We start from the raw sequence: 144,179 nt of genomic DNA, 5'->3' as shown, positions 1-144,179 counted from the left end.
GCCATGATGAACAACCTTCAATTGCGAGAGAGAGAGAGAGAGAGAAAACTATACCAAAGTGAATAAGATTATGACAAACATAGCAGCTAAGGAAAAATTATATGTTCACCGTTAAAAAGTAAACAAAAACAATAGTACCTATCAATTTGTTTTCTTCTTAAAAAGTAACTAGCACAACAATGTATGTCTTTTTTTTCTCTAGAAAGATAGTTATTAAGTAACAAAATATATAAATAAAGTACGATTAGAATGTACCATACAACATTGATTGCTTGGAGATTTCGGGAAATCCAGAAGGCACATTTCAAAAAAAGGCCATATGCTTTCAACGTTCAATGCATACAAAATACTATTTTAAAATGGAATCCAAAAGGCTTTGACTAAAAATTAAAATAAAACATTTCTACAACTTACACTAGAATGTTGAATTGGAGCACAAATTCCCATTAGTCCACATCCAAGATGCTCTATACCATCTTCAAATAATTGGACTATGTTATAAGTCAATTTTTACCTTGTTCTTTCAATAATCAAACAATAGCAACATGTTTTCTGTAAGAAAAAAGTACAAAATCTGCAATAGCACAAATGAATAGAATATGCAAGTGATGCAGACATATTTTCCAAAACCATAATTAAATTTTTTTCTTCTTGCCATACCTATTGAAAGGTTTTAATTTGCAATTGCAATCACTGCCAAACTTCCAAAGCATGGGTAAGTTCTGTCAATGGCATAGTGGCATAATTGATGAGTCATAGGTACTAACATTTCAATAAGAATAGTTGAAAACAAAAGAAATAACAAATGGCATACTACCACAAAAGTTGCTATTTAAAAGCAACTTTAACTTAGAAGTCAAGAGAGAAGGTCAAATAATGTTTCCCTGAAGAGTAGGTAACACAAAACCATTTACTATGGGCTATTAGTCTTGGGTCCTCCAGGTACCACTCCTCATTTCCCCATTATGCTACCTAATTAGACACTGCAGATTCACTGTAAATCTAAAATTGGTAAAAAAAAAATTAATACAAGAGATATAATTACTAATTTATTAAATATATGATTTCAAGGTCTAAAGATTGATACAAAAAATCAAGAAAACTAATGGGTATAAGGGTAGATTATATGTATGCATATATACATACCTATATGCATATGATATGCTATCTCTATGTGTGTATATATATATAAACAATGCCCAAATAGTACACATTAACATGTGTTGGGGAAGGAAAAGATTGGATACACACCTAACCTTTGACATAGTACACAGAGTGGCTACCTCGAGACTTAAACTCACAACTTCAAAGTTATTAGGCTAAGATTTTTACCATTGAACCAATGGTCACCCCTGTGTGTGTGCGCGCGCATACATATATATATATATATATATATATATATGTATATCTTAAATATACAAATATGAGAAAGTAACATTTCTCATAGGAAAGTAAGTTTCCAGTAAACCAAAAAATGGGTAAACAAGAAGTATTATCATTGAATCTGTAAACAATGTTCAAGATTATCATTATCAAAGGGTTCAATAAAATCACAATACACATACACACAACGAAATGATTTGCTAGATAATAATTTTTGAAGAATTCATCAAGAAAATTGGTTGCACCTGTCTTCAACTAGCCTAAGTTGAAAGAAAAGAATTCATCAAAAAAAAATTATTCATATTTTTTGGAAAATTTTGATAAAACTCTAATTTGAACAAGAGTGTTAAGATGAGTTGGGTTTTCCCATATCACACTAATCTTGCACACAACTTTCAAATCCAAAATTTCATATCAGGAAGTACTAAACAATCCAAGAAGGCTCTTTTGATTCCAACATATTAATCAGAAACTCAAACAAGGTCTACAATTTCTTACATATCTATTGGTTTTCATAACAAAATCATATGATCAAAACAAGACCCAAATAAATTATTCTATCAAACAGCACCATTCAAGCTCGATCCACAGATCATTTTAAGATAAGTAAATACACCAATTAGATTATATTATTTTATTATAAATTTTCTTTTACACATTATTATGTTAAAATTAGTGTTTGTTTAATATGTCTAGATTTTTTATTTTACTTGTGTCTAATAAAAATTTGGATCTGCCAAACTTTAAAAAAAAAAAAAAAAAAAAAAAACTAAAACTTAAAAGTAATTTTGTAGCTTAAAAACAGAGAAAATTTATTTTATATAAAAATTTACATTGTAAAAAAACTCGTTTAGATTTTTCTCTTTAGGTGCACTTTTAGATTTTCTCAAAAAAGCTTGAGCTGGGTCGCCTGTGTGTTTAATCAGCTTGTAGACGTATAATGCTATAGCAAAAAGAAAGCAATTAAACAAATGCCAATATGATTGAGAACCGATGTTAATTTTGAATGTGAACAAAACTTAATATCATCAGCTATTCACTTTTTAGGGTTAGGGTTTTGAAATCAAAGCCCTATCTTGGGTGGTTACAGATGTTAATTTTGACTGAGAACAAACCTTAATATTAGATATTCAATAAGGGTTAGGGTTTTGAAATCAAAGCCCCAATGGCACAGCTATCTTAAGTGGCTGTAAATAGGAACATACCTGACCTACAGAAGAGAGCTCTTGTAAATTTTCAATTCGACTAGAAGGGAAAATATTTGCTGACAAACCCATGGTGGAGATGGGAACAGAGTGATGGCTTGTGAAGAAGATTTCAACAACGGTGGCGTGGATCACCGACGGGGCTGGTGGTCTTTGGCCATCACGGAAGCTCCGGCTATGGTGGAAGAGAAGAGAAAGGTGAAGAGCAAGAGAGAGAGGCCAATCGTTCTTCGCTCGCTATGGTGGAAGAGAAGAGAAAGTTGAAGAATGGTGGCCCCGACGCTTGACCGTTGGACTTCGACAATCGCTGCAGCTTCGGCTATGGTGGAAGAGAGGAGGGAGGAGAAGATGAGCAAGAGCACGAACCAGAGCAAGAAAGGGAGGCAAATGACTTGGGACTCTTGGAATTCTGATTACTTTGCTTGTTTGGCAACCGGTTACACCGGTTGTCAATTCAAAATTAAATTATTAAACTAATTTAGTTATATGGTAGTTATGAGATAATAGGGTATATATAAATAACTAAATATAACTAAGTTATGAGTTAATATGAGAATAGTTATGATTTATATGATGTTAGTTATGATATCAAATCACATAATCTCATAACTGATGTATAGTACATCCAAATGTACCATAGCATCACCCTAGAGTATAGATGTTTGCCAACATTTTCAATTTTTAATAGAACATTCTCTGACAATAAACCAACTTTCTCGAGAGAGATCTTAAAATAACTATTCTTAAAATAATAACATTTCATTGGCCATATCAGTTTTTTTTAATTTTTTTTTTAAATTCAGAGAAGCTGTCTAACCCACAACTAAAGAACAAAACACATCATTCTGCAAATGGTAGATCTAATTTAATGACGTCGACGATGTTTCAACCTCCCCAAAAAAAAACCCACTTTACATAGAAATAAAAATAAAAAGTGTAATTGTCACTTTCCATAAGCAATTTTACACCAATTTAATGAAATAAAAACTGGGGCATTACAAGACAAACCAATATGCATTTTCCTTATCACTAAACAACAAATCTTTATCCAAATAATGGAACTATGCATTTCCACCAAGGAAGAAAAAAAAAAAAAGCAGAATAAAATTGCATGATAAAATAGTAACGAGAACTCCAACTAAAATATATAAACATCACACCACTATGCACAATGGAGCACTCAACAACAGATTATCAGTACATGAACATATAACCAAAATCTATAACAAAAACGCATCTAAACTCTATAACAAAATAGTAAGAGAATTGTACACTAAAAATAACATCCTCAGCTCTACCTCGACCACTCTCATAAAAAACCTCCATAACCCACAATTACATCCATGTTCACCATCTCAACTCCTCTTCATCATCCTCATCAAATCTCTCACTACTACCAAACTCAACCTCACAGATTCACCAATGGTGAACAGAAATACCATTCCACTCACCAAACCTCCCTCAACCCACCAACCCAACCCAAAACCATTGGATACTGTCTCAACCAACTGTGCCAAAACCACCAACGTCCCTTCACCCACCAACGGTTCGACTCAATTCCTCACCCAAAAACCATTCTTTGGAACATTGTTATGACGAGAGAGAGTAATAGAATAAGAGAGACAGAGGTGTGGGAGATAACTTATTTCGTTTGTAAATCCTAATTTATTTCTTTCTTCCCGAAAAGCCACTATTTAGGCGCCAATAAGAAACAAAAGGCGTATTTCTTTGAGGGGTTGGTTTGGCATAAACTAATTAATATAAAAAGTCAAAAAGTCACTATTCTATTTAAGTCACATCATCTTATTTAAATTACATCACCTCTCTAGCACATCACATCAAACCCAACCCATATAAGTCAATAAGTCAAAAAGTGCACTTTTTTAGAATATCCCAAACCAAAATGTTTGTTGGTCGCCAATTAATTTATCAATCCCTCCAAAAATAATTTAGGAATTCTTTCAAAATTGGAAATTCTCCCTCCAAAACTTTTAATTACAATTACTAACTAAAACATTTTTTTAGTCGTTGAAAATAAATTTTTGGCAACTAAACTTTTGGTCGCCAAAGATAAAAAGTAAATTTTTGTTTTCCATTCGATGACCAAAAAATTTTGTAGCCAAAACTAGCTATAGAGCGACTAAAACATTTTTTTTAGTCGTTGAAAATAAATTTTTGGGAACTAAACTTTTGATCGCCAAAAATGAAAAGGTAAATTTTTATTTTCCATTCGGCAACTAAAAAATTTTAGTAGTCAAAACTAGCTATACAGTGACTAAAACATTTTTTAGTCGTTGAAAATAAATTTTTGGCAACTAAACTTTTGGTCGCCAAAGACAAAAAGTAAATTTTTATTTTTCATTTTGCGACTAAAAAATTTTAGTAGCCAACACTAGCTATACAGCGAGTAAAACATTTTTTAGGTGCCAATTATGGCATTTTTAGAGACTAAGGCCTTGTTTGGTTTGTATTTGATAAACATGTTTTGAGATAAAAAGTACGAAAATTTGTTTGGTTTGGTTTTTTTTTAAAAGATGTTTTGAAATATTATTTTGAGAGAGAGTTTTGGAAAAAGTGATTGATTTGATGTGTATGAGAGAGAGATTTGTTTGGAAAATTTGTAAACCAAACAAGTTTTGGAAAAAAAATTTGAAAAAATTTGTTTGGTTTGATTACTTTTGAAAACTTATTTATAGAGAATTTTTCCCAAAATTTTTCGAGAAACACAAACCAAATAAGGCCTAAATTTTTTTTTAGTCGCCAATAATCAATATATCCCGATGAAAAAAATTAATAGCTAAATATTGTACTTTTTCCGACTAATATAATTTTTTGTCGCAAATTCCACAACATTTGATTACTAAGTTTTTTTAGTTGTCAAATTTAGTAGCCAAAAGTGCAATTTGTTGTAGTGTTAATTCATATGGTTATAATATTGGTAATGAATTTTTCTCAAATTATAATTCATTTTGGCTGCAAATATAATATTTAGAATCCTCAAATAAAAAAATACAGTTATAAAATAAAAATAGTAATAATAATAAATAAATAAATAAATAACTAAATGGATGCGATATAATCTATAATTAAATATGACATATTCGGATCGAATTCAAGTTGTGAACCAATCCATTTATATAGTTTGTTTGAAGAAATAGGTTAAAAGTTAATTTTTTTAGTTTTTTTTTTATAAAAATATATACAAAAAATAGAGATTTAATTTGATAAAAAAAATTAAAAAGTTAAAAAATTGACTTTTAGTGGAGTTCCAAGATAGAAGTCTATGTGGTTAGAGCATCTCCAACGGTTCACCTAATTTTTCACCAAACCAATAAGTCACCAAACCAACGGTTCACCTAAGTCAATAAGTCAAAAAGTGCACTTTTTTAGAATATCCCAAACCAAAATGTTTGTTGGTCGCCAATTAATTAATCAATCCCTCCAAAAATAATTTAGGAATTCTTTCAAAATTGGAAATTCTCCCTCCAAAACTTTTAATTACAATTACTAACTAAAACATTTTTTTAGTCGTTGAAAATAAATTTTTGGCAACTAAGCTTTTGGTCGCCAAAGATAAAAAGTAAATTTTTGTTTTCCATTCGACGACCAAAAAATTTTGTAGCCAAAACTAGCTATAGAGCGACTAAAACATTTTTTTTAGTCGTTGAAAATAAATTTTTGGCAACTATAGCGACCCCGGTCTTTTCCCATTTGATTATTGTATCTGGACTTAGGTTCAGTAGACTCTGTCATTGTATAATTGTTGTTGTTGTCCTTTATTTTCTCTTTTGGAGTTATAGGATGTGTTGGGCAGGTTTGTTTCAGGTTGGTTGGGTTTAGAAATCCAGTGTTGCTGCCCAGAATTTGACTCTTCGCTCGAGCGAGAAGTTCTTCGCTCGAGCGATCTCTTTGTTTTGGTTCTTCGCTCGAGCCAGGGTAGCTTCGATCGAGCGAGGGTTGCGTTTTGAGTTAGACCTGAGAGCTGAGGTTTTTGGCTCGAGCGAGCTTTTCTTCGCTCGAGCGAGTTAGTTCGTTCTTCGCTCGAGCGATAGTTCCTTAGCTCGAGCGTGTGTCTGATTGCAGACCTGAGGGTTTGAGTTCTTCGCTCGATCGAGTTTTCTTTCGCTCGAGCGAGCTTTTGTGTTGTTGGCTCGAGCAAGGCTCCCTTGGCTCGAGCGTAGATTTTCTGTGTCTGGTCACTTGAGCGACCAAGTCTTCGCTCGAGCGAGCCTGTCCAGCTTATATACGCAGCAGCGGGTTTTGATCAGTCTTTTTCATCTTCTTTTTGATCCCAAACCCTAGGTCCGACTTCTCTCTCTCCATACTCACCTTCTCTCTTAGATTTGATCCACTTAGGGTGTGTTTCTACCATAGATCCTTCATTAAAAAGATAGAGTGAGTCGAGGGCTTCCATTTAATCTGAACATTTGGCGATTTGGAGCACTTTGGTTTTTGGGTATTCACCTCTGTCTTCTCCATTTGGGTTGTTCTCTCCGAGGTAGGGATTTCCTACTCCATTTTATAAGTTTTGATCTAAGTTTTGGTATTTTGATATGTTGGGGATACTTTGGTAATTTTGGGAAAAACCCTAGTTGTAATATTAAATTAATTTGTATAATTAATTCATGGAATTGGGAAAAGAAGGTTAAATTCATGGGATTGGGGAATTCATTGATTAAATAGCGTAATTGGTTAATTTGAATCATTTGTCTATTGAATTGTTGACATAGTTATTTTCGGTTTAGAAATAACTGTTTTGGGCTATCGGTGGAGGATAGTCGTGATTGTTGTAGACATTGCGTGTGGATTAGGAATAACTGAAACTAATCACATTGGTTAAGTCATTAATTTTGATTATTGCATTGATACAGAAAATACGTGTATTGATTGAGCATTGCATTTGCATATATTGTTTTGTGTGGGAGGAGATAGGGGATGTACTCCACGGTTTAGGGAAAGATAGGGGATGGACCTCTAAACCGGATTTTGTTTGGGAGGAGATAGGGGATGGACTCCATTAGCATCACTTTTAAGTGTGCATATTTATATAGAAGTGTTTTTATTGATACAGCACTAAAATGTGTATCAAACTGGAAGTATGAAGTGTTTTGATTTGAGCTTGAGTCTCATTTGTTTGTTGATATTGGAGGAATGTGAATCTGATATACATAATTCATTGTGGTAAGTTTGGCCAGGTTCTGAGCCATGTTGATAAAGTTGGAAAGTAAAACGTGTCTTAGACAATAGTGTCATGAGACTGTAAAACGGAGTAATTGATTATCTTGGTTAACCATCTGTTGAATGCTATTGCTTTATTCCTTGCTTATATGTGGTTTAGTATATTTCTACTGGGCTGTGGCTCACCCTAGATGGGAACATCATTTTCAGGTTCAGGTGATAAGCTACCTCCAAGGACTTAGCTTGGAAGGGACTTGGATTTTGAAGACTATCTTTAGTTAATTGTCTTTATTTATTAGTACATGTAAACATCCAAACCTAGGGCTTTTCTTGTACTGAGTTAGAACTCATCTTTTGTATCCAAGTGTTGGCTTGGAAAGATGTAAGCCTGTAGGGCATTTTATTCGATGTTACATGTAAAGCTTTTATTTAGTAATACTCTGATGAATGAATTAATAAATTGTTTTCTTTAAATAATGCATGTCAATGATATATATATATATATATATAATGGGTTGATTTTGAGGGCGTTACAACTTGGTATCAGAGCGTACCGGGTTTGAATACTTTGGGTACATGGGAAGTGATTAGTATCACATTGGGTTCGTCTCGTTTGATAGAGACTTAGTGTAATGTTATATGCTTATGTGATAACATGTTTATGTGATTATGTGGGTATGGAATGTAGTTTCTAGGATGTTGATTGGACCCTTGAGTTTCTAGTAGTCTTGTTGGAAAGGCACTTGATCACTGCTGCTTCCAACCGGAACTATAGTAACGCATTGGGACTATCATTATTCGGGAATGAAATTCGTAGGTGCTTATGTGATTATGTGCTTACGTGGAATGTATTATTGTTGTCCATTGCATTAGGACGCGAGTGTTTAGCTTCGGCACATTTATTAATGTGCTAATGTCTTTGTTTCCTTTATTAGGATGTCATGACGAGGACGAGGACGCGGTAGGCGTGGTAGGCCGGGTAGGCAGGAGGTGCCTGTGCCAGAGGAGATTCCGGCAGTTCAGGAGGGAATTGGCCAGGCTAATGTGGTCGAGCCAGTAGGCCAGCAGGCTATGGGCGCTTTAGCTCGAGAGATAGCAGGGGCATTCAGGGAGTCAGTAGGCATCCTCAGAGCTGAGAATCAAGCTCGGGATGTTGCTGCTGATGCAGGACCTTCCTTTCTGAAGAGGGAGTTCTTCCGGTCTAATCCGGATGAATTTGTGGGTGATCCTAAAGAGCCGCTTAAGGCAGATGAATGGCTCGAACAGACAACGAAGACGTTTGAGATGCTTGGCATCGAAGACGAGGGGTTGAAAGTGACCTTGGCATCTTTCCAGTTGAAGGGGGATGCAGGTCAGTGGTGGAAGTTTACTAAGGGGCGTATAGGAGGTACGTGGGAGGCTTTTGTGAATGCTTTCCAGGAGAAGTTCTTATCTCCAGCAGTCACGGAGAAGCTGCGAGACCAGTTTTGTCAGCTTAAGCAGGCGAGTTCTTCAGTGGCCGAATTTGAGGCTGCATTCACTAGTTTGTCCAGGTTTGCACCTGAGTTGGTGGCGTCTGAGGAACGCCGTTGTATTGAGTTTGAGAAGAAGTTGAGGCGTGGCCTCAAGCTGAGAGTTGGGGGAACTATGATTCGGGATTATGGGCGTATGGTTGATGGTGCAGCCCACATGGAAATCATGATGCAGGAGGAGGAGGAAGGACAGAAGGGCTCCAAGAGGAGTCAGGATGGTCAGAATGATGGTAGGAGACAGAAGGGTTTTAATCCCCAGCAGTCTCAGGGTAGCTTTTCTAGATCGACTTTTCCTGTACCGAGTGCTAGTTCGGGGAAAGGCAGTCAGGGAGACATTACCTGTTTCAAGTGTGGCCAGCTGGGCCACAAGTCTCCAGTTTGTCCTCAGAGGGGAGGAGTTCAGAGAGCAGCATCTTCTTCGGCTCGATCTCAGAGCCAGAGTCAGGGTAGAGGTCAGCCACTCTCGTGTTATCAGTGTGGTCAGCCAGGGCATATGAAGAGGTATTGCCCGCAGTTGGGTGGCACATCTGGTGCATCTGGTTTGAGGTCGATTCAGGGTCAGCAGCCAGCTCAGTCGGGTCAGGCCTCGAGGGCCAATCAGGGGGCTTCATCGTCTTAGTCGGTGCAGCAATCTTATGCTCCTAGGGTTGAGCAAGTTGATTAGAGGTCGTTTGGGCGCGTGTATGCTGTTATCGCGCAGGATCTTGTGCCAGCACCATCAGTTGTGAGAGGTACCTTCTTGTTTTGCAACTCGGTTGCTAATGTTTTGATTGATACGGGTGCATCTCATTCCTTTGTGTCTGCTGCATTTGCATCTGTTTTGGAGTTGGAGTTAGCACAGCTAGCATCTCCTATTTGTGTAGTGTCACCTCTTGGGGGTGAATTGATTTTGAAACAAGGCGTTAGGGGTTGTGATATAGAGGTTGATTATCATAGAATCCCATTTTCCTTTGTAGTTATGCCTATGAGGGGTTTCGATGTTATTTTGGGTATGGACTGGTTATCGTCATACCGGGCAGTTATTGATTGCTACCGCCAGAGGGTCACTTGTTGTACCGTGAGCGAAGAGTATTTTCATTTTCTGGGGGACCGGGTTGGTGATCTGTTGCCACCGGGGTATGTTCCGCGAGGACGGAGTGAGCTTAGTGGGCTACTTGCTAACCTTTCGATTAGTGAGGATAATGAGACTCAGATTGTGTTGCCAAGGGTGGTTTGTGAGTACTCGGATGTCTTTCCCGAGGATCTTGTTGGTTTGCCACCGCATCGGGAGATTGAGTTCTCTATTGACCTAGTGCCCGGCACGGCGCCGATTTCCATGGCACCTTATCGTTTTGCCCCAGCCGAGTTAGTTGAGTTGAAGATCCAACTCCAGGAGTTGCTAGATAAGGGCTTTATTCGTCCTAGTGTTTCGCCGTGGGGAGCACCGGCCCTCTTTGTTAAAAAGAAAGGTGGTGCTTTGAGACTTTGTATAGATTACCGGAAGTTGAATCGGGCTACGGTCAAGAATAAGTACCCTATGCCCCGTATAGATGACCTGTCTGACCAGTTGAAGGGTTCCCGTTGTTTCTCTAAGATAGACTTGAGATCGGGTTACCACCAGTTGAGGGTCAGGGAAGAGGATATTTCGAAGACGGCATTCCGTACGCGGTATGGCCATTATGAGTTTCTGGTGATGCCATTCAGACTCACCAATGCACCGGCAGTCTTTATGGACTTGATGAACCGGATCTTCCGGGAATTCTTGGATCGGTTTGTAGTCGTTTTTGTGGACGACATCCTTATCTATTCGCCTTCTGAGGAGGAGCACGAGGCACACTTGAGGGTGGTGCTTGAGTTACTTAGAACCCATAGGCTGTATGCCAAGTTTGGGAAGTGTGAGTTCTGGCTGAGAGAAGTCAAATTCTTAGGCCATGTGGTATCTGGTGAAGGAGTGTCTGTTGATACATCCAAGGTAGAGGCAGTGCAGGATTGGGCACAGCCTAAGAGTGTATTTGAGATCCGCAGTTTTCTGGGATTAGCTGGGTATTATCGTCGGTTTGTGAAAGATTTCTCCAGGTTAGCATCACCGTTGACTAGACTGACTCGGAAGGGAGTCAAATTTGTATGGAGTGAGACTTGTGAAAAGTCATTTCAGGAGTTGAAAGTTAGACTGACTACCGCTCCAGTATTGATTATTCCAGAGAGAGGGTTGGGTTATACAATCGATTGTGACGCCTCACGAGAGGGTCTGGGTTGTGTGTTAATGCAAGAGGGGAAAGTAGTTGCCTATGGTTCACGTCAGTTGAAAATTCACGAGCAGAATTACCATACGCATGATCTAGAGTTAGCAGCTGTGATATTTGCCTTGAAGATTTGGAGGCATTATCTTTATGGTGAGAGGTTCGAGGTGTTCTCGGATCATAAGAGTCTGAAGTATTTGTTTACACAGAAAGACTTGAATTTGAGGCAGAGGAGGTGGATGGAATTTATAGAGGATTATGACTTTGAGTTGCATTATCATCTGGGAAAGGCCAATGTGGTGGCCGATGCCCTTAGCAGGAAACCTGTTGGTGACATAACTAGTATAGCCATCCGAGAATGGGAGATGTTGGTTGCACTTGGGGAGTTTGATTTACTTCTGGGCGAATTCGTTGAGGCTGCGGCCTTGTTTTCTGTTATTGCACAGCCTTCACTTGTGACTCGAGTGTTAAAGGCTCAGAGAGGTGACTTTGAGGTAGAATCTCTCCGTGAGAAGATTTCCGGTGGGAAGGTTGAGAAGGGTTTGACGGTGTATTCCGACCTGAGTGTGAGATACCGAGACCGTCTGTTTGTGCCGGAGTCTTGCCGAGAGGAGGTACTCCGAGAGTTTCATCATTCACGCCTTGCGGTGCATCCGGGAGGCACTAAGATGTATCGGGATTTGGGTCGCCAGTTTTGGTGGCGGGGTATGAAGAGAGATGTGGCAGCTTTCGTATCTAAGTGCCTTACTTGCCAGCAAGTGAAGGCCGAGCATCAGAGGCCAGCGGGTTTGTTGCAACCCTTGCCTATTGCCGAGTGGAAGTGGCAGCATGTCACTATGGACTTCGTTGTAGGTCTTCCGAGGACTCAGCGGGGTAGTAATGCTATTTGGATGGTTGTAGACCGGTTGACTAAGTCGGCGCACTTTATTCCTATGCGCGTGAGAGATTCGGTAGATCATCTTGCCGACTTGTATATTCGGGACATAGTGAGATTGCACGGGGTCCCAGTGACGATCGTCTCAGATAGAGATCCTCGTTTTACTGCCAAGTTGTGGCAGAGTTTGCAGAGTGCCTTAGGCACTAAGTTGACCTTTAGCACGGCTTATCATCCTCAGACTGACGGACAGTCCGAGCGTACTATTCAGATACTTGAGGATATGCTTCGGGGTTGTGTTCTAGACTTTAGTGGGTCGTGGGAGAGGCACTTGCCGTTGGTGGAGTTTGCCTACAACAACAGTTTCCAGTCTAGTATCGGTATGGCACCATTTGAGGCCTTGTATGGCCGACCGTGTAGATCTCCTGTGTGTTAGGCCGAGGTGGGTGATGCACCTCTGTTGGGTCCAGGGTTGGTGAGGGAAACGACGGAGAAAGTTGAGCTTATCCGTAAGAGGCTTGTTACAGCACAGAGTCGTCAGAAATCGTATGCCGACCGTAGGAGGAGACCTTTGGTGTTTGAGGTGGGTGATCATGTCTTTCTGAAGATATCACCTAGACGGGGTTTGATGAGGTTTGGGAAGAGTGGGAAGTTGTCCCCTCGGTTCATTGGTCCGTTTGAGATCCTTGAGAGGATTGGCGAGGCTGCTTATCGTTTAGCTTTGCCGCCGCAGTTGTCCGGAGTACATGACGTGTTTCATGTGAGTATGCTTCGGAAGTATGAGCCGGATCCATCACATGTGTTGGATTGGACCGATTTAGTGGTTGATGAGGATGTCTCGTATGAGGAGAGACCGGTTCGGGTATTGGATAGGCGGGATCAAGTTTTGCGAGGCAAGACCATCCCTTTGGTAAAAGTTTTGTGGAAACACCATGGAGTGGAGGAAGCCACTTGGGAGCGTGAATTAAAAGTCCGCGAAAAATACCCGGACATGTTTATTAATTTGTAATCTTGTATTTAGATTTTGTAATATTGTTAAACTTAAGAGCTTTACATATGTCTTAAGTTGTAAAACGTTGAGTATGTTTTGGTAAATGGGTGTATCTTGAAACTTGCTTCATTATAGAAGTTTAGTATAGCATTGCATATGTTGATTACATTGCTGAGTGTGTTATATATATCATGCAATTGAATATGATATGGGGATTGCTAACATTGGAAGGAATAATGCATAATATTGATACAGGTTGAAATATATGTTGTTTTATATATATGTTGTGAGATGCCTCTTGATAAAGAGATGAAGTGACCAGTATTGGGTCAAGCTGTTTATTATTGTTATATAATATCTTTGGGAATTGAGAAAAACTTGTTTTTTATAAACTTATGCTTAATTTCGGGGATGAAATTCTTTTAAGGGGGGGAGGTTATAGCGACCCCGGTCTTTTCCCATTTGATTATTGTATCTGGATTTAGGTTCCGTAGACTCTGTCATTGTATAATTGTTGTTGTTGTCCTTTATTTTCTCTTTTGGAGTTATAGGATGTGTTGGGCAGGTTTGTTTCAGGTTGGTTGGGTTTAGAAATCCAGTGTTGCTGCCCAGAATTTTGACTCTTCGCTCGAGCGAGAAGTTCTTCGCTCGAGCGATCTCTTTGTTTTGGTTCTTCGCTCGAGCCAGGGTAGCTTCGATCGAGCGAGGGTTGCGTTTTGAGTTAGACCTGAGAGCTGAGGTTTTTGGCTCGAGCGAGCTTTTCTTCGCTCGAGCGAGTTAGTTCGTTCTTTGCTCGAGCGATAGTTCCTTAGCTCGAGCGTGTGTCTGATTGCAGACCTGAGGGTTTGAGTTCTTCGCTCGATCGAGTTTTCTTTCGCTCGAGCGAGCTTTTGTGTTGTTGGCTCGAGCAAGGCTCCCTTGGCTCGAGCGTAGATTTTCTGTGTCTGGTCGCTTGAGCGACCAAGTCTTCGCTCGAGCGAGCTTGTCCAGCTTATATACGCAGCAGCGGGTTTTGATCAGTCTTTTTCATCTTCTTTTTTATCCCAAACCCTAGGTCCGACTTCTCTCTCTCCATACTCACCTTCTCTCTTAGATTTGATCCACTTAGGGTGTGTTTCTACCATAGATCCTTCATTAAAAAGATATAGTGAGTCGAGGGCTTCCATTTAATCTGAACATTTGGCGATTTGGAGCACTTTGGTTTTCGGGTATTCATCTCTGTCTTCTCCATTTGGATTGTTCTCTTCGAGGTAGGGATTTCCTACTCCATTTCATAAGTTTTGATCTAAGTTTTGGTATTTTGATATGTTGGGGATACTTTGGTAATTTTGGGAAAAACCCTAGTTGTAATATTAAATTAATTTGTATAATTAATTCATGGAATTGGGAAAAGAAGGTTAAATTCATGGGATTGGGGAATTCATTGATTAAATAGCGTAATTGGTTAATTTGAATCATTTGTCTATTGAATTGTTGACATAGTTATTTTCGGTTTAGAAATAACTGTTTTGGGCTATCGGTGGAGGATAGTCGTGATTGTTGTAGACATTGCGTGTGGATTAGGAATAACTGAAACTAATCACATTGGTTAAGTCATTAATTTTGATTATTGCATTGATACAGAAAATACGTGTATTGATTGAGCATTGCATTTGCATATATTGTTTTGTGTGGGAGGAGATAGGGGATGTACTCCACGGTTTAGGGAAAGATAGGGGATGGACCTCTAAACCGGATTTTGTTTGGGAGGAGATAGGGGATGGACTCCATTAGCATCACTTTTAAGTGTGCATATTTATATAGAAGTGTTTTTATTGATACAGCACTAAAATGTGTATCAAACTGGAAGTATGAAGTGTTTTGATTTGAGCTTGAGTCTCATTTGTTTGTTGATATTGGAGGAATGTGAATCTGATATACATAATTCATTGTGGTAAGTTTGGCCAGGTTCTGAGCCATGTTGATAAAGTTGGAAAGTAAAACGTGTCTTAGACAATAGTGTCATGAGACTGTAAAACGGAGTAATTGATTATCTTGGTTAACCATCTGTTGAATGCTATTGCTTTATTCCTTGCTTATATGTGGTTTAGTATATTTCTACTGGGCTGTGGCTCACCCTAGATGGGAACATCATTTTCAGGTTCAGGTGATAAGCTACCTCCAAGGACTTAGCTTGGAAGGGACTTGGATTTTGAAGACTATCTTTAGTTAATTGTCTTTATTTATTAGTACATGTAAACATCCAAACCTAGGGCTTTTCTTGTACTGAGTTAGAACTCATCTTTTGTATCCAAGTGTTGGCTTGGAAAGATGTAAGCCTGTAGGGCATTTTATTCGACGTTACATGTAAAGCTTTTATTTAGTAATACTCTGATGAATGAATTAATAAATTATTTTCTTTAAATAATGAATGTCAATGATATATATATATATATATATATAATGGGTTGATTTTGAGGGCGTTACAGCAACTAAACTTTTGGTCGCCAAAAATAAAAAGGTAAATTTTTATTTTCCATTCGGCAACTAAAAAATTTTAGTAGTCAAAACTAGTTATACAGTGACTAAAACATTTTTTAGCCGTTGAAAATAAATTTTTGGCAACTAAACTTTTGGTCACCAAAGAGAAAAAGTAAATTTTTATTTTTCATTTTGCGACTAAAAAATTTTAGTAGCCAACACTAGCTATACAGCGAGTAAAACATTTTTTAGTTGCCAATTATGGCATTTTTAGAGACTAAGGCCTTGTTTGGTTTGTATTTGATAAATATGTTTTGAGATAAAAAGTACGAAAATTTGTTTGGTTTGGTTTTTTTTCAAAAGATGTTTTGAAATATTATTTTGAGAGAGAGTTTTGGAAAAAGTGATTGATTTGATGTGTATGAGAGAGAGATTTGTTTGGAAAATTTGTAAACCAAACAAGTTTTGGAAAAAAAATTTGAAAAAATTTGTTTGGTTTGATTACTTTTGAAAACTTATTTATAGAGAATTTTTCCCAAAATTTTTCGAGAAACACAAACCAAATAAGGCCTAAATTTTTTTTAGTCACCAATAATCAATATACCCCGATGAAAAAAATTAGTAGCTAAATATTGTACTTTTTCCGACTAATATAATTTTTTGTCGCAAATTCCACAACATTTGATTACTAATTTTTTTTAGTTCTCAAATTTAGTAGCCAAAAGTGCAATTTATTGTAGTGTTAATTCATATGGTTATAATATTGGTAATGAATTTTTCTCAAATTATAATTCATTTTGGTTGCAAATATAATATTTAGAATCCTCAAATAAAAAAATACAGTTATAAAATAAAAATAGTAATAATAATAAATAAATAAATAAATAACTAAATGGATGCGATATAATCTATAATTAAATATGACATATTCGGATCGAATTCAAGTTGTGAACCAATCCATTTATATAGTTTGTTTGAAGAAATAGATTAAAAGTTAATTTTTTTAGTTTTTTTTTTATAAAAATATATACAAAAAATAGAGATTTAATTTGATAAAAAAAATTAAAAAGTTAAAAAATTGACTTTTAGTGGAGTTCCAAGATAGAAGTCTATGTGGTTAGAGCATCTCCAACGGTTCACCTAATTTTTCACCAAATCTGAGTAAAAAAATGACTATTTTCTCAATCTGAAACAGAATGCTCCAATGGTTGATTTTCATCAAATCTGCTCCAGGGACAACCGGCCGGTCGACCGGTAAGGCAAAATTTTTTTATTTTTTTTTGAATTGTTTGAACCTACATATTTGAACTGTTTGAACCTTTTAGTGGTCGACCGGTTGGTCGACCGGTAAGACAAAAATATATATATATATATATATATATATTGAATTGTTTGAACCAACCCATTTAAACTGTTTGAACATTTTAGTAGTCGACCGGTTGGTCAACCGGCCGAACAACCGGCTGGTTGACCGATTCAGCTCTTTCAACGGTCAGGAACAGTAATTTGGTAAAATCAGTACCTTGTTCTCAGTTTAATGATTTTATTGTTGAATTCTCATTTTGATATCAATTTGGTGAAACGGTTGGAGCACCAAAAAGTGTTTTTTCACAAAAAATTGAATCTGATGCCAAGTTTGGTTCACCGTTGGAGATGGTCTTAGATGACCCCACCTCTTCACTTCATCTAATATGTGGATCAGATTGAGCCACATGTTTACCACCCGAAACATTGTCGTTTTGTGTCAATAAAAGAAGAGTTATGCTAGGGACTCCAAATGAATTATCAAATTTTCTATTAAATTTTTCACATGAGTGTGAAATCCACACAAATCACATGTGTATGAGTTCCACAACTATGTGAGAAGCTTAGTAAAAAATTTGATAATTCATTTAGGGTCATCACATTTTCCATAAAGCAAAACCAATGGTGGCCATGCTCTTCAAGCTTCCTCTGAAGGCAAGTTTCCAGATTGCCATAGCAATATGTAGAACACACGCGGTTTGAACAAAAAAATTCATATATAATTTTCATAAATAATAATATAGTTTTTTTATTTTAAAATAAACATCATACAAAATAAATTTATTCACATTATTATTGTTAATTTTTTTTTATGAATTTTATGTAAAAATAAAATTTTCCGTTTAGTAAAGAAGCCCTTAAGTTTTCCATCCTTGACCAACCTTTTTTTAAAAAAAAAATAAATAAATAAATAAATAAAAACAAAGACAACATACCAGAGCTAGCTACAAAGCAAAATACAAAAACTACCATGAATGGAAACAAGAGAAATTGGAGGTTACGCAACCCATCAGGTGGAATTTCGGAATGGATTTGAAAGTGAAGACCCAATTATGAGAGAAATAAGCCCAGTTGAGAGAGACAGAGAGAGCAATGAGAAGAAACCCAATTGAAACAGGAGAAAGTGATTGACCAGATCTTGCTTTCAATAATATTAGGGATCATTAAAAAAAAATATATAATGAAATGTATCATAAAGATTTTTCATCATTTGATTAGAGTGTGGTATTTTATTGTATGTGTAATTTAAAGGTGGAGAATCTTTCATGATCATCTTCATGATATTTTTTTTATGATCTCTAGTGTTACTCTCTTGCTTTTTAGTGAGAGAAATGAAGGGTCACCTGATTCTTCCTCTACAGTATTCCTAGATTTTACTCAAAACGACGCTGTTTTGATTATTAGAAAAACAAAGGATAAATTACAATCACATCCCCTGAAGTTTGTTTAAAGTACAGATTACTCTTGTAGTTTGAAAAATTACAAATACCCCTCTTGTTAGAAGTTTTTATTTAACAGAATTAACTAAAACAATAAAATTCATAATTGATCTATTATACAATAATAAAATTACCTAAATTATTAATTGAAACATATTTCTAACCTGATTAAAAACTGTTAATTGACTTAATGATTTATTAATAAAAGAGTGATTTGTTATGAAATTAGAAACTTCATGAGTGAAATGTAATTTCTAGAACAACATGGGCGATTCATTTTTTAATTAAATCTCAAAGGGTGTATTTGTAATTTATCCAAAAACAAAACATCAAAGAGGAAAAAATCTTTGGAGAAGAACATCGGTCCTCAGCCATTATCGTCTGCGTGATCTCTCACGCCATAGATTGAATTAAATTCGTCCTCCAAACTCTGAATCTAATAAGGCTCATCTTCCAAACTCTGAAATATAATTTTAAATCTAGGTTAAAAAGTTAAAGTTTTGAATGGGAAACTAGATTTGAAATTAATAAATATTAGGATTTTGATTTGGGACTTTAATAAATTAAGATTTTATTGTGCATGATAGTGGTTCTCACCTTCTCGTTGTTCTGCTACGTCACCCTTTCTCCCTCCTTCGTTCGTTTCGCTTCATTAACTTTTTTTTTTTTTTTTTTTTTAAATTTATTTATCAAAACCGCGTCTAGGAAGACTGTAGACAGCAAAGAGGATCCGAACCGTAGGGAGAGAAATTGATTGGTGATGATGGAAATGAAACCCAGAGGGTGGGAAATGATTGTTGGTTAGTACAGTCACATGATATTTCGTATTATTAATATGATTATGATTTATAAATAATAAAAAAGTGTGATATTATGTTTTTATATTTGATGATTGAGAAAGATAAGAACACATAATGAAGGAGTATGAGCACGTAAAAGTACTCAATAATTTTCCGAGGAGTCAGAGAGACCAAGTCAATATGTTGTTCGTCTTAAGATAAAACGACATAGTTTAGGCCTTACATAATTTGAGCCATTATTGAACAAAATGTTTGTGGCCAATTTTTTTTTTGATAATGGGGTGTATGGTTAGTTTGTGCGGCTCTTGACTAAATTCTGGAACCCTAGAAGTAATGATCACGCAAATCTTTAGTGATCCCGAATGTTTAGAATATTTGACCTTCGTGAAATTTAATCCTATAATTGCATGGGTGGTAAACTTAGTAGAATTCGCTTTTATGAGCTATTGAGTAGTAATTCCTTTAGTTGTCTCTCCTCCTATTAAACTAAATCCGTTTGAATTATGATGTGGCGCAATCCTACTTCATGGACAGGACTGTCCGGTTTGCTGGAGAGCAGTAACATATGAATATAAGACCAATTATTTTGGACTAATCATTATTTAATTTTATTTTCAATTCAGTGAGTAACGTTACGTATTTTTTGATTAATTTCTTTTCTAGTCCAGCTAAAAATAAGCTATCCACGTCATAATTAAAAATTTTATAAAAAAATTATTTTATTGTGAAAGTCCAGCCACCAATCACGGCAACCGTCATGGTTACTCATTAAAATTTCCTGTAGTGACTTAAGGAAAAATGGAAATAGGATCACCCCAAACGGCCCCACCTGAAGCTCACGAGCTCCATTATAGAGATTGAAAAGTATATCACCGTAACGCCAAGTCATAGGTCAATTTGTATTTTGTTGACACTTCGGAAATATTGTGTGAAGTTCTTGTCAAATTGTGGTTGGGTTCAAAAGAACTTTAAGTAAATAATGTCAGAAAGTCTTTTGGGGAGTGGTTACTAGAGGTGTGTGAAGTAGGGTCATCTGATATTTTATGTGTTGTGATTGTGGAGAAGTAATTTAGAAATATTTTTTTGATTTTGGAGAACGCTCGTGATTCTTTTTTGGTCACTTGAGAAGGAATAAACATTCCCGTTGGGATGCCGAAATTAGCACTCCGACGGACAAATCAGTACTTTCACTCAAAGTTACTTGTATTTTAATTTGAGCACAACAATTCTCACATACCTCTTTTAGTCTGTTGTTTCTTTATTTATACTCGTTTCCTGGGCCTCGTGGCCAGGCCCACTTGTCACTTATTATCCTCTTATTTACTCGGCTCCATAGTTCGATATCTATTCGGCCTATCTATTTTATTCGGCATCATTATTGTGCAGGATAAAGCCGTGTAATATCTGTCTTCTAGAGTACGCTTCTGATTATTCCAATTATCCAGCTCCCACAATTGCCCCCCAAACACCCCGCTAGCATCAGTTGATCGGCGTGTTTGGTTAGAAGTCAAAAATTCGGCGGTTAATCATCTTCCCGATGCATGTCAGAATGCGTACGTGCTTTTTGGTCATTGTAACGCTTTCCCGCCCCATTTGTGCTTCTCTCTCATTTATTATGATTTGAAACTTAAGTCCCTTCCAAAACATGTTTTTTCGAATATTTGAACCTCCTGAACTGCCAGTCGGTATCTCTTCTTCGACGCGTTTTCTGCAACTCATATCCGTTCTCTCCTTGTCTCCTTTGCCTTTTATAAGTTTTATTCTCTTCTCCTTGCAATCCTACTTTCCGTATTTATTTTTGATTTAGAATATCCTTGAGTTCTCACTAGAATGGCTAAGCATTTGAAAGACCTCCTTTCCGAGGGTCGAATTTCTGGGTTTCGAAGACATTTTCCTATCCCTGATGATGTCCATCTTTCTCTAGTAACGGACAATACCCTTGATATGGAGAGGGACGACCAAAATGCAATCGTCTTCCCTCTCCTATCTATTGCGGAGGGCGGAGTTCGCTTTCCCCTACACCCATTTCTCAGGGCCGTCCTTCGCCATTGGAGTCTGATTCCTTCACAACCCAATGTGAATTTTTTTCGAATCGTAATGGGAATCGTAGAGTTGAACCGGCGTCTCAGGATCAACCTTGGCATTCCGGCGATTCGGCACTGCTATGCTTTAGCCAAATCCTCTGGTCGGCTCGGGCGCTACTTTCTCAGGGCCAAAGACACCGACCATCACTTGGTAACGATGCTTGCCAGCTCTAGCAAACGAGTTGATGATATAATGGTCAATGTCCGAGGCAACTGTGAATTCGGTGAAGGCGAAGATCGTCTAGACCCTATTCCCAGATGGAGGGGTGAACCAGGTTGCTGTGTAACTCCTTGTTTGTTGATCTTTCTTTTATGCGGCTTTTTCTCCAAGCCTTACCCTTTGTTTTTGCAGGCAATAAGTTGAAGAGGATTTTGACCTCGGCTGACGACGCAATCCTTGCAGAAATTAAGATTGCACTAAAGTACTTTGGCCGTCCAAACCTACAGAAGCAAGGGAGAGCTGCCCGTATTCTCCTGCGGTACGAGCCTACCTATACTACGTTCTCGGCCGCGGACGACATCCCGATCCCAATCGAGGAACAACAGCTTACGGCTCTTGTCTTCCCCAGTTTCAAGATCCTTTGGCAAATTGGTCTCGAAGCTTCTGATTCGGAGCAAGGCTTAGAGTCGGTTGTCAAGGTAGATGCCGAATCAACAAAGGAGTTCGCTGCTGAGGCCGAAGGGGTCGACGAAGCTCTGAAATCAGCGTTTGAGGCAGCCGGTCTTAACCAGCCTAACTCACCGTCCACTTCGGGTAGGGCAGAGTTTTCCTTCGGAGATATTTTTACAAACTTGGGAGACCTTCCCAGCACTTTTTCAGAAGGCATGGCTGGGGAGAATCTCACGCAGATGGTGAGAAAGAGAAATGCCGAGCGAATGGCCGCTCGAAAGAAAGCCGAGGCCGCTTGTTCTGAGCCTGCCTCGGTTGAATCTTTACAACCCGTTACTGGAGAAGAAACGGCTCAAGTTTTTGTGGCCGAGACGGAGAAGGAGGCTGAATAGCAGATTACGAAAGAACAACTGTTTCCAAAAGAGCGGGGCGAAAAACATACTGCCGAGGGAGAGATCGGCTTAGAGGGTAGTCCTGCTGACAAACGGCCTCACTTAGGAGAGTCCGACGTGGTTGTTCCTTTCGTTGTTCAACCAAAGATAAAAAATATGCCACTCTCCTCTGACGCATCCGCCATGAAGGATCCAGCCGTAGCATTAAGATTGGTCGCCTCAGTTTCGCTATCGGCTGACAAGGTCACCTTTCGAGAAGAGCCGGATTTGGTAGCTATAGCGTTTGCTGCCCAGTCGACCCTTCTGGTGTGTAGGATATTTTCTTTTTCACTCGTTTGGTTTGGTTTGGTTTGCATATGATATTGCTCGGTGTGATGATCCTAACTTGTTTTGCAAACGGTTGGAAGGATAGCTGAACTAGGTCACCGGCAGCGTGATGCCATTAAAAGAATTGGCCGCTTAAAGTCTGAAGCTGAAGGTGAAAGGAACAGGGCCGAGTTCGAGGCGATGAGAGCCGCAATGGAAAGTGCCCGAGCCGAAGCTGAAAAGGAAAGGGCTCGAACTGCTGACCGACTCAGGTCCGAAGCCGAGGATAGGGCGAACGCAAGCGAGGAATCGCTCAAATTAGCCCAGGAGGCGCTTGCCAAGGCAGAGGCCAAGTTAGAAGAATTGAAGGCAGTAAATGAAAAGGCCGAATTTGAAGCTTCTACAACGCTAGAGGTTGGAAAGAGCGCCGCCTTGGAGGAATACGTAGATGAGGTCCCCAAGTTCGAGAATCGAGGATTCAAACATGGGTGGTTCAAAGTCCTTGCTGCCGCTGGAGTTACATTGGCCTTGTCAATTCCATACGAGCAAGTAGACGTTGAGCACTTAAGTCTGATCCCGAGGACTGATCTGGGAGACATTCTAGTTTTATTAAGTATCTTCAATTTCAATGTACGTTTTTGTTTAGTGGATTCAAGGTAATTTTCATGTATAAATTAGTTACTATCTGCGCTCAATTTATTAATGAAAATTTCCTTCCTGTTTCACTATTACTTGCACGCAGTTTTTGAATTTCATGAAGGGTTTTGCCTTCCACTACTTTGGATAAAATAATTACTGTCTGTTGTGCCTTCTAACTATCGATTGGATAACAGTGTAATCTTGGCCATTATATTAGTTTAACTTCAATTTATCCGAACAACTAAATCGACTCTTTGTGCCGAATAGGACTAGTAAATCAATTCATGAAGTGGCTGCGGCACTCAAGCTGAATAGATTGATGAATCTGCCTTTGCCCCAGCTGGTTCATGAATTTAAAACACCGAATAAGACAATATTGATGAGTCTATTCGTGAAGCGGCTGCGGCACTCAAGCCGAATAGATTGATGAATCTGCCCTTGTCCCAGCTGGTTCATGAATTTACCCTTGCGGGCGTTAAGACTGCCGAATAATAGTGTTTGATGGGGGCACGACTCGGTCGGCGCCGGGCTGTTGAGGTTTTGATATTAATGAGATTGCCTCGGAGGGGCTGCCCTCGTAAGGAATAAATGAATAAAGGTCCTATTTATGTGCTCAGTGAGCAACTCAGTCCAGGTCTTTGATGAAGAATAAACAAGCGCAAATGTCGAATAGACTCTTTTTTAACAGCAAAGGGGAAGCGAGGACGCTAGCTGAGCTAAGAGGAGACATGAATCGAAGTGGCGAACCTTCGCGCGCAGGAGGTAGGATTTCAAGGGATCGGGAGAGACGTCAATCTCCTCGTCGTCGAAGTAGGTCGCCGAGGAGGGACAAGGAGCCATAGGGAAAATTCCCGCAACCTCGTTCTGGAAGGGAGCCCGGTGCGAACCCACGCCCATTGAGTTTTGCAGTCTTCGTAGGGAATAGACCCATGACAGATGCGGACTCGATCGTTCGAGATTCAAGTGTGGCAGTCAAATTTGCTCGACAGATTTTTCCTCCCGAGGTCTAGCAGTCGATGGTAGGTCAGCAGGACTTCGAAGTGTTTCGTGAAGGCATTCACGGTACAATGAAGGGGCTCTACACCGCCTATGAAATCGGCATGCATCTTCGTGCTTCCCGCCGAGAAATAGAGAAGAGGGATGAATGCATCCAAAGCTTGGAGGCTCATGCAGAAGCAGCTGAGCGTGAGCTAAGGAAGGTCAAGGCCGTTCAGGCACAACCTGTCGGATAGGCTAACCCAATCGTGGAAGAAAGGGTCACCTAGTGGCTTATCAGTACCGTGCTTGCCGATCGCGATACGGCGAGCATGTTCGTAATGGAATCCGCGAAGGGGAGGGCCTATGAAAAAGGCTTCCACAAAGGCCGGAAAGTAGGGATACAGAAGACCAAGGAAAAGCTCGCCAAGGAAGTTTGCCGATGTGAAAATCGTGGATTTAAGCATGGTTGGATCAAGGCGCTTTAGGCTGAGGAAGCTCTCCAAGCAGCAGGCGTCGATTCGGCATTGCCACTGTACCAATGTAACCATTTTCCGTTTTTCGCCTTTGAAGTCGAGCAGAGTGAGGATGAAGGCGACGCCGTATAAAAACACTCAATGTAACGTTCGAACGCAGATCGCGTTCATAACTATGTAATTATTGCCTGATTGAATAAAACGTTCTATTTTAGATGTTTCATTGTAATTTTCATTCGGCACACACGTGTTTCATGTGTTAAACAATGACCGGCTCGAGTCAACTAGGCATTTTAATTTCGAACGGTTATATGCCGGCTTGTCATGAGCATTCTTCATTAAATATATATTTGGCATGTGTCACGCACGGTCAATTGTGCCGATGAGTTTTCGAATTCAGAGGCTTTACCGGCCCAAAGGTGTCATGCACCAAGGGCTCCGAATCCGAAGAGAGTCAGCCCATCTATAATTGTTGTTTATATAATTAGGCCATTTTAACTCCAAAAAAGCCAAAAATTAACACATGGAGTGGCTGTGGCCAATATCGCTCTGCGTCCGTCTTTCGGAGTTCAGTGTTAATGAAATCGCCTCAGGGCCACTACATGGATTTTAGAAATAAATCACCTCGGACTTTTCGCTCCAGTGACTTTGCTTACTGTGTTCAGACTCGATTTAAAACGATTTTGTTACGTGGGGTTAGATAAGTGTGAATGTCGAATGGAGTTTTCTTCAGCAACAGAGGAGAAGCTCAGACTTTGGCTGAGCTTGACATTGTAATGAATCGCAGCAGAGAACCCACTCGTGCAGGAGGTAGGGCGTTCAAAAAATGGGAAAAACATCAGCATCTAAGTCGTCGAAGCAGATCACCCCGAAGGGAGAAACAGCAATGGGGAAGTTCTCCGCAACCACGACCGAGAAATGAGGCCAACGTAGCGCCGCGACCGTTGAGTATTCCTATTTTCGTGGAGAATTCCTTTCTTGTCCTGGATCTTGGCCTTGACGTTGTCTATGGTGTCAAAGTTCCCCGCCTCGAGGGTCATTATCTCGTCGATGTGAACGTGGATTCAAGCGCGGTCAGATCAAGCATTTCAAGTTGCGGGTGCTCTCTGATCAGCGGGCGTTGATTCGACGCTGCCGCTATACCAATGCGATGACGTATGAGAATAGATATTGTAATGCTACGAACGCGAATTGCGTTTTTTGTAATTACTGTTTAATCGAATAAAATGTTTTATTTTAAAAGTTTATCTCATTCTGAATTTCTGTATGCTTAATTAAGCATCTTATTTTGAATGCTGGAACATTTTGTCTTGTTCATGTGGTTGTACTGGCTCAACCTACATATCCCTGCCTCGACGTGTAAATGTTTTCATTCTGAAGGGCGCTTCGAATTCGGAATATTACTCGGTCCTTGAGTGACGCTCGGTGGCACTATTTGGTCAGCCGAATTTGGAGGCTTTATCGGCCTGAAGACGTTGTGTGTCGATGGGGCCCCGAATCCGGAGGTTTTTTTGGCCCAAAGACGTCATGCGCTGATAGGGCTCCAAATCCGGAGTTTTTGGGCCCAAAGGCGTCATGCGCCGATGGTGCTCCAAATCCGGAGGCTTTTTTAGCCCAAAGGCGTCATGCGCCGATGGGGCTCCGAATCCCAAGTCATTGGGCCCAAAGGCGTCATGCGCCGATGAGGCTCCGAATCCAGAGTCTTTGGGCCCAAAGGCGTCATGCGCCGATGAGGCTCCGAATCCGGAGGCTTTTTCGACCCAAAGGCGTCATGCGCCGATGGGGCTCCGAATCCAGAGTCTTTTTGGGCCCAAAGGTATCATGCACCGATGGGGCTCCAAATCTGGAGTCTTTTTCGCCAATCGTGATATCCACGAAGGGCGCTCCGAATTCGAAGGCTTTTTTGGCCCAAAGGCGTCATGCACCGATGGGGCTCCAAATCCGGATTCTTTGGGCCCAAAGGCGTCATGCGCCAATGGGGCTCCGAATCCGAAGGCTTTTTCAGCTCAAAAGCATCATGCGCCGATGGGGCTCCGAATCCGGAGTCTTTTTGGGCCCAAAGGCGTCATGCGCCGATGGGGCTCCGAATCTGGAGTTTTTTTCGCCAATCATGATATCCACGAAAGGTGTTTCGAATCCGGAGGCTTTTTCGGCCCAAAGGCGTCATGCGCCGATGGGGCTCCGAATTTGGAGTCTTTTTGGGCCTAAAGGCGTCATGCGCCGATGGGGCTCCGAATCCGGAGTCTTTTTGGCCAATTGTGATATCCACGAAGGGCACTCCGAATCCGGAGGCTTTTTCGTCGGAACGCTATTTTAAATAAGAATCCAACTTCTCAACAAGAATCCTTCCATTACAAAGGTGGAATGTGTACATGGCGAATCATTTAGAACTAGGATCATTCCCCACAAGTCGGGTTTGATGACAGAATTTTTGTCAGTGCTTCAGGAGCAATGCCACGTACCTAATTTTCCATCAACCGGTCTCCTATCATCCGGAAATACCTTCCGGAGCAACTTTCCTGGCGTGTAGCGACGCGGCTGAACGTGTTGAGCATACGTCTTGGGAAGCTGCTGCTGGTATCACCCAAAGCTTCCGTGGCTTTTCGCTAGGGAGCCATCCGACATTGTCGAGAATGTTTCGATTCGGCACTTTAGTGGAGTTGACCTGTGACTCCGTTGGTGTCTTTCCAAAAGGAGATAACATGCTTGTGCGGATTGCCGGGAACCACGAATTTGCTCAATGCCGTGTTCGGTCGGGAAGCGTAGCTGCTGATAATAGGTGCTTCGCATAGCCTGAATAGTATGCAACCAAGTTCTCCCTATGATGAGGTTCTACGGCGAATGGAGCTTGACGACCAAGAATTCCACATCCATTGTTTGGGAGCCCGCCCGAACGGGTAACATGATTTTTCCCAACGGGTACTCTGGATTTGCGTTGAAGCCGAATAATGGATGAGGAGCCGGAGACAGGTCTGATTCGTTGAAGCCGAGTTTGATGAAGGTCTCGTAATACATAACCTCCGAAGTGCTCCCCTGGTCTATGAGGACGCGTTCAACGGTAAATCGGTTCACGTGTAGTTCAATGACCAATGGATCAATATGGGGGAGTGTTATGCCGATAAGATCGGAATTGTCGAAGATAATACTTGGAGCTTTGTGGGGCTGTTTTGTTTGCGTGCATTGCTTCTGCGGGGCTGAATGAATTGCGTGTATGGTACATGATGTTGGAAGGCTGCAGATCATATGAATAACGTCGAGGGGAGGTGACTCCTGCCGAAGGGCAACAGTTTTGATTGTGCTCTTTCGGACATGTTGTTGGAGCCAACCATCTTGCACCAATTCCTCAAGGTGGTCTTTCAAGGCATAGCAACTGTCCGTATCATGACCGTGATGTTTGTGATATTCACAACACCTGTCCCGCCTTCTCGTGTCAGGAGGTCCCACCATCCTAGGCGGCTATTTGAAGAACGGAAGATGTTGGATTTTGGACATAATCGAGCTGATTGGCTCTGACAGCTCCGTATATTTCTTGTCGGTGCGCTTTGTGCGCCTGCTATCGACCTGCAGTTACTCATTTGCTCGGTGTGAGCATTGATCACTGGATCGGCGAGAATCCCGTCTCTTGTCTCGTTTAGCCTGCTGTCGTGGTTCAGGGCTCTGAGGTGGTACGAAACTTATTGGCTAAGAGATTTCGGGAGGGCCATTTTGTTGGCCGTGTGTCCGGCTTTAACCCGCAATGCGTCATCTTCCATTTTGCAGTATTCATCTTCTTTCTTCATCAACCCCCAGACTGTTTTGAGGGGTCTTCTAGTCAAGGAACTGCGGAGGGCACTGTCTGGATGTAATCCCATTTTGAAGGCGGTGATGGCCATGGAGTCGTTGCAAGCGTCGTCAACAAGATTAAAGCATTCCCAATATCGCGTCGAATATGCTCTTAATGTTTCTCCTGACAGGATTTGTATTGCCCAGAGAGAGTCAGCTTGCTTCAGCTGGACCTCGTTGGTGATGAATCTGGCCCTGAAGGATTTCTGTAGTTGGTGGAAGGTTTTGATCGAAGCCTGCTCCAGTTTATAATACCACCTGACTGCCAATGGTCCCAAACTACTGGGAAATATTCAGCACATGAGGGCCTCGTCGTCTGCATGCAATGTCATGGCTAGCTTGTAGTGGTGGATGTGGTCGGTGGGGTCTGATTTGCCGTCGTACAAGGTAAACGACGGTGCTTTGAATTTCTTGGGTAACGCAGCCTTTGCAATCCGTCGTACGAAGGGATCGTATTGATCTTTGTCCGAACTGTTCCTTCTTTGCTTGTGCCTTGTACGAAGACTTTTTTTCGGGAGAACTGGTGGTTTCATGTTGTCCCTTCTTCCTGGGCTCCGGGGATAACGAGTTGGAGTCGCTATCAGTGTCATGTCGTGCTCGAGGTTGTCGACCACCTGCCTTCGGAGATCGTTCCAGATTTAGGCATGCAGCTTGCTTGGACTTCGCCATTTCCAAGGCCAAATCTTCACGAAGACGTTTGTTCTCAGCGACCATGTTCTTCAACCTCTATTCATTTTTCTTTGCTTGTTCCATGATCACCTGCATTGTCTTGTGCTCCGAAGTCGAGGGTGAGGCGAAATTCAAGGCACGTCTTGCGGCGATAGTTTCTGTTCCAAGCATGTTTGTTGGAGTGGTTTCATCTTACGGTATAGGGTCGACAGTAACTGTCGGAGGATCTTCCGTCACGCTCGCCATGGATATGCTTGAGTATTCCCACAGACGGCACCAATTGTGGAGAAGTGGTTTGGAAATACTCTTCTGATCCTGGGGAATGCTCGTGATCCTCTTCTGGTCACCTGAAAATGAATAAACACTCCGGAATTAGCACTCTGACTGGCAAGTCAGTACTTTCACTCAAAATTATTTGTATTTTAATTTGAGCACAACAATTCTCACATACCTTTTTTAGTCTGTTATTCCTTTATTTATACTCGTTTCCTGGGCCTCGTGGCCAGGCCCACTTGTCACTCATTATCCTCTTATTTACTCGGCTCCATAGTTCGATATCTATTTGGCCTATCTATTTTATTCAGCATCCTTATCGTGCAGGATAGAGCCGTGTAATATCTGTCTTCTAGAGTACGCTTCTAATTATTCCAATTATCCAGCTCCCACAGTGATTGATTAAAAAAAATATATGATTTATAATTTTATGTCGAGTGATCGAAGAATGTGAGGAAGTATGATATATGATGATTAGAGAAGTATGAATACATGAAGTTTCAAGAATATTGAATAGTTTTTCTTTTGTGAGTCAAGCTGGTAAGTTTGTTTTAGCCAAAAATTATTTGTGCTATATGAGCAATTAAGATGGTGTTTTAACTCGACTTTTATTAGTTAAAATAGTAAAATTTATTTATTTATTTATTTTCTTATTTTAGGAGACAATTGAACAAATATTTTTCTTATGAATATTAATTTCTCTGTTTTGGCTACTTCTAATTGTCTTCCAATACCAGCTTCTAAGGAAAATTTCCACTTCAGAAACGCGTCAAAAGAACCAAATTCCTGCAATATACTTTTATGACTCCATGAGCATCTTCTCCATAACCATTAAGATTTCAATTTGTGAGTCCCTTGAAGCTGTAATCTAAACCACTTATCTCGTGGGTCTTTAAGAGATAAACATACATGAAAAAATAAACTTCATCAAAAATGGGTAAAGATACGGTTGGCTTTTTGAAGGTTATTTTTATAATTGTGAGCGTGCCAACAAGGATCAATCAGTTGCCACCCAATTATCAGATGATTTTGTTTTAGTTCTTTCAGCCTCAATGAAGAGGACTTTTACTGGTGGCTTTGTTTAGGAGCATTAAGCAAACAATGATTAAATGAAGAACAGTTGTAGTATTTCATTAAGCAAATGAAAGACTTACAAAGACCCGAATCAGTCTCGTAGAGGTTTACAGCAACAAGCTACTTGAAAACTACTCCTATGAACGAAATGCAGTGCAGGAATTTGAAGTACGGAAATGTAAAGAACAAAAATGTAAAAACTGGAAAAGAAATAAAGTAGAATAAAACTGGTTTTATGGATCTGAATCTGGGGCTTTTTCTGGGGCCTTCTCTGCTATTTATACTTCTCAAGGATAACCATCGAACTGCACTTTTAACCGTCGAATCGCTCCTCCATGATCGCTGATCATGTTGCCTTATAGTTAGCACCACTATGTCAATACCTGCAGTTAGGCTTCCCTCTTGATTTTGAATTTAAATGTGAGTAACCGTTGAAGCCACATCACTTTGCATCTCTTTGTTGATCCAGTACTACGCAGATCTTATGAAAACCAATACTAATTGCCACGTGTACGATCACGATCGAAGGTTTGAATTGTCTTCCCGTATTATCCTCAACCTGCCATGTTGAACTGTGATTGGCTTTATACAAAATATGTTGCCAACGTTACCCCCCGCACTAATATAACCAATACTTGGTGATATTAGTGGATCAAAGTATTTTCCTACATCTTAGAACGTGCATGGGCTTTGCACTTTTAGAAACACAACCGTCATTCATTGATGAACATTTGCATTAACTCCTCTTCGATCCCTTAAACAAGCTCGCTATCTCAGTATTCGAAAAGTCCAATTCAGTTCTCATGGATAAACAGACCTTTTCTTATCTCGTTCAACCATATGAAGAGTTGTTTGATAATACCGTTCGTCCTCGAAAGAATCTTCATGCATTGATTAGCCACCTTTACCCACATTCCTATATTCAAGTCATGGAAGCTTTTGCAAGTTATCAACCTTTGGATTACGAACACACTGTCCACAATCCTTTGATTCATAAATTTGCGAATATGGACATGAGAAGTTCTTCCTCTGACCCAAAGCCTTTTAGGTGGGATAAAGCTGCAACTTCTTTCTCTTCTGGGGCTTCTGGTTGGGGAAGCTGGTTGGAATTAAGAGAGCGAGTCAACCATCATTTTGTCGAGTTTATTGATTCTCTAGAATTCCCTTCCGATGCTCGAAGTTTGGTGGTTTATCCCTACGTGCCCATCGACCGCCGACGTTGTTTGGAAGACAACCTACTCGTAGTGTGGTACACATCTTCCACGCCTATGAAAATAGTACATGCCACTCCTCACCCGGAAGAGGCACAAGGGTATAACCCTTCATTCTTGGCTCAGAAGGGTAAACTTTGCTCTTCTGACTAGCTTGACACCGTCAATAGCCCCAGATATCCTCCTACTTTCGAGATGGAAACTCCTACACCTCCTCTTCCACAAGACCCTCACTGGATGGAGGAATTGAGGCATACTCTCTCTGAGGACCAGTTTTTCCCTTCCTATCACCCTCTATCTCCTCCTACTAAAGATCAGCGAAAGCAAGCCCAACTTCTGCTTGCGGCTGTAGACCGCTCGAACTCCGCTCTGCGTGCGAGGGCGCGAATTGTAGTTCTAGCTACTACAGTTCGGACTCCTGTCATGATTCTGAATCTAATCTCACAAAGTGTAATGTAAGACTGATAAATCACCAAAGAGTCCAAATCCAGCAAATCGTTTTGGAAAATCGATTTTAATAAAAAAGCGCCAAACATGGACTGCTTTGCCAGATTTCAGAGTCGCCACCTAAATATTTTGTTTTTGGGAAATTTAGGAAACCTTGACTCGTGCCAAAGGCCACATGTCTGTCATCACCGAAGTTGCCTCGGCTCGGGAACTTGGGTACGAGAGGGGAAGGTCCTGGAATGAGCAACCCCCGCTCGCTCGATCAAAGATCGGCCTCTACTAACATGATATGTTGTTTTTGAAAACACATGCGTTTTTATTCCGGTTTATTAGCTAACTTTACTATGTGATACGCACAACACACAAGTACAGACTCAATCACTCAAGTTGGAACAAAACATCTCATGTTTGTTTTTCGAAAATGGTTTGAAAGTGCTACTCGCAAGTAGGCTAAGACACGGATTTGCCACCCTCAAGTGGACTTAGAAAAACATGATTTTGCCACTCCGCAAAGTGGGCTTAAAACGCACATTTTGATGAATTATTCCAATTCAAGCAATGGAGCCTTCATCCACAGGCATTCATATAGTCAAACACATAAGCACATAGCTTCATGGTAAGCATGCTATCATGGCAGTCACTCACACGCATGTAAGATGCTAAAGCATAAAGACTCACCGAGTACTCCGAGCCAAAACAGAAGCTAGTTAGAAATCATGCATGATCCTAGCTATGTTGAGATGCCTAATGCAACACATGCAAAAATGCAACTACAATAAGCTCGGCTATCTAAAATGGCATATGAATGCAACACTTGATAACATGCTCTGAAACACGTATTCAAGTAGGTATTGAAATACAATGCAGTTTGAATGATGCGCCGAGCCCGGTGCATGCAAGACAGATGAATGATGCACGCATGCAAACATAAGGATGCTAATTGAAATACGTCCTAAAACTAACCATCAAAAGCTGATATGTAAAAGGGAGAAAGAAATGGGGGTTGGAAGACATACATCACACACACGCACACTTATTACAAAATTGCCCTCTCGACGGAGGGTCCGAATGAAATGAAAGCTAACTAGCTACGTTAATTAAGCTAACTATTACAAATTAACTAATTAACTTAATTATTACAACACAAATGAATTTGAACAACTAGCTAATCTAAACTAATTAAATACAAACCAAATTAATTAATTAAACACTTAACTAATTACTTACAAAAGAACTAAGCTAACGAACTAGTTTAACTAAGCAATTTAAACAAATGGCCTCGGGAAGCGAGGGGGATATGCATGCTCGGTCGGCTTCGCTCGGAAATCCACTATCGTGCCTCATGATGCCTCTGTTTGCACTCTTTCGGACTTCTAAACATTATGCCAACTTCTAAAATTCTTCGGACCCACCTTAGGAACATGCTGAGGGATGGTCGACCAAGAGGGATGGCCATTGGCCGAAGTTGATGACCATCGGCCACTTCTGATAGCCGATCGGCATACTTGGTGGTCGGTCGGCAGCTTTGATGGCCGGTCGACCACTGCTTCCTGCAATTTCTCTTTTTGCTGCAGCAGAGCACAAACAGAGGCATGGCGGTGTATTTGCAAGGAAATGTGTGTGCAACTACACTCCTTATCATGTCTCAAGCTTAAAGGAGTGTAGTGCTTGGCTCTCGAGCCACTAATCACACATCTCGATGTATGATGGCCAAAGAGTCAAGCTTGCACAATGTTGATGAACGCACAAACAACATATAAGGGCCTTAACCTCTATCATGATCGATCAAGAGGGTTGGCGACCAAGAAACACAACACGTTTCATCACTTCAAGTACGAAACGTGCCACATTCCTTGTGTTTGGATCAACGCTCGATCCAAATACAATGCAAGACATACAACATGATCATCCTATCAATGCTAATGGCATGCACAAGATTCTGTCATGTGAACAATGCATGCATGGCATGTTTGAAGGCTGAAGCATCAAAGCAAGTAAAAAGCATCATATAAGAGGCATGCAATACAATGCTCAATGGACAAAACCACCCCTAAACAGTACTCATGCATGCCAAAATAATGGCCAAAATGCTTTGAAATGCTAGCATTGAAAGCTATAAAATGCATGCTCATGCATTGGCCCATGAATAGGGCATAAAGGTGCAACTCTTAAGAGCACTTAAAGAGTGAAAAACGTGGAAGTGTGACAACACTATATGCTTTGAAATATCATTCCAAATGATGCCAAAACATGCACATATGACAAATGAGGCATGCTAGGAGGCTCAAAGCTTAAGGCTAACAAAGGTACTTGCACCATAGCCATACTAAGCAAGCCCCAAAGGGCCAAGGTGACTCAAAACAGTCTCAAGGCAGGTCAAAACAAGGCCAAAAACATGCTTGAACATAGCCAACACATGCTAGAATTAGAGGCGTAAAGCATGCAGTATGCAAGGCTAATGAGAAGGATTACACTACACATGTAAGAAGCAAATGAGGGATGCTATAACCAACCAAAAACAGAGTCGTATCATGGCAAAATAAGACCCAAAACATGCTGAGATGGTAGCTCAAAAGCTTAGGCAATATGGCATACATATTGGCTCATGTTTAAGGCATAAATCGTAACTCTCCAAAAGCAATGGAATAGTGAAACATGAGAGAGTATGACCACACTTCATACACTAAAATCATGGTAAAAAAGAGACCAAAGCATGCAAACAGCTCAAGTAAGCCATGCTAAAGACTATGAAACTCAAAGCTAGTAAGCAAGATTGCACTATGGCTATACAAAACAAGGCATGCAAGACCAAAACAAATTAAAACAGAGCTTAAGCATGGCAAAACATGAGTAAAAGCTTCCTGGAGTGGAGCCAAAAGCATGCTAAAATGATGGTCCAAAGCATGATGCATGTTAAGGCTATATGGTGGATTGCACTACAAGTACATGAAGCATGCAATAAGTGATTAAACCAACCCAAAACAGAGTTATAACATGTTAGAAAAGTCACAAAAACATGCTAAGATAGAGCCAAAACATGCTAGAAAGACATGCTACTTTGCAAAGCTACAAGTAGGATTATACTACAAGTACAAGAAGCATGCAAGAAGTGGCCAAGACAGCCAAAATAGAGTCATGGAAGGTCTAGAAAATCACAAAAAAGTGCTCAAATAAAGCCTCAAGAAGATAGAAATACATGCTCTTTTGGTGAGCCACCAACACAAACAAACAAGAGAAGAGGATAGGGGACAACCCCTTCCTGTTTGAGGCCTCAATACACACTTTTTACCACTAAAATTCCTTTGGAATTCAGTGGTTAAAAGGCCAAGAGAAGGTGATCTCAAAACCCAAAGAGGTGGCATAAAACAAAGCATAACAAGCCACCAAAGGGGGTAGACCACCCCTAACTCAAACCAAGCCTCAAACAACCATTTTTAATGCTTAAAAATGAAGCTTTTTGTAGTTGAAAGTTAAGCCAAAAGCATCATGCAAATAGGGCCAAATAAGCAATATAAACAAAGCTTTAAAGAAGGTGAAGACTCACCCTTGAAGAACCACTTCAAAGCAGCAACTTCAGAGGCAAAAACCCAGCTAAAACCACTCAAATGCAACCTCCAAGAACCTCAACTCAATAGTGAAGGTGTTTCACAAGGTGTTTGTGTGCAAAAGTGTGAAGAAATGGCACTTTTGAGTACAAACAAGTGAAAATATAGAGAGAGAGGGAGCCATATAGAGAGAGAGATATATGTATAGCTCTATGCAAATTTTTTTGAACCACTAAAAGGGGAGAGGAGCCTCCCCTTATATAGAATCACAAGCTTCAAGCTTGTTTGACAAGCTAAGAGCTTGTTACAATCCCTCTATACACGTGTATGGAGGATGCTTTTTGTGCTCACCAGCTGGCACAGCTGGCAACAAAATATCTGCAAAAGCAAAGAAAAGGGCCTCGGCCAAAAGATATGGCCGACCGGCCATTAAAGGGGCAGACCGGCCATCAGTGATACCGACCGGCCAACACTGATGGCCGATGTAAGGAGGGCATGGCCGATGGGTGCAGGGCCTGGCCAATGGGTTGTAGGGCTGGCCAACAGGCCACTCCCTTCCCTTAGAAGCAAAGCCACAAGCTCTTGGTCCACAACCAAGAATAAAACAGACAAATTGAGAGACTCCAAGGCAAGACGCACATCCGAGACCTTCAGGAACTCAAAACGAACACGAGCATGGGTGATCATCGAGTGTTCAAATGATGACGTCCAAGTCTTGAGGATGGTCAAAAATGAGGTGTCTACAGCAGCCTTTTCCCATTTGCCCTTCAATGTTCTTGAGGACAATGTTCCTCTCAAGAACTTTTGATGGGCTTGTGACATTATGACCCGGGGTCATATTCTCAACCTCATCGCCCAAGTAGAACTTCAAAGGTTTTTGGACCAACTCTCCCTACTCCTTCATTGGTATCACAATTCTGTCGCCACTACTCAGTCCTTGGACCAAATCTCAACCAATCGAGTTCATACCCGGTATGAAGCGGAGAACCTCATTGATAAATACGATGATTTTAAGAATAAAAATTCTGTATACTGGGATAACCTGGATATGGACGAGACAAAACAAGGACTAAAAGAGACAGAGTATGAAATAAAAGCTGAAAAACTTTTTTACCAAGTAAGAGCATATCAGCTTCAGCATTCTAGCCTGGAGAAGATAGAAGATAGAATAAAGAAAGAACAGAAGCTAATTGACCATAGCTGGAACAACTTCCATGATCTTGTTATTTATTCTATTCTTTACTTTTATGAACTTGAATATGTGCCTAAGCAAGGCCTCTGATGTAATCATACTTATCTTAATAAAGCGGAGAGACCTTGTTTTGTTATTTGGTATGGTCTAATTTTACCTAGAACCAACAAGATTGTAGCTTCTTGATCATCAATTTTTCTCTTCGAAACTTGACTCTCAATGAAATATTTGAAAATCAATTTGACTTCTCTCACCATATAGAAGTCTCCTTTCAGAATCAGAGCCTCAAATTCGACAATCTTGCCCCTTAAAGCTTGCTTTAATCATATCCAACATATGGTTTTAAATTGACCAATTTTGCTTCGAACAACAGTCCATACTTTCAGAAATATGGAAGCCTCCTTTCAGGACTGCATTGTTTTATTCTAAAAGAGCAATCTCTTCTGTATATTATCAAACCAACTATTGGTTTGGACCTTAGAACAAACCATTCGTAACTTTGAGGGATTTCAAGTTTTGCTTCGAATGATTTACTCTCACTAAGAAACCATAAACAGGTTTTCAATCCTTTTGAAGTAAGCAAATACTTGAGCATTCTTCCATCCTTAGGTGTGGAATGTGCTTCGAAGCCGGCTTCCCAGTTTCGAAGTTGTTTATTTGACTTTAGCGCCAAAATCTGGTTTCGAAGCCAAATATTTTATTTCGAAGCTGACATCAGCATTTTCAGATCTGTTTCCCTCCAAAAGTATCAATATTGAAGGAAACTCTTCGAATTTGTACTTTTAGTACTTCTTTATGAATTACACGATATATTTTCCAGATACCAAGGTTTTTAAAACCCTTTTTACTTCGTGCTCTGAACTCACTCGTTTGTTCAATACACAAACCCTTCCCTTCTACTAAACCTCTCTTCCTTGCTACTCGTCACCAATGGATTCTTCTTCACTGAAAGTACCAACTGGCGAACGTATAAGTCCAACCATGGCTTTGAAAAGATGTATTGATGAAGAGATCACCAAATTTACAGTTGATGAGTCAAGTGCCATAGACGGACGCCTCTTTGTTCCTCGCCATAGCAACAAACAAGAATATGTCCTAGGTCCCATCTTTCGAGAACCTCCCGCTCAACTTCCAGCTTTATACCCTCGTTTGGAGGACCACTTTCTTCTCTATGAAAGGGGGCTCGACTAGGGAAATTGGAGAATGAATCGACCTCATCGTTGCTGGCCGACATTGAGGCCTGAATGGGAGGATTGGTACGACAGGGTTGTGCCTGCAAGAGAATGGGACTTACAAGAACTCTGCATCCTCGATGCCCTTCGTCTTTCCAGGTTTATTATCCCTGAAGACCCTTTTTTAATTCCTGCTGCTCTTTGTTTCTGGAACATGGCTTTTAACTTTTTCTAGTTTCGTTGTGGTATTATGGCTCCCACCGTTCTTAATATCTGCCATCTCTTAGGGCTTTCACCCCTTGGAACCTCTTTCACACTCAGTTACCCAGACCTTTTGGTTAAATTTTCTTTTCCGCATTTGAATTCTTCTTTTAGTGATTTTGTAAAGGCTGAAAACAAGAAGGTGGGTCTTGTGGGCGATCGAGAACTCTTCTCCTTTATTTTATATTGGTTGTGTAAATTTCTTTTTTGTACATCATCCCAACGAATTATGCTTGAATTTGCTCCACTTGCAAAGGCCCTTGTTTTGAAGAAACGCATAGTCTTGGTCCCTTATCTCTTAGGCCATGTTTATAGAGCATGCTCCCAATTCTGTGAGAAACCTCTTGATATCAACCAAGGAGGTCCCTTTTGGATGCTCCAACTCTGGCTTTTCGCTTACTTTACTGACTTGCATCCCAAATGCTTAAAATTCCTAGTTCAGGATCCTAACACCTATGGGGAAAAATATGCTAGAATTGTTCTTTATCTGACTTCCTTTGCCTATTACGTCACCTTTTTTCATCAACTTCCTATTTCTCCAGCTGCCACCTTCTTTTGCGCCTTTAATGCCAACAAAGGACCAGCTTGGCTGCAAACATTCTTGGCTGATAAAGAGTGTTCCATCCCATCACACAAAGATATGTGGGCTTCCATTTTGTTACCGAGGGAACTGTTCATTGGTACTTTAAACCCTCGAGCTTATAAGTGTATATCTGAGGTATACTGCCCTTCTCAGTTTGCCAGGCAATTTGGGTTTACTCAAGGGATTCCCATTCCACTTTGCAGCCTCTCGAATGTTCATTTTACAACTAGAGACCTGAGAGTACCCAAATCAAAACTAGAAGAGGCAACATTTAAACTGTTGAAAGATCTGAGTGAGTTAAAATTTGTCCCCTTCCTTCCCTCTGGCTTGGCTTTGAAAAGATTTCAAAACTGGTGGACAGCCAATATGGAAGTGCGTCTAGCAATACACCCTCATGATTTACTGATAGGGCTAGGAGTGCCTTCTAAGGCTAAACCAAAAGAGGCCGGGAACATCCTCTCTCTTTCCACAGCTGCCAAGACTGTTCCTGCAGCCTCACCCCCTCCTGCTAGAGTTACCAGAGCTGCTTTGAAAAAAAGGTATATATTTTCAGGTTTCTTTTCTTTTAGACTCTTCTATCTGTTTCCTTTACATTCATACCTCTTGTAGGGTCTCCACAAGAAGAATCTCCTAAGAGAGCTGAAGTTCTAGCTATTCTCAAAGACAAACATCAGCAGAAAAATAAAAGGAAGCTAATACTAACTATTGAAGAGTCTGAGTCTCAGATTGAAGAGAGAGAGAGAGAGAGAGAGAGAGAGAGAGATTGAGAAAGAGCAGGAAATACCACTACAGAGAAAAAAGAGAAGAAGATGACTATTTCTCCTTCTGATTTGGTCGAAGACCCTGTTCATGAGGCAGCTAATTTGGTCGAAGACCCTGTTCATGAGGCAGCTGCCAGAACAGTGAAGCAGGAACATTCTAAGCCAATAATTGTTTTCCAGAGAGCAAAAAAAAGGCGGCAGCAGCAACTATTAAGAGATAAAGCTGATGCTACTGATGCAATCCAAAGGAAAACTGCGAGAAGGCAGCACATTGCTGAGCATTATTCCCTTCGTAGCTCTCCCATCATTGCTACCACTTCTGAAACAAGTAACTTTTTTCATGCCTCTATTGTTTTATTCTCTTGTCAAATTCTTGGTATTGAGACTTGACATTACTTTGTATTTCTCTTTTTGTAGGAACGACTACTCTGCCTCCTTCCTCTACAAGGACTCCCTCAATCTCTCTTGAAGTTGAAAGTCCTCAAATTACAAAGCCAATTCAAGCAATCCTTCCACCTCTTGGTCCCATGTTCTTCATACCTTTCTTGAGGTCAAGTATTCCTACATCTCTTTCATTTGGCTTAACTCCATACCTCCCTCATTTGTCTTTCGATTTTACTCATTTGATTCTCTCTCGAGCCCTGCTTCTCCTCCTCCTCCTAAGGAAATTCCAACTGTTACTTCATCTTTGATGGTAGCTTATTCCTATATAGAGGGTACTAGTAGCTCTCCAATCCATCATCCATTATCTTTGCCTAGCTCCAGTCATTCTTCTCTTGACCAATTGGTAGCAAAAATTATAGAGACTGCTAAGGATACTCCACATTCTTCTCCGATTCCTATGCAGTCATTTCTTCCTTTTACTAGAGCTTTTTCTGCACCTTCCATGTCAATGGATGAGGTGGATATTTTTTAGGCTAGACTAGCCAGTCTTTTTGGCATACCTTCCACCTCTCCAATAACTAGCAATGAGACTGAGCCATTAGTTCTAGCTGATTCTCTGCTAGAAATTTTTGAGAGCTCTTCCTCCAGTGGTAAGACTTTCTTGCCTTCGATAGACTTGGACAGCTGTCTGGAGCTATTGGCATCTTTTTCGAGGATTCCTTTCGAAGCCTTACAAAGGCCAATAATCAAAGATGGCTTCCCCCAGTGTTGCAAGGTTGTTGAGCAATCTGGCATGGCTGTCTCAAGTTATTTATCTCAGGCAGCAGCCACTATTGATTTTTACATCAACATTTGCCATGTTGCCAAGGTTGAGGAGGAGAAATTGGTGAGAGATCAGAGCTTCGTTTCCAAGGTACATACTGAACTGTCATAATCGAAGGAACAACATTCCTCCGTCTCCCAATTTCGAGCTCAACTATTGGAGAAGAAAACTCAACTTGAAGAGGAGCTATCAGCAGTCAACCAAGCATTAGATCGAACTGCCACTAAATTGCAGATTACCAATCAAGGACTGGCTGATCGAAAGCAGGAGATGGCTTCAGCCATCCAGTTGTTCCCATCATTTCAGAATAGAGCATCTATTGTAAAAGAACAACTGAGGCATTGTACTGACTTCTAGGCCAATCTATGGCTAAATGTACTCAACTCTTTATGAAATAAAAATTTTTATTTATCATTTCAGTGTTCTCATGTTCTTTTATTTAGCACTTATTTTATTCCTTGTGTTTCCCAGACAATTGGATAATAAGGCTTCAAATATCAGCCATTAATTTTCTTGGGATATATATATCCATTCAAAATTTTCAAATGATATGCTCCCATAGGCAAGACTCTATGAACCTGATACGGTCCTTCACAGTTAGGTGACTATTTTCCAAACTTGTGGCTTTTAATCCCTATTGGGAGTATTGTCTTCCATACCAAATCACCTTCATCAAAACTAATGTGCTTGATTTTCTTATTATAGTTTTTGGCTGCTTTCTTCTTTTGGAAAAAGAATGCTATTTAATGCCAGAATCCTAGCTTCATCTATACTTTCTAATTCCAACCACATACTCTGATGGTATTGCTCAAGGACTTAACATTAATCTCCACTGGTAGCACTGCATCATGCCCATATACTAAGGCATATGGAGTGATTCTTGTGCTTGACCTTGGAGAAGTCCTATAAGCTCACAATACATCCGACAATAAGTTATGCCAATCCCTAGGATTGTCTTCCATAACTTTTTGTATTCCTTTTTTTAAAGACTTATTGGATGATTCAGCTTGACCATTGGCTTGGAATTAACAAGGCTAATTCCAAACTTTGCCACAAAAGACTTTACCATTTTTCCATCAAATACAGTCCTATTATCAACAGTTATAGTCAGTGGGATACCAAATCTATGGATTAATTCCTTAATGAATCCAATGACTTCAATCTGGTCTACAGCCTTGTATGGCTTAGCTTCAACCCACTTAGTGAAGTAATCAGTGGCCACTAAGACGAAACAATGATGCTTCGAAAAGGGTGGGTGTATTTTCCCCATCATATCCATGTCCCATCCGCTAAATGGCCAAGGCTTCACAACTGCATGCAGGTCAATTATGGGCACGTGCCTTATTGTGCCATGCTTTTGGCATGCCTGGAAACCTCTTGCATATTCTATGCAATCTTTAAGGATAGTAGGAATGCCTTCGAAGCAGCCAACTCATCTTCACACCAGGCTGATGAGCACCACAGATGCCTTTATGAATCTCGACCATAGCTGTCAATGCTTCCTTTGGGCCTAAACATTCCAACAATAATCCATCTCCCCCTCTTTTGTAGAGAGCATTACCATACATTATGTATTGCATAGACTGCAATCTAATTTTTCTGCTGGCTTTCGAAGATGGGTCAGCCAGATACTGCATTATTGGATGCCTCCAATCTTGTTCTTGTAAGTCATTACAATTGACTTCCAGGACCACATTCCTTTTATTTAAGGGTGGTATTACTTTCTGATATGTTGTTTGGCTTATGTCCCTTTTAGTATTATCTCTTCTCTTAAAATTCAAAGCTTTCTGAGCCACATCATTAGCTTTATTATTCAAGAATCTTGGGACATGAGTTACATTTGCTATATGAAATTGAGAAAGCAGATGTAATGCAACAACATAGTATGGCAACATGCTTATACTTTGACATTTAAAAATCCCTTTCACTTGGTTAACTACCAATTGAGAATCTCCAAATACGTCAACTGCATGAGCTTGTAATCCAATAAGTATTTTCAGTCCCATTATTAAGGCTTCATATTCAGCTTGATTATTGGAACAAGTAATTTCATCCACTCTGAAACCATGCGTGGTTTCTACTCCTTGTGGTGACTTAATTACTACACCAATCCCAGTTAAACCATTGGCTTTTGATCCATCAAACCACATTTGCCATGGTTTAACACTAGCCATACCAAGTTCCATTATCTCTTGGCTTTCTGTTTGACATGGATGGTCTGCCAAAAAATTAGCTAAAACTTGTCATTTTACTGCCTTTTGGGGAACATATTCTAGATGAAATTCTGATAAAGCTAGTATCCATTTACCAATTCTTCCCCTCAACATGGGTCTAGATAACACATATTTAACCAAATCTGTGGTTGCAATTACCAAGACAATTGTAGGCAAAAGATAGTATCTTAATTTCATTGCAGTAAAATACAATGCAAGGCACAGCTTTTCTACAACTAAATATTTACATTCACAAGAATTTAGAAACCTACTAAGGTAATAAACAGCTTGCTCCATGCCTTTTTAATTGTCGTGGGCTAAGAAAACTCCCAATGAATCCTCTGCTGCAGCTATGAACAACTTCAAGGGCTTATCACCCTTTGGTGGCATCAGCACTGGATGGTTGGCCAAGTAGGTTTTGATTCCTTCAAAAGCAGTTTGATGCTCTGCTGGCCACACAAACTCCTCTTCATCTTTTAGCCTTAACAAGGAAGAAAATACTTTAGTTTTCCCTGCAGTATTAGAAATGAATCTTCGAAGAAAATTAACATGTCCAAGGAACCACTACAGGAAAAATGGTGTATAGCAACGTTTTTTTTGTGGCGTTTAGGAAAACGCCACTATAAATTCACGAAACACAACGTTTTCAAAAAACGTTGTGTCTGACCTCAGTGAAACGGTGCCGTATTGGGTCAATGTATTCACCGTCAAAACTCCGTCTCTTTGAATTCAATCTCTCTTTCTCAGTCTACCACAACTCAGTTTCCCTCTCTTCCAAAACCCTCGATTTGAAGCTCTCACTCTCTCTCGCTTGAATTCAGTCTCCGTCTCTTTGAATTCAGTCTCTCTTTCCGTCTCTTACTTTCCATCTCTCACTTTCTCTCTATATGTTCCATAGCTCGGTCTCTCTCCCTCTCTTTCTCTCTCTTCCAAAGCCCTCGACTGATATTCATCGAACCAGATCAAAGACACACACACTCTCTCTCTCTCTCTCGCTCGCTCGATTGCAGGTGTTGCTCTTCATTGATTTGTCGCTGGAGAGCTTTGATCAGTCTCTTCATCGAACTTGAACTCAAACTCGATCTGTTCTTCATCAAATCGCAGATCCAAAATCGATATCATTCTCGAACCAGATCGATCTTTGTTGCTCTTATCTCAGGTACAATTTTCATTCTCTTGAAGGATGTCTGGAGGTTTCTCTGTCTTCTAATTCTATTTGGTCATTTTCCTTATTTTTGTCTGCTCTAATAATGGGTTACATATCTATAGAGGCTTATAGGGTGTTAAATCTTTGCTTATAGCACTGTAATCACCCCGGTAAGTTTGATGATTGACAAAGTACTCCAGTTTTGGAGTTAAGAAATTTTTTGATCTAATGCCTTTGTCATATGGCTAGTAGGCCTTTTGATTTGTTTTTGTTTCCTTCGGTGAGTGTTTATCCACATTTTATTAGTTGACAGTCAGAACAATGCCATTTTAGCTCTGTGCTGTTTTGTTTGGACGGCTGAACTATCCTGGAGATGTAATGAACTGCAGAACTACTGAGAAATAAATGTCCCTGTATGAGAATGTGATAATCTTTGAGTTTCATCGACACATATATAAATATATTGAATGTATTCTAAATCTTAATGGTATTCACGTTTAGGTAAATGGAAATATGGAGTTTTCTTTAATTGTAGTCGAGTGTTGCTACAATTCTTTTTTTGTTTTGCAAATTTAGATGTATGTTTTTAGTAATTCCCAAGCTTAGAATTAATTATTGATGATTATCAGTCTGAAATTGAGTATGTAGGGTTGCCTCCACTTGTTCTGAAGGAAGGCGCTAACCACAGTCTTTCTTCCTCTTTTAACTGTGTTGGTGGAGATCATAGAATGCTGAGAAACCCTCTGGCTTTCTTAGCTAATAAATTATTGATAGTTGCAAGACTAATTTCTGTACTGATGCTTTTGATCAGATGGGCTTCAGGTTATTTTGCAGTTTGTCTAAGCATATTTGGCTAAGTTGGTATGGGTGTCCTTCAATTATAGGGAATCCTGTTTGGTTGACTTTGGTGTAGTGGAAAACTTAGTGTAAACATATTTCTTTTATTGCCTACGAGCAAGATAATTTTATTATATATTGGAACTAGCTATGTGAACTTAAAAGACTCGAAAAAATTCCATGACATGAGATTTAATAGAGGATATTGGAAGTTGAATGATGGTCTCTACTCCTAAGGTGAGATGGACAAATCAGGGCACCAATTTTATCCACAAACTTGGCAAGTAAAAACTGCATTTTCTGTCTAAAGTTGGATTGAATCAAGATACCTTTAGTTATCAACCCATATTGAGGCTGGAATGAAAATTATATGTATGTGGGTCTTAGACTTGGGGATTCAGCAAATGGAAAATGGACCTTGATGATATACCAGTGAGATATCCGGGGCGCAATAAGATATAGACTTAATTGCGTGATACATAAGGTTTAAAAAGTTCTTTTGGGGGTTGAGATTGTTGTTATTGTTGTCCACTGTCTTTTGATCTGCTGATATTAAATTTTATTTTCTATTTGGCTAACATGTTTCCCTGCAAAACTTGCTAACATGTAATTAGTATTTCATAATTCAAGTGGATTCAATCTTCTTTTGATGCATGTCTTACATATGAATGGCAATTTACATCAATTTCACATTGCTGTAGGCAAGCAACAGTGTTTCTATTGAAGTTTTCTTTCTTGCTTATGAGACTTAGAAGTTTGAACAACAGTTCTAACATAGATTGTCCAGTTATATAACTACAATTTTGAAAAGCAATAACCTTTATATATTGAATGGACCAAGTAGAAAATAATTTTATTGTATCTAAACCAAAGAAATTCGAAAGCTACGTGGTTGGAATTCTAAAAACTCTAATTTGATGTTTGAAACATGCTACAGTTGAATATACTTAAAAATACTATTACTACATCATTTTAGCTTATTACTTAAAAATACTATTACTACATCAGTTTAGCTTTTTTGTTTTTTGCAATATGGCAATTTGCAAGAATATACTTTTTTTGACAAAAAAGATCCGCAACATTATAGTTGCATAAATACATTATTCAAGTGGAGCCAATTCAATATTGATGGCAGAAACTGAACTTAAGAGAGTGGCAAGAATAGACTTGTGTGCAATAATAGAGACTCATGCTTCTTCATCACTTAGACAAGACTCTTTTTTTTTGTTTTTGTCCAGTCATGATTTAGTTTTGTGGACAAATCAGCTGACCTTTATAAGCATGGTAAGATGTTACACACACATATGTAGATGGTCTCATGATCTCAAAGTGACAATGTATGAGATTAGTTGGATGTTTGCAATTAATTATCTATTTGGCAAGTGTGCTTGGTCTATATTTTTTGTGCTTATATTTTTTGTGCAACATTATGATTTTGAATTTCTAATGTTTATCATAATTTTTTGTTAAGTAATTTGAAATCTACCCTCGTCTGCACAGTTTTCTTTTTGGGCTTTGATAGGGACACAAAAATGGTGCTATACAAATGAAATAGAAAACTACTAAGATATATTGGTATGTGTGGGTGTTCATGTAGTAGTGAGAACTTGTTGCTTACTTGTGAGTACAAGAACAAACTAAATGAAGCATACCTAATATCTAGTACTTGCCATTGTAATGTGCTATCAACTACAATCATGGAATTTTTTACTTTGTGATCAATCAAGATAATCTGGTTGTTCTTGTAGAATCTTCATTAGAGATACTCAGTCATCTTGATGAAGTTCTATATCATAATCTATCAAGAGCATTGTAGAAACTTTTAGTTTCTTCATTAGTATGCTTCATGCTAGAAATGCTTCTAGTATGCTTGATAGTGTTGATTCAAGTTGCACCACCGGGATGCAAAAATCATGACAGTTGTTAATTTAGCAAGTAATTATCCATGCATGCATGAATAGCCGTAGACCCGTCCAAGAATCTTCATCAGAGATACCTAGTCATCTTTGATGAGGCTCTTCTTGGATTGTCCAGTTCGGACAGTTCAGGAACACAAGTCTATGTTGTAATTAGTAGTTCTACTGCTTAAATATAGTCCATCTCGTAGAGATTTCGTGTAGTAACTCCTCATGTTCTCCGGGTGCATACTAGACAAGGTGTAGCAATACACCCAGTCTGTGTAGTGTACTTGGAGAACCATGGGGAGATGCTGCCGAAATTTCGTTAGAGATGGATAGAGCGGTATGAGCTACTTTTTACAATATAGACTGTGTATTCCTGAATGGGAAAGTAGGATGAACCAACCTATTAGAGAAGAGTTAGAGGTAAATGGTGTCATGTCGCATGCATTATAAGGTACTTAATTGAGGTTAAGAATAATTAAAATGAAATGATAATTTTGAACTTTGTTGATTTGACAGTGACAGTTGTAGTGTAAGACGAAGTCAGATGGATAAAAGTTGGATAAATCAGCATAGGTTGCATCCAGAATATATAGAAGGGGTTAAGGAATTTGTTAAACTTGCATGCCAAAATAATCTTCTATCCAATGAAGTCACATGTCCATGTAAACGGTGTCGGAATGTCAAACTAGTAAAGAAAGACCTTTTGGGGGAACATTTAATGGTCAATGGGTTTCTTCCAAGCTACACCAGATGGATTTTTCACGGGGAAGATTTACCGGCGTCTGTGCCATTGAATGAGAATGTCAGTGATTCGAATGATGGCGATGAAGTCAATGAAATGATATATGAGGGGTTCGGACTTCCTCCACCAAGCTTGGTTCATCGTGCTAGTAATGAGACAGGAAGTTCTAATATCGAACTAGGCCCGGATAAGAAAACTGAAAGATTTTTCAGTTTATTGAAGGAGGCCGAAAGAGAGTTGTATCCAGAGTGTCACAAGTTTTCAACGCTGTCATTTGTCGTTCGATTATTGCATATCAAGTGCCTTAGTGGATGGAGCGACAAGTCTTTCACGATGTTGCTTAAACTTTTGAAGGATGCATTCCCAAAAGGTGAAACTTTGCCAAAGTCGTTCTATGCAACGAGGGCACTCCTTAGGGAATTGGGCCTTGATTATCACAAGGTACATGCATGCCCAAGAGACTGCTCACTATATTGGAAGGAGACAGCTAGTAGGGATGATTGCATAGTGTGTCAGACGCCTAGATACAAACAGTTTGAGGGTGAGAAGAATGATTATAAAAAGAAGCAACAAAGAATTCCCCAGAAGATTGTGAGATACTTTCCTTTGATTCCAAGGCTTCAAAGATTGTTCATGTCATCCAAAACTGCTTCATTAATGAGATGGCATGTAGAGGGCCGAATTGATGATGGCAAAATGAGACATCCTGCTGACTCTCTTGTCTGGAAAAAATTTGATACTTTGTATCCCAAGTTTGCGAGTGAGCCTCGCAATGTCAGACTAGGTTTAGCAGCGGATGGATTTAATCCATTCAAGGCAATGAATGTTGCTCACAGCAGTTGGCCAGTTATTGTAATGCCTTATAATTTGCCACCGTGGTTGTGCATGAAACAACCTCATATGATGATGATATTGCTCATTGATGGTCCTTCTTCACCTGGCAATAACATTGATGTCTACTTGCGCTTGTTAGTGGATGAACTGATTGAATTGTGGGAAAATGGTGTTCAGACGTACGATGCAGAAACTAATCAAATGTTTCAATTGCACGCGGTCTTACTGTGGACAATATATGATTTTCCTGCATATGCAAATTTGTCTGGATGGAGCACGAAAGGTGCTTTAGCTTGTCCTTGTTGTAACATACGTACTCGACATCGGTATTTGAAGAATGGAAGGAAAATTTGTTACATGGGGCATCGCCGCTGGTTGAATGCGAGTCACAAATTTCGAAAAGATGCTGCGTCTTTTGATGGAACTTCTGAATTTGAACCATGTCCAACTCGGTTATCGGGGGCTAATGTGTTACGACAGCTAGGGCCTAAGCATCAACCAACTAACAGACAAAAAAGAACTAGGAAAGGAAAGGAAAAAGAGGACAACGAGGAGGATCATAATTGGAGGAAGAGGAGTATTTTCTTTGAGCTTCCATATTGGGAGCATAATTTGATTCGCCACAATCTTGATGTAATGCACATTGAGAAGAACGTGTGTGATAATGTATTGTGGACGATATTAAATGTTGATGGGAAAGGAAAGGATAATTTAAATGCTCGTCGAGACTTGCAAGATATGGGAATTCGAAAGGCATTACATCCTAAAAAAGGGGTTGGGAACAGGTATTATTTGCCGCCTGCATGTTTTGCTATGAACAATAAAGAGAGAGGTTTGTTTTGTACACTCCTGAAGAATATCAAAGTTCCAGATGGGTATGCATCCAATATTTCTCGTCGTGTTAACCTCAAACAACATAGCATATCTGGACTGAAAAGTCATGACAACCATATATTGATGCAACAAATACTTCCAATAGCAGTGAGAAATTTGTTACCGAAAAAAGTTGTTGAACCATTGATTGAGTTAAGCAATTTCTTCAGGCAGCTGTGCTCCAAAACTTTAGAGCCAGATGGGTTAGATCGTCTTCAATCCCAAATTGCTCTTACACTTTGTCATCTTGAGAGAATTTTTCCTCCATCCTTTTTCGATATAATGGAGCACTTGCCTATTCACCTAGCAGAGGAGGCCAAGATTGCTGGTCCAGTGCAATATCGCTGGATGTACTTCATAGAAAGGTGTGCAATTCTACTCCAATTTAAGGTTGTAGTCATTTGTTTGTTTATAATTGAAAGTCATGTGTGCATTTGTTTGTTTATAGGTATCTTATGACACTTAAGTCATATATGCGTAATCGAAGTCATCCAAAAGGTTCAATTGCAGAGGGATACTTAGTTGAAGAGTGTATGACCTTTTGCTCAAGGTACTTGGATGATGTCGAGTCAAAATTGAATCGACCAATAAGGAATTACGATGTTAGCGACAATCCTGGGATATTACTGGGTCATGCTTTAGGAAAAGGAAAAGGGTTTGCGCTTGATAACACATCATGGGTACAAGCTCATCGGTATGTGTTATTTAACACTGCTGCGGTTGTCCCATATCGAGAGTAAGATACAATCTTTGTTCCAAAATTTTATTGATACCATTAATAAGTATCTTGCATTTTATAAGTACTTTAAATGTATAGGGAGCATCGTGATGTTATTAAGCGGTCACATCGTCGTCTTAAAGATTTTGATGTGGATCGCCGTCACAATGATGAGTTTCCCATATGGTTTAATTCTCATGTAAGTACTAATAACTTACATGTTTTTAATTTTCAATTCTCATGTTTTCAAATTCTTTGTTAGTTGATGTTTAATTTTGTTGACTTTGTAAAAATAGGTTGAAGAGCTTCTAGCTATTGAAAATGCTGTGTTGTCAGATGAGATTAAAACTTTGGCATTGGGACCTAGTAAAAAGGCCACGAGATTCAATGGGTATATAATTAATGGTACTAGGTATCATACGAGGAGTCGTGAGTGGAGAAGAAAAACTCAAAATAGTGGGGTTATGGTGAAAGCAAAGACTTGTAGCTATGCAAGTACCAGAGACATGAATCCTGTGAAAGGTGAAGTAGCATACTATGGATATGTGACAGATATTATTGAATTGTATTACTCATACGACCGTAGATATGTGCTATTCATGTGCGACTGGATTGACAACAACAAAGGATTGAAGCAGGATGGGTTTGGTTTCACACTTGTTAATTTCAATCATTTGTTATATACAAAGAAACAAAATAGTGATGAGCCATTCATCCTAGCATCTTAGGCACAACAAGTTTTCTATGTTAATGATCCCGTTGAAGCTGATTGGGATGTTGTAGTCAAGATGAAACCTAGAGACTTGTATGAGGTGTGTGGAGAACAACCAATTAATGATGGAGAACATCACAATGAAGTGGAAGGATTTGGCGACCAAGAATTAGATGCAACTTCGTTTGCTTGTGAAGAGGACATAAATTGGGTTAGGCAAGGTGAAGTTGGAACAACTATTGATGAAACTATTGGACCTCTTGGGATATCGACACAGACACAATCTGAAGATGATGAAGAAATGATATGATATTGTAATTTTGTTTCATATTCATTGTTACATTTGTGCTTTTAGCATGGATATTCATGGTAATGAAACCTTTGCTTTTAAAATGCGTCATTTGTTTGCTTTTCAACGTGATTGTCCTTGAGACAACCTTTTATGTCCTTGAGAAAGATCATATCTGTTATATTAAGATTGTGTTTAAAATTTAAATTTGTAGAGAATTTTTTTAATATTTTGGACTTTATATTCATTGTTAACCCATAAAATTCTACACGTATGCTTGTGGTCTTCTGTAAACTAGCATGACAGATCGACGATGCTCTAGGCAGAGGCAACATTCAGCCTCTGCAAATTCTGAGAGTTCTTACAGTGGGAGTGCAGATGAGAGTTCTTATAGTGGAAGTTCAGATAAGAGTTCAGAGGAGAGTACACGCATCATACCTGATCCACCCATGTCATGGTATCCTCCAGGTAGCTTGCCTAGTACATCATCGAGTACTGGTTCGACACATGACACTACTGCTGGTATGAATTATTTTATTCAATTGAATTACTCCATTAGATTTCTCTGTTGATGTGCTTTTTTCTTTTGATGTTTATATTTCTTTTTTTTTAAACTAAGTGACACTACTCCATTTGCTCCATTGTCTGCTCAATTCTTGTATTATCATTCTTTCTAGTATCTTCTAACTTGATATTGATATTTGGATGAGTAGGTCATAGTTCGAGAGGCCCAACACTCATGCATGGTAGTGATTGGAATCCAAGTGGTGGCATTTTACATATTGTGCCTAATGAGTTGAACCAAGTGGTTGACGGGTATACACCCTTGGCTTCTCGTTTGGGTGTTTTAGCTCGAGATGGGAACCTTATGCCCCTCACTTATAGAACTTGGAGCCATGTACCGAAGGAAAACAAAGAGAGAATTTGGAGAGAAGTAAAGGTAAAAGAATTATTTCATTTTACATATCAATTTTAATCTTAATTTGTTATTATTTATTTTATTTGTTTCATATTTTATAGTTTTATTTTTCTTATTTTGTATTTTTTTTTCTTTCTTCTGCATTGCTGTCTAACTTCCTGGCTTTTGACCTTTCTACCTTCCAGGAAAATGATTAAAAATAAAAAATAAAAATTATTATATTCAATTACCCAAAATAGTGCTTGTTTGTAAGACAAATACCAGCATTGCCATTGCACACTTGGAATTTTTCAATCATCATCGTTGGGTCATAGGAATGGCTAATATTATCTTGATTTGTGAAATTAGCTACTGCTGTGGGCTTGCTGCTGTGTGTATGCTGCTGCGTATATGTTGTTGCTGCTGTGTGTATGCAATAGTCACAACGTTGCCAATTATTTGCAGATCAATACAGATGCCGACGAGTCAATGAAGAAATTTGTTTTGGCATCTGTTGGAAAAAAATGGAGAGAGTGGAAGGCTAGAGTTAAACAATTGGGGTATACGCCATTCGACAACGATGCTGATAGGTTAACTCATCGGCCCGAAAGAGTACATGAACATCAATGGCGAAGCTTAGTCTATTATTGGGGCACTCGGAAGGCACAGGTATCATTTAAATTGTTTATATAACTCTATCGTAATCTCATAAGATGAGTTTGTTAATTAATAAATTATCTTGTGTTTGTGTTCATATGTAACAGAAAAAAAGTATAAAAAACAAAGAAATTCGGAAGAAGAAGACATTAAATCACATAACTGGAAGAAAACCATTCTCAGTTGTTCGAGTAGAGGTATATAGTTTCTTTATATTTCAAATTGAAATTGTATATTTTGATTTTGTTACTTAATTTTAAGTGTAATTATAGGAAACTAATAAGAAGAATGGAGTTCCTGCAACTCGCTTAGAGGTGTGGATGGCTGGGTACACGAAGGATAACAAACCAAGTAATGATAAAGTTGTTGCGGTCATGGTATGTAGCACCATAATTATATACTTTGCATGTATGGAATGTATTAGATACTTGTCTCATATTTGTTTCTTTATTTATTTTTTAAAGAAATGTTATGAAATTACTAGGGAAAAAGGAGAAACGAACCCGCATACATAATTTGTTAGGTCAGGCATAAACTTACATCACATGAGCACTTAACGTGCTAGGTAATAATACCCTCGATTTATACAGGAAATTAAAGACTCTCGAGTGATTACTTTGTTGTCGAAAAGTAGCTAACCATGGCCTCTTCCCCTTCGCTATCAAGTGTCAAGTTAAGCCCCTCCGGAGGTAAGTCATCTTCAGCAGAGTCAAAATGCTGTACAGAGGTTGTTAACCTTTATGTTAGAGGGGCACTCCTGTTGGATTGGGCTGGCAGGGACACATAACCTGCTTCTATTTAATGAAGATTAATTTTTTGTATAAACTTTGGAGTGGAATAATGCAAAATGATACGCATGTCTGTAGGTGTCAACCCAATTAGATTGTTCTTGATTTGTAGTGATTCAATTTCTCCATCACTTAATTTTACTCTTGAAAATTTTCATTTAATTAAGAAAACTTCATCATTTTGTTTCTATCATTTCTGTCTCTACCTGTCAATTTTAACTTCATCCTTATAAACAAATAATTTGGTGTTTGGGAGTGTTTCGTAAGTTGGCTGGATGTGCTTTAGTTTTGGGGTCTTTTTGTATAAAAGTCTTGTGGGGTTAAGAGAACTAGTTTAAATGAGGATTAATCTGCAAAGAGGTGACACTTTTTGTGAAGAAAATCCAAATTTGAGCCGATTGCTCCTCACCAGCTAAGGTCTGAAGAATTAGTCGCTTAGGTTTTGACGAGCTGACCCTGCAGCGCCATCTGATCCCTTTATCACAGTGTATCATGCAAGAGGCTAGCTCTAAGCCGCTGTTTAACTTTCTTTCCAAATCTGAAAAGCTACCAAATTAAAGCATTTTCTTTGAGTTTGGGAAAGAATCAGAGATTAGTGTTTTAATCTTGGTTCAAAACTACTACTATTCTATGTGGGAAAATTATATTTCTATGTTGTTTGGCAGTTTATAGCCCTACATCATCACTAAAACTTCTTGTACTTGTTAAAATATTTGCTCCTACAGCTGCTCGTAGTGACATTATCATATTCTTTTGTTGTATAGACTTTATTACCATCATATTCCAATAAAACCAATACTTCAATTTGCTTCTCTTTTCTCAAAAAAATTGACTCTTTTTCTTTTCTTTTAATTCGCAATCCTGATCTTTTGTAAACAGTAACAAAATTTTATAAACAAAACGAAGAGAAGAACACCAAAATTATTTGCTACAGGCCATGCATAATTCCACGACACACGAAAGCCCAAGGGCTACATCTCTTTCATTCATTTTCTCCACTTGTTTCAGAGCAATGAATCATCCATATATACGTATAAACATGTATACACATCTGTTTTAAAATGTACAATATAAATCTTTAATAACTAAACATCAAATCACGGATTGTTTTTTGACGTGTTTATTAAAGTTGATTTTGGCTCACCATTAAGATTACTAACTGAATATACTATGTTTTGATAAATCATATTGCAAGAAATTGAGTTGTTGTGTGAACAAGTAAATCTTTAATAACTAAACATCAAATCAATGTTGATAGATGTTGTATTTCCTTCTGAAGCACTGTATTCATGCGCTGATTGGTGGTCATTGAACTTGAGATCACAAAAGAATCGGCAATATTGTTAGATTGATCCCCAAAATAGGAAGACAAATTCATTTTTTGCAGCCAACCCAGGTTTACTGAAGACAAATGTGCAAGGATTCTGATCTGATTTCCATTCAATCAATAATGCCCAGAACTACTACTGTAAAAGTTGGTCATGGAATTGAAGAACAAAATCTGAGTCGATGGAGAAGTTATTGGTGTTTGATGGAGGAAAATTGAAGCCCAGTTAACAAGGCAGCCATAGATTCCTCATGGAATCATAATGGAATATAATTTGATGCAAGAAATACAATTCACAACATAAATTACATTATTCTCTACTTTCTATTGATATTGATTAGACGTGATTGTGAGCGAGCATGAAGCATATGTGAAGCATTGGGAAGAAATATGAAAATGACTACGTTAACCATTCTATTCTACCTGTGTATGGATATAGAGTATCCTTTCGTGTTTACAATGCACAATGTCACGGTAGTTACATCAGGGAACTTGAAAGTGTTTTTTTTTTCCCTGTTAATTCATTACTTTTTTTAGGGTTTTTATTGTTTTGTGTGTTGTGCGTGTGTCACCTCTGCATTATGTTATTGCTGGGAACTAAGACAAATTTTCTTGTTGCCTTTTCCTCCTCCCTCATCATAGTAGATTTTTGTAGATGAAGATGATTATGTGTCATTACACCTATGCATTATTGTTGTTATTGCTGGGAACTTTGACAATTTTTTTTGTTGCCTTTTCTGTGTCTCATCATAGTAGATTTTTGTAGACAAAGATGATTATTGTAAAATTTCCAGGAAGTAATATGTTTAGTATGACTTCAGTTTGAATTATGATGGTTTTGCTAAAGTGTGTTGTTCGCGAGGTTTGGCCAGTCAGCAATACAGATAGATTGCAATGACGATAGAGAAAAACATGAACAAGAGTTCCTTGGACAACTCTGACTTATTTAATGGCTTTTTTAGGTATGGAATTTAAAGAATTGAAGCTGTCCTAAGAGATGAGCACTGAGGTGGTCACTTGACTCTTTTTTGTGCTTGCCTTGTGGAATATGGCTGTGGTTGGTCTCTATTTGGGATGGCTATTATACTAGGATGCTTCTTGTGCTGATTCGTGGGATGCTCATGTGTAGCTTATTAGGGTGCTAGCTTCCCTACTAGTTAAAAATAAATAAAAAGAAGAAGCTTCCCTTCCTGCTTAATAGTGCTTTTAATTTATGTTATCTAATTATCAACTTTCAGCTTGAGAGAAGTTGTGCCGAACAGAATCAAAAACACGTGGGTCTTGTTTGGTAGTTTATGGGAGTTGTTTATAAGTTTATGTGGAGAGTTTGTGTCAAAATGCTTTGTGCAAATTCTATATAATTGCTTATGAACCCAGGGATGTTTTTAGCCTTTGATAATCAAGGATATGGATAAATAGATGTTATTAATGGAACAAAAATAATAAAGAACAAACAACATTTTATTGACACTGTGAAGGCACCTTGACAGGGCATGCATCAACATGGCAGGATGCAACTTGACACTGCAAATGTGTGCCAGTTTGAAATATTATTATGAACTTGTTTGGTGAATTATTTTTAAATTTGAATTTTTTTTTGGTGGGAGTATAATCTGTTCTTACTTGTAAGTAAATTGACTTCTTGGAAGGTATGATTTTCTTAAACAAAGAGGTTTTCATGAATGGTGTGAACAGTGACATCCCATTACTCTGTCTAGCCTGTTAGAAATAGATGTGCAAAAGTATCTGCAAAAATGTCTTCTCAACTCACAAGTCTACAAGTTTTTTGATCAGTTAATACCCATTTATACACATATATATCTGCATAATACATATCTATTTTACTAGATAGCACAAAACAGGGTAGGGAACAGGTGGAAGGGAAGAATCCAACTTTGTCCCATTCTCATGAAAATATAATCACAGTGGGTCCAATCCAAGTGGAAGTGGTCCTATTTTTTTCCTTTTTGGATCACTGGCAGCTGACTTGTGCAGTACAGTGAGTGGTCCTATGTCCTAACTCCAAAGGTTAGGTTAGGTTTGGTTGTATGTATATGTATATATTAGTAGGAAGCCCCATCTACCTGTACTACTACCATTCCATATTTGAAGAAAAGAACAAAGTGCTTTTCCAAAGTGAGTGATTACGAAAAGCTATTACCCCTCAATCTGATGGTCTAGTATTTTTTTTTTTTTTTTGGGCTCCAATGAGTTTGTGAAATAGTTCTCTACATGTTTAGCTAATTAACTAGTTTGTTGAGTATGGCTAATGTCTTAACAACCGAGGAGAGAGAGAAGGGGAAAGGGGGTTATAGCTGCATCAGGGGTACAAATGCATACTCTTGTCTTCTTTAAAACAAATTATTTTATGCTTTACATTTAATACATTAAAGTAGATCTCAAATTTATGAACAATTTTATTGGTGGCTAATTACTAATTAACAATTGTAGACACAAATGAAGGACCTTGGGGCGCAATCCAATGCTACAGATGAAGAAATTATCACACAGGTTCTAGGGCCTGAGCGACCTGGTCGTGTTCGAACATATGGATTGGGTCCTTCCCCGACAGATGTCTTTGGAGGCGGATATAGGCAATCGCAAGAACAAACTCGTATCATCCAAACGCAAGTCCAAGAGCAACTTAACCAATATAAAGCACAAATGGAGATGCAAATGAAGGAGATGATGGATGCTATGCTTAATCAACAGAAAGTACAAATGGAGATGCAAAGCACAATCCAAGCTCAACAAGCCCGAATAGAGCAATTGGAGTCTCAACAAGCCATGGGTGGGCCTGTTGCACCAGCTGCTACACATGTGCATTCACAACAACAATCCCATGCATACACCTCATCATTTAATTGTCATCATTCGTCCGAGGAAGTGAGTAAAAGTTAATTATGAAATTTTCATATGACATTTTATTCATGTTATTTGTTCTTATCAAATGCAGGTTCACATATCAAAGAAAGAAAAGAAGAAGAAGAAGAAGTAGATATGACAAACTCAGGTTCATTCTAAACCATTATAGTTGGATTTGCTTCCTCAAAAAGGAGTTTAACTATATTTCATCAAAAAGGATTGCCTTATTTCTATGCATCCAAACATCAGCCACATCAATGGTAGGCAAACTAACTTATTTTATAGAATGTCTGTATGGGTTTTGTGGTTCCTCGCTTTAGTCCTTTGCATAAGAAGTAGATGTTTAGTTAACATCTAAAAGTGTCATTATCACACTCCCTCCATTTGGGGGTTTTGTCTAAAATTAGTTGATAATCCTTTTCTTCAATTTGGTTCATGAATGGAAAGAGATACTAAACAGAAATATATGGAATGAGGAAGTCTCAAGACATAGCAGCCTTTTAGTAGAAATACGGAAGCTAGTGGTTCAGTTAAAGGGACAGCCAGACCTGTAGGTTGGCACCGGACCTTTTAGTACAAATTTTTGATACGGAGAATGGCTTCGTTTACTTGTATACCTAAAGGATGCTGAATGAATAACCCTTTAACAAGAAAAGTCCATCAAACTAAATGCTCTAAGGTTGCAATAGGATAGGATTCATTAACATCTTTAATGATTTACATACCGAGAAAATGAGGACATGCGCAACCTGTATAAGATGATTCAGATTGGTATCTTTCATATTTGGATAAGCTTTTTAGCTGTTTTTTTTATCGCCTTTTAGCTTTTTAACGAGCTCTTGTTTCAATAAGTAATCAATTTTTAAACTTTTTATAGGCTTTGTGTTTTTATTTATTTGTTCATAGCAGCCTTTTAGTAGAAATACGGAAGCTAGTGGTTCAAGACATCGGATAATTATTTTCTTCAATTAAGTGTCTCAAGACATACTTAAAAGCTTAGAATAGTTTATTATGCTCTTATTATTATCATCGTCATTTTTTTGTGTGTACTTGGTTCAGGTGAATGAAATTTTGAGCCTTTTGGAAGATTAAATTAGTTGCAGTCTGCACTCCTTTTCATACATTGTTCAATTGGAGCATTAGAACAAAATTATTTTAGATATAAAACTTCAGATGTGGTTTAGTGCACATCTTAAAACTATATCAACTTGCTTTCTTTTTCCTTTGTGACTTCTAATTATTTGATTTTTTTCTTCTTCTAGAGTGATGCAGATAAATTGAATAGGAGGCTTGTTCGCTTGAAGTCAACAAACCGTACTCGAGAAAGGTTGAGGCGTGATGGCTTTTTGGGATTGTTTGGACACAAGGTTGATCTTTTAGATTACCATGAAAAGAAGCTACAAGACTTGGAAGTCAACAAACCGTACTAAAATTTTTTTTGGTTGTCTTGAGTTTCTAAAACTTAATGTGGGCATGGAATCATTTGTTTGAATTGCGTGAAACAATGTGTTACTGACTCATGGTTGTTTAGATGTCTTAGTTGACAATATGCATGTATATGACACTAGATGTGAAATTTTTACTTGAAATGATGATTCTGGTGAGATTATATTATGCATGTATATGGCATGTATTGAGGATTGATTTTAAATTTAGTAGTTTGGTTGCCTAGAGCAAACATAAAACATGAGATTCCCAAATTGTGAATTCAGTTTCCACCAGCAGCAGCAGGGAACCCACCAACCCCCCCCCCCAAAAAAAAAAAGAAAAGAAAAGAAGTGGCGTTTTCTGAAAAACGCCACAAAATGACGTCACATATTTTATTATAAAAAGAAAAACAGTGGCGTTTTTCGAAAAACGCCACTAAATGACGTCATTCTCACGTCACACGTTAGTGGGGATGGACGGTCGTCAAATATTTTGCGGCGTTTTAAGAAACGCCGTATAATGTTTTTAGCGACGTTTTTCAAACGTTGTGTAGCTATTGCGGCGGCCCTATCAGCGGCGAAAATTTTACACGTCACTATAAGATATTACGGCGTTTTTCAGGATTTTCGCGGCGTTTTTTAAACGCCGCTAAAAAACGAATTTCCTGTAGTGAACTTTTGTAATTCTTTCTTACTTGATGAAGGTCTAGCTTCAATAATGGCTTTGGCTTTATTCTGGTCAATCTGTATTCCTTTCTTGTGTACGACATAGCCCAAGAAGTTTCCAGATGATACGCCAAAAGCACATTTAAGAGGATTGAGTTTCAACTTAAACTTTCTCATTCTTTCAAAAGTTGCTTCTAAGTGAAACAAATGTTCCTCCATGGATTGGGATTTCACTACAATGTCATCAATATAATATTCTAAATACCCTCCAATGAGGTCATGAAAGATAGTATTCATAGCCCTTTGATATGTAGCCCTAGCATTCTTCATGCCAAATGGCATTTTAACCCATTCGAAGGTGCCAATATTCCCAGGACATTTGAATGCTGTCTTGTGGACATCCTTCTCTGCAATGCAGATTTGGTTATAATCAGAGTGCCCATCCATCATTGACAAAATTTGATGCCCTGCTGAACTGTCTACCAACAAATCTACTATAGGCATAGGATACTCATCTTTTGGAGTTGCTAGATTCAAGTTTCTGAAATCGATGCATACCCTCATTTTACCATTCTTCTTAACTACAGGCACAATATTGGATAGCCATTCAACGTACCTGGCTGTCCTAATAAAGCCTACCTTGAGGAGTTTAAGAATTTCCTCCTTAACTTTCTGAATTACTTCTGGACTCATTCTTCTTGGTTTTTGCTTGTATGGCTTGAAATTAGGCCTCATAGGGAGCCTATGTTCTACTAATGACCTATCCAATCCTAGTAGTTTTTTATAAGACCATGCAAAACAATCTTTATATTTCTTCAAAACAACCAACAACTGGTCCCTGTCAAGAGCATTCAACCAAGGACTTATATAGGTGGGCTGTTGTATAGAACCTTCCCCTAAGTTTACTTCTTCCAAGGGGTCTTGTATCTGAGAACTTACTGATGCTCCTTCTTTGATTCCTTCTGACCTCGAAACAATTTCTTTGCTTTATTCTGCTACCAGTTTCTTTAATTCAACATCCTTACCCTCCTCCTCATAGACAAAGTCTGTCCACAAGGCATCTCCCTCCTGTATCTCTTGGACTTTTGTTTCAATATCCAAAACACAGTATTTATCCAAGGCCAAACATCTAACCTGTTGCTGTTCCTACTTCCAACCAATTATCATGGCTTCTTTCTCTTGTTCTTGCACTTTCTGAACTATTGATTGTATGTCCAATGCTGAAAACTTAATTAAAGCCAAAGATTTGGCTTCCTGGGTTCCATCTCTTCGCCTACAACCAAGCATCATTGTCATCTTTAACGACAAACTCTTCAACAGCACTTTCCTGGACTGAGTGCTTCAGGTGTGCTAATTCCTCATCAGACGTCACATCGGCTGATCCATCAGGTTTTCTCAGTATACTGAGTGGTGCCACTCCTTCAGTATATAATTTGGCCTCTGGGAAATTTGCACAAGCTATGAAGGGTTGAGGATCTGCATTGATCTCCCCCGTCTCTCCATTGAACAAGGCCATCATGATTTTCTGATGTAAAGAGGAAGGCACACATTTGTTGGTGTGAATCCAATCTCTTCCAAGTAAAACATTATACTTAGCATTGCTGTCGATAACGAAGAATACTGTCATGCAGTCCCTGGTTCCCACACTCAGGTTGATGGGCAAAATACCTTGGGCAATCTATTTGTCTCTAGCAAAACCAGCAATGGCTGTACTGGTTGGGATTAGTCTGGGGGTTTTCTTTCCTAGTTTCTTCAACGAAGATTTTGGAAGCAGGCTTACTGCTGCCCCGTTATCCACCAGCACCCGATTCATTTGTATTCCATCGAAGAAGGCCTTGATATACAAGAGTTTGACATGCTGTGTTATGGACGTCGTGGGATACTCAAAGGGTATGAGAGGTTAATGCTTACCTCTTCCTCACTCTCGTCTTCAGTTTCCATTGGTGTGGCTACTTCAGATTCGTCTTGCACCATACTTACTTGTGAGTCTTCACTAGAGACTAGAATTGGGTTAATCTCCTGACCTTGGTTTTCATCTTCAGCTTGAAACTCTTGTGGTAATATAAGCACCATATTCACTAACACCGGAAGAAACGAGCCAAATTGGATGACTGACTGTACCTGCTTTCCCTCGTGGTCAACTTGTTCAATTACTTCAAAAGCGTCCTCCATGCTGCATTCTGGCACTTCTGTATTAGTAACTTCCTTCGAATGGTCTGTTTCTGTTAGTTTTTTGACTAAAAATGTCTGTTCAGCCATGAAGGCTTCAAACATTCCTTCCTCAACCATCCCCTTTCATTGGCCTGGGACGACTTCCTCTTCTATCTCACTATCACTTTCCATCAAAACTTTTTCCAATCCTACCAAGCTGGATCTTTCCTTGGCCTTTGGTTCGAAATGAACTTTGGCCAACCGCTCCCTGCTACAACTCTTTTTGTCTGGAAAGGTCGATTTTAGATTATGGTCTAACTTTGAATCTTCTTCTCCTTCTGCTTGGCTCTTTAGCTGAACCAATGAAGAACTTTCTCCACCTTCTTTTCAGATCCTTTTGGTACTGAGTGTACCTTCGTTGGATCTTCCTTCTTTAGGACCTAGAAATCACTGGGACCATATTTGGTTCTTTTGTTTTCGAGTGCTTAAGCAATACCCAATTGTCCACCAAAGGAGGTTTGACCATCCTACCCTGGTTTCCAACAACATTTCTTTGGGTAGACATCTCCCTAGGTTTGTTGTGCATGACAAACCAATCTGGAACTCCAGGTACCCACGAACCTACTAACCCAGCTGTTGAACTGTTTCTTTCTTCCTTCGAAGCTGGCTGTGAAGGCCACTGCTTAACCCTGACCCCCTGTTTCGGGCCTAACTCAGGCCTTTGGTGAAGGTGGCCACTTTCCGTCCTACATGAGGTTGGTCTAGGAGGCCAATCTCTGGCTTTGATCCCATAAACTGAACCCTTCTTCGGTCTCCTTTCAGGATGACCGCTCTCCATTCTGTAATAATTAGGTAGTCTGGACTCATATAATGGCCTCTTTCCTTTAGAACGCATTCTAGCGGCTGTTGGCTCAACCATTAATGGCTGCTACCTAATACTAGTTGGATATGGCCTTTTGTTATAAGCACTGGTTGGTTTAGGACGCCTCTGCACATCATTGTAATATTGCTTCCCATCAATTAGAAGCGCTTTCAACCACTTATAGCTCAGCATGCATCTGCGACACATTCTTTGCATGACAGTTGCTTCTAAAGAATCGTCATCCAATGCTTCTTCATCAGAGTCTTCCCTCTGGTCTAAGAAACCTTGTCCAATAGTTGGTAGATTTCTAGTGTGTTTCTTGACAGTTGTCTGGCTGGCAACATGTATCTGCACATTGACTTCTTCTAATTCTTTTAAGGACAAGTTCTGGAAGTCTAGCATAATAACATTGGTTGCCAATTTCTGGGAATGGATTAGTATCAATCCCCATGGCCTTTTCTGCTTTAGCTGGGAATTTTAAACTCCCTATTCAAATCTGCTTTTGGATCCTGTCTAAAAAAACAATGCAGTGTTTAGTTGAGTGAGACCAAGAATTATGCCATTTACAATACACTTTTCCTTTAAGTTCTTTTGGAGACAGAATTTTGACTCCTTTGGTAACTTCAAGAAATTTACAGCAAGCAAACGATCAAAAATGTCATCTACCTTTGTTAAGTCAAAAGAGTATTTCCTATGAAGGTCTTTCTTTTTAAACTGCTGATCAATTGTTATATCTTTATGAATTAATGTCTCACAGATCACAGGTTCTTTCCCTACAATCTCTGCTGTATCAATCTCATAATTAGGATCTCTATAATACATCTTGTACGATGCATTACTTCGATCTTGTTCTTCTTCTAGTAATACTTCATACCTAGACACCTCATAGGTTAATTCCACTAAGTCTCTAAACTTAGTTGAGTCAAACTTCTTTCGAAGCCTAAACTCTAAACCATTTTGAGCCAATCTCACAAATTCAGGCTCTGGTAAGATGATCCTACATTTATTTCGTGCTCTTTTAAATCTGGTAATAAACTGAGTAGCCTTCTCATCAGGTCTTTGACTCAATCTTGCCAAGTCTGCCATGGAAACCTCTGGCTCTGTTTAGAAGAATTGGGCATGAAATGTCTCTTCCATTTGTTGCCAAGTTTAGATAAAGCCAGGTGTAAGGTTAATATATCATACAAATGCTCCCCCAGTTAGAGAATTTGGGAAAATATCTTAACTCCATATAGTCATTATTGGTAAATTCACCGCATTGAGCCGCGAACCTAGCAATATGCTCAACCGTTGACTGGTTTCCATTCCCATAAAAAGGACAAAATCTAGTATCTTGAAACCTTTTGGGTATTCATGTACCCTATCTACCCATTCTAGGTACGGTTTCCTATACATAGGAGTCTAAATCCCCTGAGCCATTGGTCCACACATCTCTCTGACAATGTCAGCAATTTGGTCCCTAGGGACCATATTTTGTGTCTGTTGAACCACTATTGGAGGAACAAACACAGGATTTGGTGGACAACCTTGTGCCTGGGGTCCTCTTAGTCCATAGGGTGGTATATTTGGGACTGGTTGTCCTTGTAGTGCTGGCTGCTGTTGGGGGTATGGGTGACCCCTTTGATCCTGTCCTGTGAAAGGACCTGCGAAAGGTGCTAAAACATGTGTTGTGTCTCTTCCAGTTGTAGGAAAACCTTCTAACCCCCCGGGTATAAATTCGAACAAAGGATTAGTGAACCCCCTCGTGCCAGGTATGGCTTCAAACATGGGATTTGAAACCATCCTTACACCATTATCTTTTGTTGGGTCAGATCCACCTATTTGCATGGCTTCACTGTTAAGTAATAAGGCATTTTGATTTGCCATAGGTCTCGAAAGAGGTTCATACCAAGACTGAGGTTCTGGTCTTTTATGATTTTGGTTACTAGTTTGACCATTAGTATGCCCATTACTCTGCATAGGCTATTTGTCTCTAGCCAATCTTTGCTGAGGGACATTTGAATTTTCCTCTATATGCCTTGCATTAGTTGGTTGATGAGCATTCATTCAATCCAAAAAGGATGTTACCCATTTTTCCATTGTCTCATTAACTGTTGTCCCATGGCATCTACTAGACCACCCCATGGATTCATTGGCTGAGTAGATGGAACAGTGGATGGTCCAATTCCTTGGCCTCGTCCAATATTATGAACATGTGGTACTTGTTCCGAAGTGTTGGTCTGTTCGACCATAGGTTCTGATAAAATGGGTGTTTCCACAGTATGTATTATCACATTATCCTCTACATTAGGCATTTCTACCTCTCCTTCCACGCCTTGTTCCAAGCGTTCATTTTCTCCTTGTCTCCTACGTCTAGCCATTTCAACTAGTCCCACAGGGCGTGCCAAAAATATATGTTGGCTTTTTTGGCTTTCGAAGGTTATTTTTGTAATTATGAGTGTGCCAGCAAGGATCAATCAGTCCTTACAGAATGTTAATTGCCAACCAATTATCAGACGATTGTGTTTTAGTTCTTTCAGCCTCAATGAAGAGGACTTTTACTGGTGGCTTTGTTTAGGAGAATTAAGCAAACAATGATTAAATGAAGAACAGTTATAGTATTTTATTAAGCAAATAAAAAACTTACAAATATCTGAATCAGTCTCGTAGAGGTTTACAGCAACGACCTATTTGAAAACTACTCCTATGAACAAAATGCAGTGCTGGAATTTGAAGTATGAAAATGTAAAGAACAAGAAATGTAAAAACTGGAAAAGAAATAAAGTAGAATAAAACTGGTTTTATAGATCTGAGTCTGGGGCTTTTTCTGAGTCCTTCTCTGCTATTTATACTTCTCAAGGATAACCATCGAACTTCATTTCTAACTGTCGAACCGCTCCTCTATGATCGCTGATCATGTTGGCTTATAGTTAGCTCCACTATGCCAACACCTGCAATTAGGCTTCCCTCCTGATTTTGAATTTAAATGTGAGTAACCGTTGAAGCCACATCACTTTGCATCTCTTTGCTGATCCAATACTACGCAGATCTTATGAAAACCGTTACTAACTGCCACGTGTACGATCACGATCGAAGGTTTGAATTGTCTTCCCGTATTACCCTCAACCTACCACGTGTTGAACTGTGATTGACTTTATACAAAATATGTAGCCAACAGGTACTAACTAATCGTTATATATGGAGAAGATAGTGCGAGGGGAGCTGATCCCAATATTATGACCCTGTCAAAACCATATTTGGCCACTCTTTTCTTCCTATATAAAAACTAAATTCTTGTCCCAAAGACTCAAGAAATGGGTACTTCAACTTTTGTTTTCTTTCTTTCTCTATACTCAAAACCCTTCTTCCCCAAATCACTGCTCAGGACGGTTATAACACAGGCAATTTCACAACAAATAGCACGTATGGCAAAAACCGTGACATCGCTCTCTCTTCCATTGCCTCAAATGTCACGGCCAATGGTGGCTTTTACACTGCCACCATCGGCCATGGCTCTGACACTGTTTATGCTCTCGGACTTTGCAGACCTAACTTGCTTCGACTGTATCGATTCCCCTAGTCAGTCCATCATCAAGAACTGTCCCAACCAAAAAGAAGCCATTGAATGGGGACCCACTCGGTGCATTGTACGGTGCTCAAACAAGTCCTTTTTCGGGGTTATGAATACGCATCCAGCTGGGTTCGTGTGGAATGTAAATAATGTTAGCAACAACTGTTGGACAATCTTCACTGTATTTAAATAGATTAAATTCTGTTGTATACAAAACAACAACAAGAATAAAAGAAATAGATAAAAGGAGAGAATTTGTTTGATTACAAAAATCAAACTCGAAATAATAATAAATAAATAAAACCACAGATTTTATTTTGTTACAAAAACAAAAATAAAATCTGATTAAATAAACAAATAAAAAACAAAATAAAATTAAACAACTTACTTGGTTAATTTATTTGAATAACTTTTCTGATCAAGTCCAGTGTTTAACACTGTGTCCTTAAGACAGATTCGTCCTCTCCACGGTGCTTTCAGAATTTGGACGTCTATCTCCCAGGATGAAATGATCTTACCACAAACAATAGCATCACTACAAATTGTTTGCCTTACGAACACACTAAGTGTTTACACTCTTTCTTTCGGAAATAAAATGCAGCAAGATGAAGAATATAATTAGCAGAAGTGAAATACGAAATTTCTGAATGGAAAACATCAAATGAGGGTGGTCCTATTTATAGATGTGAAGGTGGCTCTTGGTTTTGAATTGAACAGGTATGTGGCTTTTGGTTTTGAATTGAACAGGTATGATACCTGTTGGTTTTGAATTCAAACAGATAGCAAAACGGGAAGGGCTCTGTTTGGATGAGCAATAAATCCAAATCCGTTTAATTCTGTTTGAAAATGGGAAGGGCTCTGTTTGGATGAGCAATAAATCCAAATCCGTTTAATTCTGTTTGAAAACGGGAAGGGTCCTGTTTGGATGAACAAAAAATCCAAACCAATTTAATTTGAATTCTGGATTTTATTTTAATAAAAAATAAAATTAAATTCAAATGTTTTTGGCCCAACCCCAGCCCGCCCGACCGGCGGTGCGCGTGTGGTGATTTTTGGGTCCAATGGGTCTAGCCCATAACCTCTCCCTCTAAAACACTTGGGTACCCCTTGAGGCACACCCCAAGTATCTCACCCTAAGCCTTATAAACCCTTTCAAAACTTCCCACCAAATCAATGTGGGACAAGCCAATTTACAACCTTAAGGAATTTCCACCAAAACTCCATTTCCATGGAGCACACTTTGGCTTCAATTTCCCATTCACTCGGTAATGGTTTTGAGCAACCAAATATACCACGTGAATCACAACGCGGCATAAAACGCGTTACCACTTTGATCCGAGTAAATCGACACTCAGAGCCCACCTAAAAAATAGACCGAACTTAAGAAAAAATTATGGTTTTATTCAGAATTTTATAACCATTTCCAACAACAACATGGATGAGTTTGATTGGGCCTTAAATAGTTTGGTTGATAGCCTTGTTTCCAAAGCTTCCATAGGTTCTTCTAGACTCAAGTTTGCAAGTGGTAAAAAAAACTTTACAGAATATGAGAATATATATGCTCTCATGATGTGTACTCCAGACCTATCATCAGGTGATTGTAGAGATTGTCTAAGAGGAGCAGTGGGTGATTATCAAAGTTGTTGTAATAGGAAGCTAACAATAGATATTCTGAAACCAAGCTGTGTTTTTCAGTATAAGCTGTATCACTTCCTTGAATCTACAGCTGATGCTTCACCGCCACCGCCACCACTTGCAGTTATTTTTGCTCCTCCCCTTTTAACACCATCAACGAACACAACAACAAAAGAAGGTAGTTCAAGTCCTATAATTTCAATTGGTTCAATTTTAAATTTTGTGTCAATTTGATTCAATTGATAATGTCATTATTATTTTTGACGAAAATTAATCACTGAATTAGTTGAAATTAACCTACTAAATTGAATAAATTTATAATTTTACTCTTAAAAATATGACACATTATATACGTCTTTTTCATAAATAAATTGCTAATTGTAATAAATTGAAACAAATTTATAAATTCATGATTAAAATCGAGCCAATTGATATTACAGGGACCAAAACGATAGAAACACCAGAGTATAGAAACTATTGTCTTAATTTGCCCTAGATTTAATTTTTGTTAGGGCTTTTTATGAAGGGCACGGGGTGGAAAGCCTATGCCCTAACATTCTAAAAGTATTTAGGGGTAGTTTGGGATGATCTAAATAAGTATACTTTTTGACTTTTTATGAAATATGGGTTAGATATGGGTTGGGTTTGAAGTGATGTAGTAGAAAGGTAATGTGACTTAAATAAGATGATGTGACTTAAATATGATAGTGACTTTTTGACTTTCTAACTTTTTTTTGAAGATGCCAAACCAAGCCTTATTGTACTTCTTGAAAGGATTTAAGTGAAATGTGACAATAGTATTCTTTGGTAGCTGAGTTATAAAGTGAGCTTTGGGATTTTCATTGCATATGGTGAATTTGCTTTTCATTTCCCAAGACACATCATTGAACCGCATATTATCCTTTCTTACGCCTTAATGTGTTTGATTTATTTTCTTTAGTATTTTTTGGATTGGAACCATTTGATCCTCCTTTCAATTGTTGAAGTTGCACTTGAAAAATATAATCTTAACATTTTATGTCTAGTGCAGACAACAGGAGTGCCACATTTCAGATCGTTATTATCGTTGTCGTTCCAATCAGTTTCTTATTAGTGGTTATTACCCTTGACTGTGCCTTTTTCCAATTAACGAAGAGCGAGAATTTCCAAAGTAAGCTATTATTTAGGCTTATTCATTTTGCATGGCTTATGCTTAAATTTAACAATGGTTATTACAGGAAAAGATTAACGTACTGGGTTTCTGATATTGTAGAAAGGTTGGATTCTGGTCATCCCTCCAAAATGGCTTGGATAAGAACTGCATCAAAATTGTTTATGATTTTTAGACGAGGTGGCGTGCATCATGCTGGTAAATATTCAAAAATGGAAGAGTAGAAAGGTTTTTGCTTTTGGTTACATTAGAGAATGATACTGTACAATTTGTTTCAAATTTAATATGCAAATTCTTGGCATGGTAATAATAATAAATAAATAAATAAAATATGGGTATATGGATCACTAAAACTTGTGGTTGATTGTCAAAACTAAAGTTAGGCACACAGCGGAAGTTCTTGATGCTAACACGTCTATCCTGGCCTCAATTGTACAATATTGTCTATGTGCTAGGCTTGGACTTCTAAATCACATTGTACAATGAATGCCTACAATTCACATTTATACGAGACTTGACACTTGTTTTGTGAGACTTTGTACTCTAGTCCACATAGGCAGACCATCTGAACAATCACCCTATTTCGCACCTACGGGGTGAACTATTGAGTCTGTTACTCAGTCTTCTGTAAATTCTTCACCAATGAGCAATGTTGATCTTCACTTCTCAGGAATCCACTCTTTCATTGAGGTGCCTGCACCTCCAAGCACGAAATACCTTGCAAATTAGCTCACTGTACTGAAACCCAATATGTCCCGCATTTGCACGTAATCATATAGATCACCTTCACAGGCAACTTTTGTCCACATGGGTGAACGATCCCAACAAAAGCAAACGATTCAGATGTGCAACTCTAGAAGTAGGATTAAACACTTATAAAATGCAAAAATCTTTAGCCTAAATATATTTTCTCATTTAAAGTCTCTGTGTAACTTGTTTACTTATGTCAAGATGAGGATGCATCTCAAAGTGTGGATTCTTTCCAACTTGATTTTGCCACAATAAGAGCAGCAACAAATAACTTTTCAAGTGCTAATAAGCTTGGAGAAGGTGGATTTGGTTTTGTGTACAAGGTAACGAAACATTATTGGCAACTTGTGTTAGTTACACACACACACACACACACACACAAAAAAAAAAAAATTTACACACAAAAAAGAAAAAAGAAAAAATGGGTGAACCATTCTATATGCTACATATAGCAATATATTTTAGCACAACTTTGCTAACATGGAGTGCATAAAACCTCATGGATTCACATTCAATAGGGTAAGCTCTCGATTGGGCAAGAAATTGCTGTTTAACAACTTAGAGGTGGTTCTCAACAAGGTGAAGTTGAATTCAAGAATGAAATTGTGTCAATGGCCAAACTCCAACACAAAAATCTTGTTAGGCTCCTCGGTTTTTGCTTCGAAGGAAAAGAAAGGCTTCTTATCTACGAGTTTGTTCCCAATGCAAGCCTTGATCGTTTCATTTTTGGTATGGCTATATCTCCACCAAATGTATCTATGACTTTAAGATAATCCTACTATTTTATCTCATGAGAAGTCCATAATGAATCTCAATTACTATGATTGTTTCGACTTTTTTTACCTTCTTGCTACTTGTGCATTAGCTTCATATCTGTCTTAGTAATACTTATGCATAGTGATTACTTATTATTTGGATGACTATGTAGATCCAACAAAGCAGATGCTATTAAATTGGGAAACACGTTACAAAATCATAGTAGGCATTGCACGCGGATTTCTGTATCTTCATGAAGATTCTCAACTTAAGATAATTCACCGTGATCTCAAAGCTAGTAATGTTTTGTTAGATGGTGCGATGAACCCAAAATTGCAGATTTTGGCATGGCAAGGTTGTTTGTTAATGATCAAAGTCGAGGCAAAACAAAAAGAATTGTAGGAACCTAGTAAGTAAAAATTTCATTTTTCTGCTTATTCACAAATTATATGTTTTCTTACACGTTTCATGAGATTGATTGGTATCTTGTAAGTCAATCTATTAATGAATTAGGAAAGCAAACCAGAACAAGAAAAAAATACCAAATTTTAAATTGGTATTGAAAAATAATTTTAGCATCAAAATCTTAATCAATTCAGCTGGTCATGTCATGTAGTGGGTATATGCTTCCTGAGTATGCAAATTACGGACAATTCTCAGTTAAAACTGATGTCTTCAATTTTGGTGTTTTAATCATTGAGATTGTGAGTGGTAAAAAGAATGGTCATTCTAGCCACAGAGAGCATATAGATCATCTTCCAAGCTATGCGAGTGCAAAACTTTTGAATGCATTCTTTATAATTTCACATTTACAGGATGTTATGTGATCCAAACATGGCAAAACATGTATTTGGGTACACTATCAGGCCTCGTTTGGGAAGGCTCTGTTTTAGCCAAAAAGTCAAAAAGTTACTAAATTAGCCAAAAAGCCAATAACCCATACCAAAAAGTCAAAGATTCTCTTTTCTCTCTACTTTTTGCACATCTTTTCGTAATTAGCCAAAAAGTCATCCCAAACATACTAATTTTTTTTAGCTCATATTTTAGCCAAATAGCCAAAAAGTTACTAAATTAGCCTATTCCCAAACGAGGCCTGAATTAATTGTTAGTTTATTTAATCTCATCTACTTCGTATAGGCATGGAAAAAATGGAGGGAAGGCAAACCATTGAGTTTGATCGACCAAACACTTTAGGGCAATTCAAAGAGTAAAATGATGAGGTGCATTCACATTGGCTTGTTATGTGTACAAAACAAAGTCGCTAAGAGACCAACAATGGCTTCAATTGTTTTAATGCTAACTAGCTTGAGTATCAGTCTCCCACTACCCTCAAAACCTGGATTCTTTATCCAAAGTAGCATACAGCCACACATGTCCTTATCGAACCAATTTCCTTCTAGTGCAAATCTATCCCTAGAGCATCCTGTGAACTTGTCAATTAATGAGGCTTCAATTACAGTGCCACGGCCTCGTTGATATTAGTTGTTGTTGTGTGTGTGTGTGTGTTTTTTTTTTTAATTTTTGGTATAGATGGAAATTTTAAAATTACAAGGTTAATTTTGGCTTTTGTAATGTACAGGTTTGATTTTACGAATGCAAAACATTCTTTCATTTACAAATCCAATTCATCTTGTTCCTGATTTAGCAAATTGAATTTGGGGCATCATTCAGTTCATGATTTAGCAAAATATTCCGAAGTTGGAAAAAGCACCAACTCATGAACCGGAGTACAAATATAAATATAGATCGACTAATCAAATATTCCCACAGACGGCGCCGATTGTACGGGGAGCAAACATTCCGGCAAGCCCGTACTCCTTTCTTCCGAGCTCCGTCGATATCCGATCACCTGCGAGCAAATAACGGTGAGCTACCCGGCGGTGTGTGGCCGGAAACACCCTCCGACGGTCAAATTAGCACACACCTTAGGATGGATAGAGAGAAGGGAGAGAGTGTTTGAGTGTAAGAATTTCTTACAGAGATGTTCGTCCTGCGTATTGGGGGCGCAGTCATGCTTTTATACCTTCTGAGCCCCATATCCACTCCCAGTCCTCTCCTGACACATGGCTCTGCTATCCCATCTGTCAGCATAAACCATGCCATTCACCACCTAACCTCAACTGCCTGACTTCACAGCTGGAGCTCGGCAGCCGAGCTGCTCTACCTCGGCCATGTCATGCTTCAAACCCATGCGCCTAGCCGGACAAACACATGAAGGACCGGGCTAGGCGGCATCTCGGCAAAGCCTAGCCCGGGCACCTCCTTTGGTTGGCCTTCTTGCCGGTCAATCAACTACCTCGGCTGACCGCGCCTTTCCGGGCGCCGGTCTCTCGATCTGTCCGGTTTCGACCATCCTCGGACCGAGCATCCTGGTCTGACCGGTCACTTCCTGGCCGAGCGGTTTCTGTACGGTCCGGGGTGGCACACACACTCAGTCCAACTCTGCCCGGCCCAAGTTCTCTCAGCCCATTTCTGGGCGGATAGTTGATCAGCTCGGCCCCATACACCGTTGGGCCCTCAACCTGCTCGACCGTCACCTCGGCCCAACTCCAGATCATAAATTACCCTCTCAATTGCCCCTTAATTCCGTCCGCGGAAGCGTGACTGGGATTACTCACTTCAACCGAGATGACGTTTCCCCGGTTTCCAAGATGCCGAAGCTTCACCGAGCTAATTTGCAATCCTTCCCCGGTCATGTTCCTCGGCTTTCAGCCTTTTCGTCGAAAGTAGCTCGGCTGGCTCTTCGTCTCTTCAACCCGTTGCATCAATCCTGACGTAGCCATAAATGGGGACACGTGGCGAGCTCCCATTGGTCATCGAGAAGCCAACCCGCCGTTCTTGTCAGATTTTGAATTTGGGCGGTCTCTTTCGCCTATGTATACTCGCCCCCCACCATTCCATTTCTTCCTACTGCTGCCTCCATTTGTGACGATTCTGAAGCTCAAGCTCGACTGCCATTCTTCGTGATTGTGGGATTAGGCCCTGCCCTTTTCTGGTAAGTCATCTCACCCTTATTCTGTTGCCATTTTCTTTTATTTTACACACATTAGGGTACAAAAACGTAGCATTTAGGGCAAAGGCCATAGAATCTGTCCCAAACCCCCCATTGTTCTTGGTGTTCTTCGTCTTCCTGAAGAACGCTGAAGAACTGGGGTGAACCGGGCTCTGGGCCTTCTTTTGATCCAAAAAACCAACCAAACCGGGCAAACAACATGTTTGTTTCAACCCCAGCGAAAACCGAGATAACAAAAGGACTTGGCCGTTCAACCGGGCTAACATCTGGTCCGCTTGGGCGACCGGGCTCCTTAGATAGAATGGACAACCGAGGTGGTTTGGCACCCTTAATGACCGAGCTAAAATCCAGCACCTTTCGCGCGACCGCGCTAACACTTAACACTTGCCATCCTTTTCCCGCAGAGTCCAAGGGGACCACTGTCATTCCTGAGGCTCTCAGGACCGGGCAACATCCAATACCCAGAGCCAAACCCCTCAGCCGGGATACACTAAGCCGGCCAAAAATGGGGAAATTCCGCTTCCTAGTGGATACTCCGGCTGCGCTGGCTACGTTCAGGGAGGAGTACGGCGTCCAGGCCGATGTCCACCTGCAGCTCGCAGAAGATGAGACCACACCTTGGGGTAGGGAGGAGTGCCCCTTCACCGTGCTATCCATCGTTGAAGGGGGTCTTCGTTTCCCGCTCAACCCTCTCATAACCGAGTTCCTCCGCCGCACCGGGCTGGCACCCACACAGGTGTCCACCAACACTTATAGAATAATCAACGGCATTGACGAATTGAACCAACGGCTAGGCACCAACTTAGGCCTAGCCGAGATATTGAGGCAATACACAATGGGCCACACCGGTGACGGCCTAGCTTACTACTTGAAAATAAGACCGGGCAAGGAAAAAATCGTAACCGGCACCCCGGATAAAGATATGCACGACGATGATTTTTTCTGGGTGTCCGGCAATTACGAAACAGCCGAGGTGCCGGGCTGGTTCATAAGCAAGGACTTCGGTTCTTCATGTAAGCCACTCAAACTTGCTCGGTGAACTTAATTCTTTAGTTTAACTAACCGGTTTCCCTGTTTCTTTTGCAGCTATCCAAGCCTTGCAAGCCAACTACCAATTCCCCAACGTCGAAGCAATTCGGGCCGTGCTTAGGTACCGTCACCGGGATTGCAACGATTTACTCGGCTATACCCCGACGTATAGGTATTCTGCCCCGCGCCGGAGTAGAGTAACTGACTTCCTCAGAGCTCCTTCTCCACCTCCAGATCCAACCTTACCCGACGTCCCGCTAATCCGACTGACAGACGAGCAAGAGATGGCCAAAAGAAGTCGAATCAAAAACCTGCTCACCGCCACATCCGCCGAGGTGCCGAGCGTGGTAACTCGGTCGCCTGCCGCCGGTCAATCCAGTTGCGCCGTGGTCGCCCTTGCCACTCAATCCGCCGGGCAATCCAGCCGAGAAGCCCCTGCATGTCGGGCCGGAAAAAGAGCTCGGGCAGACCCGTCCGCCGAGCTAGTCACCGAGCTTACCACCGAGCACCCAACTGACGCCCCCGCCCCAGTGCCGGCCTGGCGCCCACATTTGAAGCACCGGGGTCAGGACATCCCGGCAACGGCTTCTATCAAAGCTGACAAAGAGCATTTGCTCGCCTTTGATCTGACCAAGGCCCTGCTGCTACCGAGCAACGTGGTCGGCAGCGACCACGTCCCAGACACCCGGTTGGTCAAATCGTCGGTGAAGTCCATGGCCAGGGTAAGTGGATGTTGCTTTGAAAAATTTCATAAGTGTTTGTTCGGTTTCCTTTCTGCTCGGTCTCCTTTCTGATCAACTTTGCTTCTTTGTGCAGGCCATTCAAAAACAACACTTGGTTTTGGAGCGCATCCACCGGCTTAGGCAGAAAGCCAACGACACTGCCAGCCAGGTTGAAAGCCTTCAAGCCGAGCTCGGCCGGGCTAAAGCTTCTCTCGAGATGGCCAACACTGATAATAACAAGCTGCTCGGTCAACTGAATGCAGCTGAGAAAAAACAAAGCGAGCTCCAGACCGAGGTGGATACCTTGAAGAAGTCGGAGAAGAAAGCTTGCCGGGCTGCCAACAACGCGGGTTTCAACGAGGCCGAGAAGAATTACAAGAAGCAAGTCTTTGCAACACAAGACATATACTTCAAGGCTGGCTGGAAATCCGCTTGCGAACAGCTCGGCCAGGGCTCTGACACCGACGTTTTTGCCAATCCTCCCAAAGCTTCACTACCGGTCTACCTCGTGCCATATGCCAACGATGTTTTCAGCGCTTTACAGGCTGAGGCCGAGGAGGGACTTGAAGATGGGGACGGGCAGACAGATTCTGAGGAAGAAGAGGCCGAGGTGCAAGAGCAGCCCGGCAATGAGGAGCCCGGTGCCCAAGATACCGGTCCAACCGTTGACCTTGAGGCCGGCGAGGACGAATTCACACATCTATCCCCTCTAGTTTAATTTTCTTCTCTTTTGTATTTTTGCTTTCAACACTGCTGATGTAACCAGGCTTGGTCCCCACCTTTTGTAATGAATTTCTTATCAATGAAAATTTCAAATTTTTGCCAAGTGTTTGCACGGTGTGCCCTTTTCAGCAAAATATCTCGGTAAAAATCAACCGGAATCCATAAGTACTTAAGCAGAACGAAACAACGAACTCATGAACCGGAATAATCATCTCGGTTGGAAATAATCAGTGAGCAAATCTTCAACAATGCCAACCGGATTAGATCATCTCGGTTGGGAATCCGAAGTTGGAAAAAGCACCAACTCTGCCAACCGGAGTACATCATCTCGGTTGGGAATCCTAAGTTGGACAAAGCACCAACTCTTCCAACCGGAGTACATCATCTCGGTTGGGAATCCTAAGTTGGACAAAGCACCAACTCTTCCAACCGGAGTACATCATCTCGGTTGGGAATCCGAAGTCGGACAAAGCACCAACTCTTCCAACCGGAGTACATCATCTCGGTTGGGAATCCTAAGTTGGACAAGACACCAATTCTTCCAACCGGAGTACATCATCTCGGTTGGGAATCCTAAGTTGGGCAAGACACCAACTCTTCCAACCGGAGTACATCATCTCGGTTGGGAATCCTAAGTTGGGCAAGACACCAACTCTTCCAACCGGAGTACATCATCTCGGTCCGTAACATTAAAACAATAATACAAGTGCTAAAGCAAAATTACTTCTATAATTTGACAAAAAGAATTACATTCTGCTTTGCAAGCCAAAAAATTTCTTTACAAAAAGAGGAAAGTAAAAGCTTAAAAATAATACAATTTCAAGTTGGCCGCATTCCATGGCCGGGGTATGGCTCTTCCCTCTAGATCCTCCAAGTGGTAAGCCCCCTTGCCAGCCAGACCAGTGATCTTGTAGGGTCCTTCCCAATTTGCCCCTAGTTTGCCTTCTCCTGGCACCAGGGTGTTGCCCATAATCTTCCTCAAAACCCAATCTCCAACTTTGAACGGTCTGGGGTGCACTGTCTTGTTATACTTCTTGGAGAGCTCTTGTTGGTAGGCTGCCACATGGATGAGGGCTTTCTCCCGGCGCTCTTCCGCTAGGTCGAGCTCCAAGGCAATAGCCTCGGTATTTATCTCGGGCTCGAAACTTTTGCTTCTAAGGGTGGGCATTCCAACTTCCAAAGGTATGACCGCCTCCATGCCATAAGCCAAAGCAAATGGAGTTTCCCCGGTCGAACGTCGCGGGGTTGTTCGGTATGCCCAAAGGACGCTAGGTAATTCTTCAGCCCATTTGCCCTTAGCCTTTTCCAGCCGTTTCTTCAACCCATCTAGTATAGTCTTGTTTGATGCTTCGGCTTGACCATTGGACTGCGGGTAGGCCGGGGTGGAGTTGTAGAATTCTATCTTCAAATCTTCACAAAATCCTCTGAATAGGCGACCGTCAAACTGGGTGCCGTTGTCAGAGATCAAAATCTTGGGGACGCCAAACCGCGTGACCACGTTCTGCCAGACAAATCGCTTCACGTCTTTCTCTTTGATGGTTGCCAAGGGCTCAGCTTCAACCCACTTTGTGAAGTAATCTGTGGCCGCGATGAAGAATTTCCGGTTGCCCGGTGCTGTTGGCAGTGGTCCCACTATATCTAGCCCCCACATGGCGAAAGGCCAAGGACTGGTGAGGGGAAGAAGTTCCCTGGCATGCTGGTGGATCTGATGGGCGAATTTCTGGCATTTTTCGCACTTGCGGACATATTTTTGCGCGTCGGCCTGCATGCACGGCCACCAGTATCCCTGCGAAATAGCTCGGTAGGCCAAGGACCTGCCCCCTATGTGGCTGCCACAAATGCCTTCATGAATTTCAAACAAGAAAGCCTCCACACTATTCGGGTGCACGCACTTGAGGTAAGGACCGGTGAAGGACTTCTTATACAACGCGCCAGATGGAGAGAGCCAAAACCGCTCTGACTTCACCCGGATTTTGTGTGTTTCTTTCTTGTCTGTTGGAAGAGTCCGGTCTCTGAGGAACAAGATCAAGGGGTCCATCCAGGAAGGACCTAACTCGGCGCAGAGTACATCCGTCTGCCCGGCGTTTTCAATGCTCGGCCACGGAAGAAAGTCAATTAACAGGGGGTTTGGAGACGTACTATCTACCATGGAAGCGAGGCCGACGAGTTCATCAGCTCTGCTGTTTTCTTCCCGGCCAATCCGTTGGACTCTGATTGCCTCAAACTGCTTGATATGGTCCCTGACCAGAGCTTGGTACTTCGCCATCCTATCGTCCTTCGCTTCATAAATCCCCGAAACTTGGTTAACCACAAGCTGGGAATCACTGTATACCAGGAGCTCGGCAGCCTTCATTTGAATTACGCTCTTGAGCCCGGCGAGAAGCGCCTCGTACTCAGCCTCGTTGTTAGACGCCGGGAAGCCAAGTGTGATAGAATGCTCAATGGTTAGGCCGTCCGGGGATATAAGAACAATACCTAGGCCGGCATCATGGCGGTTGGACGCTCCATCAACAAAAAGCTTCCACATGTCGCCCACAAAAAGCTTCCAGCAGTCAGATGGGTCCTGAGAGTTGCGAAGGGCAATGGGATCACAACTGCTCGGCTGTGCGGTGTCAAGTTTGGTGTTGACCGGTTCAAATTCAGTGCTCCTTGGTGATTCGACACCGGACTCAGCAAGTTGGTCTGTAATGCTCAAGTCCGTAGGCGAATCATCAGGTTGCGGTGTGAAGCTGGCCGCAGGTTCTGAGCTGTCTGGAACCATTCCTTCCCTCCTTGATGATTCGGCACCGGACTCAGCAAGTTGGTTCAGAATGCCCAAGTCCGTAGGCGAATCATCAAGTTCTGAGCTGTGTGGAACCATTCCTTCTCCCCTTGGTGATGCGGTACAGGACAGAGTGGATGGGTTGGTGATAGACAACTCCGTCATCGCATCGCCGAGTGGTATGACCGTGCAAACTGAGGGAACTGCGATGGTGCGCACTAACTCCACGACGCTTTCTTCTTCAACTGGTTGTTCCTCGGTTGGCATTGCGTGCGTCTCATCATCTGCCTCGGCAATGTCGACCGGGCATACCGGATGAGTGCCAGGTGAGAACTCGGCAACAAAATCGGCCAAGGTTTGGGCTTTGATTGCGGTGCGCGGCTGGAACTTCACATCGAACTGTCCTAACTCGACCGCCTATTTTAAAATTCGGCCTGAAAAGTCTGCGCGTTCAAACAAGGCCTTGAGGGGAAACTCGGTTAGTACGACGATGGTATGGGCGCGAAAATAATGTGCCAATTTCCTTGAAGCCATCATCAGTGCCAACGCAAGCTTTTCCAGCGGCAAGTACCTCGTCTCAGCCGGCAGCAAGGTCTTACTTACATAAAAAATTGGGAGGTGCTTGATTCCTTCAGCCCGAACTAACACCGCACTTACTGCGTGCTGGGAGACGGCAAGGTAAAGGTAGAGTTCCTCACCTGGCTCTGGTGTAACCAACAGCGGCGGAGAAGACAAATAATCCTTGAGTTCGGCCAAAGCTCGGTCACACTCGTCATCCCATGAGAACTTTGACTTCAATGCTTGAAAGAAAGGGCGGCAGCGATCTGATGACCGGCTTATAAATCGATTAAGCGCGGCGGCCATCCCGGCCAGATGCTGCACGTCCTTAGCCGAGCTGGGCTGCTTCAACTCTTGCACGGCTCTGATCTGAGTAGGGTCTGCTTCGATGCCTCGGTTCGTGACTAAGAATCCCAAAAATTTCCCGGATCCCACGCCGAAGGCACACTTCGAGGCGTTCAAGCGCAGCTTGTGCTTCTTCAGAATGGCAAACATCTCGGCTACGTCGGACAAATGGTTTGCCTCATGTCGGCTCTTTACCACCATATCATCGATATAAGCCTCCATTGTCCGGCCGAGCAAAGGAGCAAACATTTTGGTCACCATCCTCTGAAAGGTTGCTCCGGCGTTTTTCAAACCAAAGGGCATAACTCGATAGCAGAAGAGTCCCCTTGGAGTCGTGAATGAGGTGATCTCTTGGTCAGGCCCATGCATGGCAATCTGGTGATAGCCGCGGTACGTATCCAAGAAATTGAGCCGATTGTGTCCAGCCGTCAAATCCACTAGCTGGTCAATGCGCGGCAAAGGGAAGCTGTCTTTTGGACAAGCTCGGTTGACTGTCTTGTAGTCGACACAGACTCGCCACTTTCCATTCTTCTTAGGCACCACTACCGTGTTGGAAATCCACCGAGGGTAGTGCACTTCCTGTATTGCTCGTGCCTCAAGCAAGTTTTTTACCTCATCTGCTACTACCTCAGCGTGATGCAGCGCCGATCTCCTTGTTCGCTGGATGACTGGCTTTGATCCAGGGAAGACATTGAGGTGATGGCAGATAAAGCTTGGGTCAAGGCCAGGCATGTCGTAGGGCGACCATGCAAAGACTTCGATATTCGCCATCAAAAACTCAATCATCTCGGTTCTCTCCATGGCCGAGAGACTTGAACCGAGCAAGAAGAATCTGTCCGGCTGCTCGGCATCAATCCGCACCTCAACCAATTCTTCAACAGCCTTGTCTTCGGCTTTGGTGCCAACTTCGTCCAAGACACTCCGGTCCTCCGGTCCCTCGATCATTTGAACGAATCCTTTGGCAGCCCGGCTCCCGTTGACCGCCACGAAGCATTGCTTGGACATGACCTGATCACCCCAAATCTCCTCGATTGCCCCCATAGCCGAGGGGAATCTCATCACCTGGTGGTAGGTCGATGCTACGGCTTGCATGGCGTGAAGCCATCCTCTTCCAAGGATAAGGTTGTACGTTGAAGGCACTTACAGCACCCAAAACTCCACTTGCTTGACCACGGATCCCGCTTTGATCGGCAGGATAATCTTTCCCAATGGCCACTCCGGCTGCCAGTTAAATCCAACCAGTGGCGAAGTGGCCGGAGCCAAGTTTGTCTCACGGAGTTTGAGCTGTTTGAACGCATCATAATACATGATCTCGACCGAGCTTCCCTGATCGATCAAGATCCGTCTAACATCAAACTCTTTGACGCGTAGTGTTACTACAAGAGCATCGTTGTGCGGCGTCTGGATACGCTCTAAATCCCTTGAGGTGAAACTAATCACATCTTTCTCTTCTGTCTTCCCCCTTTTGATGGCAGGCTGCACTGACAAAACTTCTCTCATATGCTCTGCCTTCTTGATCATGCCCCGGAGTTCGCAAACACGCTCCGGTTCCACGATGCCGTGGATGACATTAATAACTCCTTGTGGTGGTGCATCTCGGTCATCCTGTCCCCTGGGATCGACCGGAGCCTGATTCGGTTTCACGCCGCCATCAATGTAAAGGTCCAGATGCCCTGCCGCAACCAATTCTTCCAAATGTTGTCGCAAAGGCAAACAATCCTCAGTCCGGTGGCCCCTCTCCCGGTGAAACGTACAACGATACCGCGGATTGTAGCCCCTTTGTCCATCGCCCAACTTAGCAGGAAACCGGACATACTCCTTGTCTCGGATTTCACTAAGTATGCGATAGATTAGAATCTTGAAGACCGTGGTTATGCCAGTCCTCGCCTTCATTCTTCTGTTTGCGTCCTCAACGTCATCCCGGGGGTAATCATCCCGGTCATTCCGACGTCCTCTACCCTGGTTTTTACGATTTGAACCTCGGTCTGATTCCTCTGCTCGGTCATTTGAGCGGCTGGACTCTTGCCCAACTGCGTGCACTTTGCCTGCTGTCTTCTTGTCTGTACCGACCGGAGTAACCTTCACGGTGGAAGCTGACGCATCATCCTCTACTCGGATGTGCTCATTGATGCGCTGCATGAGCTGGCCCATGGAGGTCGGCTGGTGCATGGTAAGCGAGTCCCGCAGTCTATGTCCGACCGGGAGACCACGCTTATATTGCGTGATTGCAAGGTTGACCGGGCAATCCAGGATCTCGTTGAAGGTCTCCCAATACCTTGAATTGTATGCCTTCAGTGTGTCGCACGGTTCCATCTTGACACTCAGCAAGTGATCAACTTCCTTTGGTGTTTTTGTGTTGGTTTTGAAGCGCGTAACAAACGCTTCGGCCAACTGATGCCACCGTTGTATGCTCCCTTCCGGCAACCTCTCAAACCACTTTAAGCCCAGCTCACCTAAACTAGACGGGAAGATTAGGCACATAAGTCCGTCATTTCGCCTATGTCCGGCCATGACCTGTCGGAAGTGGCTCACATGCATATAAGGATCGGTTTTGCCGTCGTAGAGCGTGAACTTAGGCTGGTGGAAGCCTGCCGGAAGCGGTGTTGTTTCTATTTCTAGGGAAAAAGGGGTGGCACTCAGCCTGGCCAGGTCTGTATCCTCAAATATTGGCACTGCTTGGCGGGGTGGAGGCATTCCGACCTCCTCGCTGGCGTGAACCCCGTAGGAGAGCCGTTGGAAAGCTGGTATTCTCTGGGCTTCGCGCCGGCGAGCCCGCTCCCTTAACACTGCCCGTAGGTCCTCTGACTGAGCAGAATAAGAGTACCTCGACGTCGTCGCCGGACGTGAGGGTTTGTAGGTGCTGTCTTGCGCGCTAGACTTTTCTGCATGCACGTCGGAATCACCAACCTGGTAACTCCTAGTGATGGAAATGGACTGAGTACGTCGCTGACTCTGATCGCCTGACCGGCGGGATGGGGTGCGCTCACTATGGTCTCCCACTCCAGCTACACATTTCCCTTTGACATGCCGCTTGAGATCCTCCATCTCCGCCGCCATCCGCCTGATGACAGCGTCTTGGTCCCTTAACTTGTTTTCCAGTCGCCTGGCGTGCGAGTCTCTCCGCCGGTGACCGTCTGGACTCTGTGAACGCCCATGACTCCTTCCGCGCTTATCCCGCGCGTCTCCTGACTGTCCTCCAGTGGGCGTCCCCAAGTCAGCCATTGGATGGACGGCAGGTGGTCCCTCTCTCCTTCGGGTATACTCCGGGGTGGCTCCGTCGATGGCGGACAACGGAAACTCGTCGTTGTTCGCCATGGACGGCGATCAGACGAGCCTGGAAGACAATGTTTTGTCTGAAAACTTCCCACAGACGGCGCCAATTGTACGGGGAGCAAATATTCCGGCAAGCCCGTACTCCTTTCTTCCGAGCTCCGTCGATATCCGATCACCTGCGAGCAAATAACGGTGAGCTACCCGGCGGTGTGTGGCCGGAAACACCCTCCGACGGTCAAATTAGCACACACCTTAGGATGGATAGAGAGAAGGGAGAGAGTGTTTGAGTGTAAGAATTTCTTACAGAGATGTTCGTCCTGCGTATGGGGGGCGCAGTCATGCTTTTATACCTTCTGAGCCCCATATCCACTCCCAGTCCTCTCCTGACACGTGGCTCTGCTATCCCATCTGTCAGCATAAACCATGCCATTCACCACCTAACCTCAACTGCCTGACTTCACAACTGGAGCTCGGCAGCCGAGCTGCTCTACCTCGGCCATGTCATGCTTCAAACCCATGCGCCTAGCCGGACAAACACATGAAGGACCGGGCTAGGCGGCATCTCGGCAAAGCCTAGCCCGGGCACCTCCTTTGGTTGGCCTTCTTGCCGGTCAATCAACTACCTCGGCTGACTGCGCCTTTCCGGGCGCCGGTCTCTCGATCTGTCCGGTTTCGACCATCCTCGGACCGAGCATCCTGGTCTGACCGGTCACTTCCTGGCCGAGCGGTTTCTGTACGGTCCGGGGTGGCACACACACTCAGTCCAACTCTGCCCGGCCCAAGTTCTCTCAGCCCATTTCTGGGCGGATAGTTGATCAGCTCGGCCCTATACACCGTTGGGCCCTCAACCTGCTCGGCCGTCACCTCGGCCCAACTCCAGATCATAAATTACCCTCTCAATATACACGGGCAAAGTTTGGATTATTATAATATATTTAAGTTTTATATTTTGATGATTTTTTTAAAATTAAAATACTATTTTATAAAATTGAATAAAACAAATCATTATATATATATATATATGATAGAATTATGTGATACAATATGTATTATTTTTTATTTTGTTATATACTTAATAATGTAAACTCTAATTCTATTACCATATCAGTTTTAGGTGGATGTAAGGTTAAGTTTGGCATTTTCAAAAAAAGTTAAAAAGTCAAAAAATTACTATCATATTTAAGTCACATCATCTTATTTAAGTCACATCATTTCTTTACCACATCATTTCAAACCCAACCTATATTTTATAAAAAGTCAAAAAATAAACTTATTTAGAATATTCCAAACAAAGCCTTTAAAATTTATTTCGAATTCGTTAAAAAAAAAATTATGGTGTGTAACTTTTCTCAACAGATAAATATAAAATAAATACTACGATGATTCTCTCATAAAAAAAAATAAAAAATAAAACTGGTAAGATAATTCAGTAAACTAATAAAGAAGATTAAGAAAATACATACATATATATATATATATATATATATATATATATATATATATATATATATAAATGACTAATTTTATTAAGAGCATTTACACACAAGTTCTAATTTATGAACTTATACTCTATTAAGTCTTAACTAAGATTTTTTGGACCTTTAAATCCCATTAAATTTTTAATAGTCGAAATTTCCATTCAAACAATAATTATTCATCATTTATGATTATATATAAAGGAACATGATAATTTGACATTTATTTTGATTTTCAAAACTTTAAAACATCAACTTTGAAATTAAAAAAAATTAAAAAAAATTATTGCAAAAAAAAAAAAACTAATAAGTTTTTTTTTTTTTTTTGAAAAATTTGAAAAGATTGAATTATTTTTTTGTGCAAAACTGAAAATTTTGTATCCATAAAAGAGCATGATGATGGAATATTGATATGCAAAAAAAAAATTTAAGAAAAACAACCTTTAAAAAAAAAAAACAAATAATGTTCTTAGTTTTAAAACTAGAAAAAACTGATAATTTTCTCGATTTTATTAGATATTTGAATCAAACCAATCAGTAAAACGGCAAAAATGTTTAATATCGTGATTTGTTTCTTTTCATTAGTTAGTGAAACAATTATCTGAAATATTACTATGCAAAATTGATAATATTTTTAGATTTAAAAATTGGGAAAAACTAATAATATTCTCAATTTTATTAAATACGACTTATTGGTTAAAAAAAAAATCTTAAGTAAGACCTAAGTTACCATAGCATTTATAAATAGGACTTTTAGGTAATAAACTCTTTTATTAATACATAAATCATACGTGCATAACAAATGACCAATTTTATTAATAAAAGAAATCATTAAGTAAATTAACAATTTTTAATTGTATGAAAAATATTTTTTGGTTAACCATTTTGTTAATAAATAGATCATTAAATCAATTAACAGTTTTTAATGATATGACAAATATTTTTCAATAAAAATTTTGATAATTTATTATTGCATAGGAGAATAGTTTTTTTTTTCCCCTGAGTATTGTGTTAAATTAAAATTTATAACAAACGATTGTCGCAATTTCTAATATTATAGGACCGATTCATATTTCAAACAAACCTTATGGGTGTATTTGTAATTTGTTAAAAAAATAAAAGATTTATGTTTCATAATTGACCAAGAATGTTTGCGTAATTACATAAAAACCTATTTTATAATTGACCAAGAATGTTTGCGTAATTACATAAAAACCTATTTTATAATTGAACAAAAATGTTTGCGTAATTATGAAAAAAATCTGTTGCGTAATTGACCAAGAATGCTTGCGTAATTGACCAAGAATGCTTGCGTAATTGCGAAAAAAACCTTCACTCAATATATAGATCACCATTAGTAAATTATTCAGAATGAAAACGTAAAATCAGAAAGAAAAGATGAACCTCAAGCCCGCTAAGCGGTTTTTATATATGTACTAGTTTAAGAAGGCCTGTGCAAGGCACGACCTTTTATTACAGTATATTTAAGTTTTGTATTTTGATAATTTTTTAAAAAACTAAAATATTATTTTATGAAATTGAATAGAATAAATCATTAGATATATAACAAAATTATGTCGTATCATATATATATCATTTTTTGATTTGTCAATGATGTAGATTCCAATTCTATTACCATATCATTTTGGGTGAATTTATGAGTCTTTAACATTTTTTTTGAATTTATAAAAAAGAAAAAATTTATAGTGTGTAGTTTTTTTCAACAGATAAATATAAAACAAATATTAAGATAATTCTCCCATCTAAAAAAACTACTAAGATAACTCACTGACCTAATAAAGAAGAAAAAAATACATATATATTTATATATACAAATAACTAGTTTTATTAATACATAAATTATACTCGCATAACAAATGATCAATTTTATTAATAAGTAAATAATCAAGTAAATTAATAATTTTTAATGATATGAAAAAAAATTCAGTTAATTATTTTGTTAACAAATAAATCATTAAGTCAATTAATAATTTTTAATGATATGAGAAATATTTTTTAATAAACAATTTTTATAATTTATTATTGTATAGAGATTTGGGTTTTTTTTTTTTACCTGAGTATTAGTGGTTGTAATTTTTAGTATTATAAGACCGATTTACATTTTAAACAAACCTTATGAGAGTATTTATAATTTGTTAAATAATAAAATATTTATGTTTCATAATTGACGAAGAATGTTTGTGTAATTACGAAAAAAATCTATTTTATGATTGACCAATAATATTTGCGTAATTACGAAAAAAATCTGTTGCGTAATTAACCAAGAATTGTTTGCATAATTACAAAAAAAAAATCTTCAATCAACATATAGACCACTATTAGTAAATTATTCCAAATGAAATGGCAAAATCGAAAGAAAAAGACGAATCTCAAGCTGTTAAGCGGTTCTTATATATATATATATATATATATATATATATGTATAATATTTATGCAAACAAAAAAGAGTATATTATTTTTCTTATTAAATTAGTACTCAAAATTCAATTCAACTTAAGTTTTTTTAATAATATCAATTTTACATCTAAATTGTTTGATTTAGAATTAATTTTATCTCTATCATTAGCTTCCATTTATAATGAAATGAAAATTGATGACGTGGTATTGAAAATTTATTTTACCCTCTAAACTATCTCTAAAATATTAATTAGACTTTCAAATTTCATTTTATTCAGGGATCTAATTGATATTTTAGAAAAGTTTGTGGTAAAATTAAATTTCAAATGAAATTTGGATACCACATTAGCAACTCCTATTTGATTATAGACGGCAATTAACGGTGAGGATAAAATTGTTGCAAAATTGAATAGTTTAAATATAAAATTAATATTATTAAAAGAATAAAGGTTAAATTGATTTTTGAGTGATAATTTAAGAGATAAAATGATATTTTCTTAACACAAATTGTTCATCCTCTCATGCATTGTGAATCATATTTTAAGAATTATTATACTCTCATCCACTGTGAATCATGTTCTAATTTGAACTTAAAAAAAAACAAAACAAAACAAATTAAAGCAAAACAAAAATCTTTCAAGATGAAGTTCTCAACTGTATATGAAACTACAAATTTTAGGGGTTTATTATAAGTAATAAAAAAAATCAATAAATTGAAAATCCTAAAATCTTTTACACTGTATTTGGATCATGAATTTAAAAATGAAAAGAATAAAAAATAAAAAAATACAAGTGAAATATGAATGAAATATAATTATATTTCACCTATCATTTTATTTTACTTTTAAATTTCGATTAAAATTTATAATTCAAATACAAACTAATTGGTTCCTTAGAAAAGCCATTATAAAAATGATGCCCATAATAAAAATGAAGAGCGTTGGAGTTGCTTTGCCGTCCTACTTTGATAGGAAAGCCATAATAAAAATGATGCCTATTTTTGGCCGAGTTTGACTAAACCAAACAATTGTAAAATTGGATGGAAAATCATAAGATTTTATTTTTTATATAAAATAAAATGAGAAATTATCAATAATGATAATTTATATTAAATAATTTTAAAATCATTGAAGAAAAATTTTAATGTAGTCCGAATCGTTAAATTAAAATCCTAAGATTGTAACAAATGACCATGTTAGCCTCAAAATGATTCAACAATCATGATTTCTGCAATGTTAGACTTTGTTAAGTAAATTGAATTCGCAGTTTCCTAATTAGTTTGACTAAGAAATCTTGGACACCAAAAGACAACAAGTGATTTTGTTGATACTTGTGATTATTCAATTGTCCTCATTTAATTTGCACTAATTTATCATCATTCAAATGACATTAAAAATTTTACTATGACAAGCAATGTTTTAAAAATCAGACCGGTGATCGAACCGGAAAAGTGATCGGGTGGATGGGTCACTGGTTCAACCGTTAGATTGAACCGGAATCGAACCGTGACGTAATAAATATATTAAATTTATATTTAAATAAAAATATAAGTAATAAAATTAAAAATTAAAAAAAATAAAATATTAAATTATCTTAAATATTTCTCCTAATAATTTCCTACTAAAAAATATAATAATATATTTTAAAATATTAATAATTTTAATTATGGAAGAGAAAATCAAATATTCAATATTCCCTCTATATGATTTTAATTCAAATAATTTAATTGAAAGAAGAACTAAAATTTTGGAGGGATATCAAAATTTCAATTCTACCTCCAATAAATTTGATTGAATCCCACATGAATTTTTTGAGTTTTTTTGGAAGATTTTTTTTCTTATAAATAGGTAGAAACTCTCACAATAATTTCAAGCTCTTAATGGGATTCCTCACAAGAGGAGACCCTTGAAAAAGAGTTTTCAATTAAAGTTTTCTTTTATATATATATATATATATATATATATATATATAATAAGAAAGAGAAAGAAAAGAAAATTTTTTTAAAAAAAATATCCAAAATAGTTCAAAATTTTCGATCTAAATAACCCGGTGCACCGGTGCCTAGTCAACCGGTTCGGCGGTTCGACCGCTGGTTTTTCCGATTCTTCTTAAATACACCGGTTTTTAGCTTCGATCGATTCAGAAGGTATATCCAGACCAAAATCTCGACGGTTCAACCGGTTGATCCGGTTTGATTTTTAAAACCATGATGACAAGTAGTCTATCATTGTCATTGACGTGGTCATAGGACAACATTTTCTTGACCAGCGTGGTGTGAACAAAGCATTAATAATGTTTAGAATTTCAAAACTGTCTTTAAGACAAGGTGATTGAGGTTTATATTAATTGCTTATTCCATTTTCTATTATTTTAAAATATCATTCCCTTTTTAAAAATTAAGTACAAAAATAATATAAATTTTTTATTTTGTTATTTTTTAAAATTCATTAATAATATAAAAAGTATAATTATGACTTTGATATTTCTAAAAAATGTATTATAAAGTATAATTTTAAAAAATTAATTTTTTTAAAATGTAATAATTATATTATTAAAAAAAAATTTACATTTTCCAACAAAAATCATTATTTTAGAACGGAGGAGTAGTACTTTATTCATTAAATAATCTATTTTTAATTGATGGCGTGTCTTCCTTAACTAGCCACATGATTTATAATTAGGAATATGCGGTCCAGTATTATAATATCTTAAAAACTTGACCATGTTGTTTACTCTTTCTTTCTTTTTTTCTAATCCTCAAAAAAAGTTTTTATTGATGAAACCAATAATAAAGTACAGAATTGGCAACACAAGGATGAAAAGGTATGTTTTTTCTGTAGACAAGTTAATTAATCAAAGACAACGATAAATCATATCGAACTTAAATGCTTGCATCAAATTGGGGAGTATTTGAGGATCAAATTGGGGAGTATTTGAGGAACTTGTAAGATTCATTACGGATTCAATTTTGATAATATGAACAGTTTATATCCTTAATGTATATCATTTATAGAAATAGTTAAATCTATCCGCTAATTATAATCTTTTCATTTTAATCGCATTTGTTTCTAGAAAAAAAAAAAAGGACGACATATGTTTTTTAAAATAGACGATTCAATTTTGTAGAGACAAATATAATAAAATAAAAATATTATGATAATAGAATAAATCTAATTATTTCCATAAATAATATACACAAAGTATTCTACAAAATGAACGGTTTAAATTATTGAAACTAGACCTATATGGTGAAATCCACGTGCCACTAAAGTTCTCTCAAATTCATATTTGAATTTGAAAGAAATTTAACCCTAACTATATATTTGGATGACAAGTAACTTAAAAGAAAAATGGTAATGTAATTTTGGATTTTCATAATTACTACAATATATATATCATTTCTTATTTTTCTATCCACCTATAATAACTTACTCTCTAATTGTTTTATAATATCCAATATCATAACATTTGATTTAAAATTCACATCTATCTAGATGGAGCCCGAATGTAATTTCAGATCATCATATTCCAATCTTCGAAACAAAATATAATATTCTTAATTACCTACTTCACCAAAAATTTCATTTTAAAACTAACCATGATTTGGAGGCAACTCCTCTCCAGTTTACTCCGTAAATTGGATGATACTGTATAGGTCAAAGACGCGCACAATGGATCACATCTCAACAATCCGAACCGTTTCATTTTTTAGACTATGATGTATAAATCATCCATGAAAAAAATCAATTGATCTAATAATCATATTCACATTAGTTTATAGTATTTAGTTGAAAAAAAAAATGACAAATATTATTTAAAAGTTAGACAATTTATATTTTAAAAAACAAAAATAATAAAACTAACATATCTATAATTATTAGATCGACTTAATTTTATTTTTTATTTATTTTTTTTTTATTTTTTTATAAATGAGGTACACATTGTAATTTGAAAAATTCATCAAGATAAGACTCGTTCAGCAAGTTTCTCATTTCCATATCCTATAGTAGGGAGATAAGAAATCCATCTCAACGACCCAAATAGCACCCGTCAAGAGCTGCCTCCTCTTTTGCTTATATAGTTTTAAAAACCAAAGCAACTTTGTACCAATCCTCTAGTTCATAAATCTTCACCAGAATTATGCTACTGTAAACCCTGACCATATTGTGTGTATACTATACACTGAAAAATGGGTTCTGGAACTCAGCTCCTCTTCCTTTCTCTCATTCTCACAAATCTTGTTGGTCTCACCATCGCCCAGCCTGACTTGTTATTCAACTCTTGTACCGAAACCAGTAATTACACCAGTAATAGCACATACCAGACCAACCTCAACACCCTCCTCTCCTCTCTATCATTTAACACCGATAAATACGGGTTTTACAGTTCCTCAGTTGGCGAAAACTCTGACAGAGTTAACGCGATTGTGCTTTGCAGAGGAGACGTTCAGCTCGAGACCTGTCGCAGTTGTATCAATAACGCCACTAGTAAGCTCATACAAGTTTGTCCTAACCAAAAGGAGGCCATTGGATGGTACGAGCTTTGCATGCTGCGATACTCAAACAACTACATAAATGGCACTGTGACAGACAATCCCCCTTTTTCCCAGCCGAATCCAAATTGTTAATATATAATGTAATATCATGTAATATATCATATGTATATAGTATAATAATAATATAGTATATGATCAGATATAGTATAATAATAATATATAATAGTATATGATCAGATACAGAGCATAGGGATAGGAATCCTTTCTTCTTTCGGTGGTAAAGAAGAAACACCACTCACCACTTTTCCATTATGCTTCATTATTATGTCTTCTTCTCTTTCGGTGCTTTCTCTATAAGTAAGCATTCCTCTTGTAACCAACAGATACAACATTTTCACAATATCAATTCAGATATTTTACATATCTCTCATGGTATCAGAGCGCAGGTGTTTTGCCTAGTCTCTACATTTTTCTTTTCTACGCAGACTGCTGTGCCTCTCGTCTGCATCACAGACTGTTGCATATCTCGACCTTCTCTGTTTTTCTTATTAGACCACACCAGTCTCTTCGTCTCCTCACGACGAAACCACCGCTACAAAATTCATCACCAGCCGAGGTTCCACGCGCCTCCACGCGCCTCCAGAACTTCCGGCCACGCGCAGCCTCGTTCTCCGACGTGCTCTACGCGCCTCATACACTGTCCCGCGCTACTGTGCGCCGCGGCCTCCTCTGCTAACGTGAGCCGCGTGTTTCTGACGTCAGCCGACGTCAGCCCTAGCGCTTCTGTGCGCCGCCTGCTGTCCTCTGCTAACGTACGCCGCGCACCTCTCTGCTAACGTGCGCCGCGCTTTTTGTGCACCGCCTGCTGTTCTCTGCTAACGTGCGTCGCGTACCTCTCTGCTAACGTGCGCCGCGCCTGTGACATCAGCCCTGTCGACCGTGACATCATCTGTTTGACCGGATTTGTTGACCAGACTACTCCACTCACTTTGACAAGCCAATTTAGTGCCTTTCTGGTCCTATTTTTTGGTCAGTTCACTCTATTCCTACTAATTTCGACCTTCTGAATTCAATGGTACCCTCGGATTTTTTCAATTCTACCTCGAAAGTACGATTTTGCCCTCATGGATCGCCTCAACTCCTCTAATCATCCTATTTTCGTTGTTCTTGACGGGACTAACTATGTCTTATGGGCCCAAGCTATGTCTGGATTTCTCAAAGGAAAGAAACTTTGGCGCATCATCACTGGGGATGTGTGCAAACCCATCCCCGCAACCACCGAAACCGCTGCCACCACGGACTCCGCTGCCAAATATATCAATCGTCTGGAGGATTGGGATAGTAAAAACTATCAGATCATTACCTGGTTTCGCAATACTTCTATTACATCTATCAGCCTTCAGTTTGGTCAGTTTCAACTTGACTCTGTTTCCTCTCCTGCCAAGGACATCTGGGATTTTTTACAAGAATGCTATCAGACTACTGGCCTTGCTCACCAATATCAGCTTCTGAGTCATCTTCACCGTATGCGCCAAGAAACAACTCAGACCATTAATGATTTCCTCTCCCAAATGTATTATGTTTGGGATCAGCTCGCTTTTTCTGAACCTCCATGGGATTGTACTAAGGATGCTACCTTGTTTACTACTTACCGTGACCAACATCGCTTGGTTCAGTTTCTCATGGCTCTTACTTCCCGTTTTGAGCCCGTACGCCCCTCTCTCCTCCATCGCACTCCTTTACCCACTCTTGAGCAAGCAATTTCTGAACTCCTGTCCGAGGAAACTCGGTTTGGTACTCTCCATCCGCACCCTGTGGACTCTGTTCTTGCTACTCCCCAGACTCGGAGTTCTCCTTCCCCACCTTCACCACAGAAGTCACCTTTCAAGCAGTCAACTTCACCACAGAAGTCACCTTTCAAACAGTCAACTTTCTGCAACTACTGTCAAAATCGCAGTCTTCCGTCGACTCATCTTCTGGTTAATTGTCCTGTTCGCCTCTGTCGGTTTTGCAACAAGACTGGTCCTGGTCATCTCCAGCAAGATTGCTTCCGCAATCCCGCCCGTGCTTCTCGCAATGGTCCTTCCCCCGGGCATTTTTCACGCAACAACTCCCATCGTTCTGGGACTCCGTTTAAATCACTCCCTGCTCAAGACACTGCTGCTGCTGCCTCAGAGGATTTACCTCCCCCTGTCCCTATAGATCCTTCAACTCCAGTCTTCTCTCACACAGATGTCGAAGCCATGTTTCAACATTTTTGGCACAAATCCGGTACCCCTTCCTCTCCTGCCTTGTCTGTCACCGCAGGTAACACTTCCTGGTACTTTGACTCAGCTTGTTGTAATCGCATGACCTTTGACTCTACTATTTTTACTCCTATCTCTTTTACTCCTCATGTTCCTTCTATCCATACTGCTGATGGGTCTCTTCTGTCTGTAAGTCATGTTGGTTCTGTTTCCACCTCTCACTTATCTTTATCCCATGTTTATCTTATGTCTGCTCTCACTTTAAATCTTATCTCCATTAGTCAATTATGTGAGCATGGTCTAACTGTTACCTTTTCTCATACTGGTTGTTTGGTGCAGGACCCTCGGACGGGGCAAACCCTTGGGATAGGCCGTAAGCATGGACGCCTCTACGAACTTATCCATCTTCATGTTCCGGATTCCCCTCAGATCACAGCTCCTACCACTGCTCCCACTGCTCCTCGTTTATCTCCTTTTCAGCTTTGGCACTGTCGTTTAGGCCATCTTTCTGCTGGTCGTTTAAAAACTTTAATTTCTAGTGGTCATTTAGGTCCTGTCAGTTCTGATGCTTTAGATTGTGTGTCCTGTCAACTTGCTAAACAACCTGCTTTGTCGTTTAATAAAAGTGACTCTGTTTCTCTTGCACCATTTGATCTCATCCATTCTGATATTTGGGGACCCTCTCATACTCCCACTATGGGCGGAGCCCGCTATTTTGTTGTTTTTATTGATGATTTTTCCCGTTTTACATGGTTGTTTCTTATGAAAACTCGCTCCGAACTCAAACAACTTTATTACAATTTTGCTACAATGGTTAACACACAATTTTCTAAAACTATTAAAATTTTTCGCTCCGACAATGCCATGGAATATAAAGATTTTGACTTTCTTTCCTTTCTTCAGAGTCATGGTACTCAACCTCATCGTTCCTGTCCTGGTACGTCTCAACAAAATGGACGTGCCGAACGGAAACATCGGCATATTCTTGACACTACTCGTGCTCTTCTCCTATCTTCCTCTTGTCCGGAACAGTTTTGGGGCGAGGCAACTCTCACTGCTGCTTACACTATCAATTGTGTCCCTACACCTGTCATTCATAATCACACTCCTTATGAGCGTCTGCATGGCACCCGTCCTCCTTACACCAACCTTCGGGTCTTTGGCTCTGCCTGTTTTGTTCTTCTCCAACCTCATGAACGTACCAAACTTGAACCTCGTTCCCGCCTTTGTTGCTTCTTGGGTTATGGTATTGAACATAAAGGGTATCGTTGTTGGGATCCTCTCTCCCAACGGCTTCGTATCTCTCGTCATGTGGTCTTTTGGGAACACAAAATGTTTTCCTCTCTCTCTCTCTCTCTTCCGTTTGTCTGTTCCCTCACCCTCTCTCTTTTTTACTAATCCTTCCACCGATCTGTTTTCTGATGATCTTACTCCACCACCCAAGCCAGCCTCTCTTGAGTTTTCTGATCCGCCTTCTCCACCGCCCCTGCTCGCTTCTCCCGAGATCGCCTTACCTGCTGGTCTGTCCCATGCCCCTGCTCCCTCTGATGGTCCTGCTCTTACTTCCTCGGGCTCCCCCCCTCTTGATGAGTCCCTTCTTCTGGCTCCTCCTCCGTCTGCTCGCCCACGCCGGGTAACCCAACCTTCTACTCGTCTTCGTGACTTTATTGTTGGTTCTACTGCTTTTTCTACTTATGAACCGACCTCCTATCGTGAGGCTCGCTCTAATCCTCTTTGGCAGCAAGCTATGACTACTGAATTGCAGGCTTTAGCCAAAACTCATACTTGGGACATTGTTGATCTTCCTCCTGGCAAATCTGCCATTGGCTGCAAATGGGTATACAAAATCAAGACTTGTTCTGATGGTTCTATTGAGCGCTACAAAGCCCGCCTTGTTGCCAAAGGCTTTAACCAAGAATATGGTATTGACTATGAAGAGACCTTTGCTCCTGTTGCTCGTCTCACCTCTGTTCGCAGCTTACTTGCTGTTGCTACCTCCCGCCAATGGGATCTTTATCAACTGGACGTCACCAATGCTTTTCTTAATGGTGATCTTCTCGAGGAGGTATACATGCAACCTCCCCCTGGGTCTACTTATCCACCTCATAAAGTCTGCAAACTTAAGCGTGCCTTATACGGTCTCAAACAAGCTCCACGCGCTTGGTTTGCCAAGTTCAGCTCTACTATTCATGACTGTGGTTTCACCTCCAGCTCTTATGATACTGCTCTTTTTATCCGGAAAACAGCTCACGGGACCACCCTGCTTTTACTTTATGTGGATGACATGATTATCACCGGTGATGATATCAATGGTATTCTTCTCCTTAAACAGTTTCTTAGCCATCATTTCGAGATGAAAGACCTTGGTCCTCTCAGCTATTTCTTGGGTCTTGAAATCTTCCATGATTCTACGGGTTCTTTTATCTCTCAGGCTAAGTATACCTCTGATCTTCTCACCCGTGCTGGTCTTACGGATTGCAAGACTGCCTCCACTCCCCTCGAGCCTCAGAGTCGTCTTACACCTCTTGATGGCACTCTTCTCTCTGATGCTACCTTATATCGTCAGCTGGTTGGCAGTCTTGTCTATCTCACTGTTACTCGTCCTGATATTGCCTATGCTGTTCATATTGTCAGCCAGTTTATGTCGGCTCCTCGTACCCCTCATTATGCTGCCTTAATTCGTATCCTTCGGTATCTCAAAGGCACCCTGTTTCATGGTCTTCATTATTCCGCCCGCTCCTCTCTCCAGCTTCGTGCTTTTTCCGATGCTGATTGGGCTGGAGATCCTACTGACCGCCGGTCTACTACTGGGTTCTGCTTTTTTCTGGGTGATTCTCTTATTTCTTGGCGCAGCAAGAAACAATCTCTTACTGCTCGTTCCAGTACTGAGGCCGAATACCGTGCTCTTGCTGATACTACTCAGGAGCTTCTCTGGCTTCGTTGGCTTCTTCCTGATCTGGGTGTTACCTCATCTGGTGCTACTGACCTTTTTTGTGACAATCACAGTGCTCTTCAAATTGCTCACAATGATGTTTTTCATGATCGCACCAAGCACATTGAGATTGACTGTCATTTTATTCGTCAACACGTTACTCGTGGTACTGTTCATCTCCTTCTGATCTCTTCTGTTGATCAACCTGCTGATATCTTCACCAAAGCTCATTCTCCTGGCCGCTTCATTGAACTTGTCTCCAAACTCCAGTTGGTCAATGTTTTTCCACCTTGAGTTTGAGGGGGGCTGTTAATATATAATGTAATATCATGTAATATATCATATGTATATAGTATAATAATAATATAGTATATGATCAGATATAGTATAATAATAATATATAATAGTATATGATCAGATACAGAGCATAGGGATAGGAATCCTTTCTTCTTTTGGTGGTAAAGAAGAAACACCACTCACCACTTTTCCATTATGCTTCATTATTATGTCTTCTTCTCTTTCGGTGCTTTCTCTATAAGTAAGCATTCCTCTTGTAACCAACAGATACAACATTTTCACAATATCAATTCAGATATTTTACATATCTCTCACAAATTATGTAACAAATACAAGCTTGGACCAATTCAATAATGATCTGAGAACCTTGTTGGATAGCCTTCGAAGCCAGGCTTCGTCAGGAGACCATCGTCGCAAGTTTGCAGCTGGAAACACAACTGCTCCGGAGTTCAAAACTATTTATGGACTTGAGCAGTGCACCCCTGATTTATCTGAGCAGCAATGCGGTGATTGTCGAACCAAGGCTATTGAAGCTATTCCAAGCTTTTGTGCTGGGAAACAAGGAGGGAGATTTGCTACACCAAGTTGTAATTATCGGTTTGAGACCTACAATTTCTTTAATGAGATTCCAGCTGATTCACCACCACCATTATCACCACCAGCAGAGCCGGCTCAACCACATGTGAGGCCTCAAGGGAAAAATCAAAGTGAGACTTTTTTATATTTTTTTTGGTCGTGAACGTATTGAAATAGTAAATCATTTTTTTTTTTTTTGTATGCAGATTTTCAAACATCATAGATGATGCACAATTTATTTCAACACAAGAAAAAATCACCCTGTTTGTCCTTCGTGCACGAAAAAAAATAACAGTGTCCTGTTCATAATATAATTCTGTAAATGAGGAGTTCTCACCAAATCTTCTTGACAATTTAAGCTTTTTGGTACAATTAGTGATGTAATGTGGGATTTGAACTCAAATCGTCAGAGGTCATACATTCAAGTTTCCTCGACTAAATTTCCTACCAAATTTGCATTTTGCTCCTTTTACATGCTTGAATGTATGCATCACCACATGTGAGATAAAACAGCACGAAGGAGAGAGAATTGGAGACTGATGAATTGAACCATTTTACTCAAAATTTAAGAAGTCCTGTGTATGACTTGACAGTGCTTTACTCCCTTGTCTTTTTAAAATAACCAAATGCTCCCTATGTGATTTAAGACTAAAATACAACTGTTAATACCGTTAACTAAAGATGTGAAATGACTGACTATAATACTGTCAAACCCTATTTTTTTTTTGTTATTTTCTTTCTCTCTCACCTCTCATATACATAATTTATAATGTCTAGTATTAATTCAATTAAATCACAATTAATTATAAATTCTTAATTATTTATTGTTATTCTTAAATTTTTATTGTAATTTTAATTTAATTATATTTTAGATCACAATTAATCCTAAATATTTAACTATTTATTGTAATTGCTAACTTTTTAATGTAATTTTAATTTAAAATGAGAGTTTATGTACATAATATAATGAAAAATATTTTGTAACCACCATTGATTCCATGCAAGGGCGCACATTGCAGCCACCACCTTTCATCAACTTCTTGCCTTCATAAATCAAGTAACCAATTGCATCCATGGAAGGGTACAAATTGCAGCCACCACCAGAGATCAATTCCATACCTTTAGAACTCAAGTAGCCCTGCCAACAATGAAGCAGAATGTAAGCATTACCAAGGATAGGGTAACACAAACCACATAGCAACACTAGGATTAGACTCTCAATATATGGGCTCTCATTACTCAATCCACAACATAGGAACTCACAACACTCTGCAACAGCTTCCTTAGTCTGCATATAAAGAGAGATTATATATTTAAATATTAGTACACCACTCTTATAGGGGATAAATTCACTCAATCCATAGTATTTAACCTCACAACTCTCAGTATACATCATATAAATGTGTGGCTCAAATCACTTGTTAAATATAGTATATATATTCTCTTCATAATTATGTCCATATTGTACTCATTGTCATACTTAGAATTATCATGCCTAACTCTCTCTCCTCCGGCCCGTTGTCCACCAAAAAAAAAAACTCTCTCCTCCCATACAAAGGAGTCTTGTATTCATTGTTTATTCACTAATGATTAATACAGAGTTTCTCTTTCTCTCACTCACTTCCTCTCTCTCTAACATTATAACATGGTATTAGAGCTTAGGTGTTTCTTCTAGACTCCTTATCTATTCTTCAGCAGCGTTATCACGTTGCTTCTGTCATCATCAAACCATTAGATCATACTGTTTTTGCATATCATTACTGTTTTAACCATTTGACTACACCAGACTGTTCGTCTTCTCAAGATGAAGTCAATGCCGCCAGAAACATCTTTATTGGACCTCAGACACGCCCTCATGTGCTGCCCAAAGAGAGGCATGTCACGCCTCCTTGTCGCCATGCTCTCCACACGCATTCATGTGCACTCTCTTAGCACTCTGTGTTGTTGACATAAGCCCTAGCCACGTTCCAGCCATTTACGCCGCGCCTATATGCCTTCATTGCTGATGTCATCTTACATTAGCCCTATCTAACGTCAACTTTCATGCTTCTGTGCACGTCATCGCTGATATCTAGCTCAGCACCCCTGTGCCTCTGCTACAATCGTGCTACTCGCACCTGCTTTATTATCGTGAGTCACGCCTCTGCCTCAGCACCCCTGTGCCTTTGTCTCTGTCATGCGCCGCACCCTCCTTTACTATTGTGTGCCGCATACTTCTCTACTATTGTGCACCGCACCTTATCATTGGCTTATTTTTGCACCTAGACATCTATTTTTGGGTCGATTTAGCCGGTACCAACTATTTTCGACCCTCTAGATTCACTGATACACTCTGTTTTACCCAATTCTACTCCGACACCATTGATCCCTCTTTGTGATTCCTATTTTGCTCACTCAATGGATCATTTAGACAACTCTTATCAGCACGGTGGCTCTTTTAGGCCACTTACGACTCATAGTCAACATCACTCTTTGGCTCACTTTGCCTTCACTGCTACCAATCGTCAGCTACATGCTCAACATTCTCTAGGTGGCTCTTTTGCTACTCCTGAACCTTTACCAACCTGCACTCGTCATGATATTGAAGCCATAGTGAAAAAGGTTATTTTTAGCTCTACTTCTGGTACACCCTCTACTGCTCTTTCAATTACTCTAGATACTTCTTCTTGGTATTTTTGATTTAACATGCTGCAACCATATGACCTCTAACCCTACACTTTTCTCGTCCACTACATTTTCTTCTACTTTACCTGTTATTCACACTGCTGATGGTTTCCAAATGAATGTTAGTCATATAGGTCATATTTCCACTTTTAATGTCTCTCTTCCTCATATTTATCTAATCCCAAACCTTATCCTTAATCTTATTTCTATTAGTTAACTCTGTGATCTTGGTATCAATGTTCTCTTTTCTCCAACTGGTTGTGTTGTGCAGGATCTGAAAATGGACAGACTTTTAGGGTAGATTGTAGACATGGATGTCTGTATGAGCTCATCCATCTTCGCATTCCCTCATCCAGTCATGCTTCTGTCCAGACTGATGTTCCTCCTGCTACTAGTTCTCCTCTTGGTATCTGGTATTCTCGGTTAGGTCATGTATCATTTGGTCGTTTACAATCACTGGTTTCAAGTGGTCAGTTAGGTCTTGTTCCAAATAATAAAGTAGATTGTCTATGTTGCCAACTTGCAAAACAACCTTCTTTACCATTTAATATTAGTACTTCTATGTCTCATGCACATTTTGATCTCATACATTCTGATGTTTGGGAGCCTTCACCTAATGCCACCATGGGGAGATCTAAATACTGTCATATTTATCGATGATTTCACTCGTTTTACCTAATTATTTCTTATGAAATCTTGCTCTGAGTTACAACAAATATACTATGAGTTTTCACGAATTGTCAAAACTCAGTTTTCTTCCACCATCAAAATTTTTTTGTGCTGATAATGCCCCAAATACAAAGAAACTCATTTTTTGAGATTCTTTCGTCAAAATGGCACTCTTTCTCACTATTCTTACCCCGGTATCTCCTAACAAAATGGTTGTACTGAGCGCAAACATCGCCATATCTTAGATATTGTCCGTGCCCTTTTAATATCTTCTTCTTGTCCTGAACGTTTTTGATATCTTCTATACTATCAACCGTGTCCCTTCCCCTACCAAAAAAAATCAAACCTGACATGATGGCTACTCCTCCCACTACATCATTCTTTACATATCTTTCTTTTTTGTTTGATGAGCTTGATACAGATGCCACTTCTGACATGATGACTCTGGCCTATCCTGAGGATTTTGCTCCGTCTCCTAGTCCTACTGCACCACTCCTTGATCTTGAGCCTGCTATTGCTTCTACCCCTGCTCCTGCTCCTGCTCCTAGTCGTGTCCTCATTCCCTCTTCCTGTGAGCCTCATGTATCCCTTGATTTTAGTACATTATCTTTTGCACCAGAGGTACCTCTTCGTTATTCTACTCAGGTAACCTAACCTTTTGTACTTCTTTCTTATTTCATTGTTGGTTCCACTACTTTTTCTTCTTATGAACCTACTTCCTATCAAGCAGTTTGTTCTAATCCTATTTGGCAACAAGCTATGACTGACGAACTGTAGGCTTTTGATAAAACTCATACTTGGGATGCGGTCGATCTTCCTCCTAGCAAAAGTGTTGTTAGCTGCAAATGGGTTTACAAGATCAAGATCCATTCTGACGGTTTTATTGAGCGTTACAAAGCTCGTCTTGTTGCTCAGGGGTTCAGTTACGAATATGGGTTGACAATGAGAAGACTTTTGCTCCTTATTGCTCGTCTTGCTTCCATTTGCAGCTTATTTGCAGTTGCTGCTGCACATCCTTGGAATCTTTGTTAAATGGATGTTAAGAATGTTTTTCTCAATCGTGATCTGACTGAGGAAGTTTACATGCAACCTCCTTCTGGTTCCTCGGTTCCGTTATCCAAAGTCTGCAAATTTCATCGTGCTTTATATGGTTTGAAACAAGCTCCTCAGGCTTAGTTTGCCAAGTTTAGTTCTACCATTTGTGACTTCGGGTTCTTCTCTAGTGCTTATGATTCTACCCTATTTATTTGTAAGACAGAGCATGGTACTATTCTTCTTCTTTTTCTCTATGTGGATGATATGATCATCACCGGGGATGACACAGTAGGTATCTATAGTCTCAAACAATTCTGTAGTCATCAGTTTGAGATAAAGAATTTGGGTTTGCTTAGCTACTTCCTCAAATTGGAAATCTCTCATGATTCCTCTAGTTATTTTCTTTTTCAGGATACCTCTGATTTATTAGCTCAAGCTAGTCTTACCGATTGCAAGATTTCCTCTACTCCAGTTGATCCTTAGACTCGTCTCACACCTCTTGGTGGTCATTTGTTGTATGATGCTACTTTATATCGTCAGCTCATTGGCAATCTTGTTTGTCTCACAGTTACTTGTTCAGACATTGCTTATGATGTTCACATTGTCAGTCAATTTATGGTTGCTCATCGTTCTCCGCACTTTGATGCTTTGGTTCACATTTTGCGCTATCTCAAAGCCACTATGTTTCATGGTCTTCACTGCTCCACTCACCCTTTCTCTACAGTTATATACATTTTCTGATGTAAATTGGGCAGGGGATCCTACTGACTGCTACTCTACTATAGGGTTCTGCTTCTTCTTGGATGACTCTCTTTCATTGCTTGCTGTAGCAAGAAAAAAACTCTTATTGGTCGTTTTAGTATAGAGGCTGAGTATCGTACTCTTGCTGACACTACTCACGAGCTTGTATGGCTTCGTTGGCTTCCGTCTGATATAGGAGTTTCTCATCCTATTGCCACCAATCTCTATTATGACAAACAGAGTGCCATTCAAATTGCACATAATGTTGTCTTCCATGATCGCACCAAGCATATTGAGATAGACTGTCACTTGATACAGCAACATGTTACTCGTGGCACTGTTCGTCTTCTTTTTGTTACCTCTGTCGATCAGACAGTCGACATCTTTACCAAGGCTCATCCTCTAGGACGTTACTTTGATTTTCTTGCCAAGCTCAAGTTAATATCTGCCTTACTACCTTGAGCTTGAGGGAGGGGTGTGTGTGTGTGTTAAATATAGTATATATATTCTCTTCATATTTATGTCCATATTATATTCATTACCATACTTAGGATTACCAAACTTAACTCTCTCTCCTCCTATATAAAGCAGTCTTGTATTCATTATTTATTCACTAATGATTAATACATAGTTTCTTTTTTCTTTCTCTTTTCCTCTCTTTCAAATTTTATAACATCCCTCAACCCTTAAAAGACTCTATTTAGCTCCATGTAAAGCACAACTACACAAACAACAAATAATTAGGGAAAGCACACTCAGTTTATGTTCTTCTTCACTCAACTCTCATTTAGTGAAACTCAAATCACTCAGCACAAAGGAGCTAAACTAACACAAAGGAGAGAGAATTAGAGACTATGATGAATTGAACCATTTTACTTAAAATTTAAGAAGTCTTGTGGTATGGCTTGATAGTGCTTTACTCCCCTGTCTTTTAAAAATAGCTAAATGCCACCTATGTGATTTTGGACTAAAATGCAACCGTTAACTATAGATGTGAAATGACTATAATACCGTCAAACCCTATTTATTTATTTTTTGTTATTTTCTTTCTCTCACACCTCTCAGATACATAATTTATAATGTCTAGTATTAATTCAATTAATTCACAATTAATTATTAATTATTAATTATAAATTCTTAATTATTAATTATTTATTGTAATTCTTAAATTTTTATTCTAATTTTAATTTTATCATATTTTAGATCACAATTAATCCTAAATATTTAGCTATTTATTGCAATTGCTAACTTTTTAATCTAATTTTAATTTAAAATTTAAGAAGTCCTGTGGTATGGGTTGATAGTATTTTAGTCCAAAATCATATGGAGACTTTCTAGCTATAATTGAATGATAGGAGGGAAATGCTTCAGCCCTAAACCACAAAGGGAAAAAATTAATTTAACCCAATTTTAAGTTATTAGGAGAATTAGTAATCAAGCTTGGATAATTCTTGAAAGACGTCCCAAAAGATAATAACTAGATGCCGGGGTCATGTGTGTTTTTCTTTGGGAAATTTAGCTATAAACCCCCTTTACCTTCCTTTCATTGTTAAAAGGACTAGGAAAAAAATTATACTTTCTAAACTCCCTCATAATTATAAAGCCTTGCATAAAAGACAAAATTTATTATTTAAATATTTTATCAGACTATTATACCCCTCAACTAGATCTTCCCACCTTCTCCGTCTCTCTCCTCATCTATTCTACCAAGATCAGCGACGGACATCACAGATTTCACGCCCGGTAGTGGTGGTGGATCTAGATCTGGAACCAACAGATTTAGATCTCACAGTTGAGCAGGAGCAACGACAGATCTGGATTTTTGATTCAGCAGCAAAGGCAACGTTGAAAACGACGACCTCATTGACAGCAGCTTCAATCCCCGTCAGCTTCTCGAGGTTATGATGTTGCGTACGGTGGTGTCGACGTGAAGAATGCTTCAATGGAGGTGAGGCCGGAGTTTGAATACGGTTACCATGCTAATGTAGTGAAAGGTTCAGAGTTTGATGTGGTGAAACAGTGAAGAAAACGACAACTGAACTTGTGACGAAAGTTCTATCCCAATCCGCAGCACAGAGTCCGCGTAGTCTCTGGATCTCTCTACGGCTGTAAGAAAAACAAGAAAATATATGTATATATATATATATATATTTGTGTGTATGAGTGTTGTTGAACACATGTATTCTTTTCATTGAGATTTGTGATTGTTGATCGAGTTTTAGAAGTTTTTCTTCTCAATTAGATATGTTGATTTGTTGATTAATTTATTTTGTTTTTGTTTGTTTGTTTGTTTTTTTTTATTATTTATTTTTGTTGTTTTTTATCTAATTTCATTTGATAGAACCAGAGTAAAATTTTACTCTGGTTCTATTGCTCTGTTTTTTGTTTCAGATAATGAGAGTAAAATTTTACTCTAATTCTATTGCTCTGTTTTTTGTTTGAGAGAATTAGAGTAAAATTTTACTCTGGTGTTAGAATGACAGTAAAATTTTACTGTCAAGAGGTGGTCATTGCCAAACACTTCAGCCGCCACAAACACTGCCTTCGCTTTTTTACTTTTGTGCAGAGTAACATTTTACTTTTAGCTTCAGAGTCTCACAGTTTACTCGTTTTTCAGAGTAAAATTTTACTTTTATACAGAGTAAAATTTTACTTTTAGGTTCAGAGTCTCACAGTTTACTCGTTTTTCAGAGTAAAATTTTACTTTTATATAGAGTAAAATTTTACTTTTGTATAGAGTCTAACATTTTACTAGTTTTTTAAAGTAAAATTTTTCTTTTATACAGAGTTAAATTTTACTCTGAAATACACAGTGAAGATGGCTTAATAGGAGAACTGATAGATATGAGGGTAATATAGTAAAAGAAACAAGTTTTAAAATATTAGGGGGTTTTGAAAGTACTTATATGATTCTTATCCTTTTGAAAGACAAATTAGATAGTGAGCGGGCTATTACCAAATCCCCCTTTTTCTTTTTGGTTGCAATTCATGGATCTCGACAACTATATATCCCTGTTTACTTAGATACGCATCGAACGTTTAATATCCATAGTTATAGCATGATTTAATGAGAGATAATTTCTTTTTCTTTTTTTTTTTTTTTGGCAGGAAATGATGATAATACAACTCGAACAGTCACCATTATTGTTGTTTCGGTTATTTCTTTTGTGATAGTACTTATTGTATGCATTTGCATCTTCTTAAGAAAGAGAAAGCAGAGGAAGCCAAAGAAGAATGTTGAAAGTAAGTTTAAGATAGTTTTATTTAGATCTCTATGTGGACTTTAATACAATTTTGTTTCAATTGAAACCATTAACAAATCAAAAAAAGAAAGTAGAACAACTCTAAATGATGTCAATTATCTCAGTATGTTCTTGCCAAAAATAAATCTTGGAGAGGAAATTAAAAGATACCTTCTTAATGTGCCTGTGGAAAATTTTAGGATGCTAATTTGGAATACCATATAAGATGGTTATGATTTAAAGGAAGTTATCAACATTACTAAAAGATCCATATTTTCATTTATAGCTTTTATTGACATAATTATTAACTTGTTTCAGTTTGTAAGGATATGGATGAAATTAGCACAGTGGAATCCTTGCAATACGACTTTGAGACTATTAGTGTTGCAACAAATAACTTCTCTGATGCTAATAAGCTCGGACAAGGTGGATTTGGTGTTGTTTACTGGGTAATTAAATATTCAATTACGAATATGATGGATCCTTCATGTTTAAAATTAAATTTTATATTTGCTAAAAATAGTTTAATTTGTTTAACATGAATTTTGTTCATCTTCAGGGTAGGCTCCCAAACAGACAAGAAATAGCTGTGAAAAGGCTATCTAGTGATTCTGGACAAGGAGAACTAGAGTTTAAGAACGAGGTTATGCTAGTTGCCAAGCTTCAACACAGGAATTTGGTTAGACTATTGGGATTCTGCCTTGAAGGAATAGAAAGAATTCTTATTTACGAGTTTGTGACCAATTCGAGCCTCAATAACTTCATATTCGGTATGATTGTTGTGTTGTTTTCCTATACATTGCATTGTTATCAACTTCATCTTGACGTACCTAAAATATGCATTGTCATCGCTTTGCATCGAAGAGGGGACACTACAGTGAAAATATATCTTGATCCAAATATCATTTCATCATATGATAAAGCCTAAAACTAGAATCCTTGAAGTACATTTTTAGATGATTTAATCCATTTTGAGTTTTGGTTCAACCTTCTACATGAATAAATCTGTAGATCCCATTAATCGTGCACAATTGGATTGGGATATGCGTTACAAGATCATAAGAGGCATTTCTCGTGGACTTCTATATCTTCACGAAGATTCACGACTTCGAATTATTCATCGTGATCTCAAAGCTAGCAATGTTTTGTTAGATGCACAGATGAATCCCAAAATTTCAGATTTTGGCATGGCAAGATTGTTTGTATTAGATGAAACTCAAGGGAATACAAGCAGAATCGTGGGAACCTAGTAAGTGCTAAATTTTTCCCTGCATTGTATGATTAAAATCAACATTCTATAATTGTTTATTTCCAAATGGTTTTGGTTCATATGCTGATAATTGTTTTTGTATACAAAATATGCTTTGAATAAGAAAAAAAATAAAAAAAAATTAACAAACCATTTTTGTTATAATCATTAAGAATTGGTAACTATAGAGATAAGGTCATAAAAGAGAGTTGGTTTCAATCAATACAATAATGACATGTCATTTCATATACATCTTTTGATATAAAAGTTTAGTCATTGCAATATTACTCTAATCTATTATTGCCACTAATATATTAAACATTACAGGGGATATATGGCTCCAGAGTATGCAATGCATGGCCAATTTTCAGTCAAGTCAGATGTGTTTAGTTTCGGTGTCTTAGTTTTGGAAATTGTGAGTGGTCAGAAGAATAATTGTTTCCAAAATGAGGATAATGTAGAGGACCTCTTAAGTTATGTAAGTATGAATTAATATCAATGACAACTTACAAGTCCCATGAAATTTTACAGCCCCTAAAAGCTTATTGCACATATTGATTCTTGTAGGCTTGGAAAACTTGGCGAGAAGGAACAATATCAAATTTGATAGACCCTGCATTGAGGGATGGCTCAGGTTCACTACGTGAAATAATGAGATGCATTCATATTGGGCTGCTATGCGTACAAGAAAATGTAGTTGTAAGACCAACCATGGCTTCAGTTGTTGTCATGCTTAATAGCTTTTCTCTTACTCTTTCATTACCTTTAGAACCAACACCTTTTGCGCTTAGTACCATCAATTCAGAGATACCATTACTCCAAGAGAATAATTATGTTGTATCTGAGTTCAATCAATCAAAAAGTAAATCCACCCATATGTCAGTCAATGAAGCTTCAATTACCGAGTTATACCCTCGATAGATTTTTAGGTTGAGATTGAAGTGACAAATATATTTGTATGAGTTTTTGTTTTCTATTTTTTCTCTTTTGAATTTCTTTATTTTAAAGGAATAATGTTTGAGTTTATTAAGACATTATAAAGGATTGTACTTTTGTCGCTACAGGGGTAGGACTAGGATGAGTTACCTCGTAAAAAACATGTTATCTATTTTTTAAGATATTGGATATAGTGATTCCATTCTAATCCCGACTCTACAAAAAGTATATTTGTAACGAGTAGAAAATTTAATTATTCAAACCACCATAATTCCTTATTTATCAAATTTTGGTTGTGAAGATGATAAGCAATGAAGTAACATTTAATAACTAATATTGTATCTAATAGGCTGTGTCGGCATTGTTTTTCCCAATAGTTTTCCATGTATATTGTTGTGTTTTTGTGTTTTACTTGATTATTGCAATATTGTGTAGATGACATATGCAAGATTGAGCTATTAGATTTGGCAAACACAATAGGTGCATTGAATTAAGTTTTTGGCTCAATCACCTCCCTTGTGCACAAACATGGTTTTCAACTTCAGATTGTTCGTTTGAAAGTTGATTTGGCAAATCTCCAATCTCAACCGTTTTCTGATAAAAATTTTGAATTTCAATATCAGATCAAATCAAAATTGGAAGATTTGCTAGCAAGAGAAGAAATGTACCTACATCATAGGTCCAGGGTCAGATGGTTAAATTATGGGGATAAAAACTCTAATTTTTTTCATGCCGTCGTCAGAGAAATCGAATCCTTCGACTACAAGATGAGAATGGAGGTTGGATGGATTCAGAATTAGAGATAAATTGCCACTTGCTTGAGTATTTCTCTCAATCGTTTTCAAGTGAAGGGGAAAGAAATTTTAGTGAAGCCCTCTCTGTGGTTCAACCACTTGTGACAGAAGTGACGAACCGTCTGATGAAGAAGTTCGAACTGCTGTTTTCCAGTGAGGTGCTGTTAAATCACCTGGGCTAGATGGTTATCCTAGGTTCTTTTACCAAACCTATTAGGATGTGGTGGGCAACCAGGTTTGTCAAGTTGTTCGAAGCTTTTTTGTGGAAGGGCACATACTTAAAAGAGCTCAATAAAATGAATTTGGTACTGATTCCAAAGGTTGGTAGCCCTTCAAAGTTATCACATTCCCGCCCAATTAGTCTTTGTAATTTCAGTGTTAAGATCATTACCAAAATTCTGGCCAATCGTCTGAAAAAAGTCCTTGGTCTCCTAATTTCTCCAAACCAGTCAGCTTTTGTTTCTGGGAGGATGATCCAAGATAATATCCTAGTATCTCATGAAACTTTTACTCTTTGAAATTGAAGAAGGTAGGGACTGTTTGTCACTGGCTATAAAACTCAATTTCAATAAAGCTTATGATAGAATAAAATGGGATTTCTTGGCCGCGGTCTTGAAGAAGATGGGTTTTCATCCGATGTGGGTCCAATGGGTTATGGAATGTGTATCAACTATGAGCTTTTCAGTCTGTGCTAATGGCGAGAAAAAGGCCTCTTTTATTCCCACCCGTGGGCTTCGCCAAGGGGATCCTCTATCTCCATATCTCTTTATTTTGGTTGCAGATGTACTCTTAAATCTTCTCTCTTAAGGACCATAGAGAAAAGGCAAATTTCTGAATTCAAGATTGCAAGGCAATGCATCTATTTCTAAAGGCTGATGTCTCTGAATGTCAAAAAGATTTGGAAATCTTGTCAACTTATTGTGAAGCATCAGGACAATTGATTAATTTTGATAAGTCGAGAGTATAATTCTCCTCCAACGTCCCCCCAAATTTGTGTAGTTCCATTTGTGCTCTATCTGGTCTTAAAGTTTCACACTCAAATGCAAAATACTTGGGGCTGCCCTCATTTAAGGGAAGGTCAAAGGCGGAGGCCTATGAGTTTCTCATTGAAAAACTGGTGTCAAAACTTCAGGGTTTGAAGATGAAATTGCTCTCGCAAGTTGCAAGGGAAACTTAGATAGGGGCAGTAGTACAGACGATTCCCTCGTATGCTATGGTTTGTTTTGCTTTCCCAAAAAGGTTCTGCACTAAATTGAATTCCTATATTTGTAGGTTTTGGTGGGGAGGGGAGCTTGATGTTAGAGGGATCCACTGGGTTAGTTGGGATCAACTGGTGCTGTCAAAATTTGAAGGAGGGCTGGGATTTACAGATTTCAATAAGTTCAATTTGGTGTTGCTATCAAGACAAGGATGGAGGTTAATTAATTATCTGAATTCATTCAGTGCTTGAATTTTGAAAGGCATTTATTTTCCTCATTCTAGTTTTATGAGCGTCGTGGGCATGGGCAAGTCTCCTCTAGGAAAGGGAAATTTTAAAAGAACGTGTGAGGTGGCAAGTAAGCTCTGGGTCTTTTATTCGGTTCTGGGATGATAAATAGGTCCCCTCTCTTCCAGATTTTAGAGTAACGTCTTCGAAACCTGTGGGTTTTGAGATTGAGAGAATGGAGGATGCTATTGATGCAAACAAAAGCTGGAAACTGGATGTGACTCTGAGATACAAGCTATTACCTCTACCCTTATTGCTTTGGCCCCTATGGAAGATTCTCAAGTTTGGCATTATGAATCAAAAGGCATATGTTCGATTAACTCGGGGTATCACACTGCCTTTCCAGTGTTAAACGACACTGTGGTCCAGAAACCGTCATCTTCTTTCCAGCCTCCAAGTAAGGTTTGGAAACAAATTTGGGCCCTCAAAGTTCCACCAAAGATCCATCACGTCTAGTGGCGTGTGTGCAAAAATGCCTTAGCCTCCAGAGAGAACCTGTTTAGAAGGAGGTGTATATATTCAAATCTTTGTCAAATCTGTCAGTCCAGATCTGAATCGGTTGAACATTTACTTTTGTGATTAGGTTCGAGCAATATGGTTTGGGAGTGATCTAAATTACAGAGTCAACTGAAGTTCCATCCACTAGGTTTTAGAATGGATGGTCGTGTGATTTGATGGAACAGTTTCAGAATGTTGAAGAGCGTGATAATTTCTTTGGTCAAGTTGCTTGGACTGGTTGGTTTATTTGGAAAGGAAGGAATGAATTTATCTTTAACCATCAGCCGATTGATCCTATTTCAATTTTACATCGTGTTCGAATGGCAAGAACAAAATTTGAGTCAACTACTGGCATGGGTGATAATTCGCGTCTGCAGATTCATGCTGGTGCTAACCTTTTTGCAGGGAATTGGGTGCCTCCGTCCTCGGGGGATTATAAGATAAATTGCGATCTGGCAGTAAAGAAGGGCTCAAATCAAGCAACAGCTGCAGTTATTCTAAAGGGCAGTTGATTGATGGACTTACAAAGAAGTGTTGTATCTCATCCTCCCCCCAAGGTGAAGCTCTAGCCTGCCGTCTTGCTTGTCAATTGGCTCAAGATTATAATCTTTCGATGGTGGAGGTGGAAAGAGACAATAATAAATCTGTCATCCATCTCTGTGTTTCCGAGGATGTTCCCCCTTGGAAATGTGGAGCAATTGTTAATGACATTAAGATGTTGGCAGATCGAGGGAATCTTTCTTCTCATTAGTGTCCAAGAGCAGCAAATGGCGCTGCCCACTAGGTGACCCAGGCTTTCCCTCATGATCGTTTTTCCATTGATTAGCTTTGGGGTTTAGCTCTGTTTATTTCATTTCCTCTGTTAAAATAAATAAAAATAAAAATAAAAAGTGTGATCTTCTATTATTATTGTAGTAGTGATAATTGCGCATCATGTTTTTTATTTTATTTTATGTGAGTGTACACGTCGATGTCTAAATTTGCACTTCAACCATACACTCTCTCATTTTGAGGGGAAGTAGTCGTAGATGAAATTAAAAAACTAAAATTGTTTTATCAATTTCAGAATTATTACCAAGACAATCAATATTCAATATTAGAGTAGAATTTCCTTTAAGATTATTTGATTAACATCATCATAATTACATGTTGTAAGATTTCTTTTTCCCAATTCACAAATGGCTTAGACGTAGATGTGTTTGATAAAACTACAAATAGAAAAATGGAAATTGAAAATAAAATGTTGAATTTTTTAAGTTAAAAAACTGTTTGATGAAAATTTAAATGTTGAACTAAAAATAAGTTGTTTGATATGTACAAAATCAAATTTAAAATTTATTATTTTTAAATTGTATATTTGACTTTTTGTATTGTGATAGTGGTGGTGATGGTATGATGTTGATGGTGTTGGTGGTAGTGGTAGTGGTAGTGGTAATGGTAATGGCAGTGGCATAGTGGTGGCGGTGGCGGCATGGTAGCGTTAATGGTAGTGGGGGTGCTAGCAATTGTGATGCTAATGGTAGTAATGTGATGGTGGTGCATATGGAAATAATGATAATGGTAATTAAGGTGGTGGTGGCATGATGGTGTTAATGGTAGTAGTGGTGGTAATGACAGCAGTGATAGTAATGATAACAAAATAATGGTGGTGCTTATGGAAATAATACAATGGTAACGAAGATGGTGATAATAGTAGTAGTAGCATGATGGTTGTGGCGGCAGCGACATAGTATAGTGGTGTGGTGATGGTAATGGTAGTGATAGCAGTTGCGGTAGTAGTGGTGGTGGTAGTGAGTTTATAATAGTATATATCGATACTAACGTTTAATATTTATAAATTCAATTAGAATTACGTAAGTTTCATATGATTTCAAATTTTCTTAAATTTTGCTCACATTTTTTACCACTTAGGCCATAAGTCCATTTCTAAATCTTTTGGGACATTAAGCTTAAGCTCCTTTTTGGGCCAAAAGGACACAATTTGTCTAAAAAGACAACTATTGGTTCAAATCAACCTATCTATCTCTTAAAATCACTCAATTTGTTTATCTGTTGAAATTTACTAACCCTATTTTTCTATCCGTCGAAATTCACCAAACTAACTATCTGTTAAAATGTAATACATGTCACTCATTTAACACCCACCGGTGAATATCACACATTTCTCTATCTCACCACCACCATCTCCTGTTGTCGCCACTGGTGACTTTTCCGGCCAATTTTGTTGAAAACTTTTCTGACGTGTCCTTATCACCAAATAATATTTTATCTTAGATCCAATGCCATATACCCTCTTTAAAATGTACTTTTCACCAATTTTTTTTCTACATTTTAAGGCACTTAAATTTTTTAAGTGATATCAATTGTGGTTATTAAACGGATTTAATTAATTATCATTAATACATTTAGTTTTAAGTGTTGAATTACATCATCAAACGCTCTCTTAGCGTAGCTTAGATTAGAGTGATGATATACAAATAAAAATTTCATACATAATTTCTATACATAAGAATGTGTCTCAATGTAGACCATTCACTTTAATTCGATTACACCCTAAAAGATTACATTTATTTATTAAAATAGTATTGCCACATCATTTTTTGTGATTTTTTTGAATGAATTTTATGTATGGATAATATTTTCCTTTAGATTGACCTCTTGTACTTAGTCACTTTCAATTCAAGTGTAATCTAGTAGTTTATGTTGGAACAATCTTCTGTGTAAATAAAATAAATTAAAAATAAATAAATAAATAACATACCGGATTTATTTATCGAATCGAATTAAAATTAAGACCAAGTTGAGTGTGTGACACTCTGTCCTTAAGACAGATTCGCCCCGCTACGGTGCTTACGGTTGAGTGGCGTCTATCTCCCAGGATACAATGATCTTCACAAATTGTAGTAGCACTTCAAACAATTTGTTCGGCGAACCAAACCTGTGATCTATACTCTCTTTAAATTACCCTAAAATAATATGAAGAATAAAGGACACAAGAGAGCAAAATGAAGGCAAGGAAAATGAATTTTCGGAATCAATCAAAATTGGAATGGGGCTACCTTTATATAGGCTTTGTTGGCACCTATTCAATTTGAATAGAAAAGGTATGAAGAAGGGACATAACCCTTCCTTTAAAATAAAGAGACACCATGAAAGGTTGCACACTTTCATTCAAATGAAGGTTTGACCCTTCCTTTAAAACAAAAAGACACCATGAAAGGTTACACCCTTTCATTCAAAATGGAGTCTATTTCAATTCGCAACTACCTCTTTATTGATTTTCCAACAATCCCCCACATGAATGAAGTTGACAGAGAGAAAATGCGAGAACATGATGTAAATACAGAAAGTACAGAAATTAGAAATATTCTGCAAAGGATAGGTAGCTTTTGGCTTTGAACCTTCCCTTGCGAGATACTATCGGATTTACTAGCTAACCAGTGAACATGATGTCTTGAACTGCCCAGCCGTTTGTGTAAACCAAGACAATAGAACTCATACAGTATATCTCTAGACACAGTTTAGTTCTCACTATTGTGTTCATTTTGGCCCTAAACAACCTGGTCTTTCATTAGTGCTCTAAAGACTTGTAGCCCTTTACAAATCTTATAGAACCGGCCCAGTTCACACTCACATAGGTGATTCTTATGAAAAGTATCCTGCCATACTCCACTAGGTTTACCTAGATATAAGAATCATTAAAAGTATTACTTAACCTAAACCGCTGCAGACATCACTATTTCATCAAAGAAATGGGTAGGAGATAAACTCCCCAGTGATCCTTCTGAGTCATTCACAACTCGGTTGTCCCTTTGAACCTAGATCTTGGGATCTCCAGTTAACTAGGTTAGGTTGCCATTGTGGTAACTCTTATTTAATAGGCTTTAGTCCCATTCCTCTCGATGAATTCTCAACTAACTCTCTTGCTAACCCTTTGGTTAGTGGATCCGCTATGTTGTCTTTAGACTTAACATATTCTATGGACATAATTTCATTAGAGAGTAGTTGTCTTACGGTATTATGTTGACGACGAATATGTCGAGACTTACCGTTATACATATGACTCTGTGCTCTACCAATTGCTGATTGACTATCACAATGTATGCATATAGCAGGCATCAGTTTTGGCCATATTGGAATATCTTCAAGGAAGTGGCGAAGCCATTCTGGTTCTTCCCCAGCTTTGTCTAAAGCTATGAATTCTGATTCCATAGTAGACCTAGTAATACAAGTCTGTTTGGAAGATTTCTAAGATACAGCCGCCCCACCAAGAGTAAAGACATACCACTGGTGGACTTCGAGTCTCTAGTATCCGATATCCAATTTGCATCACAGTATCCTTCAAATACTGCTGGATATCTAGTATAATTAAGCCAAATGTTACGAGTAAATCGGAGATATCTAAGAACCCTTATAATTGCTTTTCAGTGTTCTACTCCCGGATTACTCGTATATCTACTTAATTTACTTACTGCATAAGCTATATCTGGGCGAGTGCAATTCATCAAGTACATTAAACTTCCAATAATTTGGGCATACTCTAATTGAGAAATACTTTCTTGAACATTTTTAGAAAGATACAAATTAACATCTACGGGAGTTCTAGCAAGATGGTCATCATCTTTGCTGAATTTGTCAAGTATTTTCTCAATGTAATGAGATTGTGACAAAGCATATCCTTCTGATGTTTTGGTAATTTTCATACCAAGTATTACATCAGCAATGCCCATGTCCTTCATGTCAAAATGTTTATTCAACATTTTCTTGGTAATTTTAATCATGTCATTATTACTACCAATAATGAGCATATCATCTACATAAAGACATACAATGACATAACCTTTATCTGTGTTTTTAATATAAACACATTTGTCACACTCATTAATTTTAAATCCATTTGACATCATTGCCTTGTCAAATTTCTCATGCCATTGCTTTGGCGCTTGTTTTAAACCATATAATGATTTAACCAATTTACACACTTTCTTTTCTTTTCCTGGAACAGAAAACCCTTCTGGTTGTTCCATGTAAATTTCTTCATTTAACTCACCATTTAAGAAAGCACTTTTTACATCCATTTGATGAATTTTCTAAATTGTATAGAGATGCAATGGTAATTAACATTCTAATGGATGCTATTCTAGTAACCGGTGAGTATGTGTCAAAGTAATCAAGACCTTCTTTTTGTCTAAACCCTTTGACCACAAGTCTTGCCTTGTATTTGTCAATTGATCCATCGCTTTCAATTTTCTTTTGAAAATCCACTTGTACCCAAGAGGTTTACAACCTGGTGGCAAGTCCACTAATTCCCAAGCGTGATTTTGCAAGATGGATTCAACTTCACTGTTGACAGCTTCTTTCCATAAAGGAGCTTCAAGACTGGACATAGCCTCTTTAAAAGTTAAAGGCTCATTTTCTAACAAAAATGTTAGAAAATCTGGACCAAAAGATTTTGAGGTTCTAGCACGTTTACTACGCCTAGGTTCTTCTTCCTCATTTTGGTCTAACTCTTGCTCTTGATCATGTTCTTGATCATTACTAGTAATAGTATCAAAAGATCTCTTATTATTATTAGTCTCTTGTCCAGTTTTATTTGGAAATACATGTTCAAAGAATGATGCATTTCGAGACTCAATAATTGTATTTACATACATTTCGAAATGTTCTGATTTATGAATCAAAAACCGATATGCACTACTATTCTTGGCATAACCAATGAAAATGCAATCAATGGTCTTAGGACCTATTTTAGTCTTTTTAGGACTAGGAATAGCCACTTTAGCCAAACACCCCCACACTTTTAAGTATTTGTAGGATGGTTCTCTACCATGCCACATTTCATAAGGTGTTTGATTCACTTTCTTTCGGGGTACTTTATTTAAAATATAATTAGCAGAAAGTATTGCTCCCCCCCATAAGTTCTGAGGTAATCCAGAACTGATTAACATGGCATTCATCATTTCTTTTAAAATCCTATTTTTCCTTTCTGCAATTCCATTTTGCTGAGGTGAGTAAAGAGCGGTGGTTTGATGAATTATTCCATGTTCTTTACAAAACTCACCAAAAGGTGATTCATATTCACCACCTCTATCACTTCTAAGTTTGTTGATTTTCTTACCAAGTTGATTTTCAACTTCATTTTTATATTGAATGAAAGTTTCCAAAGCTTCATCATTGGTTCGAATTAAATAAACATAACTATATCTAGTATAGTCATCTATAAAAGTGATAAAATACTTTTTCCCACCTCTAGTTTGAATTGATTTAAAATCACAAATGTCACTATGAATTAATTCAAGTGGTTCCGTACTTCTTTCAATTGAATGAAAAGGAGTTTTAGATAATTTTGCCTCAACGCAAACTTCACATTTATGATTTGAATCAATGTTAAATTTAGGTAAACATTCCATATTAATTAATCTACGCAAAGATCCATAATTAACATGTCCTAGTCTACCATACCATAAATTTGAAGATTCAAGCAAGTAAGAAGAAGATGCAGTATTATTAATAACTGAAGGTACAAAGGTCATTACATTTAACTTGAAAAGGCCATCAGACATGTAACATTTTCCTACATACATCTAGTTTTTGGTAAGTACAAACTTGTCACTTTCAAAAACTAGCCTAAACCCATTATTACTCAACAAAGATCCGGAAACTAAATTCTTGCGAATGTCCGGTACATGCAGCACATTGTTGAGAGTGAGTTCCTTTCCAGATGTCATCTTGAGTACAATCTTTCCTTATCCTTCAACTTTGGAAGTTGAGGAGTTGCCCATAAAGAGTTGTTCACCATTGTCCACTATAGAATAAGATGTGAACATCTTTTTGTCGGCACAAATATGGCGAGTAGCACCAGTGTCCACCCACCATTCTTTAGGATTTCCGACAAGATTTGCCTCAGAAACAACTGCAGAAAGATTTATGACATCTACACCATTGGAAATTTTATCAATTTCGGTCATTTTGGCTTTAGCAACGTTCTTACTTGTTCTTCTTTTGCCTTTGCAAAAATCAGTTCTTAAGAACTTCTCTGGCTATTTACCATGATTCACTGGTACAATCCCAACATAAGGAGAGGTAAGAGCAATGGCAATCACCATACCAGTTTCAATAGCCATAAAATCTAAATTATAAACCACAATTATAATTTGAATTTCATACTACACAGAAAATTTAAACAAAAAAAAAACACAGAATTTTAAATTCTGTAAAAATAAAAGAAACAAGAATTGTAACTTTTATTTCCAATTAATTTGAAAATAAAATAAAATTTTATTTAAACAAATTAAACCAAAACTATAGAAATAAATTCTGTTAGAATAAAAGAAACAAAACAAAATGTAACTTTTATTTTTAATTAATTTGGAAATAAAATAAAATAAAATTTTATTTAACCAAATTAATTCCACACAGAAAACTAATCCAAATTCACAGAATTAAATTCTGTAAAAATAAAAGAAACAAGAATGTAACTTTTATTTTCCAATTAATTTGAAAATAAAATAAAATTTTATTTAAACAAATTAATTCCACACAGAAAATTAAATTCTGTAAAATAAAAGAAATAAAACTATAACTTTTATTTTTCAATTAATTTGGAAATAAAATAAAATTTTATTTAACCAAAATAATTCTACACAAGAAATTAAATTCTGTAAAATAAAAGAAATAAAAACTATAACTTTTATTTTTCAATTAATTTGAAAATAAAATAAAATTTTATTTAAACAAATTAATTCCACACAAGAAATTATATTCTGTAAAATAAAAGAAATAAGAAAATAACTTTTATTTTTCAATTAATTTGGAAATAAAATAAAATTTTATTCAACCAAATTAATTCCACACAGAAAATTAATTTCTATAGCACTTCAATAATTAAAATACTAAAACAGAATTTTAAGTATTGAAAACTCTGAAAATAATTTCTAAAACCCAAAATTAATTTCTGAAAAATTCCACAAAAATATATTCTGAATTGTTAATGACACCAATATCGTACTACTAGTTGTTGTCAAAGAAAAGAGACAGTATATTACTACTATCTGTCAAATAGCATATAATCATTATTTGTTTTTTCAACCAGAATATTATTTTGTAAATCCACAGAAAATAATTTTCTTTCGAAATTATTTACGAAGAATGAAAAAAGGGAAACAAACGAAAAATTCTGTAAACAGAATAATTCGATTCTGTCTTAAGATTGTTGGAACAATCTTCTGTGTAAATAAAATAAATTAAAACAAAATAAATAAATAACATACCGGATTTATTTATCGAATCAAATTAAAATTAAGACCAAGTCGAGTGTGTGACACTCTGTCCTTAAGACAGATTCGCCCCGCTACGGTACTTACGGTTGAGTCGCGTCTATCTCCCAGGATACAATGATCTTCACAAATTGTAGTAGCACTTCAAACAATTTGTTCGGTGAACCAAACCTGTGATCTATACTCTCTTTAAATTACCCTAAAATAATATGAAGAAAAAGGACGCAAGAGAGCAAAATGAAAGCAAGGAAAATGAATTTTCGGAATCAATCAAAATTGGAATGGGGCTACCTTTATATAGGCTTTGTTGGCACCTATTCAATTTGAATAGAAAAGGTATGAAGAAGGGACGCAACCCTTGCTTTAAAATAAAGAGACACCATGAAAGGTTTGTACACTTTTATTCAAATGGAGGTTTGACCATTCCTTTAAAACAAAAAGACACCATGAAAGGTTACACCCTTTCATTCAAAATGGAGTCTATTTCAATTCACAACTACCTCTTTATTGATTTTCCAATTGCTCTCCTTTCAGATTTCTTTCTTCTTCTAAAGTTTCAAAGAAGTCTATAAATCTATCAAAGCATTAAAAACCACACACAAAATAATTGTTTGTGTTGTAAAATTTGGATCAAGATCTATCGATCCACATCCTAACAAAATTTTTACTATGACCATATTATTGGGTTTGATCATATAGATAATGGGCGGAACATTCAACATTACATGAGTGAGGTTGATATATAAGAATCGTATTATATCGTAGTTGTTCATAAATGAAAAGCGCATTGGTGGATAGTTTTTTCAGATTTCATTTTACAGTAAAACTAGAGTAAACTTTCACTATACGAAAGATTTTATTTTGGGGGGATTTGGTCATAGCCCCCTCACTATCTAATTTCTCTTTCAAAAGGACAAGAATTATATAAGTACTTTCAAAACCCCCTGATATTTTAAAACTTGTTTCTTTTACATCTATCAGCTCTCCTATTAAGACATTTTCACTATGTATTTCAGAGTAAAATTTTACTCTGTATGAAAGTAAAATTTTACTATGAATGAGAGTAAAATTTTACACTCTGAAACTAAAAGTAAAATTTTACTCTGAAAAATAAGTAAACTGTAAGACTCTGAAGCTAAAAGTAAAATTTTACTCTACATCATTCTCTTTACATTTTCACTATGTATTTCAGAGTAAAATTTTACTCTGTATGAAAGTAAAATTTTACTCTGAATGAGAGTAAAATTTTATACTCTGAAACTAAAAGTAAAATTTTACTCTGTATAAAAGTAAAATTTTACTCTGAAAAATAAGTAAACTGTAAGACTCTGAAGTTAAAAGTAAAATTTTACTCTGTATAAAAGTAAAATTTTACTCTGTATAAAAATAAAATTTTACTCTGGTTCTGTCAAATGAAAAAAACAGAGCAATAGAACCAGAGTAAAATTTTACTTTGGTTCTATCAAATGAAATTTGATGTTTACTTTGAAAAATCGATGGAACTTTGAGCTTTGAGCTTTGAATCAGGCCTATAATCCTTGAATCAATCGATGTTTACTTTGAAAAACATTGAATCATGCCTATAATTCTTGAATCAGGCCTATAATCTGAAAAATTTTAGAGAAATCTCAATTTTTCATACCCCGGTTCTTCAGATTTTTCACATTTTACAGATTTTTTAGATTTTTAAAACTTTGAGCTTTCAAAAATCTATATATTCGAATTCAAATCTCAAAACACACACACACACACACACACACACACACACACATATATATATATATATATATTACAGATCGGAATATGTAGATATATATATATATATTCGAATTCAAATCTCAAAACACACAAACACACACATATATATGGATATATATATATATATATATATATATATATATATATGTATCAGCACGATTTGCAAGTTCTCCACAGCATCGGCCATGGAGGATGCTAGGATTAGAAGAGAGAGACGAGATAGAAGATGAACAGTTGAAGGAGAGTTGAAGGAGGAGAGTTGAGAAGATGCAGAGAGAGATCGTCGGAGCTTAGAAATGACATAGCTCCGGCCATGGAGGAAGCTAGGGTTAGAAGTGAGAGACGAGAGAGAAGATAAATTTTGTATCTGGATTGTGTATATGTGAGGGTATAATAGTCTGATAAAATATTTAAATAATAAATTTTGTCCTTTATGCAAGATTTTATAATTATGAGGGGGTTTAGAAAGTATAATTTTTTTCTTAGTCCTTCTAACAATGAAAGGAAGGTAAAAGGGGTTTATAGCCAAATTTTCCTTTATTTTTGGGGGATTTGATCATAGCCCCCTCACTATCTAATTTCTCTTTCAAAAGGACAAGAATTATATAAGTACTTTCAAAACCCCCTGATATTTTAAAACTTGTTTCTTTTACATCTATCAGCTCTCCTATTAAGACATTTTCACTATGTATTTCAGAGTAAAATTTTACTTTGTATGAAAGTAAAATTTTACTATGAATGAGAGTAAAATTTTACACTCTGAAACTAAAAGTAAAATTTTACTCTGTATAAAAGTAAAATTTTACTCTGAAAAATAAGTAAACTGTAAGACTCTGAAGCTAAAAGTAAAATTTCACTCTACATCATTCTCTTTACATTTTCACTATGTATTTCAGAGTAAAATTTTACTATGTATGAAAGTAAAATTTTACTCTGAATGAGAGTAAAATTTTACACTCTGAAACTAAAAGTAAAATTTTACTCTGTATAAAAATAAAATTTTACTCTGAAAAATAAGTAAACTGTAAGACTCTGAAGCTAAAAGTAAAATTTTATTCTGTATAAAAGTAAAATTTTACTCTGTATAAAAATAAATTTTACTCTGGTTCTGTCAAATGAAAAAAACAGAGCAATAGAACCAGAGTAAAATTTTACTCTGGTTCTATCAAATGAAATTTGATGTTTACTTTGAAAAATTGATGGAACTTTGAGCTTTGAGCTTTGAATCAGGACTATAATCTTTGAATCAATCGATGTTTACTTTGAAAAACATTGAATCATGCCTATATTCCTTGAATCAGGCTTATAATCTGAAAATTTTAAAGAAATCTCAATTTTTCATACCCCGGTTCTTCAGATTTTTCACGTTTTACAGATTTTTTAGATTTTTAAAACTTTGAGCTTTCAAAAATCTATATATTCGAATTCAAATCTCAAAACACACACACACACATGTATATATATATATATATATATATATATATATATATATATATATATATATATATATGTATCAGTGCGATTTGCAAGTTCTCCACAGCTCCGGCCATGGAGGATGCTAGGATTAGAAGAGAGAGACGAGATAGAAGATGAACAGTTGAAGGAGAGTTGAAGGAGGAGAGTTGAGAAGATGCAGAGAGAGATCGTCGGAGCTTAGAAATGACACAGCTCCGGCCATGGAGGAAGCTAGGGTTAGAAGTGAGAGACGAAAGAGAAGATAAATTTTGTATCTGGATTGTGTATATGTGAGGGTATAATAGTCTGATAAAATATTTAAATAATAAATTTTGTCTTTTATGCAAGATTTTATAATTATGAGGGGGTTTAGAAAGTATAATTTTTTTCTTAGTCCTTCTAACAATGAAAGGAAGGTAAAAGGGGTTTATAGCCAAATTTCCTTTTATTTTTATTTAATTAATGGAGTTGATTTTTTAAAAATATTTTTATATGCATGTTGGATACATACTAATAAATTTAATGTGTTTTGTAGCAAGTTGATTTTTTTTTTTATTTTAATGTTAAAATTTCTCAGTTTTACAGCGGTCAATTTAAAATTAAAATAAGTAAAATCTCTCTCACCCATATAAACACGTACAAACTCAGAACTTTTACAATATGAAGAAGTTTCAAAATTTTGAATTGAGAAACTTCTGAGTTCACAAAAATGAGAAATTTTAATTAATATAATAGACAATTGAAAACTAAAAGAAACGAAATCTCTTTCTCTGCTAAACACACACATACAAATTAACATAATTTCACAAATGCTAAAAGGTCTATTATATTAAAATGGAAAATTTTCTCAATTTCACAAAACTGCAAAATTGATAAACTTATCAGTTTCACCATATAGATAATTTTTCAATTTCTAATTATACATGTAACAATCAAATGAAAACTCAGAAATGATAGGAATTCATCTAAGAGAACTTTGAAACTAAAAATAATTGAAATATTTGTCTTAATAAAAATGTATCGGTTTGTAAAATTAAGAAATTTCTCAATTTTTGTAAAATTGAGAATTTTCTCAAATTTGAGAAATTGAGAAATTCCACAAATTTCTAAGTTTATTTTTTTATATGCACAATTTCATATTTAACATGAACATTGCTTCTAAAAAATATAAAATTTCATCCCAAATTTCTAAATTTTAGGAAAACCCAAAATATCATCTAAAACGTAAGAATTTTAGGATAAATTTGAAAAAGTTCTATTGTTTTGAAATTTCTCAGTTTCATCAAACTGGTAATTACTATTATAATGAATTTGAGTAATGTGATTATTAGTGTGAAGATGTAAAACAAAATTTGTCTGTTTTTTTTACATAGTATGATGGTATTAGTTGGTTGTGATTCAATATGTGAAATTACGTAAAAATTCTCATTATATAAAACGTAACTTTTGTTATTTTTATAAAGTGAAGGAATGAAGTTTTCACATTACTCTCATAGGATTGGATTAGTAATTTCAATCACCCCATAAGAATTGTAATTTCATTTTAGAAGGAATTCATTTTACCTCTCTTATTTGTTATATTGCATCTCACCTATTCTGGTTAGGTAGAGTCAATTTCCTAATAGCCTAATCATTAACTTTAGGATTTTGGGATTATTCAAGCTATGTGCAAGTTGGTCTGGACACCAGTTATTAACAATAAATATATATATATATATATATATAATAAATTGGGAAAAATCACATTTTTCATTTTTATAACTTGGTATTCGGCCCATTGGACCAACTAATCCAGGGGATTAATCTACCGTCCACTTGCGGAGTTTGCAATTAAAGTAAGAGCTTTTCTATGTATGGAGTCATCCCAAGATATTGTTTTTTACCTAAGAGGTTTTGAATGTGAAATCTTAAAAAGAGCATACACCCAAATTTCAGACCTCAACCACCAAACTAACCCTGAAGTTGGGAAGAATCACATTCTTGGACAATTAACGAACCATTGTTGGACATTGATCTTTGGACTTGTTAGGGTATATCTCCTTAGTGGAGTATGAGACCCAATTGGTTTTGGTAAAAGAATTTTAATTTGGTTTGGTTTTGGGTATACTATATTTTATATATTATATCTAATTTTTGGAAACCCAATGGGTATTTAATAAGGTGTTTGGTAGCTGTTAGGGTTTGATAAAAAAAATCCAAGAGTCTACAATATATTTGGTATTTTTGTTTTGTATTTTTGGAAGAGGCACAACAGCTAGTACATTCTTTTTCAGGGTCTGTGCTCATTAATTCATCTTTGATGGGTTTTCGATTTTGAGTGGCAGTGCTTGAATTCAACTCTATTGATTTGTTTCGGCAACCGTTGTGCGTTTGATTTGGGATATTATTTTGGGTCTTCTACAATTCTGGTTTTGAAGTCTTTTGTTCATCTATTTGGTGAGGTCTTTCCGCTTGTTTATTTGTGATTATTCGGGATTCACCTAAGGGTGATTTGTGAGACCATTCGTGTCTCGTTTGTAATCATTTGAAAACTTTTTGGTTGATAGTGGAATCGGATTTCGATCTCATGGACGTACCTCACATTGAGGGAACCATGTATAAATTCTTGTATTGCTATTGATTTAATTTTTCAGCATTAGTTTTTATTCCCATTAATTGATTTACTTGTGAAGAATCATATATTTTTCCTAAGAACTGGTATCAGAGCTTACGGTTTATTTGGATTTATTTATTTGTGTAAATCAATGGAGGGGAATGTGGGTCGTATGTCTAGCTTCAATGGAAGCAATTGGGTAACTTAGAAAACTAAAATGGAGGACCTATTATTTTGTAAAGATTTGTATGGACCCATTGAGGGTGATAGTGGCAAACCCGAGGGTATGAAAGATGATGAATGGAATAGGCTTAATCGAAAAGCCGTTGGTGTTATCCGTCAATGGATTGATGACAGTGTGTTTCATCATGTTGCTATTGAAACTTCGGCACATGATTTATGGAAAAAATTAGAGAGTCTTTATGATAGAAAATCAGCTACAAATAAAGCCTTTTTGTTTCGTAAGTTGGTTAATTTAAAATAAAAAGATGGCAGCCCTATTCCGGAACATCTGAATGAAATAAAGAGTATTGTTAACCAACTTGCTTCGATGAAAATTATTTTTGATAATGAGTTGCAGGCTTTGATGCTACTTAGTTCTTTGCCCGAAAGTTGGGAGACTTTGGTTGTGACAGCTAGTAATTCGACGCTTGATGGAGTTGTCACAATGGGCCAAGTCACTAGTAGCTTGTTGAATGAAGAAACTAGAAGAAAATCAGCAGGTTCCTCTCATTTGGAAGCATTTGTTGTGAGAGGCCGAAGCAAAACAAGGGAGAAGAGTAAGACTCCTCATGGTCTTGATCAATGCCATGACAAATCAAAAGATGGTTCTTTTTCAAAGAAAGACATTGAGTGCTATTATTGCCATGAGAAAGGACACATGAAGCGAGAATGTCAAAAGCTCAAGAACAAGGAGAAAATGCGTGACAAAAGTGTGGATAAGAAGCAAGAAAACACAACAACAGTTACTATCAATGGTGATCTCATGGTCATTTGTGAAGATGATTATATTAATTTTGTGGGCCAATAGAGCAATTGGGTGATTGATTATGGTGCTTCTTTTTATGTGACTTCTCGAGTTGATTTCTTCACTACCTATACCAAAGGAGATTACGATTCTATTCGAATGCGTAATGAAGGTTTGTCCAAGATTATTGGCATGGGTGATGTTTACTTGGAAACAAATTTGGGCTGCAAGTTGTTGCTTAAAGATGTGAGGCATGTTCCTAACATTCGCCTCACTTTGATCTCTACCGGGAAGCTAGATGATGAAGGCTTCAACAACAAATTTGGTGATGGAATATGGAAGCTCACAAAGGGTTCTTTGGTGGTGGCTAAGTGCAAGAAGACTCATACACTTTATTCGATGCAAGGAAAAATTTGTAAATGTGTTGTTAATGCAATTGAAGATGATATTTCTACCGAATTGTGGCACAAGCGGTTTGGCCATATGAGTGAAAAGGGGCTACAAGTTTTGTTCAGAAAAAAGCTTCTACCCGGTTTGAAAGGTACACATCTTAAAACTTGTGTTCATTATTTGATGGGTAAACAACATAGAGTTTTTTTTTCATAAAAATGTTTCTTCTAGAAAAGAAAATGTTTTGGAGTTGATTCATTCGGATGTTTGTGGTCCTTTGAAAGTTAGAACACATAGTGGTGTACTTTATTTTGTTACTTTCATTGATGATTATTCAAGAAAAGTTTGGACTTTTATACTAAAAACTAAATATTAAGTTCTAGAACTATTTAAGCATTTTCAGGCCATGGTTGAAAGAGGAACATGACAGAAATTGAAGTGCATGCGATCAGACAATGGTGGTGAATACATTGGGCCATTTGATGAATATTGTCGCAACCAAAGTATTTGGCACCAAAAGACAGTTAGGAAGACTCTTCAACAAAATGGCGTTGCCGAGAGGATGAACCGCACCATTGTAGAAAGAACAAGGTGTTTGCTTTCACAAGCTAAATTGCCAAGATCTTTTTGAGGTGAGGCAATGAGGACAACGGTTGACGTGATTAATTTGTCTCCTTCCTATCCTTTGAATGGCAATGTTCCAGAAAGAATTTGGATTGACAAAGATATGTCTTATGAGCACTTGAGAGTGTTTGGTTGCCGAACTTTTGTTCACATTCCAAAGGATAAGAGGTCCAAGCTTGATAGTAAGTCAAGACAATGTATTTTTCTTGGCTATGGGCGTGATGAATTCGGGTATAGATTGTGGGATCCAGTCGACAAGAAAGTCATTCGAAGCCGTGATGTTGTGTTTCTTGAAGACCAAACAATTGAAGACTTTGGCAAATGTGATCAGCCGGAACCAAAAACTAGTGATCTCATTGACATGGATCCATCTCTTTCATCTTCTGTTGATGATGAAAATAGGGGAGATGTGCAGCCACCTATTGAAGATGTGGAAGATGATGCTAATCTTAATGAAGTTGAGTCAGAAATTGAGGAAGAGCATCTAACTCACGAACGACAACCACATCTTGAGTTGAGGAAATCTACAAGGGGCTGGCAACCTTCAAGAAAGTATCCTCCCATTGAGTTTGTGTTGATTTCCGATCAAGGGGAGTCCGAGAGCTACCAAGAAGCAATTGAGCATGCAAGGAAAGGTGATTGGAAAAAGGCCATGGAAGAGGAGATGAATTCCTTACTTGAAAATCACACTTATGATTTAGTTAAGTTGCCTAAGGGGAGGAAAATTCTGAAAAATAAGTGGGTTTTCAAATTGAAGAATAATGGCAAGAATCTGAGGTACAAGGCACGTCTTGTTGTGAAAGGCTTTGGGCAAAATAAATGTATTTACTTTGATGAGATTTTCTTGCCGGTTGTGAAGATGTCTTCTATTCAGGTTGTACTTGGCATGGCTGCAAGTATAAACCTTGAAGTTGAGCAACTTGATGTGAAGACCGTGTTTCTTCATGGTGACCTTGAAGAAGAAATTTACATGGAGCAACCGGAAGGTTTTGTTAAGAAAGGGAAAGAGAAATTTGTGTGTAAATTGAAGAAAAGTTTGTATGGCTTCAAGCAAGCCCTACGATAATGGTACAAAAATTTGACTTTTTTATGATGAATAATGATTTTTCTAAAACCACTTCGGACCATTGTGTGTTTGTGAAAAATTTCATGGATGATAATATTTCTGATATGTTGACAAAGACTTTGTCGAGAGACAAACATTTAAAATGTCAAACTTTGGAGGGCATGGTTGATGTCTCCACCTAAGTCGATAGGGGGAGAATTGTTAGGGTATATCTCCTTAGTGGAGTATGAGACCCAATTGGTTTTGGTAAAAGAATTTTAATTTGGTTTGGTTTGGGTATAATATATTTTATATATTATATCTAATTTTTGAAAACCCAATGGATATTTAATAAGGTGTTTGGTAGCAGTTAGGGTTTGATAAAAAAATCCAAGAGCCTACAATATATTTGGTATTTTTGTTTTGTATTTTCGGAAGTGGCACAGCGGTTAGTATATTCTTTTTTAGGGTCTGTGCTCATTGATTCATCTTTGATGGGTTTTCGGTTTTGAGTGGCAGTGCTTGAATTCAACTTTGTGTATTTGTTTCGACAACCGTTGTGCGTTTGATTTGGGTTATTATTTTGGGTCTTCTACAATTCTAGTTTTGAAGACTTTTGTTCATCTATTTGGTGAGGTCTTTCCTCTTATTTATTTGTGATTATTTGAGATTCACCTAAGGGTGATTTGTGAGACCATTCGTGTCTCGTTTGTAATCGTTTGGAAACTTTTTGGTTAACAGTGGAATCGGATTTCGATCCCGTGGACGTATCTCACATTGAGGGAACCATGTAAAAATTCTTGTATTGCTGTTGATTTAATTTTTCTACATTAATTTTTATTCTCATTGATTGATTTATTTGTGAATAATCATATATTTTCCCTACCCGGACTTTAGGAAGAAGTTCCAATGAAAAGTTGATTTCAAACTCAGGACCTTTAATTTGGGGACAATAGCTTTCATTAGAAGAATAGGTCACCATGACTCCATCAAAAGCTTTTGAAAAATGATTAGAAACTCTAGGGATAGAGTTCTAATTTGTGGTGGATCCCCTATGATATAATGTTTTGATCTTAATTTTATTTTTATTTTTTTTCAATTTATCACGTTATTAGAACTGAATTTAAAACTCAACACTAGAGCTATGAATTATCACCATTTTATCTTCCGCCTTGCTTGGCATACTGAGACACATGGTGCAACATTTTGAAAGCATAGCTCTACGTCCCTATGCATGACCTGCCACGTGTCTCCTTTAGAGAAGCATCAGTTCATGTGTCTTATGTATATACATCCAACATTAAAAACGAAAAAAAGAAAAAGGGGCCAATGGGTGGATTACAAGACTACTCTAAGGTATATTTTGTCAATTTACTGTTTTATTTAAAAAATGAAAAATTTATTATAAAAAATTCAATTAATTTTTATTATTTATTTATTTATTTATTTTGGTACGCTTGTTTGTAAAAAATAAAAAAATATTAAAAAAAACCAATTTTCAAAACAGTACTAAACCATGATTTCATGAATTCTGCTTTTGAAAGTCGAATAGAGAGGCTATGCTTGAATTTTACCGATCCACAAAAACATATAACTAGTACCATAAATATGCCTAGAATTTATATTTTATTTTTAAAAAAATATTAAAATACATAACAAATCATTAAATCTCATAACTTATGATCAACATTCATAAAGAGCTAAACTTTATCTAACCTTAGAGCAAGCAAAAAGACCCAGACCCCATTTCCCTCCACCCCCTTGACCCCCTCTCTTTCTCATTGGTCAGATTTTTTTTTTTTTTTTTTTTTTTTCCTTTCTCCTCCACTCACCACCCATAGAATGTGTTACCCATTTTTCAGACAGGACAGTTAGCAAGTGCACATTTTTTATTTTTCTCCAAGGGGTTTGTTAGAGTGTTGCTAGTTAGTGCAGAAACAAATGTTTGCTAAAAGAGTAATGTTAAACATTTCAAAAATTTTATCAAAATTTTAAAAATTTTGATAATTTTTTTGAGATTTCTAACATTTTTCATCCTAAAATGCTTGTTGTATGTGGAGAGTGTTGGAAATGGTAGAAAAATTCTGGGTAAAACCAGAATTTTTTCTCAAGTTTGGTCTATTTTTTAGGTGGGCCCCGAGTGTCGATTTACTCGGGTCAAAGTGGTAACGCGTTCTATGCCGCGTTGTGATTCACGCGGTATATTTGGTTGCTCAAAACCATTACCGAGTGAATGGGAAATTGAAGCCAAAGTGTGCTCCATGGAAATGGAGTTTTGGTGGAAATTCCTTAAGGTTGTAAATTGGCTTGTCCCACATTGATTTGGTGGGAAGTTTTGAAAGGGTTTATAAGGTTTCGGTGAGATACTTGGGGTGTGCCCCAAGGGGTACCCAAGTGTTTTAGAGGGAGAGGTTATGGGCAAAATGGGCTAGACCCATTGGACCCAAAAATCACCACGCGCGCCCTGCCGCCGCCGTCCGTCCAGTTGGGCTTCTAATCTTTTTTGGGCCAAAAACATTTGAATTTAATTTTATTTTTTGGTAAAATAAAATCCAGAATTCAAATTAAACTGGTTTTGATTTATTGTTCATCTAAACAAGGCCCTTCTCGTTTTCAAACAGAATTAAACTGGTTTGGATTTATTGCTCATCCAAACAGAGCCCTTCCCGTTTTTATCTGTTTGAATTATTAACCCAACAGATTCAAATCTGTTTAAATTTGAAACTAACAGGTTTCATACCTGTTCAATTCAAAACCAAGAGCCACATTTACATCTATAAATAGACTAGCCTCCCATTTGGATTTGACTCCAATTTTCGTACTCCATTCTCTGCTTTAAATCTCTGCATTTTGCTGCATTTTATTTCTGAAAGAAAGAGTGTAAACACTTTGTGTGTTCGACGAACGATTAAATTGTAGTGCTGCTTTTATTCGTTGATAAGATCATTTTATCCTAGGAGATAGACGTCCAAATTCTGATAGCACCGTGAAGAGGACGAATCTGTCTTAAGGACACAGTGTTAAACACTGGACTTGATCAGAAAAGTTATTCAAATAAATTAACCAAGTAAGTTGTTTAATTTTATTCTATTTTTATTTGTTTATTTAATCAGATTTTTTTTTTGTTTTTGTAACAAAATAAAATCTGTGGTTTTATTTATTTATTTATTATTTCGAGTTTGATTTTTGTAATCAAACAAATTCTCTCATTTTCTTTATTTCTTTATATTCTTGTTGTTGTTTTGTACACAACAGAATTTAACTTAATTAAATACAGTGAAGATTGTCCGACAGAGAGTCTCTCAGTGAACAAATCGGACATTAAGTGAAGAGAGAGGGAGACACAAAATGCTTGTTGTATATGGAGAGTCTCTCACCTAGGAATGGCTGTTGGAAATTTTCCTAAGATTGGTCTAATTTTTAGGTGGACCCCGTGCGTTGATTTTCTCGGGTCAAAGTAGTAACGCATTCTATGCCGCGTTGTGATTCACGTGGTATATTTGGTTGCTCAAAACCATTACCGAGTGAATGAGAAATTGAAGCCAAAGTGTGCTCCATAGAAATGGAGTTTTGGTGGAAATTCCTTAAGGTTGTAAAATGGCTTGTCCCACATTGATTTGGTGGGAAGTTTTGAATGGATTTATAGGGCATGGGTTTGGTACTTGGGGTGTGCCCCAAGGGGTACCCAAGTGTTTTAGAGGGAGAGGTTATGGGTTAGACTCATTGGACCCAAAAATCACCACATGAGCGCGCCCCGTCATCCGTTCGGTCGGGCAGGCTGGGCTTGGGCGCGGGTGCGTGGTGTGGGGTTGGGCTTATTCGGCCCAATACTAATCTTTTTTGGCCAAAAACATTTGAATTTAATTTTTTTTTTGTATAAAATAAAATCCAGAATTCAAATTAAACCAGAAATAAACTGGTTTGGTTTTACTGTACATCCAAACAGGGCCTTTCCCGAAATAAACTAGTTTGGTTTTTAACGTACATCCAAACAGGGCCCTTCCCGTTTTTGTATCTGTTTAAATTTGAACCAAACAGATTCAAATCTGTTTGAATTCAAAACCAACAGGTTTCATACATGTTCAATTCAAAACCAGCAGCCACCTTTACATCTATAAATAGACTAGCCTCCCATTTGGATTTTACTCCAATTTTCGTACTCCATCCTCTGCTATAAATCTCTGCATTTTGCTGCATTTATTTCTGAAAGAAAGAGTGTAAACACTTAGTGTGTTCGTAAGGCAAACAATTTGTAGTGCTGCTATTGTTTGCAGTAGATCATTTCATCCTGGGAGATAGACGTCCAAATTTCTGAAAGCACCGTGGAGAGAACGAATCTGTTTTAAGGACACAGTGTCAAACACTGGACTTGATCAGATTATAATTCGAAGAAATTAAATCAAGTAAGTTATTTAATTTATTTTCAGTGTTATTATTATTTATTTAAATCAAATTTTAATTTTATTTTTGTAACAAAATAAAATATGTTTTTATTTATTTATTTTTATTTCGAGTTTGATTTTTGTAATCAAACAAATTTTCTCATTTCATTTATTTCTTTATATTCTGGTTGTTGTTTAGTACACAACATAATTTAATTTATTTAAATACAGTGAAGATTGTCCAACAATGGCAACGGGGCGGGGTGGGGCGGGGCCGGGGATCACACTCCTCGTCTCCGATCTCCGATGGTCGAATTTTCCCCATCTCCATCCCCGTCCCCGACCCCGATCCCCGACAGGAAACCTATCACTACCCCTGCCCCCTAATGGGGATCGGGTTTCCCCAACTCCGAACATTCCCCGGTCCCCCAAAAAAAAATCCTTCAGAAAATACAAAAATTCATCATTAACAACAACAACAACATCATCAACAACAAAAGCAAGAAACCTTCATCAACAACAATCTTCATCAACAACAACATCAGCAACATCATCTTCATCTTCATCATTTTTAGATCTGAAGAACAAAAGCAAAAACCTCATCCTTGAGAGAGAGAGAGAGAGAGAGAGTAACTAGAGAGAAGGAGATACTGTGAGAGGGAGAGGAGGAGTTGCCGCCAATGTGAGAGAGACGAGGAGTCGACACCAACGCGAGAGAGAGGAGCGGCCATAAGGGAGGAGCGGCGGTAAAGGAGAAAAAAGAGGAGCGGTGATCATGTGTGAGAGACTCTGCCGACGCCAAGAGAGGAGTAGAGGTGAGGGAGGAACGGTGGTTGTGTGGGAGAGAGAGACAGAGAGGAGAGGCTGTTTTGTGTGTGACAATGTGAGTCACCAAACCCTAAACACACACACATATAATATATATATATATATATAAATCGCAGGCTAAATGGGGCGGGAGTAGGGGTGGGGTTGGGGCTGGAAAATGTATCACCGTTCCTGGCCCAAATATCATCGGGGATTTATTTTTGAATACCATCCCCGCCCCGTCGGGAGTATTTTTTGAAAAAAAAATCGCTCAATTCGAGATCGAGGGTCGGGTCTCCGTCGGGCTGGATTCAAATTGCCATCCCTACTCTCTGTAAACAAATCGGACATTGAGTGAAGAGAGAGGGAGACAAAAAAAAAAAAAAAGAAAAAAAAAAAAAGAAAAGGGGAAAGGGTCTGCCATAATGGCAGATGAGAGATAAGTGAGAGAAAGTGTGTAGTTTCATTATTATTGTTTTTTTTTTTTTTTTAATATAAATATGTATATATACATTTTGATAGACTCCACAGTTATATATGACACACTTTAACAAACATCTAAATATTGGAGTATAAACTCACTCTTTAATCTAACAAAAATTTAACCCATACAATTGAGTCTCACTTTTAATACTTTGCACAATATAACACGTAATTTTAACAAATAAATTTAACCATTTTACTGGAGATGCCCTTATGCAATTTTTTTCTCAAAAAAACTACTAGTATGACGTAATATAATTACAAAATTTCATAATGAATCTATAAAAATACACAATTTGTACAACTATGGGATAAATTATACTTTGCCTCCTTTATATTTGCCCATATTTTCACTTTGACCCTTAAAATTTATTTTTTTCCACTCTGGCCCTTCAAGTTTCAAGTTTTTTATTTTTTATTTTTTATCCTAAAGATAACTTTTGTTCAAAATTGGACAGAAAATATCTTAATAATTGCCACATAATATAAATAATATATTAGAGTTCAAGTTTATGTTAAAGATATGAGTTATATATAATAAAATATTTTTTTATGCCACATGATTGTTAATGTGTTATTTTCTGTCTAATTTTGAACATAAATTAGCTTTAGGAGTAAAGTAGGAAAAACTTAAAACTTAAAAGGTCAAAATGGGAAATAACAAACTTTAAAGGTCAAAATGAAAAATTGGACAAACATAAAGGGGGCAAATTGTAATTTATCCATAAACTAGTGTATGCTCGTCCCTAATGACACGATATATTTAATAATGAGATCAAAATAAAATTGAGTATAAAATTATTAAGTTAAAATGTAACTTCTCAAATTTGTCGCTAAAAATTTGAGGTGAAAATATAAATAAGGGTCCGATTAGTTATTCGGAAATAAAAATATGTTATCTTTATCACTAAGGTGGGCTTTTCAGTCTTTAGACAAATCATACCATCTCCATTATTTCTCTTATCTCTCCTTGTGAAAATATTACATTTTAATAGTAAAACTAAACCTTTTTTTTTTTTTTTTTGTTAACAAAACCCAATTTAAACCCAATTTAAATTTGTTCGCCAAAGAAAAAAACATCTTCCAATTATATTATTTTGATCTCATCATTAAACATATATATATTTCTAATGATGTTTCGTCTCTTAATAACCAAGCTACTTCAAAATTTTTATTTATTTATTTAAATTTTGAATTCAACTTTGTAAACTAAAAAAAATTTCCACATACATTTTTTTAACATAACTATAATCAAACCCAGCAGCACCAGGTAGCACACAAAGCAAATGCAAATGCAAAAAAAAAAAAAAATTAAAAAAAATTAAAAAAATTAAAAAAATTAAAAAAATTAAAAAAATTAAAAAAAATTAAAATTAAAAAATAATTAAATAAAAGGGACCAATTTCACATGCCCTTTGCCTCCAAATCCCTCTTCCCTACTTTCACTTTTTTTATTTTTTTTATTTTATTATTATTATTATTAACTACAAAAACCCATAAATTTAGGGCTTTCACTTCACTTTTAAGAGTATAAAACACATAATTGACGACCTTGATTGAATTATGAGTTAATATGATTTAATTTGAGAATATCTGTTTGAAATGGGAAAATATATGTTGGAGCTACAACTTCAGAACTGAAATTAATGACCTTAATGGGTTTAGGAACATAAATTGAGCACATGGATAGACTAATGGGAATTTTTAGAACCATTTGGAAAGTTTAATTGAAAATTGATTTGGTCTGATTCGCTAAGTTATGTTTGGCTCATGATTTATACAATTATATATAGATAGATATATAGAGCTTTAGTGTTAGACTCAACATAAAATAAAAATCTGAGAGAGAGATTTCTAAAGACTAAGAGAAGAAAAGAAGAGAAAGAAGGAGAACAAAGGGGGAATTAAGCCAAATCTTCACCAAATCAAACAATCTAAGGTGAGAATTTTATTCTAATTTCTTGCATCTAAGTTGAATCGTCCATGATATTATAGAAGCTAAGTAGAATTTAGGAATTGGGTTGACGTTAAGAACCCTAAAGAGAAGAATGGTAAGAAATAGGCTAAGATTTGACCATCCATGGCATGAGTGCATAAATTTTTGTTCATAAATGTGAAATCTTGCATGGTTCTTTACTTGAGAAGGAAACCCATGAATTTTGAGAATTTGAGTTCAAACTTGCATGCTTACATTACATGGGAACTTGAAGGTTGATTTAAAGTCATGAATTTTGATTTGAAGCCATGATCTTTATTTGAAGCTAGAAATGTTTAAATCCATATTGTTAGGTTTTTATTCTTGGCAACCCCGTTTGACAAAACTCCTTTAAGTTGTATTTGTTTTCGCACTTTTTATTTCAGTGAAGCTATGAGTGTTTAGATGTGAATCCAACCCGAATTGTGCCTTGCAGAGAAGTTTGTGATGTTAATACTTTCAAGATTGCCACGTCGCTGATTATGACGGAGGTCGAGCTGCCTGGTCAGCTCGCGGGGGTCTAGGGGGCAGTGCCCCTTGGCAGGTCTAGGGCAGCGCCACGGCAGGGTCGAGGGGCAGCACCCCCGAAGCAAAATGCAAAAATGCATTCAAAGTTGCCTGTCCGCTAAGGCGAAGAATGCTGGGTTTCAGAAGTTTGTTCGCCTGCAAAAATACTAGATGTTGTTTTTTTCTGCTCGAGCGAAACTTTCTGCACTCGAGCGTAGGTCTGCTCGAGCGGCCAATCTGACGCTCAAGCGGAGATCGCGGGACAGATTTCTATAAATACGTGTTTCAGTCCAAATCTAGGGGAACTTCTCCAGATCTTCTTCTTGGGTTCTAGGGTTTATATCTGGGGATATTTTGCTAGTTTTCTTTGATGTTTTGATTGAGTATTGAACTCATGGTTTAAAGAGTATACATCAAAGGATTATTTGTTTGTTCTATATAAAAGAGAGAGTTGTTCTTCGGTGGATTCTGAAGAATTCGAGCCTGAAACTTTGGTGGATTCTGGAGTGGCTCATCGTAAAGACAATTCTGAGGTGAAGACAGGGTTGGAAGAGACACATAAGGGTTGGTTCAATTCAGGCATGGATTCGCTAGGCAATTGAGAGTATACCTGTGTAATTCCTTTATATCTTCTTAGTGGATTGTTTTGTGGCTGTTGCCCGTGGTTTTTTATCACAGTTGGAGGTGCTCCAATTGTGGTTTTTTCACGTTAAAATCGTTGTGTCGATTTGTCTTGATTGTTTGATTGGGATTGTTATATACTGCTTAAACTTGATACATAATCACAAATCAACATCTAGGGAATTTCTAGATTTTTCACATATGTTTGGAAGTGTTTTGAGCCTTATTTTGTATACAAAGAAGTTGAGATTGCAAAAAGAACGTCTATTTTTAACAAATTTTCGGACTGGTTTTACACCCAGACTGCTCGAGCGACCTAGGTGTAATAACCCCGACTTTTGATTAACTGTTAAACCATGATTAAGAATACCTAATAAGTAATTACGAGGAAATCATTTGTTAATTGCATGAATTATATGTTATTTGCATTTGTATCTATCTATTGTAGAAAGATCTGTTTATGTTTTTGTTTTGTTCTGTGAATTGAAGGCCTTGTCGACATCCGATCACAAAATTGACTTGGATTATGTGTTATTTGGGATTTTTAGGAAATTATGGTAGGTTGAATTGAAATTCGATTTAGAACAAATTAATTAGAATAAATTAAAGGTCATTGCTTAGACTAATTCAAGTGTTATTAACCAACTCGTAATCAAGCTTATATAAGGCTTATTTGACTCAAGAAATTCAAGTTACACACTCTCATTCCCCCATACTTGAGCTCATAAACATGTGAGAGAGTGAAAGGAGAGAATTGAATACAAACAAAGGAATTGCTAGAGAATTTAAGGGAATTGGCTTGGAACCTTAGTGAATTCACCATCTAGAGCTTAATTGAGAAGTGAGGTATGGATTCAACCCTTAGATTGGATACTTCTGATGTCTAGACCATGAATTCAAGAGAATTTAGTTGAGTAATACAAGAATTGAGCTAGTGAGGTAAGAAGGAAGAACATACCATGTATGCATGCCCATTTTCTTCTATTTGAAACTTAATTGTTAAGAATTCTCGCATGCATGCACCAAGTCCACCATAGTTTTGAGAAATTCATCATGTTTTCCATCAAATTGCTTGATTTGATCATGATTTGGAAGCTTTGAAATTGAGAAATTACATACATGATTTGTTTTCAACATTTCAAGTTTGATTTCACACAATTGGCATGCGTTTGGGCCTTGATTTTACAAAATGGTTTTGAATTCTTGATGTTTGACAAGTTTACATAAGTTTCCTTAAGTTTTTGGCCCTAAAGAACTTGATTTGCAGCTTTGAGTTTGGGTTTGAAGCTTGGAAGCAAATCTGGAAATTTTAGAATTTTGCTTCTACACTTGAGCAAGGCTTCGTTTGGGAAGCCCAACTTGGGGCTTTTTTTGGGGCTATTTTAGCCACCAAAAGCAAAATAGGCTTTTTAGCCTAATAAGACAAAACACCACATATAACCCATAATCATTACATTCTTTATCTCACAAAAAAGTCAAAAAAGCCAAAAGCCAAATGTCCTTCCCAAACCAGGCTTTTTAGCACCAGGCTTAAATAGTCAAAGAAACCAAAAAGCCAACCCACTTCCCAAACGAACCCAATGTGTTTTGCACTTTCGCTTGAGCGACCAAAAGTTGGCTCGAGCGTAAAATGCATGCTCCTAGAAGTTTACCATTTTTGCAGATTGCTCAAGCGACAAGAGTTGGGCTCAAGCTAAGTCCTTAGTCTCACACTCGAGCGACCGTCGAGCATGCGTCGAGCGAAAAAATCAAGCAACCAGTACTTTTGCAAAGTTTACAGACCGCTTGAGCTAAGGAAGTTGTGCTCGAGCTACCACTCACATGTTTGAACCTCCGCTCGAGCGACGCAAGTTATGCTCGAGCGAGGACCCTATTTTCGGCAAATTTTCCTATGAGTTGAACAACATGTTTTGGCATCCTCATTATATCCTAATCATTCCTAGGCCATGATTAAGACTTAATAAGGAGATTAAGACGTAAAAGCAAACTAAGAAAGAAAAGAAACAAGTTAAGTACTATCCGAGTGTGCGTTTCAATATGTGTATCTGTTATGTTTGTGTAGGTCACGTGCCGTAAGCTATCTGGCTTGTTTGCTCTGTCTGTCCTATTTTTGAGCCATCTATGACTAATAATTTTGTAAAGCTATGTTCAATTATAAGTATTTCCTTAATGATATAAGATGATTTGTTTTCTGAAATATTATTTTCTGGATGAATGAATGGTTGTCCAATGTTTTCTGAAATGTATTCGTGGCATCATTAGCTTCAAATAATATCTGTTATCTGTTCTGTTATGTCCCAATTACGGGCCAACTGTACGTCTCATGAGCCAACTATTATGGGTCCTTCTGTATATGTCCCATTTATGGTCCAACTGTACCTCTCATGAGCCAACTGTACCGTCTCCGTGTACGTGAGTCAACTATATGCCTTTAGGGCCATCCCTTTATGGGTCAACTATTTTTGATAGTGCTAATGGATGTACCACGTATGATTAACTACTAATTCTGATTATGAGTATGATTTTAAATCTATTTCTGTTATGAACTCTGATTTCTGAACATAGAGATGAATCCATTTCTGTTAACTATTGGGCTCCAGCTCATCATATTATTTATGTATGTAGGTTATCAGGAGCGTGACCAGGCTCGGTGATACTCGCCTGGAATCCCGTTTTGTCGGCCACCCTTTGTGCCTCTCGAGAAGGTTCCGGATTAAGTCAAGTCATGTGGTCTTGTTTTGTGAACTATGTCTAAGATCTTGTTTTCTTTTGGGTGAATCTCAAACAATTTTTTGACTATCCGTTTATTGGGATTGGGATAAGTCCCACTTCTGTTTTATCTGTATTTTGTGAGTGATGTACGAATATTGTAATTATGACGTCACATGTGCATATATAAAGTTTTAAATTATCTGCTCCATGTTTATCTACACAACTCAATGGGCATTGTATTTTGTATAATTGCTTCTGCTAGCCTTTTAATTAGATGATATTCTGTACAGAGGCCTTTAGTAATCTAAGGATTACTGGCCGATGATATTCTGTACAGAGGCCTTGACACTAGGCCATCGCATGAGAAGCCGGACCTCTTTTGGCTCAAAATGTTCATTGCTTACCCACCGCTTGTGCGGCCAAAGCCACCGCACAAGCGGCAAAACCATCACACGTGCGGCCAAGACCACCGCACGTGCGGCCCAACAGGGCAATTTTTTCGATTTTGTTTTCTTTCTGTTTTTCTGACTTCCGGGCCTTCATTTACATGGTTTTCACGTGTAGTTCACATTCATATGCATATCATAAGTATGAAAGAGATTAAAGAATAGGAATAACCGAATGAATATATAACGAATGATCTAAATAGATCAAACTGAATATGCTGTGAAATGTGTTTTGTTATACTTGGTTCTATTTCTGCAAGTTGAGTTGTTAAGGTGGACCACCCGACCAAGCACTGTCAGTAACATTTCTGTAAAGATATGTTGATATGAATTATGTTTTAACTATTACCGATAAGTTATAATTTTTGAAATACTAGTTTGATTATGTGAACGAACGTCCTGTTTGCGAATCTAGTATGGCATCCAAGGATCATCCCAACTCATGGAGAACGGCACGTTGGTGCCGGTCCATGACATATATGTGATTACGAGATCTCGTTAGCCACTTTATTATGGTGATGTGTGTTTAATCAGTATCCGGAACTGATTACTCTAGTCGGAAGACATTACGAAATGTTCCTTTGGATGTGCCAGTATTATATTCTGATATGAGACTGATATGATAGATTGTTATGATTTGTTTTATGTATATGACATGTATGAAATTTGTTCACTAACCCCTTTACTTTAATGTTATTTACTGGGCTTTAGTTCACTGTTTATATGTATATGTATAGGTGCGCGTTATGGAGTACAAGCCCAGAATGAAATCTCTAGCCGAGCCACTACTTAAAGCTTTAGAGATTTTTTTGTTGCCTTCGAGTTGAGGCTATCTAGAAGACCGTTGTCAAGTTTTTGACCATGAAGTTGATATTTTGATATATGTAGATATGTGTAGATATGAAGATGAATGTTTTGTACCTGTTAAGATGTATGTATTACTGAATAGGTAAATTAACGTTTATATGTGTACCTATTTGTTCATATAGCTGCACAGCTCATTGGACTATTGGTATTTTTGTATATTGCTTCCGCTAGCCCCAATTATTTTAATTTGTTCAGAAAGGCCTTTGGTAATCTCGGATTACTGGCTGGTTACGACGCCAAACGTTTAAGGACGGGTTTGGGTCATGACAAGATGTGTCTCTACCAGGTATTGTACGGCGACGATTCGTTCACGGTGGGCGATTCTCAACTGGAATGTTGACATTTTGGGGGACCAAAATTCCCAACGTTGCTATCGGATGCAGTCATGACAATGAAGGCTTGTTCGTCGATGCCACCGAGTTGTTGGGTTTGGGTCGGGGGAAGTGAGGCTCAATGACAAAAGAGAGAGTGTTTAGTGAGGCTAGAAATTAGGAAGTGAGGCTGAGAGCCTTACGAGAGATAAGAGGGTTTAGAGAGAGAATGAGAAGAGCATGGGGAGAGAGAGAGAGTGAATGTGTGTTTTGAAATTTAAAATTTGGAAAGTGAGGCTAAGAGAAAGAGATATAGGAGAGTGTAGAGAGAGAATGAGGTGAGACGTGATGCTTCTATGCATAAACCATAGCAGCAACTGCTGCACATAGTACGCTGCCATTTTGTTTCTTTGTTTTTTTGTTTTTGTTTTTGTTTTTGGATCATTGTTGTTGAATGGTGTTGGCTTTCAAAAATATTCCTTGTGGAAAAATGTTTCATTAATTTTCTTATTAGTTTCATTTATTTAAAGAAAAAACATTAGATCAAAATATTACTAGTTTTCTTATTGGTTATTAAAAAATATTATGCTTCTAACCCATCTCCGAGTGTTTGCTCAATACATATTTAAAAGTGTATATATATATATATATATAAATTGTATTAAAAATGTAAACAGGTATATAAATATATAAAAGTGTCTAAGAATATATAAAATGTGTATTAAAATTTTAATTTTTGAACATTATTTGATTTTTAACCATTCGTAGCCTAGATTTTTTTAGTGCAACCAATAAGAAAATCAATAATAATTTCGTTAAAAGTTTTTGGGGAAATTGTAGAAAAAAAAAAAACCCTATGATTTGACTCTTATAACAAAATAAGCTCTTAGATTTTAATTTTGTCAATGTAAACTCTAATATTTTGATTTATTTTCAATATAAACTGTTTATCTATTTATATTAAGTAAAACTAACGAAAAAAATGGTATTTTAGTCATTAAATTCAACCAAAAAAAAATGGTATTTTAAACTTTTTATGTATACCTGCATTAAGTTTAATGGCTAAAATACACTTTTTATGTTAGTTTTATTTAATAAAAATAGACAAATAATTCAATTAAAAAAAAAGGTTTAAATTATAAAAATTAAAACCACAAGATTTATGTGTTCAAACTCTAAGTTTTTATTTTTTTTTATTTTTGTGATTTGTCCAAGTTTTTTTTGAAAATTTTTTTAAGCTGCAGCCAAACTTTGTCCCAAGAGGTACTTTTAAAAGTCTAATACCATTTTATACACACACACACCCCAAAAAAAAAATGAAAAAAAAAAAACCAAAAACTCATTTTCGAAGAAGACAATTGCATTAGAGAACGAGTAATGGTAGAGACTTCAAAAATTCTACTAAAGTTTCTATTAAATGTCTCACATGAGTATGAGACCCACATAATGTGGATTCCATATAGGTTCCACATCCATATGAGACATTTGATAGAATTTTTTGAGTCTCGAACATTTTTGTAAAGTTAAAAAAAGAGAGAGGGAGGGTGGATGGGTGGATAGGTGAAAAGACTCCACAAAAAAAAAAAAAAAAATGAGAGAAAGAAGGAGAGAGATATTTTGGAAGGAAAGTAAAAGCAAAGAAATCATATTGACCCTTAAATTATTGGATGAAATAATTTGAATCATTGATTTAAAATGTATCTCTAATACATTTTGAGATATTTTTAAAAACTCCCATGTCATATTATATAGATATGTGTACTAATTTAAAAAATTTAAAAGAAATCATTAAATACGATATGAATCATTAAATCTCTAACAGCATAAAGAGCCACATTTTGTTTTAATTTATGCTTTTTTTTTTTCTCGAAAATCTAATCAGTGTGTTTGGTTTGAGTTTTTTAAATTAAGTTTTTTCTTAATTAAATTTTTTGATTTTCATATTTTTTTTGTTTTTAGTGAATATTTTTAAAATTTTAAACATTTTTTTTTTTACTTTTTAGATGCACCTTACTTAGATGTATCTAAAAAGTAAAAAAATTGTGAAAAAATATTTTAAAAAATTAATAAATACATAAAAAAATAAAAAATATATTGAATTCTTGTATTTTTTTTATATTTTGGGTATTTAGTGAATTTTTAAAAGGTTTTCTTCACAAATTTTTTACTTTTTAAATACATCTAAGTTAGGTATGTTTAAAAATTTTAAAAATTGCTTAAAATATTAAAAAAAATCAGTAAAAACAAAAAAACACAAAAAATAAAAAAGTATAATTTTTTGAAAAGTGTTTTTTGAAAAGTGAAATCAAATATACTAAATAGTATGACATAATAAAATGATAAAATTTCACAACGGATCTACACAAATACAGAACTCATATCATAAATATGCATAAAAGTTAAAATTTTTAGAAAAAAAATCTTTAAAATACATAACAAATCTTTAAGCCTCGTAACTTACTATCGACGTACATAACGAGTCATACTGTGTAGTAACCTATTTATTTTTTTTCTCAAAAAATACTAGTATGACGTACAAGAATTACAAATTTTTGTAATGCATCCACATGATACATTATTGTATCATAAATATGCGTAAAATTTATTTTTTTTTAAATTATTAAAATATATAACAAATAATTAAGTCTCGTAAATAAGAAACCAAATGTTGCAATTTTTTCATATAATTTTAGAGTGAAGCTTCCAAATTCAAGCTCTTAGTCACTAAACCACCTATGCAAATAATGATTTTTTTCAAAAAAAACTTCACTTGAGCCTTATGATTTGTTCATTTATCATTTGAAAATAAATATATAATCTCATTTAATTTACGAATTAGTACATCGTCTGAAATTCTGTTTAAATTAATAGCAAAGGTAAAATATGTGATTGGACATAAGAGAGTTATGTGACAATGACTTCTCTTTAAACTACTATCATCTATATCTTTCTGTGTCAGTGATTTTCG

The 144,179-nt window shown here is 37.8% G+C and overlaps 1 protein-coding gene, 1 long non-coding RNA gene and 2 pseudogenes across 6 annotated transcripts in view; 3 read left to right on the top strand and 1 right to left on the bottom strand.

Annotated features, from left to right (window-relative positions):
• The window catches only part of LOC114293520 (uncharacterized), a 13,859-nt gene extending 10,736 nt beyond the window's left edge, over window positions 1-3,123 (bottom strand). Inside the window, exon 1 of the long non-coding RNA XR_014339704.1 lies at window positions 2,589-3,123. This is a non-coding gene — a long non-coding RNA (uncharacterized LOC114293520). The remainder of the gene's footprint in view (window positions 1-2,588) is intronic.
• Window positions 3,124-44,227: 41,104 nt separating this feature from the next.
• Window positions 44,228-59,512, top strand: LOC114309802 (uncharacterized). Of its 3 annotated transcripts, XM_082886851.1 has the most exons (9): window positions 44,228-44,436; window positions 51,632-51,855; window positions 52,047-52,273; window positions 52,697-52,900; window positions 52,996-53,085; window positions 53,161-53,265; window positions 57,455-57,889; window positions 57,960-58,016; window positions 59,131-59,512. In XM_082886851.1, exons 2-8 carry the CDS (start codon window positions 51,633-51,635, stop codon window positions 57,999-58,001), a joined length of 1,326 nt encoding a protein of 441 aa, XP_082742977.1. In that variant the 5' UTR covers window positions 44,228-44,436; window position 51,632; the 3' UTR covers window positions 58,002-58,016; window positions 59,131-59,512. The 3 variants fall into 3 exon arrangements, 2 of the variants coding, with proteins under 2 accessions (XP_082742977.1, XP_082742976.1); XR_014339705.1 differs by lacking the exon at window positions 44,228-44,436 and having other exon boundaries at window positions 51,489-51,855; window positions 57,960-58,128; XM_082886850.1 differs by lacking the exon at window positions 44,228-44,436 and having other exon boundaries at window positions 51,489-51,855.
• An 8,446-nt stretch (window positions 59,513-67,958) lies between these two features.
• On the top strand, window positions 67,959-71,409 carry LOC114293516 (cysteine-rich receptor-like protein kinase 14; annotated as a pseudogene). The gene is made up of 6 exons (XR_014341271.1): window positions 67,959-68,337; window positions 69,190-69,309; window positions 69,412-69,507; window positions 70,261-70,382; window positions 70,578-70,788; window positions 70,988-71,409. The product of XR_014341271.1 is annotated as a cysteine-rich receptor-like protein kinase 14 (transcript).
• A 19,676-nt stretch (window positions 71,410-91,085) lies between these two features.
• LOC114282017 (cysteine-rich receptor-like protein kinase 7) lies at window positions 91,086-108,312 on the top strand (annotated as a pseudogene). The gene is made up of 11 exons (XR_014341270.1): window positions 91,086-91,754; window positions 93,024-93,034; window positions 93,667-93,947; window positions 95,851-95,938; window positions 97,398-97,809; window positions 105,896-106,030; window positions 106,348-106,478; window positions 106,589-106,799; window positions 107,041-107,278; window positions 107,606-107,756; window positions 107,846-108,312. The product of XR_014341270.1 is annotated as a cysteine-rich receptor-like protein kinase 7 (transcript).
• Window positions 108,313-144,179: the final 35,867 nt, after the last annotated feature.

The sequence above is a fragment of the Camellia sinensis genome, chromosome 9 (assembly GCF_055761805.1).
Source record: "Camellia sinensis isolate YWXY chromosome 9, ASM5576180v1, whole genome shotgun sequence".
NCBI classification, from domain to species: Eukaryota; Viridiplantae; Streptophyta; class Magnoliopsida; order Ericales; family Theaceae; genus Camellia; species Camellia sinensis.
The sequence above is the reverse complement of the archived record's forward strand: the minus strand, read 5'-3'. Positions and strand labels throughout refer to the sequence as shown.

What these genes read in the sequence shown, in the direction of transcription:
- LOC114309802 (XM_082886851.1), top strand. Translation starts at nt 51,633, where the DNA reads ATGACAGATCGACGATGCTCTAGGCAGAGGCAACATTCAGCCTCTGCA. An exon ending in GGGGCACTCGGAAGGCACAG is followed by an intron (nt 52,901 to 52,995) that starts GTATCATTTAAA and finishes CATATGTAACAG; the next exon opens with AAAAAAAGTATAAAAAACAA. An exon ending in ATAAAGTTGTTGCGGTCATG is followed by an intron (nt 53,266 to 57,454) that starts GTATGTAGCACC and finishes TAACAATTGTAG; the next exon opens with ACACAAATGAAGGACCTTGG.